Here is a 136,706-nt window from a genome sequence, read left to right as displayed (position 1 = left end):
CCCTCACGAAGGAGGCAAATGAGGCGTGAACGAGGCGTAGGCGGAGACAGCATCACCCCCTCCCCGGCCATTCAAAAGCTGCCCCTAGGGAGCGCGGGCAACCAGGAGCGCAGTGAACAGGAGGGGCAAACAGGGCATGGCGCAGCAGAGGGCAGTTAGTGCAGGCAGGGCGAGCAGGAAGGGCAGAGCGCTCCCCCCCGCCCATTTGAACACCTCCTCTAAAGGCAGTCTACCGCTAGCTCAGCTGCAATGGTCTCCACCAGGCACAGTGCGCTCTTCTGGAAGTCTGTACACACCCAGACTGACTGCACACTCAAAACTGCGTCAGTTCAGGTCTCCGGGTGCAGGGAGTGCCTGAGCCTGTTGCTACCACCTGCAGGGGGCACACAGACTGTGTGCGTGAGGTGCGAGCAGGTGGACGACCTGGTCTGCCTCATGGCAGAACTCAAGGAGGAGCTCGAGAGGTTGAGGGATATCAGGGAGTGTGAGCAGGGTTATCAGAGAGCGGGAGATAGACTTGTGGAGCAACTCCCTGCAGGGCCTGAAGGACAGGTACCGGGGTGAGACACCCCAAATGGGGGTGGGCCCCCTGCCCTGTTGCTATCGGGCAGAGGGAGGGGACCTAGGAGTTGAGGAGGAATGGAAACAGGTCCCTGCTCGACATCTCAGGCGATGTCCCCCCCCACTGGCCCCACCTTCCCAGGTGCCCTTATGCAACAGGTTTGAGGCCCTGGAGCTTGAGAGACTGGTAGCTGAGAAAGAGGTAGAAAGTCTCCCCAGGAGGATGCCTAGGGCGAGGAAGTCAACTCCATGCCTCAGGACTGCCTCCACCAGGACAGAAAGAAGTGTGATTGTTATGGGTGACTCCCTTCTCAGGGGAACAGAGGCCTATTGTCGGCCTGACCCTACCCGTAGGGAACTCTGCTGCCTCCCTGGGGCCAGGTTCAGGGACATTGCCAGAAAGCTTCCCAACCTGGTTCTCCCCTCTGACTATTATCCTCTTTTAATAGTCCAGGCTGGCAGTGATGACATTGAAGAGAGAAGCGTGAAGACTATCAAATGGGACTTTAGGGGACTGGGACGGTTAGTGGATGGATAGTACAGAGAGGACCTGGAAAGCCCACCTGATAAACACGTGGCTCAGAGGCTGGTGCCAACACCGAAATTTTGTGTTTTTTTTTGACAATGGGGCGCTTTACTCGGCACCCAGCCTGCTGGCCGCAGACGGGTCCCTGTCTCTAAGGGGAAAACAGATCCTAGGCCAGGAGCTGGCGTTGCTCATTGAGAGGGCTTTAAACTAGGTGAGAAGGGGTATGGGGCTGAAACAAGGCTTGTTAGAGCTGTGCCAGGGGGAACAATGGCAAGGCTGGGAGAGAAGGCAATGGCCCAACTGAAGTACATCTACACCAATGCACGCAGCATGGGTAACAAACAGGAGGAGCTGGAAGCCATCGTGCGGCAGGCAGGCTACGACTTGGTTGCCATCGCGGAAACGTGGTGGGACCACTCTCATGACTGGAGCGCTGAAATGTCTGGCTATAGGCTCTTCAGAAGGGACAGGCAGCACAGAAGGGGTGGCGGTGTGGCTCTCTATATTAGAGGCACTTTTGACATCGTGGAACTTGAGGCTGGGAATGATAAGGTTGAGTCCCTATGGGTTAGGATCAGTGAGAATGGCCAACAAGGGAAGCATCCTGGTGGGGGTCTGTTATAGACTGCCAAACCAGGATGAGGAGACTGATGAGGAGTTCTACAGGCAGCTGACAAAAGTTGCGAAATTGTCAGCACTTGTTCTTGTGGGGGACTTCAACTTCTCAGATACATCTTGGAAGCATAACACAGCCCAGAGAAAGCAGTCTAGGAGGTTTCTGGAGAGCGCTCTGCACCTGGGGCACAACAACCCCAAGCAGTGCTACAGACTGGGAGATGAGTGGTTGGAAAGCTGCCTGGCAGAGAAGGACCTGGGAGTATTGGTGGATAGTTGGCTGAATATGAGCCAGCAGTGAGCTCAGGTGGCCAAGAAGGCCAACAGCATCCTGGCTTGTATAAGAAGCAGTGTGGCCAGCAGGGCTAGGGAAGTGATTGTCCCCCTGTACTTGGCTCTGGTGAGGCTGCACCTTGAGTACTGGAGTAGTGTGTTCAGTTTTGGGCCCCTTGCTACAAGAAGGACATCGAGGTGCTCGAGCAAGTCCAGAGAAGGTTAATGAAGCTGGTGAGGGGTCTGGAGAACAAGTCCTACGAGGAGCGGCTGAGGGAGCTGGGTTTTTTCAGCCTGGAGAAAAGGAGGCTCAGGGGCAACCTTATCGCTCTCTACAGGTACCTTAAAGAAGGCTGTAGTGAGGTAGGGGTTGGTCTATTCTCCCACATGCCTGGTGACAGGATGAGGGGGAACAGACTAAAGTTGCACCAGGGGTGTTTTAGGTTGGATATTAGGAAGAACTTCTTTACTGAGAGGGTTGTGAGGCATTGGAATGGGCTGCCCAGGGAAGTGGTGGAGTCACCATCCATGGAGGTCTTTAAAGGACATTTAGAAGTTGAACTTAGCAATATGGTTTAGTGGAGGACTTGTTAGGGTTAGGTCAGAGGTTGGACCCGATGATCTTGAGGTCTCTTCCAACCTAGACAATTCTGTGATTCTGTGAAGAATGTGGAAATTTGGCTGGGTAGTTACAGTCCCAAATTCTGGGAGTTTGGTTACAGTTTCTTGCAAATCTGGAGTAACAGTGTCTGAAATGTCCTTCAAAGGTGAAAGAAACTTGAGAAAATTTGAGCATTTATCCCATGTTTTATTATTTGCTAAATAAGCCAGTTAGCCATACTTTGAGTATTAACATTCTCATGCTGTTCTTTGAAATAAAACACTCTATGAAGGTGAAATGTAATTAAGTAGCTCACACCCTCTGATGAGCTATGAGAACAGTAACTGTAGAATAAGCAGGAATAAATAAATAGTCTTTTGGCCTCTACAGCTTCTTAAGCAACACAGATGATGTCTTCCTCTTCCCCACTAAAAAAAAAAAAAAAAAAAAGTTTTAAAAAAAATGTTGGGGGAAGATATTGAGGGAAGGAAAGCTATATGAAATGAATGGTTATTACCCCTTGAAGAGACAAATAACAGAAGATGCATTTATATCACAAAGTGAAAATGATCAATGCTCAGTTCTAACTCTGCTTCATCATCTTGAAGACATGACTCTCTTAAGTACAAGCTCTGTTTTAAATCAAGAACATTTGCTTTGATTTGCAGTTAAACCAAATCAAGCTTCCATCTAGGTCTACAACGCACCAACCCCCTACTCCTCCCCTCCTCCCCAAAGGCAAAAGAGTGATTTTGCACAACATTTGAAATATTGATCAAACAATTAAATGGTATTTGGGGAGAGAAACAAAACAAAACAAAACAAAACAAAACAAAAAAACGTTGAGAAAGGCCCATATGAATTGTTCTGCAAAACTCCTACACTGGGGCACAGATTGTGCAACTTTATGACAAACTCACTTCCCTTTTCAACATAGAACAAAGAACTAAGTTTGTTTTTCTAAAATGTTTCTCTTTGCAGTTTGCCTGTTAAGTTTGAATATTGGCACAGAATATTCAAATGGTATCAAACTAATGCTTTTGGAGAGAAAAACTTTTTTGTTGTTTGTTTTGTTATTTTTTGGTGGTTATTTGCACATCAGGAATTTTGAGGTCACTGTTAGGACTTTCCGAAAGTCGAATGGCCAAGAACTACTTTTTGTGCTGTCCAGTCACGTGCATATTCCCTCTTTCCTACTCTGCACAACTCTGATTACACTGTTTTCACAGCTGCCTCATCTGTCATCTCCCAACACCCTTCCTGGGGTTTCCACCCTGCTTATCTTGCCAACATTGTGCTTCACAGGGCCAATAAGGTGGAAGAAACCAGGATGGGTGATGTAAGGGCTGGAAGGAAGGGGAGGATCCTCAGTACTGATACCTGACATGCTCCTCTGGATGAGCAGGGGCTTCACGGTAAGCATATTGTGGACTGACATCTACATGCAGGACTGTACTTTTGTATTCCCAGTCTTCCTGCCTGAGACTTGGTTTGTCACCTGTTCACTGTCCTGCTTCACTGCTTTTCCTCTCCACTACACAGGCCTGCTCCCCAGCACCGTGTATGGGGAACAACCGGTGAGTTAGAAGGAGAACTGAAGCAGACTGTGAAACCCCACTCTGCTATTGTTTGCAAGCTGGAGTTGTTTGTGCTATGTTAGGGACATGACTTTTCTTAAATTAAATCAAGACCTGAGAAGTGACGTACCCCAGAGATGACTTTGTTTGAAATTTGGAGTTTGTGGCTGTTTAAGCTGAGGAACAAAATTACTCCAGACTGCTTCAGGTTGTGGCTAACCAAAGCAGTGCTGACAAGTCAATGGTGGTGCTGTGGTTGTGGAGACTGAGGCAAGTATGGTGGTAGTTTATCCACAAGCGTTTGTCCACAGTGGTTTCACTGAAATAAGAGTAGTTAGCACTAAGGGTGCGCTTCAAAGCTCTTCTGGAGCCATTTGTAACACGCATTATGCAGGCCATAAGAGTGTGTCAGCTTAAAAGAGTACTGCAGAGAGGCTGACCAAATCTCGCCTTCCAAATAACCTAGAGATGAAAACAAGTAATGAAACACGTAGCAGGTAAGTTACAAGGGATAAGCCTGGAAAATGATAAATACAAGGTTTATCTTTAGAAAGCAGGGAAAGGAAGAGCCAGAGACTTATAGAACAAATAATCAAACTAGCTGCAAAGACAAATTGGGTTATTCAAGTATACAAATTGTACTAAACCAGCCTAATTTCCTTCTATGACGGGATAACAAGACTTGTGTATTAGCAAAGAAGGAATAGAGTCCATAAATCACAACTTTGCCGAAGCTTTTGTAATGGCTACATATGGAATCCCCTTGAGTATATAAGGGAAATATAGTTTAGATAAGTCAGTGCTAATCCATTTTGAAACCTAAAGGATATGGTTATTAATGGTTCACTGTCAAACTCGAGCCTGGTTCAAGGGGGAATGTCCCAGAGGTCTGTCATGGATCTGGTAATACTGAGTTGAATATTCATTCAGAATAAATTTCAGTAACGACATTGTTGGTGAAATAAAGAGCATACTTGCTAAGTTTGCAGCAGACAGCAAGCTGAGGGAGCTGCAAACACTCTGAAGGGCAGAATTAGGATCCAGACTGTACCTGGCATTTTGGGGAATGTGATAAGAACAAAACACTGTATATCTTCATAAGGAAAAACCCTACACTTATCAAGGAAAAATTGTACTCCAAAACCATAAGAAAGGGAATAACTGGCAAGGCATAAAAGCCACGGGGAAGATCTCGGATCTAAAGTTAAGTCAAAAAGTTAAACATTGTACTGGCCCGTATAAAATAAGGCATTTTGTTTTCAACATACATGAAGTTTTCTTCCTCTGCTCAGTGCAGGTGTGGTGTCAGCTGGAGAATGGTGTCAAAATGTTTTCAACACTTCAAGCCCTTATAGAAAGATGCAGGTGAAGTGAGCTGGATCCAGCCATTTTCCTTTTCGCTCATCTGGACTCACTGACAAATGAACTGGGCTTGTTCAATCTAAAGAGTAGAGAAATGAAAGCAGACAAATTAACCATTTTTAGAAACATAAATAGCAAAGCGGGCAGGAATAACCTCAAAGAGGTCAAACATAACCTGTCAACAAGTAGTAAAGAGTCTACAATGCATCATGAGAGATTTACTTTCAGTGTTAGGAAATGTCTGAGAGCTACAGCAATGAGCCAATATTATACATTATCTAGGCAGATGCTGGCATCATCATTGTAGGGGTTAGGGCCTGGTTAGAAACTGCTCAGGAAAGATTAGGTATAGCTGATGAGTGGATAGATGGCCTTTCCAAATCCCTTCCTGTGTACTATGACCCTATAAATGTGTTGGATTAAATATCAGTGTAATAAAAGCAACTCAAAATAGTCTTCAGCCAACAGATGTGATAATAAGATTTCAGCATCCCAATTTCAATGTTGTTCTTTCGGGTCCTCAACAAAGCAGGTCAGGACTGGCCCTTGGCGTAAGGGCCTGTCTAAACCATCAGATCACTGAGACCAGCAAAACAGCACAGTCCTGCCCTGTGTCCTGCTTATGCCTCAAAAGTCAGGTTGGAAAGTGTGAGATCATTAGACCAAGCTCATGTTGAGGTGAAGAAACCTTTCCAGGAGCACCATCTCTATCCTCTGGAAGAAGAGAGAGTGGCAACACCTTGGCTCCAATCCAGCACTGCCCTGTTCTTTCCCTTTATTTTATTTTATTTTTTCTGAGGCAGGAGTAGAAATGTGCTTGCATTTTGCTCACCTTATTGAGCCTGTGCCATCCTTGCAGAAGAGAGCGATACCAATCCCAGTAAACTTTCTGTGACTATCTCAACAGCCCAAATTTTAGTAATTCTTTAGCTAAAGTCACCTTTGTCTGGGGAATACAGACATCTCAAGAGAGAATTTGAGGATGTATAATGAAGTCCTTGTGATCATCTGTTATAAGCCAACTGGATTGTGAATTGAAGATAATTGGATGCACTGATATAATGAGCTGAAGACCCATGTGACAATTAATAATTCTATCTAAATAAAGTTCTAATTCAATATTTTTGGTAATGTAACACTAAGAGTAATAGAAGAGAATAATATCTTCCTTCTCAGTTTTTCACAGATGAGTTAGACTGCAAACTCCTGCCTGCATGCTTAACCTGACTTTTCCAGAGCTGTTGGCACATATGTGGTCTTAAGTGGATGGACAGGCAGGGATTTAGAAGGGACACTGACAGGTGTCAGTACAATAAGGTAAGCACGTTCTTGTGCCCTGTAATGTGTCAACAGTCATATAGCCATATAGCCCCTTTGCACTTCCCCTTTTGGTCAGAGGTGCAAGTCTTCATACGTACAGTAAATTTACTTAAAGTCTAGCATCACTAAGCTGTGATCTGAACACCTCTCGTCTCTAAATATAGTGCAGGCTTTTCAGCAGAGTTCTCTCCTCTCTTCTGTAGCCACAAACATGGTTCATGTTTGTATTGCAGTAATATGGGACTCCTTGGGTCAGAGTATTGCAAAGAGGGATAAAAAAGGGATCTGAAGCTCATGGTTCTAGTGGTTCCCTAGTGGAATCACAAGACAAAGAGTTTAAAGCCCGAATAAATTTTAAGTTTTTGAAGTACCTACTTGGTGATTAAAGATTTCAGGTCTTCACTAAAGCTGTGGATAATATTTCTAACATCAAAACTCTCTGAGAAAGATGGATATGTAATGGATCAATAAGAGGAATGACTGTCACATTGCCAACCTGTGCTTTACCGTCACATGCTAAAGATGAAGTGGAGATATTTTCTATCAATCCATTGCTTTTGAGAAATTGCTCGGCCTCCACTGAGTCACTTATCTTTGTGGCTGTCCCATCATTAATAATTATATGTAAATAATATAGATGCTTCACTCATGCAAAAAGAACCCCAAGAGCACGTTAAGCCTCTCCAGTATTCAGTTCCCATCTTCTATCATTTTATGTGCTGTGTAAATAAATTCTGTTCCACATAAATACAAGGTTGAACACATACAGTCCATGATTCAAAGATGATGTGAGGTGCATGCTTCACACCCAAGAGTCCAGCTCTTGAGCAGTATTCCTTCCAGCAGACCCAGATCACATGCTAAGTAACTAATAGCATGATACATTTCTCCTGGCAGCTCTGCACCCGGGCACGCTGGATGGCAGGACACATCAGTGCTTGCTGCTGGTGCCTTCTGGAGGGCCATGAGGAGCCCGTGGTGGCTGCAGTCCCACCAGATATGATGGGAGCAGGACAGGGCAAGGAGAGAGCAGCAGGAGGTGAGTGGGGAGAGGAAGGGAAAACGCTCACTGCTCCCCCACCTGTAACCCCTGCTGGGCTTTAATTTGCCCTCAGTCCTCTAGCACCCCAGCTGTGCTCCTTGTTTGTAGAACCTCCTTGCTGCCTCTGTCTGCAGGAGCCTTCAACCCCATTGCTCTTCTTCTATCAATCACCATGCCTCCTACATCAGGCAGGCAGCAGGCACCCAGCGATCGCCTGCTCTGCGGGTGCTAATTAGCAGCCATCACTTTCCACCTATGCAAAAGGTAGGAGAAGGAGCAACACCACAGCTCTTCGCTGAGCACAAGTTCAAAGCTGTTCTTTCCAGGGAAACACTTAATGAATCAAAATCTCAAGCAGGAGAGACAAATTAAGCAGAATGAATCATATTGCTGTGAAATTGGTTCAAAATTGCAAAGAAAGGCAACACAAAATACAAACATTCCTTCTTAAGGCTAAAGTAAGGGATTAATATTATGAAAGGAGTCTAAGGAGCTATTTAATCCAGGGCAAGTTTTTAATTCATCTGTTACCACTGAGAGTTTGGTGACTCCACCTTCTGAACAGTTAGCTCAAGTCCAGGAGAAGCACATCAGCTCCTGCATTAACAAGACTTTATTTTGATAAAACACAGTCTAACAACCACTATTTTGATCTCTTTTATCTAGTTATTTAGACTTGAACTTGTGCTAAATGTAGAACTGGGAAAATTTTAAGTGCTGAGTCAAGTTCATAATGAGGAAAATAACAAAAGTAGTAAAGAGGAAGAGTCCTCTCTATTGTTCCTTTGCAGTAAAACTTTACTTTTACTTACAGTAAAGACTGGGGGTAAATGATAAAGAGGATGTAGCACTGCTGTTTTGTGGCATGGCTGGGTGGGGACAATGCAGCTGGTGCACAGAGACTTCTTCATCCTGTGGCTGCTTCCACCTCTGTCTTTCCCTTTGCACCGTTCTGGGGTGATGGTCCCTAAACAAAAGCATCAGTTTCTACAGCAAGCTGATGCTTGAGGAACAAGGCATTTCACAAGGCGGTGGTGGTGCTCCAACTATCTGCACCCTGGGGACTGTTTTTGTGGAACAAAAGGAGTCATCCTGTGCCCAGAGTAAGGGCTTTGCCCTGTGCACAGCAGCTCAGCGTCCTAGCTGGTGCCTGGCTCCTCCTATTCTAGGAAGCCAAAGCAATATTGCTCTCCACTGGTCCTGAAACTAGTTTAGCTGCTAATGTAAGTTGGACAAAATCATTGTCTATCCCATCAGGGGTGCTTTGGAAGCCAGGCTGGGCTTCCCGAGCTGTGCTGGTGCTGTTCTGTCTCTGCTAGAAGCTCTCGCTTTTTAGCACCAGTTGCAGCAGGGGCTGTGGCATGGCAACGCCACTGGAGTGGGCACCCACGCTCTGCAGGAGGCTTTTGGTCAGGGGATTTGTTGCTCAGCTTCTGCTCAGAACAGGTGGGAGCTTTGTTCAGAGTGAGCTATGCAGTTGTCCACCACAAGCCTCTCTAAATAATGGATTTGCTGTCATCAAACAGCAGTGTCTCTATCTCAGGAAAAACCCCCTAATACTTCAGGTCACTAGGGCCTGCAGTATTATGTATGCCTTCATTTTAATGTATTACATCTGCTGATCCTCACTGGTGGCAAGGAGGAGGTGAGAGCTTACCTGTAATACCTCTGACCACACCCTGCTGGCACTGGCTCTAAGGCAGAGCAAGGCCATCATCAGCTTTGGCTCTGTGCAATTCCCGAGTAACAGAAAGGAGATAGCTGCATGCTAAGACCAAGGGAGGTGAAATATTTCCCTTGTTGTACTAGAGTCTTTCACTTGCCTGCTGGTGACACTGGGGAAGCAGCTAGATAGGTATTTCTGGGATGGTGATCCTCAGTGAAATGATTAACTGTCCTGGCATTTAAGTGGTCATAATTAGGCTTCCTGAGAACAACCCTTGGAGATAAATAATAGAAATTCACACCTATCTTGGTCCTACATTTTTTCAGCCTATTTGGAGGCAGGCTCAATGGGAGAGTGGGAAATTAGGTGTGTAAATCTCCTAGAGCACCTTGGGCACTCAGCACTTGTCCTAAGGAGCTTTGGTAGTCGCTATCTTGGCCTCACTCATTCAGTCTTTTAACCTGCTGTTCCCAGCATCACCTCCTTGAATAAAAATGTTCCTGCCTTGCAGTGCATGCTTCCCTGAGGGCTGCTCTTCTAAAGACCAACAAATCTTACTTCCATCCTTATGTGGATGCCTCTGAATATGGCTTGGTACACCTAGAATATCAGTGGGAAATGAGTTCAGGACCACAGTGTCTGGTTGAAGTACAAAAGATTTTAATATCAATACACTTACTGGAAATCACCACACATAAGAATAACTTCTTTAATTTCCACCATCATTTTTTTTTTCAGTGGAGTTTGAAGAGATGCATGAGAGCAGCTTGGATTCCAGAGAGGTTTCTTGCAGAGTCGAGGACTTAATTTTAGAATAATTTCCAATAAGTCACCAGGAAAGATTATGAGCTGTGAGGTCTTGCAGGATATTAAGAATTATATCACTCCTTCCAAAGTTATAAGCAAATCCTGTGTTGGTGTGATAAATAACCCCATGGTTAACAAAAGACAGGGAGCAACAAATGTCCTTGCAAACTAGAAGAGGTCTGTTTTCCAGACACTGAGGTAGTGAGAGCTACAGTTGTTGTTCTAATGCTGTTAATGGGCGACAGTATGCTAATTAGTCAGATTAACTAAGCGGGTGAGTCATGCACTAACCCTTCTTGAAAGAAAGTGCCCATTTTGAGATGCTAAATGAGAACATAAATGCAATCAGGCATACAATTCTTGAAAGATAAGACGAGTGCAGACCTGCTTGTTAATGTAGCCAGTGAAATTAATTCTGTTTTGAAGAGGGGTGCACTTTTTCATATTCAGGGTTCATTTTAATGGGAAAGGGTACAAAACCTTCAGATACATACAGTGCATTTCACTCAGGTCTAAGTGTCTTTAATGACTTAACATTACAAAGATATTTCTGATATTCTTTGCTGTGTTTGCACCTTCAGAAAGACTTCCTTTTTTTTTTTTTTTTTTTTTTTTTTTTTTAATTAGAGGCATTCAAATGTTTCAAATGAAGACAAAACTATAATATCTGAAAAAACACAGAGCCCTCTCATCCACAATTGACGCAAAAATCTTAAAAATGTTTATTGTGAATGCTCAAGACCTTATGCTGCATAAGTGCTGTCTCCCCACATTTGAAAAAGTGGCACTGATGTGTGCAGGGACTGAAGCCATGGTATGGTCATGGTGCCAAGTGAGGAAAGGTGCTGAGTGCCACCCCCACAGGGAGGATTGGGTTGTCCTTCTGTGGAGGAGGTTGGTGCTGTTTTTTTTGGTGTGTGAGATCCATCCTTTCTTGGTGGCCACCCACTACCACTACATGCATGTTAGCCTATTGTAAACTTTCTCTTCATCGCTCACAGAATCTCAGAACGGCTGAGGTTGGAAGGGACCTCTGGAGGTCATCTGGTCCAACCCCCTGCTCAGTCATGGCCACCCAGAGCAGGGTGCCTAGACCCATGTCCAGGTGGCTTTTGAAAGTCTCCAAGGAGGAGATCCACAGCCTCTCTGGGCAACCTGTGCCATTGCTCCATCACCCACACTTAAAGTGCTGCCTGGTGTTCAGAGGGAGCCTCCTGTGGGCCAGTTTGTGCCCATGGCCTCTTGTCTTGGCACTGGGTACCACTGAACAGAACCTGGCTCTGTCCTCTTGGCACCTTCCTTCAGGTATTTACAGACACTGGTAAGCTCCCCCCTGAGCCTTCTCTTCTCCAGGCTGAGCAGTCCCAGTTCTGTCAGCCTCTCCTCATAGGAGAGTTGCTGTCATCCCTTCATCATCTTCATGGCCTCCAATGGACTCCCTCCAGTAGCATAATGTCTCTCCTGTATTGGGGAGCCCGTAACTGGACACAATACTCCAGTGCTGAGCGGAGGAGAAGGGTCACCTCTCTGGACCTGCTGGTGGTACTGTGGCTAATGCAGCCAAGAAAACACTTGTAATGGTGTGGGGATCAAGAAAACATATAAATGTGTCGTGGTTTTACTCGGGTGGGAAGCCAAGCTCCACTACAGCCACTCTCTCACTCCCCATCGTCAAAGGGAAAGGGGGAGAAAATACAATGCAAAGGGCTCAAGGGGTGAGATAAGGACGGGGAAAACACTCAACAATTATTGTGACCGGCAAAACAAACTCAGAGCAGGGAGACAGTAAGATGTTTGCCTATTACTAACAAGCTAGAGAAGTGAGAAACAAAGGAAAGAAACCAAAAATGCCTTCCCCCCATACACCCTCTTCCATCTCCTCCACCCAAGCAGTGCAAGGGAATGGGGACTGGGGGCTGTGGTCAGTTCCTAACGCTTCATCTCCACCACTCCCTCACGGTCCCTCTCTGCCCCTGCTCCCCGTGGGGTCCCTCCTATGGGATGCCGTCCTTCCCAAACTGAGCCTGCGGGGACTGCCCACAGGCAGCAGCTCTTCAAGCACTGCTCCCACACGGCTCCGTACCATGGGGTCCATCCCCTAGGAGCAAACTGCTCCAGCACGGGTCCCCCACGGGTGGGCGGCAGCTCTCCCCAGACCCCTGCTCCTGCATGGGCTCCTCTCTACGGGCTGCAGCTCCGGCCCGGGGCCTGCTCCTGCGGGGGCTCTCCATGGGCCGCAGCCTCCTCCAGGACACATCCACTTGCTCCACCGGGGGCTCCTCCACGGGCTGCAGTGTGGAGATCTGCTCCATGTGGGACCCATGGGCTGCAGGGAGACAGCCTGCTCCACCAGGGGCCTCTCCACAGGCTGCAGGGGAACTGCTGCTGCATGCCTGGAGCACCTCCTGCCTTCCTGCTGCACTGAGCTGGGGGCCTGCAGGGCTGCTTCTCACTCCTCTCTCTCGGCTGCTGTTCACCAGCTTTTTTGTTTTTTCTTTCTTAAATCTACCTTCACAGAGGCACAAATAACATCACTTATTGCTTCAGCTCCAGCCAGCAGCAGGGCCCTTACCCAACACGGGGCAGCTTCTGGATTCTTCTCACAGAAGCCACCCCCATGGCCCCCCTGCTACCAAAACGTTGCCACATAAACCCACTACAAAATGGCGCTAACAGCCATCACACACTGTCAATGCTTGAACTAAACATGGTATCCAGACAGAAATCTCTGTCAGTTTTCCAAGCTTCTGGCATGGAGACGGGAGGAGGCACCTGCATGCAAAGCTGTGGGCCCAGCTCTTAGCACCTCTTCGGCCATCACACCTGCAAGTGGTGTTTGCTTGTGCCAGCACCTGCAGTAGCCCTGCTTCCCGGTGGGGTTGGCAGATAGACAGCTTTTGGGATGAAAGCTGTGTCTCTGCATGGGCTGGGCAGTCGGACTGTGCTGTGAGGAATATTTACACTGTGCAGCTCTGTGGGAACAATGCCTGTGAGGTTTCTGTGGCCATCAGGACCCCCAGAAGAAAATGAAGGCCTCACCAGAGCTCCAATAGGCACCGAATTCACTAGCAAAATATTCTGCCTCACGCTTGGTTTTGCTTGTGTTCTGTCACTCATCATTTGCCAGAATTGGTCATTTTTCTTAAAGATTTCCTGTACTTCCAGTCTGATTTCGAGACAGCTCCTGGGCAGTAGGATTGCAGGAATGGGGGCTCCATCAGTCTTCTTTGCCTCTTAACCCCAAATATTTCCAGTGCCGTTGTAATGGCTACTGTTCCCATCCTAAAGGTGGCTGCACTTAGGTGACTGGCGAAGTGATCCCCATATATTTTTGCAATTCTCTGAAGTGCCTTGAGGCTTGCAAAAGGCACTATATAAATCAATTAATAACAATATCAGAGGTCAGTCAGCCAATAAGAATACAATTTAGTTTAATGAGAGATAAATAAGACAGACAGAGTGAGAGGGGAAAGGAGCTACAATGCTCTGTGCTCAGTGCCAGGCTCTAAATATGCTAGCTCCTCGTTTTATCACAGTGATCATCAGAAACACGAAAGATAATTGTGTCATTGCCATTTCTTAGTCCAGTGTAATATCTATTACTGGTTTTGATGTCTTACTCAGCTCTGTGCCAGTATGATTTTAGGAAGAGTGTACATTATTTTCATGAAAACAAATATGAGCATGAGGAAGCATTTTTCCCTTGCGTGCAATTCCTACTAAAGAATTTACATTCTTCTAATTTACTGGTTTACTGCACCACTTAGTGCACTCCTGAGATGTGCAGAATGTCCTCGCAGTTAAGAATGTGCAGATGAAATTTACCCTTTTTGCACTGAATCACTCACTCTTCCCTTGGAAGTCACCATGCTCTTTCCTCCCTCTAAATCTCCTTTAACTGTTCTAGTGAAGAGTAGATTATTCTGCACAGTCACAAAATGGATCCAAAACACTGGCTGGTGCTTTATCTGGAATTTAAGACAGATATTTTTGCGACCAATCTGGTTTTAACCAGGTGAGTGGAAAGACATTGCTTTACATTTGATTCTTCCTAATATATGGGACTGCAGATGTAGAAATAAAAAGTCTCCACTCTAGCCTCAAACAAAAAGCTGGGCTGCACCATCCTCATCAAAAGCACTGTTTGGTTGGACCAGATGATCTTGGATGTCTTTTCCAACTTTAATGATGCTATGATTCTGTGATTCTGTGATTTAATAAGTTGTTAGATGCAGAGGATATGGGAAAATATTATCTAATGGGCTAGGGGACAGGATGGAGGAGGCCTGCGTGGCAAGAAGTGGAGGTGCTTTATGTTCGTGCCCCACCAGCACACAAGCTGCAAAGCCTCTCAATGTATCCATGTCCGCACAGACCTGGTGGGATGTGCTGGATGATGCTGAAGAGCTGCTGGGGAGGTGGCAACTCCTGCCCAGCTCCTGCACGTGCCCTTCATGGGAGCACCCTGGGGCCCTGACAGGGTGGGAGCTGAGAAATGTTCCAGGGCTCGGTGTTACAGAAACTGCCATTAGCAGCAGAGCATGAAACGTGTGTCTAAAGCAGAATAAAGCAGAATGAAGCAGAGAGTGAGCCCATAGCTATATGGCAAGGCTGACTTGGGCTTAAATTTGACACAGCTTCATGTGGCATCATTATGTGCAGCTCTGCTCACCTGGCTGTTCGCAGAAACCTCTGCCTGTCGCTGCAGCTGCGCTCACTGCAGGTCTCTGGCAGATATTGCTACATCCTGTGATAACAGGGGTCTTGTTCACACCCTGTGGCCATGGTCAAAGGAGGCAAAGAGTGGAAGAGATGTTCCTAAAGCTCTTTGGCAAAAGGTAAAGCCAAATGGAGCTCACCATATACATTAGCACTTCCAAGGTTGCATGACACAAAATGCAACTTTTTATTAGTGTATTTATTAGTGTCTTTTCATGTGCCACAGAATAACTGCCCATGCAGACATGGGGGGCCTGTTTCACACTTACTTAATCCACATGCAAGCAGCTCAGATTTAGATATGAAAGCATTGCTTCTGCAAGAGAGGCTGCTTTTTGTTATCTGTCCTCTATGCCCCCCTCCAAAAAAAACAGCTCCTGGAAACTCTAACAAAAGATTAGCTCAAGCTGAGGCCAGGCTGTAATGTAAATAGCCAGACAGTGAACAGAATGGCTTCTTTTATCAAACTTAACATCCCAAAGCTCTACTGATTTCACTGTCATTATGGTAGTGATTAATTTGACCCAGAGTACTGCCACCCACTGCTAAAGCCTTCACTGCATCCCTGTTGATAGCTCTCATGACAGAGATTACAGTCTGCCACTGTGCTGTCCATAATTAGTACTTGTCAAAATGAGATTTGCCTGTGGTAGCCCACTGCCCATGAGAAACCCATTCAAAATTAGACCATGCTTTGGAAAATAGAGGACAGTTCATCCTCTAATTGGAACCAATGAGTAGAGAATGAAGACTCTTTTTCTCATCTATCAAATGTTCTTCCAGATCTCAAACATGATATTTTTGAGTCCTCTCTGTAGCTGTCAATACCTGTCCTCTGGCCCAGGGAACACCTCAAGCAGGGGTCACACCACGTGGGGCACTGGGGAGAGCTGCACATTTCCAGGAAGTGGAGGAGGGAGGGGAGAGGGAAGCTGTGAGGTACCCACTTGCCTTCAGTGCTAGTATAGGAAGGTAAGGGTCATAGTGACTGGGATGTACGAGTCTGAGACTTCATTTGTCAGCATTTCGGGCTGGACTGGAAATGGAGTTTGATAAACCATTCACTACAACCCTTTATTGCTACTACCCACTGCTAGAGGAATGGGAAGTGCTGCAACCCTGAATGCAAAGGGTCTGTAACTACAGCCAGTATCTCTAAGGGCTGTGATAAAAGTCTTTTGTTATACTTTGAACTGCAGGGATGGCGCATGGTAGTTGCCAACACAAAATATGCACTGAGGCAGATGTATCTGGTCTTGCTATTGGCAGGTCAAGAAGTTCACACATGGTAAAACAAGGGATGAACAGAGAAGGGAAAACAGGAAAAAAAAAAGCAAATAAGAATAAAATATGATTCAGCATCTTGGTTACATGTAACTCCATTTTTCTCTAGTACAGTAACTCAGCAACTACAAATGTACTTTGGTCTGACCCAGCTTGAGCAGGGCTGGGCTTTGCTTTATCTGAAATAAAGCTGTCCCTTGGAGAAGGACGGCTGCCTTTCCCTGCCAGACCTTGGGAAGGGAATGGAGAGCAATGCAAGCGTTGGCAGGTATGTGCGTGAGGCTCTGCTGGCATCAGGCACCATTTCCTTCGAACAGCAATAGTTTACATTTGATGGGAGGAACTTGGGATGGACACAGAACTGGTAAATGAATAAGCAACCATAGTGGGATCAACGTCCAATGATGTTTTCCACAGAACAAGCAGGACAACTGGTATTTTTGTGATCAGAAGCATAAATCCATATGGCTACAAGACTTGTTCTCACTCGAGACCCAATCTAAAAATAAAAAGAAAGAGCCCAGAGAATGGCAGCCTTGTGCTTGCCAAAGTAGACTGCTGTCGGGAAAACTTTCTGTCTTTTCATTTCAGCATTGACAGTGCTCAGAAGCTCTTGAAACAGATGAAGAATATATCATGGCAAAAGTGAATCCTTGGAGAGTATTTCACAAGAGGTGGTGGCGTGCCAGACATACTTCTTCACAAATATTTTTCATATTTTTTTCCACTAAAAGAAGCAGAAGAGCTCAAAAGACAGCAGTATTTTTTGCTAAGTGCCAGTATTTTTTTGCTAAGTGCCCAGCCACTGATGAAAGTGCCACACTTCCCCACAGCAGGTGAATTAATCTTTGTGCAGTCCTGTACGTAAACACCATGCATTAAGCTTATCATGCTGGAGTCTGTTCCTGAATCCTGCACAGCCAGATGATGGCTTTCACCCTCATCACCAGTAGAAATGCTCTTAAGAAGAGGATGTTCTTCAGTGCCACCATATCCTTCTGATCAGCTCTGACCCAGGTGAGTTACAGGGAGGCTCACTGCTAAAGCAAAGACAGACCTCACTGCAAAGCTGCAACCCATTGCAGCTCTGCAACTTTGCACTGAAACCTTCTGGCCAAAGCGCAGCTGAAGGTGTGGGCCAGCTGGACATCATCTAAAAAGGGAAAAATCAGACTGCTCTCAGATGTAAAATTCATAATCGGGGAGCAGAGACTGAATCACAGAGAAAAGGAAAGTCTAGAGAAAAACAAGGTCTGGTAGTCCTCAGGTTTGCAAAAAAAAGCTATTGAAAGAAGAGTTGGAATAAGTTTCCTCATCCACTGAGCTAAAGTAGCTTTGAAAGTTGTGCCATTTGTGCAAGTTTTAGATGATTTAATTGTGTGCTTGATTTTTTTTTTTTTTTTTGAAAATACTTGTCTTCTCTTTTAGTGTTTTCCTGGAATCATCTCTTTAAACTAATGAGACATTAAAGCCAGACATTAGGAAGCATTTTCTAACGATGACGCCGCCTGTATCCTGTCACACATCGCTACAGAGGCTGGCGAGTCAGCAAAAGTCTGCCGGGGCTGCTCCGGGTATCGCCGACCCCACCGTGGCGTGGGGAGACCTCGGCGAGCCCCAGCCGCTCCTTTCCCTATCGCTCCGGCAAGTCCGAAGATTTACTTCCACCCTGAAGGCAATCACTCAGTTGTGATTTTGACCTACAGCTTAATGTGCCCCCTCGCTATAGTTACAGCCGTCCTCCTTCTGGTTATGCTCCCTGCTGTGACTAATGGGATCTCTGCAGTTAAAGAGGTGATTTTTAAAGAAAAAGATCCAAGTTGCAGGGCTGTTACCAAGTTTACAGTTTTAGTGAAAACAATGGCACAATACTAACGATAGCAGTCCTGACTATGGCCTATGAATTTGACATTTTTAGGTGTTCATTTATACACCTCTCTCCAGACCTACAGACCCCTAAATACACAGGAACAAACGATCTTTTGTTACTGTTTATGCTATGGACAGTGAGTACCAGTTTAGGTATTCACTATTCACAGTGAAATATGCTTAAAGGAGACATACTCCTTTCATATAAAATATTCTTAATCAGCCAAAGTCTTTTTTTTTTTTTTTTTCTTTTTTAAACTGAGTTGCTTTGCACAAATGCACACAAAAATGGAAAGCAGCTTGCAAAGAATCGTAAAATACCACAGGAGAGCCTGAGATACAAAGCCAGCTTTACAAACATGATTCTTCCAGCACAGTTTTCTCAAAGATGTTTAAGGGTGCTACAAAAGGGACCATTTGTTAAAGAGGAAACCGTAAGGACTTTGAGGGTATTTTGCAAAGTACATCTTACCTCAGCCTTTAATAAATATTCCTTTTGAAAACATGGCAATGATTGAAGAGTTTTCCAAACAGAAGAACATTTTTTTTGGATTAAGTGACGATGCCACTTTAAATAAATCCAACTGATTTTCTGTGTGCGTGCCTGTGTGTGTATGGTGAAGGGAAAGAAAAAAATGGGAAAATTCTACCTTTGTTTAAATCTCCTTCCATTGTTTTTACTTTCTAAATAGGTTCCCTGTATCTATTCACTTGTAGGGACAATTAAATTCAAATGCAACAGATCACAGAAGCAAATGCTACCTGACCAAGACCCTGACCATAGCGACCGCACGCTGTGTGGCAAGAAATTTGGGAAAAAATAGCTCAAGTTTTGCTTTTCTGTGCTCAGTAAAGCTGCAGGTGTCAGTTGGATGCTAATTGGAGTCACTGTAGAATCGTGTTAGATGCCCTGTTCTCGTTCAATATCGTAGCAGGTAACACAGTACCTGTGTTCTTCAAGAAGGGATCAATGACACGAAGGTAGTTCTCTGCTGCAGGGAGAAAACAGACAATTAGAAAATCACTATTTGTATTCAATTTCTGTTTACACTGGTTGACCACATCTCTTGTAAGCGCACATTTCTCTCCAGCTTCAGAAATACACAAAAATATCAGCACCAGAAGTCTCCTCTCGTTTTACTTTGCAATTCAGGAATGCTTTATTAATCAACGCAAGATGCATTCATTGAACTGGATTAATCCTGCATAAGTAATTTTGAAATTTCCTGCTGAAGTTATTTTTCATTTCTGGGAACAAATCATTTATTTGGATTTTCATATATCAGGATCACAGAGATTTGCCACAGTCAGATTTTAATTTTAGTTACATCTGAGCTGGCTTATATATTAGGGCATATAGTTTTGCATGAGAGCATCTTCTAAAATCTGTAATTGGTGTGGAACACTGACATGCACAGAATACATCTGACAAGGTTCAGAGAGTTAGGTTCAGTTTCGCTGATCAACATCTATGCTGCAGATTAACTGAATCTTTTATGGCATTACAACCCCTCCAGAATTCATTAGTGTACTTTCCCTTCCCGCTAACCACTCTGACCTCCAGTGCTGCCATCGCTCCTTCCCCAGGCTGAATGTCCGGGACTGGAACACTGACGCTTTGCTGCTGCTGCACTGGCGACAGAAATGAGGACGCGTGTCTCACACTGCTTAAGAGTTCATGAAAATTACCACCTTGCCCTGTTCAGCAGTCATGTCTTTGTGATTTCTGCCTCCTTTGTCTGTACCTGGAAAGCTCAGTGTAAATAGGAAGCTGAAACACGGTCTGTGCCTTAGAAACAAGGCAACTGTGGTATTCTACTGGTGAGTGATTACAATATAATATAAAGGGGTAAATATAATGAGGTCTGGCGTGGATTTTTCTCATAAATTGGCTCCCAAATGCAGTTTAGCATAATCTATCATTGTATTAAAAGCAGGGAAGAGGACAAACAGGAAGGAAAACAATGCCAGCTTTTGGGAGGTGGGGGGCACAGTGCCTCTGAAGACAATGCTATCATCACCGAAAAGCCTATTTCTGAATCTCTGCCCTCCTTAAGGATAGGTGCATGGATTTGGAGTCAGCAGCAACCTGACCTTCTTACGCTTCTTGGGCTGTGGATGGGAGCAGCACTCAGAGCCGGGCACAGGGAGACAGCTCCATTCACTAGCTTATGGTTTAGAAAAACCCAGCTCCACAAAAGTACTTAGGCAAGTTTGTCATGCTGAGGAGGAAGAGAAGATCAATGCTTGGCAGGAGTAGTGACAGAGCAGGAGGAGCACAAGAGGAGCAAACCAGGTGTTTAACTCCCAGAGAAGACTCTCAGCTGTGAACCAAAAGTGGAAAAGATGTTCCCCTCCAGCCCAGTTGAGAGCCGGACTTGAGACACATCTGCTCTTCTTGTGTCTTCCTACCAGAGGGAGCTCTCCTCCCTTGCCACAGATGCTGGCTTTAGCTGGGTGCTCATCTCACCTTGAGCACCACAGACTCAGGGCACTCCACAAGAACTTCCCACTTCTCCTCTTACACACTCGTTTTCTAACCTTCATTCTTACCTCTTCTTTCTCACGTAATTCCCTCCCTTTCTAAATCATATCTCTGCCTGGTGCTTCTAGCTTCTCCCCTTCCTTTTTGTCCCACATTACTTTAAAACACAAGCATTGATCTTTCTTCCTTCTTTAATAAATTCATTAAAGAAAGGCCCATTCACTGCGCTGCCTTACTGTAGTTGCTGCTGGCTTGCCTCTCCCTTCCCCTTAAGAGATCTGAACTGGATTGATCCCCTCTCTTTAGTGCAGACACTTCAAACTCCTTCATTACATCTCCAGCCATGCCCCAGCACGTCTTACCTGCTACAAGCAAGGGCGTCAGGACTGCCTTTGTGTTTGCTCAGTCTACCTGCTTGGTCTGCACAGGAGGGCTGTGGCCCATGGCAAAGATACACGCGTACAGCACAGCTGATAATGTCCCACTTGCTGCTAAATGCCTTTACCTTTGTCTCCTCCACCATGACTAGCATTATCCCCCCAAAGTATGACTGTGTTTGACCAGGCAGCATCCTTTCCACAGGCAGAGCAGGGCATGTGGTGCTCCCCACAGGCACACAGCAACACCTGCAGCCCTGAGGTCTGCCCCTGCCTGTGCCCAGGGGAGGATGCTGCTCCACTCCATTGCCACTGCACCCCTGAAATACCACGCACAAAGTAATGACACCTGGAGAACAACCAGGCTGTTATGTACGGCCACAGAACAAAGGAAGTTTACACGTCTACATGATAAAAAAAGTTCCAAAGAATTTAATGTAGATATTATTTATACATACACTTTATAAGTAGGAATATGGCAGACAGTTGAATTAGTACATAAAGTTTTATTTAAAGTTTCCCCCCTACGAGCAAGCTTCATTTACACAGCCTAATACTGTACAAAATTTACATTCTTTGTGTGACTTATTCAGTTTGCACTTTCCTTGGTCATGCCTTCCTGAAAGATAGAAAGATTTACATACAGTCCTCATAAATCTTTAAATTATCTTGGTAAAAAAAAAAAAAAAAAAGAACCATTTAAAAGGACAACAAATATCCTTTAAAAATGGTACGTTTTAGTAGACGAGTGACAGTCAGTGTTCAATGGCAGACCTTATCCTGATCTTAAATGTCAGTCGAAGTTTCCTCATTTAGTATCTTAACAGTTTCCTTTTTATATATATTTATATTTATATACTTTCAACAGGAAAAAAAAAGTCATGATTGCACCAAATATATTTTACAAGGGATCCCTTGGATCTGAACAATATAAATAAATACAAAACCAACTAAGATTGCACTATATAGTAGAAATGGATTGAGATTTCAGGATATACACTCCACCTTTATGAGTTCCTTAGTGATGCTCACTGGAAAACTCCCCAACGACACATTCAAATATTAGCATCTTCAGATGATTATTTTTTTAAAACATTTTTTTTTCCACACGTGCAGCTACCCCATCAATTGGTTTATTGCATTTGTATGGTATCAGTCTTTACTGCATTACTCCAGTTTTATAACTGTGTAATTCTGCTGCAAGCACAGGAGTTGTACTGCAATAAAACTGGACTGATGCCAGGGAGAAAAAGTCCCATGGTATTTGCTCTCTATTATTTATATTGCTCTCAAGCTTCAATATATAGTGTAATTTCTGAGTACATTCGTCCTCTTTCTATTTTGCAAAGCAAATAATGAATTCTTCCTCCCATCTACTGCCTCTGCAGTAGAAACCAACCTCCAGTAGTCTTCTGCTCCTTGCTTAATGCACTAGCATTAAGTCCTAACATAAAAGATATGCGCAAGCTTGAAAATGCAGGATCTGATTCTGCTGTGCCTTTTATCTGGTGCAGCCAGTTACAACTAAGCAAATTAAAGGCCTGATTCTTAGCTGACATAAGCCAGAAGTACACTGAAGCTCGTTGGCTTCAATGGAGCAATGACTCCGGCAAAAAAGACAGTCCTGAGGGTAATGAATGCAGCACAAGTAAACCACAATGGAAGAATTCTGCATATAGTTTGCTGGAGTGTAGACAACTATGTTAAATACAAGGTGGTGATGAATCAGGCTTCAGATTTTGTCACTGCTTCTGCAATGCCAGCACAGAAAGACATAAGCTTAAAACATGGACAGCCTGATTTGTGCAAGCAACTATGAGTTCATAAAGAGAATCCTAAACGCAACCGGTCCCACATGGTAGCATTCTGAACTCACTTTGCATTGTGTAAATAATTACACAAGCTGTAAGGCAGTGGAAAGTCTAGCCTCATATTACTTTGGATCAGTATTAAAAATCTTTCACACTACATTTTAAGATCAGTCACACAAGAGTACTTTAACTACTTAACAGTGTCTCTCCAAAATTGTGTGCAATCGTTTAAGAGTCCAAAGTAATACATTTACAGTTAAGTGCAGCCTTCTTGTCTTTGGAAGCAACTAGCACATGTGCCTCTACCTAACAGGTGAGTGAAAAGTAAAGAAGGGTTCTGGTGCTTCGTTAAATGGTCATAGAAATAACTTACTGTATGAACCCAGAATTTATGGTGTAGGACCAAATTTCAGTGAAACTACTTTGACGTTACAAAAGTGTGACTAGAAGAATTTGATCCTAAACCCTGAACTGCTATTGCAAGAAGTGCTCTGTGAAACACGGATTTCATTGTCGTCCACTCTTTGCTACACTTACATGTGGGGGACTTTGAAGGCAGAGTGTATTAGATGCCAAGCTGTGCAAAAACTGAATGGTATTTCTTTACCTTTTATCATCTTCTGATCCTGGGTTGCTTGCAGAGCATGTGAAGTAGCTGTAGGTTAGGATTACAGAGGAGGAGACAATTCTGCAATGCAAAGTGAGCTTTTCACTATCTGAATTCTGAAGCATTCATGACAACAACATCCTCATGACTTCAACACAGATCACATGCAGGTAGATACAATGCACAATACTGATCTTGTCTCTTCAGGCTGTGTTTGAACATGTAGCCTTCATTTTTTTTGAAGTTAAATTTGATGTGAGGAATCTTTCTGCAGCAGGAAAAAGTTAAAATCAGTCTGAAATGGCAGTCTGTCAGCATGTAATATTCGGTGTGTTTTAGCTACTTGCTTCATAAGACACCGGCATCTATCTGAGATGGGACAACACTTCATTTTTGTTCTCTTTTACTTTGCTCCTAAAGCATTAGTGTGGGATAAGGGGTCAATTATGGTAGTTTTGTTTTAACAGGAATCCTGTTCTAATAAAATATTTACGTCACCCGTCATTGTTTTCCCAAATGCAATCAGTGTTCATGTCAGTGCTCCTTGACTATCACTTGTTGTACGGTACACAGGCTGGCAGTATGACAGTTGAACAAGCAGGACCTGCAAGTGGCTCAGCAACATCTCCTTCTAGTTCTGTCCAAGTCCCTTTCTCAGGACTATAGCAAATAGTGGAAGATTTGTAGGCCCCCTGTAACAAAAATAGAAAAGTCATGTTAAAATTGGCTCATGTTAAAAGTGAAGCTCAAGTCACCCATCAGCACTAAAGATGAAAAGCCACTTCTTTTCACAAGTAACTCATGGCTTTGGGCCCTGATTTAAGAGCCCTTAAAGAGGTTTGATTTTCATATAGGCAGAGCACCCAGCCTCTGCATATCAGGCTCCTTTACAAAGTACCTGATAAGCAAAGCTATAGGCATACAGTACCATCAATCAATTTGGCCAAATTGCATCTAATTTATATATTATCCCTTAACAGTGAGTGCAATCTGATAATAACTCATCTAAATAGAGAAGCACAAAGGTAAAAAAAATACTACGTGTTCTCCACAAGTTGAAAACCAAACCAAAGCCTGCCCCTACAGCTATTTCATCCCTTACTACTTCATCCTCTGTCCCACCTGAGTAACATACACAGTGGCTGCAAGAGCTTAGAAGGAATGGAAGGGTCGCTGCAGAGAGCAGGTACGCACCATACTCCAGCTGTAGCCTCCTACAAGGTAAATACTGTCATCAAGGACTGCACAGCCAGGGCCACTGCGGCCCTCCAGAATAGGAGTCTGGAGGATATTCCACTGGTCACCTTTTGGATCGTAGCATTCCACCAGCATTACGTCGAGATGAGAGAAACCTGAGTAATGGCATTGAGAAAGGAGAATGTGCATTATGGCATACCAATTAATGGTATTTTATGATTTGTTTTACTGTTAAATTTATTAACCTACAGTAAAAATCACATTATTACAAATACAACATCGTTGTTAAGGTTTCTTCTAGAAAATATCACCATATACGCTTAAGCCATCTTCTGTAAAGTTAATATCCCATTATTTCAGTTCAAATAAATCTATTAAAAGCTTTTACCATTAGTTCTATGGTTCTCTACAAATCATAAATACAAGTCCATATAAAAGTCGGACAGATCAGACAGTAACAGTCAGTAATACCCTAACAATGAAGAAAGCAGATTCAAGCTGTATTCCTCATATATCGGTGCTAATATGAGTTTGAACATGTAGGAACAGGCTGTCCTGGCAGTCTTTCTCAAAGGTCAGCAGACCTAATCTATCCAAAAGTCAACAGATTAAATCTCATTTAGAAATCAATGTCTCCCAAGTCCAGGTGGAGTTTAGACAGCTGGTGCCACTCGGTTCCAGAGGGACACAGTGCTTAGCATGACGTATGTGATGTTCAGGACCAATTTCAGTTTTCAAGCTGTTTAAGGTGTACCCTAAGCACGCAACTGTGATGTGACAACATCCTTATGGCAACAGAAATGTAATCAAAAGAACAGTGGTGACAATATTCCCTGTCTGAGACAGAAAATGGCTCCAAGCAACAGCTGCTTTGTAATCACCAAAGGGTAGATACGTCTGAAGTCCCTCAAACTGTGTCACTCAGTGAAAAGTAAGTGAGCTCAACATAGACACAGAACCGTTGAGTCCTGGTTCCTGCTCAAATATTTAGACATTTCCCTATTTCTTATCAGAGCACTCCAAGAAGATTATGGCTTTCTTAATCTGCTGTGATGCTTTACTTGACATTAGTGTCTTCTTCATCAAGGTCAAAATGGAAAAGAGAAGTTTGATTTTCTGCAAAAGGGCATTTGGTGATATTGGTACTTTGAAATGAAGCTGCTTGTAAGAGTATTATTTACGATGGGAATGAATAGCTGTGATGAAATAATTTTTTGTTGCTGGAAAGTTTTCAAGGGGCCATAGAGAGGCCACTGCTGCATGCCCAGAATCTGTCAATGAGCTCTGTAATAAACTACAGTGTACAGATGACTAGTTGTGTTGCAGCAAATGCACTGCTGACACTGGCATACAGACACAGCTTCACAAAGGAGACCTTGGCCATAGAGCCATCAGAGAGGCCTGCTATTCCCACCTGGTGGAGAATTTACTACTTCATCTGCACTTCGGTCCCCTCTCTGCTCACTTAACTTGCAGTTCCTCTCTTTGCTTCACTTTACAGAAGAAACTAGTTTCCCAGACAGCCCTTCTTTCAGAGAACAGAAGACTTTCCGGTAGTCTAGATGTTAATTAAATACCTCTCACAACAGCAAGTGCTTCAGAGGCAAAAATGCAATGCTTATTAGAAGTCCCTTCTTTCCCAGAGGATGTTAGGTGAAACTGGGTGAAGAAAGAAGAATGCAGGATGGAAGCAATTCAAGCCTATGCAAACCAAGGCATGTGCTTTACCTATCAGAGAGCTGTAATGTGGAAAATTTGTTACTTTAGTAAGAGAAGAAGCCAACACTATGGTGCTCTGCAACCTCTACAAAATTTGCAGATGTTCTGTCAGCAGCTTTTACCCTCTTCTCTGTTTGAACACCCAGGAACACCCATCACAGCTGGGTGTGGAGGATGGAGGCACAGCAGCCCAGCTGCAAGGGTTTATGCCCCAGTGCTATTCAACAGGGCAACTTGACATCTGAGACTTTGTCCCTTATAAGCACCTTGGACACTCTGATCTTCAAAGGCAGAACAACATTTCAGAGTTTCATTTGGGATTTGGGTGCCAGAATCATTCAGGCACATGGCATGGTATCAGTTAACATCACTCTTCCTTTTGCATTACAATTTTCTCTTTTGTTGTTGTGAGGCTTTTTTGTTTTTTTAAGAAAGAAAAAAAAATAAAAAAAGAATATAACCTGTCAAATATTATCAGAGGACAAAGAAGCAGGAGCTGTGTTTTTTGCCTAACTGGCTGGATTAAACAAAATCTCTTTACTTTAGCAGGAATAGCAACAGCATGTAAGTATTAAGACAAAAATACCAGGTGCCTAAGCAGTAGTTATTTTAATATGAGACCTTTTCAGAAGATGAAAATAAGAGACCTCTAAAAAGAATTACAATTAACAAGCTATACTTAATATTAAAAAGGGATCTAAAGGGTCTAGTCCTAATATTTAATGGCTTTTTTTTTTTTTCTTTTAATATTTCATTAAATAGGGAGCTTGTTTTTGTGCATTGCTCTGAATAAAGCTCTCTCTAACTGCACATTTTGGAAAATGATTTACAGAGGAAAATATTGCTGGTACTTTCGGGTCAAAGAATAATCTGTTTGTTTCATTGAATTCTTGGTAATGACAAATTGTCCATGCCTTTGAGTAATGGAAGCTCCCATTTTTATTATCTAAAGCATTCATTACTCATATATTTAATGTACTGTTATAATTTTAAAATAATTTGCATAAAATGTTTTTAAAATTGCTGGCTCAAGTGTCCTGTTAAATTGTGTTGCCTGGTTTTTAATGTATTTAACAATGACTGTCTAACAAAAATATTCTTTATCAGGAGATGGGGGACACTGAAATGCTTTTTCGCTATTAAAAATGTGACCTTTCAAATGGTTTCCTCCAATTGCATACAGTCGATCATTCATTACAGCCAAAGTGTGGATTGCTCGCTTTGTGTTCATGTCCTGTTTTCGGGCCCAGACGTCCATCACAGGGTCATAGCAGTACAGCCAGGGGACATACTCTCCATTATGAACACCTCCTGCAAAGTAAATGTACCTCTGTTAAGTAATGTAAATAAAGACACTGCTCTGCAGCAGGAATTTAGCTCCATGTTGTTTTTGTTTGTTTGTTTGTTTGTTTTAAATATACTTGTATGTACAATATATAGCAGGAATTATAAGACACTGGCCTGAAATGTATATCTTGCCATTGTGAACGGCTCCTGCATGGGCTGCCAAAGGTTGTGGTAAGGAAGACACGTAACGCCATTCATTTGTCTCCAGGTTATAGCATTCCACACTGGACAAATAGCCAGTTTCGTTTCTTCCACCAATTACATATAAGTTCTTGTCCAGGCGGCAGGCGTAGAAACTTGCTCTCCTGAAGGACAGAGTGAAAGAAAACAAAACGAGCCAACAACAAACAATTAGCCACTTCAACCATTTTTTAAAATGCAGCAAACTCCCTAAACTAAGACGGCTGCTACTCCAAATGCTACTTTAGACAGAAGTCTCCAGAAGCTTCACAAGCTTACATCTATCCTAAAGACTGTCTGCTTTGCTAATCAAATACATGTTCTACATCAAATGAATACTTCATTTTTGGTGTCAGAACGATTAAGCACACATAACTCTGGCAGAAAAAAACCTTTTTTCAAAGCCGTTTGTTGCTTTTTCACACCCGTGAAAGATAAAAAGGTGCTCATTAATGTTTGGGGTATTACCTTGTAAGGGATATAACAACTCAGTAAGACAAAGTGAAAAATGAGGTAGATAATGTAACAATAATAAATTATCTTGACATTCACTTTCTTTATGGTCCTTCAAGGGTCATTGTTCCCAATTTACTAAGAGAACCACATCATCAAAATTTTTCTTCAATTATCATTTTTTTCTTCTTTCTGCAGTACTGCAAATAGAACAACTTTCCTTAAGCTAGGCGCAATATTACATTTCTGCCCTTTAACTCAAAAAAAAAAAAAAGAAAAAAAAAGGTCTAGCTTCATTCAGCTAACTATGGAAAGTTTGAGCCACCTGTTTGTTTTCACATGCAACTTAGGTATGTGGGGAAATTTTTACTTTTTCTGGTAAACATTACTAGACACACAACACCTTGTCTTCCTTGTGACTCCAAAATTACTGGTGTCTGTTACTGAAGTAAAAATAGAGCAGAAAATGATTTTGAAAGACCCTAATTGGTTGAGAGACACTGCTTGGTGTAATCCATGGTCAGGGAGTGCTCCCCCAATTATTCAGTGGTAGGAAGATTTCCTAGGGTAGAGGCCTTTAATTTTAAGTTGTGATATTATAAGAAGAAGACTGAAAAAGAGCACAGCTAGATGAAGACCTGTACAAAATGCTGAGTGACAAAAATCAGAATAGAATCACAGAATCATCTGTTTTGGAAAAGACCCTTAAGATCACCAAGTCCAACCATCAACTAACATAACCAAGTCCACCACTAAACCATGTTCCTAAGCATCACATCCACATGCCTCTTAAATACCTCCAGGGCCGGTGACTCCCACTTCCCTGGGCAGCCTGTTCCAGTGCCTAACCATCCTTTTTGTGAAGAAATTCTTCCCAATATCTAGAGTAATACCCTGCCCCCAGCACAACTTAAGGCTGTTTCCTCATGTCCTGTCACTTGTCACCTGAGAAAAGAGACCAACACCCACCTCACTGCAATCTCCTTGTAGAGAGCAATGGGGCCTCACCTCAGCCTCCTCTTCTCTGGGCTAAACAACCCCAATTCTCTCAGCCACTCCTCATAAGTCTTGTTTTCCAGTCCCATCACCAGCTTTGTTGCTCTCCACTGAATGCCTTCCAGCAACTTAGTATCTGGGCCCAAAACTGAACACAGTGTTGGAGGTGCAGAATTGTTGGTCCCAAACCTAAAATTCTTGCCTGGGCAAAAATGTGATTTGTGTGTGAGCCCAGAGCCCAGCAGGCAGGTCAGGTCTGACACATCCCAAGCCCACCTCTGTAGCTAACACAGTGTTCTCTAGTTCCTGCTCAGAAACCCAAGTTTGAAGTGGGGAACCTCTGAATATTGCACCAGCCATCTACTGAATCATGCTGGGCAAGTCTCAGGGTCTTGATAGTCACTTGCACTGCCAAGGGCTTGAATGGGAAGACTGCTCAAGGCACGGAGGATGAGCAGTGGATGTACAGAGCACAAAACCCAGCAATGAACAACTCCTGTGTGTCCCAACTCCTTCACAGGCTTCCCTACAGTCATGCCATGGCCGGGTCAGCTAAGGAAGCCTGGTGTGCTGTATCTCTAATATGCTACCTAGCAAGGCATGCATTCAGGAGCATTTTCGTCAGTGAAAGAATGAATAGGATCTCTCTCCTTTACCCAGTCGCCCATTTTTGAAAAATTTCTATCATGTAAACATTTCTGATGGATTTCCCAGTTTGTTAAAAGTGCCGGAGATTGGCTGATGGTTTATAAGTTGGAGGAGTGGTCAGGCAGACAGGAATCATAGAATCAATTGGTTTGGAAAGATCTCCAAGATCATCAAATCCAACCATTAACCTAGAACTGCCAAATCTACCACTAACCCATGCCCCTAAGCACCATACCTACACGTCTTTTGAATGCTTCCAGGGATGGTGACTCAATCACTTCCCTGGGTAGCCTGTTCCAATGCTTCACAATGCTCTATGTGAAGAATTTTTTCCTAATATCTAACCTAAATCTCCCCTGGTGCAACTTGAGGCTATTTCCTTTTGTCCTATCGCTTATTGCTCAGGAGAAGAGACCATCTCCCACCCCACTAGAGCCTCCCTTGATGAAGTTGTAGAGAGCAATAAGGTCTCCCCGAGCCTCCCGTTCTCCAAACTAAACAACCCCAGCTCCCTCAGCTGCTCCTCACGAGACTTGTTCTCTTAGACCCTTCACCAGCTTTGTAGCCCTTTTTCAAACAAGTCTATGAAGACACAGCCATGGGAACAATAAGCTGGCTGGGTGTTCAAGGAGCAGATCTGATGTGAGGCTACCTATTTCTGGTCTTATTTCTAGATTCAGTGTATACCTGACAGGGCCCTGGCTGGTGAGGAGCTGCGTTACTGAGCACCTCCTGTCTTTTTGCTTTCACCTTGGCTGCATACGGACAAAGTGGATAGAACAGGGTGGCAGACCTTGTTGAGCAGGAATGGAAACACTGCCCCAGGAACAAGGCTACAGGAAGAAAAGATGCAAACAGGAGGACAGGAAAGCTGCTAAATGCCTCCAACTAAACTGACGAATTAAATAAGATCATTTAATTTATCTGTCAATGGGTAGATAGAAGCTGATGACATACATTGCTCTGCATGGTCGGGCAGCAAATTGTGCATCTATGTTTTTAGCCCGATTTTCTATGGAAACAAAGCTTATTTGATTACACTGTATGTGCATCCATGTCTGTCTGAGTGTTGTTCTCTCAACAAAAACCTGCTGGCTGATTTCACTCTAATTTGACGGCGGGTAAAAGTGTTAGAGGCAAACAAGTGCCTATATGCTTCCTGAGAGTACATGACAGGCAACATAGCTTGCATTTGTTCACAAAGGAGGAAAAGCTGCAGAGGTCACATCAGAGAGCCTGCACATGCTGAGAAATGCTCAGCCAGAGTTCACATCTCCTCTGACCCTCCCACACCCAGCACAAACCTGCAGGGCGCCTGGTGGTGATAGTTGGGCTGCTCACTTGTCAACTTGTCTGTCCTTACCCACCTCCTCTTGCAAACCTGTGAGCAAACTGCTCTCAGCACAACTATTTGGTCTTTCCTCAACGCTGCTGACCAGTGAACACCTCACTAGGAGCCCCTTCTTTTCCCAACCTGCAGCACAGCAGCATTTAGCAGCTTTACTGGGCTGTGTGCAATGTGGAATAGGAGGTGTTTGCTGCCAGTTTTGAGGGTTTCAAATTTTAACAACTCCTGACATATTTTAGTCACATTTCCAGTAATAAATCTAATAAAATGTGCAAAAAAAACCCCGAATTTTCAAAACCAAACTCAACTGTATTAAAAAGATATATACTATTTTATATGAATATCAATTTCTCTCTTTTATTTAATTTTTTAGTTCAAGTTTAATAAACAGAGATAGATACAACTGACAGACACTGCTATTTTAACTATGATTCTGTTAACATTACTCTGTATGTGTACTCCTGGTTTCATCCACACAGTGTCACTATAAGGAGCAAAAATGAAAGCGTCAGCATCCTTCACTCTTCTGCTTGGACATGGCTATTTACCCAGTAGCTCCTGCCGCAAATATTTTAAGGTTTTTGGTTTTTAACTTTTCAGTGATACAGTGTGTGAGGGATGTGCTGTTAAGTGAAAACCTTTTAAATTGCTGTAAAATATGATTCAGATTAAAATGTAAGAGGCCTCACATGGCAACTTTTCCCACAGAACTGGGAAGAGACTCTCCATTCTAATTAGATAGCAGGAATGCACCTTAGGATTTGAATATAGACAATAAGACAATTACTTTTGGATTTTCTTCAGAGCATGTAAGTATTTGACATTTACTGGTCTCTGAAATACTTTTCCTTCACCACCCCTCACTCAGTAATCAACCTACCTAACTCTCTCATATATAAACGAAATGGGAAACATTTCTAACATTTCTTTCTAATTTCCACAGAAAATGAACTTATGCCCTGAAACATGAAATACCAGTCTGAGGTTTAAAACTGTGAATGCTACCAGTGATCATTATGGTGTCTGGACCTTATTAAAGGGATCACTGTTAGAGTGCTCATTCTGCTTTTAAAAACCTGAAGTCATCTTAATAAAGGTTAATGTTATCATTAAATAATAGAGGATAAAATAAAATATGAAATTGTTTTATCTCTTTTCTTGTGGCTTCTTTTATCAGTTCAATCAGCTTCAGTAAAGATGGTGGCCTGCTCAGATCCACTTGTGCTTGTTCATGCCCTGGTGCAATGCAGTATTTTTTGCAGGTCTTTAAATAAAACCTTTTAAATTGGAATGTAAGAAAAAACAGAAACATATAAATGTTCTGCATCCCTTGTCCAGCTCTGGGCTGGCCCGTTGTGATGGGACAGTACTGGATGGAGGTGTCTAGCTACAGCTCACTCCAGAAGTTCAGGTATGTCTGCTACAAGGATCAATCATTTAGTAGGGATGTTGGTCTAACTGAGCTGCTTTAAAAACCATCCCACTGTTAACAGCAGCAGCACTGTTGCATGGTTAGGCTGGTAAGTATTTCAATACCTGGTAAGTCATTTGTTGTTTCTCTAAATGACACACATCTGAAAACAGTACAAACTTCTCCAAGATGACTATTTTTGAGATGTGCTTCAAACCAAAAGAAGCCAAATTTGGCTTTAAAGAAAAATACGCTGACGGCTCTGAATCCATAATGGGATTAGTCTTTTCTTTATAGCTCAAACAGTAAAATCAATCAGATATGGATTTTACCCTACGAGATAAAAGTTTACTCATCAAATATTTCATACAGATTTTCAACTTGAGAATATACTGCCTGTGAATGAGACCCACATTTACCTGACAGTCATTTCAAAGGAGCTATTACAGTCTATCCAGCCAATTATTCTCAGACTAAAATTCCTAAGTGGGTTTTGACTTGATGGACCATAATGACTCAGAAGAACCCATTAAACAGTCTGTCTTGTCAATGGTGCCTGCATTTTACCAGCAGATACAGGGCGTGACCCTGTACTCCTGAGGGGGGAAGTAGCCTATTGACTTCAATGGAAACTTTGACTAAGGAGCTGGGAAAAGAGACTGCATAAAAGCTCCCTCTGGTCTGTATGATCTTCTTAAAACTGCATGGGCCAGACCCTACATCTAAAGGCTGCAGCAATGCTAAGGAAGTCACTAGGGATGAGCAAATAAACCTTTAAAAACATTTCAGAATTTTGAAAATCCCTGTTTTCCAAAAACAACCCCTATAATTAGGAGCCTTTATAGAAAAATAATGGGCAAGTCTATGAGCTATGTATCCTGAACAGAAGAGGTGACAACTTACGTTGCCATAGGAAGGCCTCTAGCTGAAGGAACTATGTACAAGTGGACCATTACAATGAAATAAAACTGTAATGTGCCAAGATGTTAATACATTACAGTTTATTGTTGGGCAGCTGCTAAGCAATCATAAAGCTCAGCAGACTTTCTAACTCTTGGCTGAAGGCGGCAGCTTCCACCAGAAACAAGCTGTATTCAGCACCTGGGATTATAAACTGTATTTTCCAGTACAACACAACTGGCCAATGCAGAGGTGAAAAAAATTCTACTGTCTGCTTTCTCCAATCCTCAACCACCTACTTCTGCCTGCTGAGCTTTGTCAGCCAAACAAACCCAACTGTTCATCCAGCCACACATGTCCCTTGAGAGTTTTGCTTGCAGATAATCATAGAGCCTAATCAAGACACAGATTAAGCTCCAGAAGAGCTTCAGCCTCCATAAAACCACTAGTCAGGCCCCCTGGTTCACTGAAGAAGACCTACATAGCAATATGCAATTTCTCCCATACTTCCTGCTCCCCCCGTGCCAATGGCTGGGCTGGCAGTGACTCAGTTTGGGGAGCTGAACCAGAGGTGCCCTTGTGTTTTTAGGTAAATGGCCTGGTTGTGGGGTTGCCCTGAAGTGCTGGCAGTAGGGAGGGAACAGTGTGGGGGCTGCCAAAGCCTGGCTAACTCAATAGCAAGAGCTTGCTATTGGCCTAGCCCTGCTATTGACTAAAAAAGTAAGAAGTATTTTAATGCAGGATTTTTAAAGGATGATGCTGTTAATGAAAACAGACTATAATGAACTGTGAACGTCTTTTCTGTCTCTGTTTATATGGCTAATTTTATCAGTTCTCTCTGCTCTAACAAGGCACTGACTCACATCTGTCCCACTTGGGCTTCTCCATGCACTTGGGCTTCTCCAAGTGCTGGTACAATGCAGCACTTGGTGACGAGCATCATGCACGGGTCTGCACATGGACCTATGTCAACCAAACTGAATCCTGGAAACGGGTCTTTCAAAAACTCTACAGACTTGTATTTTGCCTCTGAAAATTTGAAAAAACAGTCACATTTCTATGCATCTCCTAACGCACACCTCCTTCATTGGGTCGCACTGAGTTTAATACATTTATGACTGCCAGACACCTGAATACTGTAGGCAGATGACAAAAAAGGGACAATACAGGCAGAAAAGGGTATCAGGAGAGTGTCTCAGGGAAGCAGTGTCAGATATCTTGTACATTGGATCCACAAAAAGGTGGATGCTGAACTGAAGGACGGACAGTCCTTTGAACATTTTTTCATAAAAATAACAGGACTTGTACCTTCTGCCTGTGAGACTCTTCCTATGAAGCACACATCATTCAGTTCAGGTTTGGGGGGCTTTTTTCCTTTCAGGGTCGGACTTGGGATCCAGAGTTAAGTTTATGCCATCTTTACAGGTCATTGCAGTTCACATGCAGCTGTGCTCTTTGATACACAGCAGGATTAAAACGTGTGCTACTCTAATTCGCATTGGCTGACAGCAACTTCATTCGAAGACCACCTAGAATTATGAGTCCTCTGACAAGATAAGTCATGTTGAGGGGAGCTTTTCATGGCTGGTGTGGTGAAACAGGTTGGAGTCAACACGTGGAGGCTTCAGTTCTCTGTAAGATACCTGACTATAATTACTGCCTGTTTACTGCAAATTCATCATGACGCTACAGTGTAACATGACAGGATACTATGGAGACTTCAAAAAATCCTTCAAACCGCGCTCAGGCAACCAGTAATTGCACAAAGTCCATGGTTATTTTGCATGAGTTAGCACTGCAGGGTTTGGCGTGTGGAGTTTTGAATTTGGAATGTTTAAAAAAATTAGGAGACAAACGGGAAGCAACAACACGGTGCAGTTTTAGCTCAGTATTTCCAATGCTTCTGTAGGCCTTCTTACTCCCAAAACTAACCCAAACTTTTGTTCCTAGGATGATAAAACATACACTGAAAAACACATAGTAGGTTTTTACCTCTCTTGCATGGGTGGAAGTTGTATCCAGCTGTTAAACCTGGGATCGTATCGGCTAACAAAGTTTGTACTGTGTTTCCCTGTAAAGATAGATTATTTTGACACTCAGCTGTTTGTTTCATGTATTTAACATCATGATTGTAATATATATTACATATATTTCACAAGTTGACAGCTTTTATGAAGGGTTCCCCCTTTTACAACAATGTATGATTACGCTATGTGTACAGTAATAATTCAACAAATGGGGCACTACAAGGTTTGAATTAGCAATTGTTAGCAGTAAAAGCGGATAGAGATTATTCTTGCTCTCTGTAATAAGATCTTGAAAATGTGTATTTAAATTTACTTATAGATGCTGTGGAACTTTCACAGCCACAATAAATCATAGCACTAAACAAAATTACTGCCCAAAACAGGGCTTCCCTACAGTACTTTTATGGCTAGAGCATTTTCTGTCACGTAAAAAAATCACAGGAAGAACATGTGCATTTCTTTCTCTTCACTTCATCTCTAGGTGAACACAGTAAAAAACATGCAAACAATCAGAAGCTGCATAAGCCATCAGCATGGGGTATGCTGTATTTGCACTAGATGGCTTATTCTACCATATACTTTCAGTGCAAGTTAGGAGGAGTTACACATGTGCATCGAAGGGGGAATACACTCTTAAAAGTCTTATTCCAAGTGTGTTACCTAAAATATGAAACATGAGCAACATACATCAGCTAACTAGCTTATCCATGCTGTCAAGCCCAAGAACTGTATTCATGTCTTCACGATATTAAGATTTCATCTTATTTTACATGCAGATTGACAACAAAGCAAGAAAACTGAAGCAAGAGAGTGTATGGCAATTTCCTGTAACACCTGAGACTTCAACAGATGAGGACCTCGGAAAAAGAAACCTTTGTTTATGTAAGTGTGACTAAAAAATTGAATTAGAGGCTTCAAAGGACAGCAGAGTAACCCAACTGCATATGTCACAGTTCTACAGATGGTCACTGGATATTGTACAAGGTGAATATTTTTGCATCGGAAAAGCCTCTGTTGGATTGGCTCGCTTTGCTTGTTTCATTCTACACTTAATTCAGCATGTATAAATAGACCATCAAGACTGGAGAGAAGAAGAAAAAAAAGATATAGCTAGAATTTGTATTCATAAAAATTTAAGATCATGCTTTACAAGAAAGCAAAGAAAGAAACCATTGACCACTCTGTCTGGAAACAAACTCATTCTCTTGCCATGTGTAAGCACGTTCCAAATCCAGTGTGGTGCCTAATGAGGACTGAAATCCCTGCATGATCAGCACTGCTCAAACACATCTCAAGACACAGGGTGAGAGCCCCAAATGCTAAGGGCAACTGGGCATTTTGCACTGGGTTTAGAGAAGCCTGACTTTGCTCTTGGTCCCTATCTGAATTCTTTTAATATATAACAACAATTTAGAAGAACCGGCATTGGTAGCTAGAAATTCAATACACAGTAAAACAGAGGGCAACTGACCAGCTCTGGGTATCACTGTTTAGGACATTTATTAACCTATTTCAACTGTAAAAATCAGGATTACAAAGCAATGCCAGTATTGATCAAAAGTTTGGACTTCTACAAGACGGTTTTAATGCTGCTGTATTTTCTGCATCTTCAGAGTTACTTGGGGCTTCAGAGGTCATTGGTTACATGGCAGCTTCTTCATTGGTGTCTCACAAACCTCTAATCTGAGGACTGTGGTGACCCAACATAGTGTGCATAATACACATCTTTGCTACAAATATGTGTGTAGAAGATTGTATAGCATGGTGTAGAAAGTGAAGATGTTATGGGAACAGGGTGGGAAGACAGGATACAGATCTGGTCACTTCACAGGAAGGGAGATGAAATCAGACTAGAACAGGCACAAAGAAGAGCTGCTAGGATGATGGGAAGAACAAAAAGGTTGTCTTATTGCAGGAGACAAAGAACTTGTCTTGTTGCACCCAGCAAAACAAAACCTGAAAGGGGACATAAATGCTGCATATAATACATGAGAGGAACAAATATCCAGGAGGGAAAAAACTATTAAGCTAAAGGCCAGTTTTGGCATGAGAACAAGGTGATTTAGACAGTCAAAGAATACATTTTACTGGAAATTAGAATAAGGCTCCTAGTCACTGGGAGCAATTGGATTCTGTAACAGCTTTCCAACAGGAGTAGAGGGGGCTAAAAATCCAACTGCTTTTCAAATGGAGCTTAGAAAATTTACAAAATGGGACTATATGATGCCTGTGATGGCAGGGAAAGGACCTGATTACCTCCTTAAGCTGCCTGGTATAACTGGTTTTATTCCAATCTCATTTTGGAATTCAGTTTAAAAGACAACTGTATCTATTATTTTGCCTTGCTCATCAGTCAGGAAGGTTGCACATGTTATAAAGCACTTGTCAGAATGTAGGAAATGTGAGAAGCAAATAAAAATCAGGATTAGCAAATCAAGATAATGGCAGAAAAGGAAGCAGATGCTGCTCTGCTCTCTGCAAGAAAGTCTCTGCACCCATGCCAAAAAGGTGAAGGGCTCTGAAGGTTATGAAAGTTTGTCCTAAATCCATGCCAGTGTTCTGCAACCTGCTCTCATCAATATTTACTCATTCAGGAATCCCTTGTGACTGGAAAGGAAAAGTCATAAGAGGATGTTAAAAATGAGAAAAAATGTCTCCCATGCTCTCTGGGTTGTCAGGAAGTCAAAGGAGCAGCACGGAGTGTGCCTGGGCACACCTTGTGGTCGACTTGGCTTTTTGAGAATCAGCACAATCCCCAAAGAAATGCGTAATGCTCCTTCCATGCCCCCATCTCAAAGATAATCCTTTTCACTGACAAGAAAACACTTGTCACATTTTCATTCAAGTTGTAATCTTTGAAATGTGTTTGCAAAACAGCTCCAGTTAGGTCCATTTGAAGTCCCTTCTTTACTGCAAGGACAGCAGGCAAGGGCCTTTACAGAAATATAAGTGAGTATGTGTGAGTAGTTTCCGTGTAGCTGCAGATTTAGAGCAAATCAGTTTCAAGAAAGAACTATTCCAACACAGAATGTAGTTTATGATTTTCAGGTCCGCTTTTTATGACAAGTAGGATCCATTTCACTTGGGGCCAATCTGTAAAGCGATCGGTATCGGTAACGCTCCTACCTCTTTCATTCATATCTTCTCTACAGACAAACCACAGCTCTCTGGTATTCACAGATCAAGGAAGCTGTTTGATGTCTGGTGCAAATGTGTTCAGCTCAGGAGCTGATCTAAGCAGCCTCAGAATTAAAGCCCAGTCCACGTCATGAACTGTTGTGCTCAAGTCCTGTCTTGGTCACAGGGTATTCAACCCTTACGTCTCTCCGTTAGCTTGTGACTCAGTTTCCACATCTTTCAATCGTGGATAATTATACTTCTTATTTCTTTCATCCTTCATATGACATGGCTACTTAATTATAAACTGCCTGGAACAAGGTCTGCCTCTTATTATCTATGCGCCTACCACCAAGCACAACAGGAGCCCTCAGTTGCTGGCTGCGGCTGATACTACTACTGCTAATTGTCATTAATGATACCATGCTACCTCCTGCTTAATATAAAGGAGGTTCAAAAAACAGAACTGAAAGGCTCTTCTCCTAAGACATTTAGTGATATTTTTAACCACACCGGAAATATGCTTATAGGGTGGACTGGATTGTTTGTCTCAGGTTTTAGGAAGTGAACAGATGTAACAATTTTCTATAATTTGGTTTAGTGCAGATGCTGAAATGGGGCATTCACAATAAAATATATGCAGTATATGTAATTTCAGCTGGATCCTCTGGTGTTTTAAAGTAAAAATGTGTACCTGCAAGCTGTTTTATGGTTTCTCAGTCATAATTATCTCTGTTACACAGACTGCTACAACTACAACTCTTTCTTCGTGTGCAAGCTTTTTAACAATGTCTTGACAATTCTGTGAATTTTGCAAGACATGGTATTCTCCTTTTGCTTTGCTCAGAAGCCTGTTAAATTGTTTAATTTCTCTTTGCGGTAAATTTATGAAGTAATCAAATCAAAGAAGGTAGCAGCAGATAATCTATATGAGAAGCTCTTGCACAAGACTAAAAAAAGGACCAGTTTAAGAATCTCAGTCTAGATAATTAACACATTAACAACTTTAGCTGCAAGTATCTGGTTTGAAAACAGAAAGGAAGCATTCATCTACTGCAATTGCATTATTATATTATGACTGGAAGGAGACTGGAAATGAAGGTTAAAATTCTTAACAGCTGCTGCCTGGTGCATGCACTTGAAAGAGTCTGTTCTGCTGCCTGTGGCATTTCTCAAGGGATGTGGGAGCTGATGAATGACGGAGATGTTAATGCTGAAGTACCAGATATTTATTACATCAATATGTAAAAGTAGCCTTTGGTAGTTCAACAATTAGGCTACAGGTCCTCAAAATCACTTACTAATGACCACATCAGCTGACTTGACAGACAGACACAGGAAGGAAGATGCTGCCCACGCCTTTAAATATTCTATACTTACCATTAGGGTTCCATTGGTCTTCTCCTCCAAGCACAAACAAAAAGTTTTCCACTTCCACAACACAATGATGGGCACTGTTGTATGGCATAACTGCAAGCAAAGCAAGAATTCTTTATCAGCTCAGGGCACCGATTCCATAAAAAAATTCAAAGGTACAAAACACAACACTGGCATTAAATCTGTATGAAATAACAGGGGAATGCATCACCCCAAGCATGTATACCCAGTGAATTAACAGCAGAAAAATCCACTTACTAGTAATTTCACATTATTTGACCTTGCAGGTATTTGAGGAAAAAAGCTGGAATTCCAGTCCTTCAGTGCCCCCCAGACCAACTGGCATATATGTTGCTCTAAAAAGAACTTGTAAAAATGGGTGAAGTTGTCTCATATTTTCCTGAGAATAAGCAGATGCTAGGGATCCTAGCAGGCTAGGAAACATTAAAAAAAAAACTCAGCCCAGCTTTGTTCTGTTGGTAATGTTTCCACAAGAAGAGTCAGTGTGTTCAGTAGCTTTCTACAACACAGCAATGAACAAGCTGCATTTCCATACAGTTTTAAGTTTTTAAATTAAGGTCCTGCTGATTTAATGCCTTTTCCAAATGTATACGCTTAATTTCCTGTACAATGTCATTAGCAGCACAATCACACATTTTCTATTCATCTAATCAGGAAATCCTTTGTTAACAAAGATCAAAAGTGTGGCATTAGGTTTGCAATATCCTTTTTTTTTGGAGGTGTTGGGATTACTATAGACCAACCACAGTTGCAATAATCTATTCTTTTTTAATTTACATTTCCCACTGCAAGTATTAAAACACAAAAATAAGGGCTTTTGTATACAGAGCATGCACTTCTTATTGTGCTGTGCCATACAGCACCATTGTGATGTTATATGGTAAATGTAAACTTACACAGCATTAGTTATCATACCACATACAGTAGTTTTGGCCCAGTGACACCAGTAGGAAAAATGATGTCCTTGTTCAGCTCATCATATGGGCACCTTAAATCTAGGTGAGGACAAATGGGGAGGTGATGTGCATGTACAGGCAGGGAACTTATTGCTTGACACGGATCAACAGAGCACTTAGGAAACCAGTGCAGTGGGAAATCAATATGACTCAGGGCCAGCTCTTACTTTGTGCTCTTTTGCCAATGCCAAAAAAAAAAAAAAAAAAAAAAAAAGGCAGCCTATCTCACACTTGGATTATTTTGGGTGATATATCTCTCATTTCATTTGTTTTATTATCTTTTATTTTTCTCAGAATGCAGTTGTGCAGTATAGCATATGCAAATAATAATAAGAAGAAATACGCATAGCTTTGTTATTTAGGACACATTTTCTTAAAGATCAAGTGGGCTCATTTAAGCTTCTTACTGAAGTTTTTGCCAAGGCAATGATGAATAAGTAAGGTTCGTTTTTAGTAAAGGTCGAATATCATTTTCATAGTCTGTGCTCTTATAAGTCACGTAAGTGAAGCAATTCTTAAATTGAGCAGCCAGGTACAGTGGAAGTTCATTAATTACAGTTATTTGTTACCAGTAAACTTTACATAACCGGGAAGTAATCCTATACTAGGCAATGCATAAGAATTTACACTACCTACAGATTCCTACAATGGGATCAAAGAATGAAGAAGATTTTTCATCTTCAAGCCCCCACAGAACATTTCTCTCAGTCTTTAATCTCAAACATTTTCCCATCTTGAAATTTCTCTTGACCACTGAATTTCCCTTGATTATGTGGAAGCTTGGACTACAGAATACACGTGGGTCTTCCACAAGAAATCTGCTGTCTTCCTTTGATGCCTTCTGGGACCCCTCCTTTGACAAAGAGGTTCCCCAGGATCAGTCTGCAGCATCTTCAGTTCTTACCTAATCCAATGCTATATTACATTTTCAAATCAGGTCCAAGACAGTGGTTGAACCCACAGCCAGGCTCTTCCCTTAGCCGATTTGAAGAGACAGCTTATAGCAAAGAACTGTGCACAGACAGCACACATGCATATTTTCCACATGCTGTGTCTCCATTTTTTGCAAATACTTTTATTTATCTTCCATATTGACACAAACAGGGCCAGCAGAGGAAGAAATTATATTTTAAGCTTTTCTGCTGTTCCCATGCATATGAACTATGCAGTAAGACTCTCACACTTATGATGATAATTAAACCTCAAAAACTAAGGGCTTAATCCTGGCTCCTACTTAACTTGATGGCAATGTTCCCACTGATAAGGGATGGGGCCCAAATGTCCTGAACCACCACCCGTACCTCACAGGGAAGCTAAAGGGAAGCTTGCCCAAGGCAGGATGGTAGTATTTGGGCCTGAGAAGGAGGGTGACTGCAATAAAATCCTGCAGACCTTTATCACAACCTCTGCTTCTCAGAAAGCTTTGGGCAAAGCTCTGTTCTCAGTCTCATGAATCTGCCCACCACCGACGGGTTGGAGGGAGCTGGGCAAAGCAGAGAGGACAGAGCAATGCCGTGAGCACCTAAGAGGCAGTTTCTGCATTGAAATAGTGAAGTCATCAACGGCACAGCCTTTCCCCTTGATCATTTTCAGGGTCCCTCGCAATCATGAATTACACACAGCAATCAAAACTATGGGAGTGAACAAGACTGCTATAAAATGAAAGTGCCTGAAAACTTCTGTTGTAAGTCATAATTCCCTATTAACACACATCTGTACAGGATCTACCTTTTCATAGCTACAGTCAAAATTACATGGCAATGAGCATGCTAAATTCAGCTTCTCCTAGTGACAATCTTCACAGGCTCCCTGGGCTTGCCAGGGTGTAACGGGCAGAATTTGGCCCATCATGCAGGCTGCCCAGATTGCTGCTTCCATTAATTTTATATGAGCCTTTGTCTGCTGTTTTGCTTTAATCATGTGAAAATCACATCCTCTCATTTTTCGATTCCCAGCCCATGGAACACCTGCCTGCCCCGCAAAAAGGGTATTTGAAGAGAAGTTTGTACGCCACGCTCAGACACAGCCCAGTGTGAGTTTTTAGCGTGTCAGTCAGTGAGTTAGAGGGAAAGGGTAAGGAGAAGCTAATCAGGATGAAATGAGATTAAAGGCTGTCTAATTTTACAGCAACTGTGATCCATCAGCCACTGTGAAAGTGACAGTGGAAATGAATGATGGAGACAGACAGGTGGGGCTGTACATTTCACTGATTTATCCTCAAATGCACTGGGCCTTATTTTATTGAGTGAACATGACCGCATTTATCATGACTGTCATCTAAACCCACTTCCCTCCATTTAAAAAGGTCACTTTACTAGGAGGGAGTAGGATAGAGGCACTTTCAAAACAGATTTAAAATTTAATAACACATGTTTATAAAACCCTGTGCAAGAATTCTCAACTTTATTAAAGACCGATTTAAAAAGAAGAAGAGAAGACTATTAAACAGAGGAAATGATGAAAAAAAAGCCATGGTCATCTGAGAAACATGCTTAGCCACCAAGGTGATAGGCGCCAGAGAATTCCTTGAGATAGACTGCCTACATGGATTAGCAGGACTAGGCAGAAACCACCTCTCCTAAGCCCCTGCCCCTCACACACCTTCCAAAGCTGGAGGCCTGCGGTTGACAAACTTGTGCTTTCCTGGACCAAGAGCAGAAAAAAGTCCAAGCATTCCTAGAAAAGACACTGTCTCCACCAGCCCCCTTCCCACAGCAGCACTCTGCACGGAAGGATAGCCTTCCTGGGCAAAAACTCCTTGCATATGCCAAACCTTAGTTAATAAAAGGCACCAGATAATGTCCTGGGACCTACTTTCAAAAACAGAGTCTACAGCTTATAACCATGAAAAAACCCTCTCAGCCATAATGGCTGTGAGGTCAGCCAGATGCAATGATGCTCCAAAGGCACCTCCAGCTTCTGAGTGGCAAGGACAGTGACATACCTCACTTAGCTAACAAACAATAATGCACACAGTTTGCCTTATCTATTTTTATTTAGTTTCTGCCAACAATTGCACATTTAGGAAATGGCACCTGTTTGTTCTCCATACATTACCCAAGGGGTCACTGATTGCCTCGTCTCCCTACAATTCACCTTCTCCTGTCTATCCTCACTGTAACACTAACTAGCAGGGGAGAAGAGAGTACAGGAACGGCATTTCTTGAGACAGAAAGAAGGATTAGCTCTGGTCCCAGGAGATCTGAAAGTTGTGATACGGTCCACAGCCATTCCCCCGCTCTGCTGAAAACTCCTTTCAGAAACTGTATTTGATTCTTCTGTTCAAAGTTAAAAAAAATAAAATCCATAGATTTTTCACTGCCTTCAAATGTTCAGCTGCTTGGGATACAGGAGGTACTGTGATGAAAGCCAGGAAATCTCTTTCTAAACTACTGCAAAGCTGAGTATAGCTCCTTCAAGACTCAGCACACACCAAGAAGTCACGCTTACCATCTCTAATGACCTGTGCAGATGACACAAGAGAAGTGTGTTTCCAGGACCAGGATGTCATTACCAGAAGATATAAGGAAACAATAATGACCTTCCACAATATTAGCTGCCTAACTTGTTGGCAACATAATATTCAACTACTACTGCTTAAAACCTGGGTATTTCCACAGCTCTTCAGTGGGCAGGGTAACATGAGAAGACATTTCATTCCAGTACAGAAGGCACCTACAAACCCACTTTGGAAGACTGATTTGCTCAGGGCAGAGACATTTCATTTCCAACCGTCTCTCCAAAATGTTAGCCAGAGTACAGTTTGTCCAATTATTTGCTGTAAGCAGAGTATCAGATATTGTTTGCCTCGTCTTTGGTTCATAAATCATTTGCACAAAGTCTATACATTTACTACTGCATGTTACTTGTTATTACTCACCAAGGGGGTTATATAAATAAATGCTAGAATTCCTCTGAGAATTGCTCACTTCAATTGTTGGTTATTTAATAACTGTGGGGAAAGACTGACCACAATAAGTACGAAATTCTAGCCTCAGTGAACTGATTTTAAAGGTATCGGGTTTTCACCCACTGGTATTTTCTGAAGCAAATAGCTGTAAGTATTTCTTCTAGTAACACAGCGGTGTCAACCTTGAGTCTGAGCTTAACTCAGTGGAGGAAGCCTGGGACAATCCAACAGCAGCCACCAAAAGCAGAAATCCTAAGATCATCAGGATCAGGAAGCACTGTGCCTCAAAGTCACTTTCTAGGGTAACTAACAGGAATAGCTATGGTCCAGCCGTATCATAGAGAGCTCCATCAGTTCAGCTAGACACTTCACAACCTCTTCATACCCATGCTGGTTCTGAGCCAACTGCTCTCAAACCATCACAGGTAAAATGGGCAGAGGCCAGTTCATCTAGGATACAGCCCCTAGTCCAACTGAGGCTGCAAGTAAGCAAAGGTAAAATGCTACTCAAACCTACCTTCAACTCAAGATAACATAAGGATGAAGAAAAAGTTATCTGAGTGGGTGGAAGTCCTCTGAACCATTCTCAACATAGTGAATGATATTTCATATTAACAAAGATATTTCATATTATAAAGTTATTCCACATTAATGAAAACTTTTTTCATGCAAATTTCAGGTTATAATTTTGATACTTTCTTTGGAATAATACTAGCCAGGCTTCTTCAGTAGGGTTCTCAGTTTAATGGCTTTAATAGAGTAAATCTTTCTTAAGTGAGCATCTAAAACAAGACACATTCATATTGAAGCACCAGATCAGGCAAACATAGTATCAGGAATAGCTCATAGCATCATGTACAGTTCCCAAAAAAGCAGATTGTTTTAAAGTTACCTGGATGCAAGTTCTGGGCACAGACCTGTCTATGTCCACTGAGTCCTACAGCAAAAAGGTTTGCTGGGTTTTCAGCAGCACATATATTTGATTGTTTGGAAGAGCAAGTTTTATCCATATATTCTGAAAGCTGCAAGCATTTATTTGTATTTCATTTGAATAATAAAGTAAAGCTGTCTACTTGGATCAAAACAGTCTGGAGAAAGTAGGAAAATACTGCACCTCCACCTTAGTAACTGTTCCTGTACACAATCCTTGCTGTGCAGCATTTACCAAATGCCTGCAGAGGCAGTGCCCCTCTGCTCCCTCTGGAATGAAGTACATCCCTGCAGCTGAACCACCGATGCGGCATCTGAGAAGCACACGTAAACCAATACACCACACTTCTTGTCATGAAGTGGAGCGGTGGGATATAACGTACAGTCCTGCGGGAACGTTAAAAATGACAGTTTTAGGAACCATGAGAAGTTCCTCTTGCTTTGTTATCCCCTACTTACGTGCCGACCTGCTGAAGGCTGCCTGTGGCCACCCAAGTCCCCTCACTGACTCATGCAGCCTGGCGGCAGGCAGTTTATCACACGACACTTTTTGTCCACCACAATGAGTTATGCAATGTTACCTCAGTGACGGTTGTTCCCCAATAGAATATGCTGTATACTTACTCAGGCCTGGATTTATGGTCTCTGAAGTAGAGCCCAACATATATTACTGGGGAATGACATCTCGTCACATCGTAATAGTCTCATGATGAAACATTCATGTGTGACATTTCGCACAACAAAATCTCCTCCTGGAGGAAATGATGAATAGTCCCTGATGGGATAAAACCACAGCAGAGTTGTGAGAAAGCTCCAGAAAGAAATACTATTTTGTCCCACTGGAAGCTTTCAGATACTCCAAGATAGCTGCTCAAGGACATGCACTCACTTTTCTAGCAGTGCCACAGAAAGAAAGACCTTGACCATGAGTGGCAGCTTATTGCCCAACTGCTTGTGTCTGGTTTCATCTGTTTGTGCCTCAATTTCTATCTGACCTTGAGATACATACATACTCCTAGTTTCCTCTGAAGGTATTGTTCCAAGCTCAGAACAACCACAGCCACTCCTAGTGTTTTCCTAGGGGGATCCTGTCAGTGCTGTTCTTGGACCTATGTCTTCAAAGGAAGACATTACATGCAGAAAGACCTTACTCAGCCTCCACTGTCCCAAAAGTCAAATCGTTTACTATTTTCTCCTCTGTCTCTGTATGTCCTATCCTATTCTCCACTTACTTTCTACTAACACATTTTCTGGAAGACCCTACATTTTCTTCTTTCTGCTAGATCTTGAAGTTATTCTAAGAGAAGAGGACATGGGAGAGGGGCATGCTGCTGTTTTATCATATTAGCACTGTGTTTTTCATATACTTTATTTCATTCATCACAGTTCGAAATCTTCAGAACAACACTGCTAAGAATTTTGGGAAGTCAGATACCTACAGGTATCTGAAGCAAAGTCTGAAATTGTCAACTTCCCGCATGCCTAAGCACAGTATGCAAAAGCAGAAACATCTATGTAGCTTCAAGTTAATGTATCTAGGCTGCCTAAAAAAAAAGTTCAGGAATCCCTGCCAGCAGCTCACAGGAATGCTCTGAGTTTATCTTTAATGGGCAGGCTACTCAGACAACATACTGTTAGGGTGCTGAGGGCACCGATTGGACTTACTGGCCCTGAACAGCCTGGGGTCTCCACCAACATGGCTGCCCATGGGCCGAGGAGCCCCATTTCAACCCAGGTCTGGGCACACAGATCTGACCTGGGCCTTGCAGTCAGAGTGCTTGCTTCCAGTCTCCTGGATGAACCTCAGACCTATGCTGTAGGTAGCCCATGTCCTGGATGGACCCTGTGTAGGTAGACGTTGTAGCCTGTCTCCAGTTCCGTGTTTAGCCTTGTCTCCTGTGTGGATTGGACTCATGTTGTGGCTTGTCCTCATGGAGCCACTAGCCCTTGCTGCACCCTGACACGTACCCCCTAAGCAGAAGTCTTCCAGTCTGAGCAAGGACTGCAGCACAGACCTCCTGGTTCTGCACATCCCTACTCACACCATGAAAAAACAAGGCTCTGGAAGAACCTAACATCCTCATAATCATCAAAATCAGGTTCAAACACCTGAAAATGAGCATCTTACTGTTGACACTTTTTCATGTCAGACAGAAATAAATATATTTTTTAATATTCTTCTTGTTCAGGATGGATAAAAGAGCCCACTCTAAATTGTACTAAATATAGAATGATGTACAGGAATCAACCCACCTTCAGGGAATGTGAAAGACTTTTCTCCAACAGGAAACAGGTAGAAATGTTGCTCTCCTAGACCTCTCCCCCCGGATGGGATCCAAAGGATGGCAAAATGGCAGACCCATGGATAATTCAGAGAAGGAAATTCGACATGGGTATCAAATTCACTTAGATAAAATTGGCTGAGTCCACTTATTTTGTAAAAGAGAATGTGAAATGAGAATGTATATCTGAAAAAATCCATGAACAGATTTTGACTAAATTTATGTTAACTTTATTTTACTTTCTATAATAGCACCACTGTTTAACATTTTCAGAAAAACTGCTATAAAAATGTGTTGTGATGCCTAATCATGAAGATTAGAAAAATTCATTGCATATAAGCATTCATTCCAGAAATTGTGCTCTGTCACCTCAAAGACTCTGTATGGATTTAGAAATCTTCCAGTCAGGAAACAAGCAAAACAAGGTTTCTTAAAATTAAATACCAAGGCTGAATATCACAGCACAAGTAGCTGCTATTTAAATCAAGTGGTGTCAAAATTCATGGACTGAACCATGTTCACATAGAATCACCAATAATTCACAAATCACACACTAGTGCGTGGTCACGGACTGTTGACAAATAGGATAAAAGGTTAGGTTAATTTAAATCACTGACCATGCTGAGACTGCAGGATTGGACACACACAGTATAGTAAATTAAAGTCATTTGCTGTGATTAATCACAAATACTTGAAAAATACATAGCTAAGGATCCTCATGTGGCTTACATTCCATGTTGAAGAAGCTCATTTTGCAAACTTGTTCATAAAGCTATGATTTTTAGTTAGTCTGGTGAAGGGAAGAGAGGACTGAGACACAGAGACTGCAGGAATGAAACCAGGACTTAGTCGTTGATAATCATGGCTTGGACTAGGTGCTGGCAGAGACTGAGATGAAACTCAAGAAATGAATGAAATTGAAAAGAACAGAAAGGGAAGGGTGAAGGCAGGTTGGAGGGCATGTGGCAAAAGGGACCAGGACCAAAAGAAGAGATGGCATATCTGCAAACACAGCTGCAGGTACTGAGACAGAGTCCCCGATCCTGGACTCCAGACCCTCCTCTGCTGTCAGCAACTCTTGGGGAAAACTTGTGTTGCTTGCATTCTCTGGTTTTCAGGGCATATAGCATCCATCCACTGTCATTGGTAACAGCCTCAAATCAGAAACCAGAGGTGTGTACAGAAGATCTACAAAACCAACCTATATGACGCACCTGTTCCTCAGCATACACTGAGAAGGCAATTTCACCTTCAGGCCTACATACATGCTGAGGAGATGTGGGGCCGTCAAGTTACTGACTACCATTATGAGAGGCTGCAATGCACATTTCCTCCAGTACCTCTCTATTTATGCTGATACAGTCCTTGAAGAGGACTGTGATACCCCCCAGTTGCCCATCTTGCCGAGGACTCAGTCCCACAAACACCAGAGACATGCAGAAGCTGCAGAAACTGCCACTACAAGAAACATTCTTGTCCTCTCTTGTTCCCTGACCCCACATACTGTACCTCTCTCCTGTAGTTAATGCATGTATGCAGCTAAGCAGTAAACAAGCAGGAAACCACATCTTTTTATTAAGGTGCATGGAGTTTAACACAGATCTGTTTCCCAATAATCTTCCCTGCCTGGCCTGACAAACTGGACAAGGAGGCACCAGAGCAGCAGTGAGGCCATGAGAAGAAGGGAAAGACAAAACTATGTGAAACTCCAGCCTCATCACACAATACCAAACCTTTCAAATGGACCTCACCCAGTGTTGTTGTGGTCCTGTCTTTCTCACAGCCCAAGCAATCTAAGGCCTTCCTCATGCCAGCACAGTTTCTCCTTGGCGCCCCTCAGTGAGCCCTGTCAAAGTAATAATCTGGTAGAAAAATATCCCAGAAAACAAGAGAGTATATTTTCATTTTGGTTTAATGCCCTAAGCAGGCTCACACAGGAGTTGAACAAGTTCCAGCACTGACGTGGAGGAGACAGGATCACGGGATGGGGTTTGAGTGCAAAGAAAGTAGAAACAGCAACAGCTTTATCTACCATATAACCACAGCCCATGTGCAAGGGATGGGGCTACCTTATGAATGAACCAGGTAATACTGAAGAAGACTTCTGACTGAAAGATGTTGCTTCACTTCTGAAGGGATGGGACTATGTCCCTGGCCTTGCCACATATTCTTACTGCGGTGCTAGACAAGTCCCATAAGTGGACTTTTCCCATAACAACCAGCTTCCCTTCTTCTGAGAACACCCACTATGTGCGTCTGATCCTTGTGTCTGGTATGCTGAGGTACTCCGTGAAGTAGGTGGGAGAGGGAACTTAGAAAGCAAGGTCTGAGGGGGTTTTGAATTGCTCCCCCAAAATAATGGATACCTTTGAATTGGACATCAGTGCACCTCTGCTCCTTGTCTGCAAAATGGAAACAGTGACAGACTATACAAAGAGGATGATGCCAAAATACAGTAACAAGTGCCAGTGAAGCAGTCAGACCCTGTTGTTGTGAACACTGGGAAGGAAACCTTGGGAAGAAAATCTGTCTTCAGAAGATTTTAGTTGCATGTGATAGACTGGATCTACTTGCTGAACAACAGAGAAGAAACACTGAGAGCGGAAACTCAGCACGGTCCCTTCTGTGCACTGACACATGACCAAGAATACTGTGTGTTATCAGCAGAGATTGTATCTTAATGCTTATGCAAACAGAGGCTGAATTGAGGTTGCAGAAGCTGCTTAATTCTCACATTTCCTAACTCCAGAGGGCTCGATGTCACCGGCTTTCTCATGTTCATTTCAAGCCACCAGTGCTCAGTGCAAGTCATTTGTGTGTGATACACCCTTGGTTTGACAGACAGCTGACTCCTTCTGTATCCTGCAGCTGCTCCAGCTTTTCTGGATACCCACCTAATGCCTACCTAGTTCACAGCAAGAGTTGCAGGAGCCCTCCTCCTCCTGTCACATTTCTTTCCTGCCTCCCTTCAGGCCGGTAGTTGTATGCTATGCCACTAGATGGTGTGCACTGTTCTCGCCTTCCCCCTCCCCCTGGGAAAGCATTTCCATCATATTTTGGCTTTAGGTTTCACAGCCAACCAAAAACAAAGAGGTGAAACACAGCACAAAAAAAAAGACATAGCCAGCTTCCTCCCAAGCAGTTAACTTCTGTTTGTTCCTCATGTTCATTGTGAAAGGGAAGAAATCAAATGGAGTACAGACAAAAAAAAAAAAAACAAATGCTTTGCGCATCGATCCTGATAGATGCTGAGCCCTTCCACTGCCACTGGCTGCAATGGGCACTGGGAGTGCTCAGCAGCACTCAGGCTTTGGCACAGTTATCAGTCATACCTGCTTTGCCTCGTCTTGTCTCAGCTCCCCGAACCCAGACTGCATGAGAATCAGTCAGCGATTTCTCTGGCAGTCCACACACATCTGCTTTTCTACTCCACACACCAGTCCCAGTGAAATATAGCAGGCACAGTTCCCTTCCCTGCCAATACACCGCCAAATCTCTCTCCCTCTCTCTCTCTTTTAATAATGATCTGGAAGCCGGGTAAAACAACATGCTTGCTTTTGACAAAGAGGGTGCTTCCTCATTGTAAGAGTAAGGAAGGGGAAAGAGGCTGTAAAGGAAATTGTGAGACAAAAAAAGTAACCTGCTGAATTGCTGGGGGAAAAAACAAAACAAAACGAACAAACAAAAAAAAACAACACACAAAACCCACCCCTCTAAGACAGTCACTCCTTTCCAAATGAAACATGGAGCTGTCCTGAAGGTTAATCCCAAACTGGATTGCATAAAGGTAGCCATATTACACCTATATTCTCATCTCCCTTAAGAACATTTCTGCTAAGGCACTCAAAAGCTGAAGTGTGCCTGTTCCATAAGGAATGTGGAAAAGGAATGGTATTTTCTTGTGCACTCACTGAAAATGCAGGTATCCTGGATCCCACATTCGGCAACATATCCCAGACTAGCCCTGCAAGCTCCTGCAGACCCATCTTCTGCATGGTCAAGAGAAGAGGAACAAAAAGCCATGCTTATTTTGAAGCCAGTCTTTTCTTTTTCTTCCTCTTCCCACTCAGCAGAGGAAGGCTACATGTACCAGAGGGCAGCTACTGGGGGTCTCTACCACACAGCTGCAGTAGGGACAGGGGTAAGCACACCCTCGGTTCTTCTCTTGACCCCAGTGGTAGGATAACTTGCATTTTTCATCCTGGCACAGGTGGCCCTGTGCTGTCCCAGATCCATGCTAGTGTCTCAAAAGCAATCTTTAAAGAGCCACACAAAGGTGCACGCCCAGGTAGCAACACAGCACTTTAAGAGCAGGATTGCACCGTAGCTGTGTTCTGGGATATGCGCATGAGCAGATTTGTGCTGTCCAACAGCATGTCCTCTTCCACATGCCCTGCAGGTGAAAACTCAACTCAAGCTTCATCCCTGATGAACTTGGATTTTTACAAAGAGGAACAGATGAAAAATTGGGCAGAAGAAGAACCACAAAGGAAATACAATAAAAAAGTGCGCTTGAATTCTTTTATTTCAATTTGTTGCAAAAACACTGACAAAACGCATGTGCATCATTATCAGATATTAAAGCAGACTGACCCTGAGAAGTCTGCAGTTTTCCCATGAATTACTAAAACCAGGATATAATCCCAAATACTGTGCATTTGGGATTATATGTTCACATGGCCATTGGTCCGTATCTGGCTAAAATAAATATTTTTACAAGAATTAGGTTACCACTGATACAAATGGTTTTGATTCATCTTACAGAGTATAACAAGATGATCAGTGCAACTGCTTTGGTTTAGCATAATGCTTGTGAAAGTCAGCATTTACCAGCTGAACTGCAGTAATTGCTTCTAGACTCTAACAATTAGAAAAAGACACTAGCTTAAACTACCTTAAAGCTCTGATTAGATTGTTTAAAAGAGCACATTTTACCTTACATTTGTAACCACCTAGGAGCATGAGTACTAACAGGCATTGTGGCTCAACTAGTGGCTGCTACCTTGAAGAAAAATAGGTGAGATGGATCTCCTGCAATCCTTTGACGATAATATAATTACAAAGGATTTAGACTCAGAAAAAATCCACAGATAACAAACAAGCAGTAATAGCAAATAGTCTGAAAATGAGCTAGTGAAATCAGCCTATTCCTCATGCCAGTGTACAGCATTTCTACAATACAAAACCACTGGAATTTTACACTAACATATCCCAAGAAACAATTACAAAATATGTGAGCAATTACAAAAGCCCATCTGGGACACTTGCTGACATCAGTGTCACTGAAGGTTCAAAAATACATTTATTCCTATTGCACTACCTAGGGTATACACAGGTTTGATAAACATGATTAATATGCATTTTTTGCAAAAATTTTGTCTTCAAATCACATCACAAATCTTGTGGGCTTAATCATTTGCTCTTTACTCTATGGTACAAGTGCTGATAACTCAGAACATTTTCAAAAATTACAATCCAGATCACTAAATGCAGGACACTACAGATGCTTGATACCCCTTCAATTTACTTTCAATTTACTTTCAATTTTCAACCATAAGATCAAAGCCTCCCATTTCAAAAACAATCAGTTGAATTGCAAAGCTTTGTCTTAATACACTAAATGTGCAAGATCAGAGATAAAACTGTTGGCAATGCTGCTAATTTAACTCAGCTGCAACTTCCTTTAAATAATCAGAATTAGGCTCTCCGGCTTTATTTAGACTCATGACAAAGGGCAGTATTATTGTTGCTCTGTGAGGGGATGCTCCCAGGGTAGAACTGTGAGTACTGAAATTGTTACGGTATAGCTTATCTGAAGAAATTCCGTGTGACTGACTTAGCTCTAACCAGTGTACTCCCAGGTTCTTCGTTGTTTTAAGGTCCCAGTCAGTCCAGGTCCCAGGTTTAATTAATAGAGGCCACAGGTGGCAGAAAACAACATGCTACAAAGGCATATAGAAACAATCAACAGATGGGCAAATCAAGTACTTCTTTCTAGATTTTTAGTATCTGTCTGCGGGTTGCTCCAGAGGATGACTACAAATCATCAGGTATTTTTCATTCACAGATTTCACTCAGCAGTATGAATTTGGTGCATACAGTTTACTTTTCTTACCTCCAGAAGCTCAGACTCTCTCGTGCTTGTGCTTTTTTCACTTGCATGTTATTTTTGTACCAGTCTATACTGCCTATCCTGAGTAATTCCAGCTGGGGACTCAGAAGGAGGCTCTGGGATCTGCCCTCCTTGGGGCATGAAATCAGCCAAGGACTAGTATCATGCCTCTACATTTGATGGAGGTTCCTTGTACCCAGAAATACTGTCAGCAATCTTTCAGTGCTTTGGTGCTACCTTTACAGCCTTCTTTCTGCAAAGAGGAAGAGACTTTCTGCACCTGTACCAGTAATGGGGTCCCAGGCAAGCCACAGGCACAGGAGCACCCATGGACAACTGCAGGACACTGCTCCTTCCTTGTTGCCACCAGCCTCCCACAGAGCATCCTTTTCTGAGCCTTCTCATGAGTGCCAAGGAGGAATTCATAGCACTGGGGAGTGCATTTTGTGTAGTGCAAAAAGGTAGTTAGTGATTTCAGAAGGAGAGACAAATAACCATGGTGCTTTATGTTTAAATGGCCAGCCCTGAACGTGTTTTGTTTTGTTTTGTTTTGTTTTTGGTCAAAATCAATAGAAGCAGATAGATCAATTGAAGTTTTCTGTATAAAAATGTTTTCTCATGAAACAGCAAGTTTAGCATTATTCAAACAAATTATTCTGTTATTTAAAGATGTATCTTCATTTCTATTGAACACTGCTGTTTTGTGCCTGTGTAAAACTAGAGTTTTAGTCTCTAAGGAACCAGTTATTTTCTCTGAGCACAATGAATTGTTTTCTAATATTAAAAAGTTCAAATGAAAGCCCTCAAGTGGCTGCAACTACTTAAGGAAGGCACTAGTGGTGTTTTACCTGGGGGGAAACCCTTCCTCTGTGAGAAGAGGCCAGGCTGATAAAATGAAGCAGTTGGGGTGAAGCTGAATCTTTCCTTCAGGAGAAGGACTTTATTGCTGTTGTAAATCTTTGCAGTTAAGAAAAATCAAACTTCCGAGTGCTTTAAATGATTATTTCCCTGTGTGTGCGCTGGACACTGCCCATGAGTTGGTAGGAGAACAGTGGCTCCAAATTTGCTGTGTGAAACTGGCTCTGGTGCAGAAAGCCCCTTGAAACAAGACCTAAGCTGGAGGCTTGAGCACTATATAAACCTTTATAGGGCACACCTGTGCCCTGGACATGTCCTTCTTTCTTGGAGCTGAAGTTACTGGGAGCCAGTAAATGCACAGCCAATCCCAGCAGCTGTGATTCTGCTGAATAAAACTGAGTTGAAATGAGCTTGTGCAGACATCAGTGGTCCTTCAGCTGAGAGATGAGGGCTGCACAGGGACCGGCCAGAAGGCTGGGCTGTGGACACAGCTCTGTACTCCTGTCTGCCACAGCTCTTAAAACAATATTAGTCTTCTGGAGATAGTAGATAGATAATCTCTGTCCTATGATAATGCGCAGTCGTATAGAGATGTTTACAGTCGGTACTTAGTAAAGTACTTAAGCATGTATTTAAACACACTGCTGAACATCAGTGTGATTAATACTTTGCTGAATTAGAGATATGACACGAATACATTTTTCTGCTGTTGTAATTTTTCATTATATACGCTTATAAGCTGGTCATAAGGATTTTCTTTCAGTTTTGCATCCGGCAAATGAGTTAATTTGGGAGTCAAATTGTGCCTTAGTTATGCCTGCACAATGCCCTTCACATGCATGAGGGCAGAAAACTGCTCCATGACGTTTAATTGGACTTTTCTGTTACTCTTTAACAATTCATGTAGAAAAAAAAAATCTGGTTCTTTCTCATCTGGCAACTGTTTGACATTCCTTTCATGTTATTGCAATAATCAGAAAAGTATATCTTACATATGGTGCATATTCTTGTTAAGGCTATGCATATATAGCAGCTATAATTCCTGACCAGTAAGCAAGCAGCTGCTGATGAGTGAAGATCAGACCCCTATGCTCGGTTCTTATGTGTGCAAAACTGGGGGGAGAAAGGTGGCTAGTACATCACTTAACATGGTAATTTAATTAAAATCTATTTTAACAATTTCTATTTTAACGATTGTATTTCTTCTATTTTAACGATTTCTATTAACATCATTTGCCGAGGCTCCCCAGGTGAAAGTGAAAGCTCAAGTGCAGCTCTTCCTGACTTTGTCCTTTCCTGCTTAACCCAAGGAAGAGCATTTACCATCTCCTAGTTTCAACTTTTCAAGTCTAACCTTCTGTGTTTTTTGGTTTAAGTAGAAACTGAAATCATTGGCCTACCCATTTGCATTAAGATGCTGGTTATTGTCATCACTGCAGAACAGCTGCTTCAGTCATACTTATGTAGCTTTCACACACAAGAAAACAGGCTTGATTTAATAGTGTAAGCTCCTGGCACACACCACCCCATGGCCAAAGCCACTCCATGTTGGGCTCTTCCACTTGCCTCCCTAAGTAGGCCGCGTGCCCACACTCTCGTTACACAATGTACTGCATTCAACACCCTGCCTTGGTGCCCAATAAATAGATACCTCTCTGGGAGACTGTGACAGCACCCTCCCACCCTGTGTCACACACACTGACTTAAAATGTCTCCTAAAAGCATTGAAATGTCCTAGGGCAGCCCTGGAGGAGACCCAGGCAGAGGATGGGCGTGAACACCTCCAACAGCAGAGCCCCAGGCCCAAGGTCCCAAGCCAAGGCCCCTGAGAAGTCAACCCAGTGATTCTTCAGGTCAGCTCTTGAGGGGACTGAAGCCACAACAAGCTTTATTATTTCTATTTATTTATTATTATTATTATTTATTTATTTTTTACACCTGGGGGTGATCTATTCACTAGCAGATGGGGCGCAGCTATGGGCAGCTATGGGGCAATGTAGGGTAGCTCACCCTACACCTGTCCTTGTTGCTCCTGCTCTGCTCAGTGCATACTGGAGGGCATCACTTGTCTAGGTAGTCAGGAAGGCATATTTTAAAAACATTAATTAATTTTCCCCAGACAATTGAGGCCAGGCCAGGATTTGCACCTTTCTCAGTGCTCAGTCTGGTTTTAAGCAATGGGATTTCCACCATTTCCCGTGGGGGATTATTCCACAACCTAATAGATCTCAATGTCAGGAAGTTTTTTCCTGATACTCAGCCATAATTCATATCCATGAATTATGAGCTACTGTCGACATCACACCCATTGAGGCATTCCTAGAGCCTGCTTCATTTAAAATTATATGCTCTAGTTATGCAGGGTTTCTGTGTACTAGGGCAAAATGCTTTTTCTGCAGGTTAATTCATTACTATTCAATTTGTTAACACTTTTTTGCTCAGTGTGAACAGTCATTTTGCAGTTGCATACCCTACAGTAGCACAATATCCATTTGAGAATAGAATCACAATATATAAATATGACAAAACAACATACCAAAATCCATCCCTGTAAAGACATATTAGTCTGTTCCTGCAGATACTTACTCCAGCATTCAGTTAAATGAAAGCAGTAGCTCATACAACACCTGGTAAGAGACAAAAAGCTTAGAAAAAAAAAACACCTCTCAAGTCCATAATGAATTTTATTTCTGTCCTTAACAGAGGGAACAGGAGGGTAGGGAAGCAAGTTGGGAAGAGAAGAGGGAGGAGGAAGGGAAGGAAGAAAAGAACTTAATCCAGCTGTGAAAAAAAAAATAGAGGAAAATTGAAAAGAGAATGACTTCCTACAAACAGTAAGCCACCTCAATGCAACTGAAACATACAACAGTGAAAACAATAAAGTTGAGGATGCAAAATGTACACCTCTTCCCATTAATACCAATTATGAAACTGAAAAAGCTAAGGCAGGTTTCTGAAATCTGTATTGCAGAAAACTGTATACAAAACTTCTTGGAAGGACTCTGCCTTTTCTGTTAGGAACATTTGAAAGAAGAAAATTTGCAAAGCATGTATCTATTTCTCAGAAAGTCAGAGGATTTCTATGAGAATTGTTTATGATTACATTTTGCCCAGCAAGTGGTGCTTTTGCCATCCTGTTTGTAACCCATTTGTACATAAATAAAATGTCACAGTAAATACCAGAAAAGGGATTGCTTTCTAAAGTAAGCAAATAGGAACACACCAGAGTTCATTTTCATTTCCATACATGCCTAGCTCCCATTAATGCTACATAAATCCCAGTGCAACTAGATGAGAATAAACTCATAAATTTTACCTGAAATCATCTAAGAAACAGAAAGCCATGTTTGCAGTGAGCTCTCAATTCACACAATGCCACACAATTTTGCATGGTAGCTGTTCCAAGTATTTCATTTTTTAAAGACAGCGGCCAAATAGCTTTAAGGGACATACACAGAGCTGGTGAGAACATTTTTGGTGATATTTCCTTACACTACAGATGATGTGACTTCACTGAAATCTGTATCTAGCCAAATGGGGCACTTTCTTTGGTCAGAGGACAGGACAAAATAGCTTCCAATCTCTACTCTACCTGGACCATGGCATGTGCATCTATAGCAGACACAACACATTCACAGGCTAAGATAACTTGAAATGCTGCAGATCCTTTAGGACTGCATTAAGCCCAGGTAAACATGCTGTGCTACCCAATGGTACCCACTGGTTTACTGGTAAAGGCATGGTAATTTGTTATTTGTATCTGTGTTTCTGGTCTACAGCTAGCTTTGCACAAATCGTGGTCAAAGCTCTCTCTGGTGGGGCTGTGAAATACCCATTGGGTCATATTTGAGGGACTCAAGTTAAAAAAATTGTTCCATCTTGGGCAAGGTAGGAAGTTGAACCTCAGTTGGCTGCCTCTTCCCAGCCCCACAAGAAGTGTTGATATGAGACAGGATATTCTGATACAATTCTGGTTTTGCAAATAAATAAATAAAGGAAGGAATTTGTTTTCATTTTGCTTTGGAGCTCATCGTAGAAGTTGCTGCAAAATGGAACTGTCATCCTCAAGCCATCTGGAAAGATGAGTAACTCAAGTTGAAAGATGAGGTAGAAAAAGGTAAGTTCTGTGATCCAGGAGGAGAGTTGTGAGTCAAAGGTTTTGATTTACTTGCAAGGATACAGCAGGGAGCAGCATCTCCACGTATCAGCAGCTTTCTTTGTAAGACATCTCCACAGAAGCTTGACATCAGCATCTACTGTGGAAATGGCACAGATCATTTGATAATTCATGTTGTCTTACACCTGTCACCTTCTAACTTGGAGACACACACCTCATCTCTGCACTGTCTCAATCTCCTGCCTAAGGATGTTTTGGAACAGGTGGAACAGGGTTGTGTCCTGTTCTTCTGTCCCAGTCAGGTTTTCAACCACAAATGGTCCTTGCTTAGCACAAGCAGGGAACAGGACATTCAGGTAACAGTTCGGGACGCTACCTGAGAGTAACTGCTGGTGGAGTTTCTGAGGATGAAGATGAGTAGATTTGGGCATGCTTGTGTATACAAAAGAAAATAAAACATCTTGAAAGGCATCTTTCTATATGCAAAAGAAAATGAACAATTTCATACATCCACGTTTCCAGAAAGGTGGGTGTTCAGAAATCTGTAATAGAGTGCAGAAGGCAGCCAACAGAAGCTGAAAGACTGTTGAGATCTTTAGCACAAACAGACTTCATCTGGTCTAAATAAGATTTAATAATCTTATTAAGACTAGCTGTTTCAAAGATATCATGTAGAAAAATATAAAGTGACTAGGAATATAGGAAGAGAAAGCTATCCACTACCTATGATGCACCACACTTATAAACAAGGGGGGGATATGCAGAATAATATGCTTTATGAATAAGCAGAAAGACTCAATTGAAATTTCACAAAAAATTGTGAATAATTTATATTAGCCCTTCATTCCCTGAGGGTTTCAGCTGAAAGAAGGCAAAATGAAGTTAACAGATTGCTTGGTCAAGCCAAGCACAGAAAACGGAAGTTATCACAAGATACACAGTCAAAAAACACCTGTGTAAAAGCAGACGCTAACAACATTGTAATGAAAAAGAAAAATACACAGAAAAAGGGTTAACATTTCTTGAAAGTTATGTCAAATAACTTGCACAAGAAAATAATATTTAACAAATGCAGCATTCATTGTGAGAACATGCTACATTTTCACTCATTCTTAAAGCTCTGTCTTGCTCTTAGATACGCAGGCATGCATCATTAATGGCACTTGCATGGTTGAATTCCCATGCATCATCCTCAGAACAGGAATTGCGGCTAACCTCTACTATGTCACATACAAAATATATTCTTTACTAAATTTCTGCTCGCCACTGTGCTCTCATACTTCTCTGTATGTGAAGATCATGTATCTTATTGGCAGTGTGTCTGATCACATTGAATAAATCTCCTAAATCCAGCCTTAATGTTGGATAGTTGTACCAGTCAGTCAACGTTGTGACCTTATTTCCTGTTCTTTAACTTTTTAAACGGGGATAAATATGGGGACGGAAAATACCAATAGAATTTATGTTTAAAATTATCTTTTAATGCAATACGTGCATCTAAAAAGTAGAATAAATATGAGCATGTGCATACGTGTATATGTACTTGCACAGCTTCTACACATACCTGCCACGTTTATTAAATCTGTCTAGTAGATAATATCAAGACTTCTTCTGCCTTAGTAATATGCTAATGCTTGCTCAAGCTTTTCAATGCAGTGCTGAAACCATCCTTGACACAGCACTAAAGGAGAAGCTGCAGCATTCCAGACTGCTGGATAAATGGAGTAAGAGGGAGGAAATTTATTAGGGCTGCCAAGAACTGTTCATCAAGACACATTTTTGATTAATATAAGTGTGTACTATTTTCACAGGTGACAAAAGAGGGTGAAGAGATTATAACTGGCATATGTCAAGAGATTTAACCAGTCCATCTGACTCAACTCACTTTTTGCAAATACTACTTCTTTTACTCAGTTTGCCTATTGATGAGAGACAAATTGAAGGAGGAAACTCCTGCTTCTAACACACTAACCTTCTTTTAAAAAGTAAAACCTCTACAGTGGATGAATTTCGTACTTAAAAGAATTAAACATTTCCAAAGCCAAAATATATTCTAGGCATCTAGCGGTACATAAACTAACATTTATGCTTTTGAAAATGTCTCCCAAGAACCTCTGATATATGCATATAAATCATACTGTCTGTCTTGTAGTATTTTCTTGTAGTATCTGTCTTGTGGTATTTTCTTCGAAAAGAAGGGAAAACTGGTTTAAAGCACTCAAACACGGGAAGGACCAAGGAACTCTTAGTGATGCCAAAGCTGTTTCAGGAAAACAGCAGAGCAAAGGTTTTGTTATGAACATGCCCAAGAAGGACAGGGCACCATTCTGCATAGGAATGGCTGACACAACCAGGTGTTACAGAATTGCCAGAGGAAGCAGGAAAGAAGAAAATACCACCTATCCCTGCAGAAATGGTGTGGGCTGGGAAGGGGGTGACCCAAGTTCTCTGATGTTATGACATGAAGCAAACCAGCATACCACTTAACCTTTCTATCATTTGACTTCTCTGTATGTAGAATGTGTAAAAAATAATGCTTGTGCAGCTCTGAAAGGTTTTGTAGAACCACCAGCACGTGTAAGTTCTGATTGACATTCAAAATGGTGTTACTGAAGATGGAGGACTGTTGTCCATGAGGTTGCACTGTCACAGAACACATTCAAGGGAAATTTGAAAAGTCGAAATGACAGAAGCAAAAATAATGTTGATAAGACTGCCTGAAGTGGGGACTGCCTCGTGTGAAAATGGAAACACAGCTAACTCGGGGAAAGAAGATGGACCACCTTTGTGAGGGCATCATGCATGAAAAGGTTACTGGCTACTTGTTACAGTCAGTCAGAGGAAGACCAGCAACTGACAACACCTTGATGTGTCAACCACTTTGTGGTTGCTGCTGGCATGGAGAAAGGTGGAGAAGGAAATTGAAGTGCCCGATTCACTGTTTGTCCTTACACAATGACCAAACACAGCATACTGAAACAGACCTAGTAAAGAGCAGGGAGTTCACAAAATTCAAGATGATTAAAATAAGATTACAGGATAACTAGGAAAGGAGGTAACCAGAAGTGAGTGCTAGTTATTTTGACAAAACTTTTAAGTTTGGTGACCTTCAAGACATTTCCCCTTCATTCCTAACCAAATATATCACCTATGCTATACTTCTCATTAGATAATGACATTGGTTTTTACATTGGTTTAAAATCCAAATCTAATGCAATACCTAAGCATGAATATATTATCACCTATAAATGTATTTTGATGCTTATTGTATCCTCTTCATGGTTTACACAGATGATGTGGTTATATCTAGGGAGGTTAAGGAATGTTACAATTAGCATCTTCTTAAAAAACAAAGTACTGATATGGAAGAAAGAACTGCTGCAGCTTCACATGATGAACATGCCATGTAAGAGCTCAGTAACATTTCCAAGTATTTTACCCCTTTGTGCTTTAGATAGAAGAAAAGTTCTGCATTGAGAGGAAGATTCACTATATACCTAGAAATCTGTAAGAGACAATTTTTCTCCTACTTAACACCTATAATCAGACAGACATTGTGATGGAAAAAAAATACCAAAAAGGAAAAGGAAAAAAAAAAAACAAAAAAACCAACCTCCAAATAAAACAATGACTGCATCATTTTTATTTATTTCTTTCATTCTCTGTTCAGGTAGCAAGAAATTTAATTCCAGTTGGATCAGTCTCTTGTGATATTTTTTTCTTTCATTTAATATATTTTTAAATGCTCAGAGGCATTATGACAGAAAAGCATGTATTTTTTGCCCTGGTTTATACCCATCATCTTTACTATTACAACAAGACAAAAGCATTAAAGTAAAATTAATCATGTCAGAAGATTTTAGCAAAAAACAAGTGAGACCATGCATAAAGCATCGCTTTGTCTAGTGTGAAGTCACGCTCTGATTAAAAACATATAATGAAAGTGAAAGTAATACATCATTGCCTTAGCAGTAGGGTTTTTGGGAGAGCTATGCAATTCTGAGCACAAAAAATCTTTATAGGCTCTGAATTTCGAAACTTGCAAAGATTACAGAATAATTCTAACAAACAAAACATTGTTTCACTTCTTTAAAGTTTAATTAATCTTAAACGTTGTAAGTAAAGCAAACAACCAAAGGAGCTCCATGATTAAACAAGGACTCCTGGCAGAACTGTAACTCAAAATTAAAAGAGAAGTAGCAATAGCTGGTTCTGGCCAGGGAGGGATGAGGTTGTGACATGGAGACACCCCAGCTGTTCCAAATCCAATAAGTAGTTTTGAGGACTGCAAAACATCATGGAATAATGAAAATCCCTTAACAGAGCAGAACTTTCACTGTTAATACAGACCCATCAGCTTCAGTTTGTGTCACTGCCAGTAGCATCCTGGTGCTGTTATGTGACATAGGTAGCACCCAGTTAAAAAATGAACTGGGGCTTGTGTATGTGTAAGCAAGACTGAAAAGAAATCATGCAGTAAAGAGCTGTTCACTCTACTTGGCCATAGAGTCTATAAAATTCTCTACTTTGCTCAGGCATGACTGTGCAGTAAGAAATGTTTCAACTTGTACAGCCATGTGCACCTTATGAATCTTAGGTTAGGACTGTGACCCCATCAAATAAAATTAGGCTTGTGAAATGCCACTTGCTTTCTCTCTCTTTTTCTCTCTCTTTTTTTTTTTTTTTTTTTTATTTTTCTTTATTCTGTCTCTATCCTTTGTTGCCAACATTGAAAAAATAACTCCATGAGAAACACCAGACAGGAAAAATACACAGTAATACTAGACTGTGAAAAATCTACTGATCCCTTGAGCCATAGCATTCTTGCCTATAGATGATGACATTAAAAAATTGGAAATGGCTGCGCGCTTCCCCTCCTCTTCTGGATCTATGAACAAGGCAAGTTGTTTTCCTGATTCCTTTAGAATTACGCCCATTAGTATTGATGCGTTTGGTGCTTTGGGTAGCCAGGCAGAGAGAGGTGGGCAGTATCCTCTGCCAATAGATCTAGTCTTGCAGTGGGAACAAAATGAGATTGCTACTCTGCTGAGCTGTCATACTCAATAGCTTGTGCTGTTCCACCTTTAATCGCCTTCACGGCTCCGAGTGCAGAGCCATGGCTTACATGGAGGAAGTAGCTCTGGTGGCTGATGTTCTCGTGTTCCCTGTGCATCACACAAGGCAGGGCACAGAGCCCTAAGCAAATGAGCCACTCTCATTTCAACAGCCACCATCCACATGGAGAAGAAAGGAAAAAACACAGCAGGCAAGCAGCTCCCTTTCACACTAGTTTGCAGTTCCTGATGAGTAACTTCTGGAGCTCCTCTCAGTGGAGAGTGATGAGAGGAGATCAAATCTCCTCCTCAGTGGCTCTGCTGCTGCACCCAGGACTAAGCCTGTGAGCTTCTTTCCCACTTTCACTGCCCCTAAATGCCACTGGCACAAAGAGCAGAACATAAGTAATGCAGATGGAAGAGGAAATGTTTGCTCGTACACGAGGAAATGAAATACACCTCAGGTGATAATGAGATACAAACACCCTGCAGTACCAGACTACAAGGACTTCTTTTCATCACAGAGCCTCACAAGCAGGACATGGTTTCTACATGGCTTTCCCTGTTCACCAGGAAGAAACTCCTCACTTACCCTGAAGAGTGGGGAGTGATCTGCAACCTCAGGACCAACAGCAATGCCTAAACAAGTGAAAAAGAAACAAACAAACAAAAAACCCTTTCCCTCCCTCACTGCTGACTGTAGGATAGAATAGGATAAATACAAACAGATCAATTTCCAAAACTGTTGACTGGGACAGAGCTAACAGTAAAAGGATAAAGGGTGGACATTAATGTACTTCTTCAAAATTACATCAAAACCAAAGATAGCATAATGTCCCCAAATTCCCACATATCAACTAAATGTCACAGTACGTAGATTTAATACCAAGAGTGCACTATACTGTTACCATGGTATACTGTGACTAGGTTCTAGTCTTCCCTAAAACAGCTCAATCACAGTTCATATCTTTAAGTCCAAGCACTCTGACACTATAGAGTCATTCAATGTCTTATGGAAAGGACAGGACAGAAGTTCTATGCCAGCTTGTCCCTGCTTCCCATCCTCCTTTATGGTAAGTTAGAAAATAAAGCAGGAGAATACAAAATCTCCATACTTGAAACTCTTAATTCATCTTTAAAAAAAATAATTATTGCTACTATTTGGCAAATATTAATATTTTCCAGAAAATCGTGCTTGTTAACACTGAGTCTTTTTCAGTGTGAAAAGAAATGCATTCTTCTCAGTGTATCTACAATACTAGCCCAGGCAAATAGGGCATCCTTCCTAGATTTTTTTTTTTTGGTAAAAACATAATTGTTTGTGTCACCAGAGGGCTGTGTATTTGACAGTCATTGTGTTGGCCAATACTGAGAAAGATCCGGGGCTGAGCAACAAGTGCTTGAACATGAGCTTGAACATGAACTGTAACAGATGCAATACCTTTTAATAACAGCACAGAAAGTAATGTACAAAAACCAAGATGGAAAGAGAATTGTTGTTTACTATCTGTTACAGTAAACTAGAAAAGACTGCATTATTTTGATAAAATTATATAAAATGGTTCACAAACACCTTTTAACACTTATAACAATAAATGGTTGTGTTATTCAAATACAATGAATTCAATGAATTCTTGAAACTTGAATTCTGTGAATTCGAGTCATTATTTTTAAGCACATTTAGGTATCACGTTTCCAGGTAGGTTTTGCCACAGTTTTGGAGACAGCATCACATTGTAAGTAACCAAGAACTGAATAAAGTTATTTCTTACAAAATCTTACATATCTATAGATATCTAATTCAGAATAAAGTTATTTCTTTAATTCAGTGGAGGGTTCAGGTCTTGAAGCAAGAGTTGCATTTCTCTTGCCTATCAGGGTGAACCACTGGATTAGACACAACAAATTCAAAACTACAAAACACTTTGGTCCTACATAATATTACTCATTTTTCACTGACCATTTTTAGAATTTTCTTACAGTAGTGTACATAGGTAAGCATCCTATTTCATGATTCTGAAAAATGTGAAGTGTAGCATATCCCACAGTATAGATGCTATAGACTTTTCTAATAGTTCATACAAACTTTTATAATTGCCATTCTTACATTATACCCTCAACTATTAATCCTGGCATCTATATCAAAGAGGTCTTTATGTTGAAGCATTTTGAGAAAGGCTCCTAAATTTTCTGTGGGAGAAGGCAATTTGCAGAGGCATTATTTCAAGTCCTGCATCACACTGATCTTAATTCTTTTTCATCCTAACCTGTGCATATAATATAAAGGTGGATGTATCCAGTTAAGAGGTTTAAGATAAGTGATGAAGAACAGAATTCTGTAAAAGGTATTTTACTGGGGAAAAAAAAAGGAGGTCTATCAGAAAAAACAGGTTTTACCAGTTGTCCAGTTTTAGAAGTATGGCTTTGATTTATGGATCAAAATTGCTCATTTATTATTTTATCTATACTGCTTTGGGCAATTTTGACAGTTAAAATTTAGTTTTATTGACCAATGCAGCCAGTTTAGCCACAAGGGGACTAATGCACACATAGCCTGCTGCACTCAAGAAGCGATGATTTGATTCCATGACCAAGTTAGACTGGGAATCGCAACCAACAAAACACTAAGTTCCAAATCTCAATGCTCGAGGCAAAATACTTGCTCTAAAACACAACCAACCTTTAAAAGAAGGTGGGAAGGAATTTTGTGATAAAAGCCTCCATGCACTGTTTCCTGTAGCTGACATATTCCACCAATGCTTCTGTCAGCAGTGGATTCAGAGCAGTAGAGAAGAAACCTTTCTTTAATGACTGTGGACAACAGATAAAGCTGGAAGAAGGAAATGAAGATGCAGAGGAGAACTGAAGATGTGCTCTAGTATGATGGCTTACCACAGATCTGACAGAGAAAACGGTCCAAGAATCGTCTTTTTTTTTTTTCCTAAACTAGATTTTATTCAAATATACATAAATATGCATGTATTCATGTTGCAGGATGAAAGACTTACAAGTTTACTTAAAAAACTTACTGGAATGATTTTAAGCCAATGTTAATTTAGGCCTATCCTATTATAAAATTAGCATCTTCTGCAATCTCAATTTATTGCTCCATTGTGAAGCCCCTTGTGATACATAAACAAATCTCTGAAGAGAAACAAATCAATAAAGTGTCTAATTTGATTAACCATGTTTTTAAATTCATCAAGACAACTGCACAAAAATAAACCACTTACTTGTCAGTATTTTCCACGTCTTCTTTTCATCATCATAATACTGAACCAAATTGCTGGGTAGCCGGTCAGGTCCGGGAGGCAATCCTCCAACCAATAACAGCATTTTCTTATTGGAACGAATTCTTCACCCAAAACAAGAGGAAAGATGAACAACCACATTACTGAAGAGTATTTTTAATGGCAACAAAATCATAACCATCAAAAGAATGTTCACTGCTTGCAGTTTCCTATTTCATTTTTTGTGTTTCTTTCCCCAATCGTATCTTAACAATTTTTTGAACCAAGCAGAAAAATGATCAGAAAAGCTGCATATCTCTCTACTCACGGAATAATAAGCTTCCTTTATGCAATTTGTTAGAGGTTCATTCTAGAACGACCTTTTTCTTATATTATCCCTTTAAATCATCACTCTTTACAGCTGAATACACATGAAATGCTCTGGAGTTGTACTAAGGTTAAGCATTAAAGTTGCATGTCAAAAATCGTATTAGTCAAAATCATTATTATAAGCCATTCTACACTCAAAGAACCTTGAAAAAATTAAGGTTATGCAGAGAGTTTGTGAGCCAACTCTTTAATCACACGCTGAACTTCGGATACGTAGTTTAGCACAATTAGCAGCACTGGGCTAACAGTTACGGGTTAAATGCTCCTTACAAGCACTTTTGTTTGTTTAATTTAGTCCAGGCTCTTGCTTTCCCTCTCCCCCACCTCTCCCCCCCTTCCCCATGCTCTCCCCCTGTGCACCACTGGCTATAGCAACACCAATTGGTAAAAATGAGACTGTGATGTTGTTGTGAGCCTCCCCAGAGTGGAGCCCTGCCAATGCTTGCCACTGATCCAGCGGCATGAACCTGCTCAACTGTGCAAAGTCACTCTAATTCCCTCCCTCTGTTTTTCTACCTTCTCCCCCAGGGGGCAACCACTGAAAGGAGTGACTACCCACCCATCAAGAGCTGGCAATTCGCTGCTATTAACCGTGACCGTGATTCCCAATCTGCCTGGCAGTTCTTAAGAACAGGACTGCAATGTCTCATATGCAGTAAAAGCGGTTATCTGCACCCTGGCCTCCAACACTCTACCTGATGAATGTGCGATTTCTTTGCAACATTAAGGGATTGAGCACAATTGGAAGCAAAAAGGGGAGGGCAGGCCCAGACCCCCGGATGAGTCCCGGTGCTTTAATAGTCACTTCACATACAATTGAACTTTCATCAGTAATACTGAGCTTGAGAGTGGTAACACTGAAATAAAGGTGTAGGCTCAAAGCGTTCCTGCTGTGTAGGAAGGTGTCGTAGCCTGGAAAATTTGCACCAATACAAATGAACGTGCAGGAGGACCGTGCACTTGGTGGAAAGCACCCTCGCCAAACACCAACATTTTTCCAGTCAGAGCAACATCACCGCAGTGATCTGTACCTCAGTGTGTAGGAAACCTTCCTGGTCAAAGAAGGCTGGAGAAGGCCACTGAGCAAAGCCATGAGCACAGCCTTGCGTGGTGCTCGGGCGCTGCAGTCTCAGCAGCGCACTCAGGAGAGGATGCTCGGCCACCGAGACATACCAGCGGCTCAGTGCCACTTACTGCTGAGAAAGAGCACCAGCGACAGACTAATCCATGTCTGTACCAGCACTGAAATGAACTGAGTTGTGCTTTAGAGGCGTGCAGCCACACAAAATGACCTTAATTCAGGAAGGGAGCACGCAGCTTGGATATCTGACCCAGACGATGCTGAGGAATGAAATCTTTCAAATGGCTCTGCAAAGGACAGAGACAGACTGCAGCTCCATCTATCACAAGGATGGCCAGGGAATTCTCTGGCAGATGGCCTTATTTGTTTTTAAACGAATTTAGGGCTCACAGAAGGTCCCGAACTGACCGTGGGGGAAGTGGAGGCCCTCACGTGGCAGGCAGGTGTCACACTGCACAGGCAGTGGCACTGCAGTGCTCTCCAATGCTGTCCCCACACCTCGTCCCTGGCTTGCAGGGAGCCCCTGCAGCCCTTCAGCCTTCCCGACAAGCCAGCCTCTGACCTCGGTACTAAAGCTGCTACTTGCTGTCAGATGATGACTGTTACCTGCCCACCAGACTATGTCTGGGTATGGGATCGGGAGCTGTCTCGCGATCGCTGTCAGCACGGACTCAACGCGCTGAGACCAAGCTCTGGGGAAAGCTTTCACAAACACTGCCAGCCTCTTGAAACGTTCAATCTCCTCAGTAAAGTTTTTAATGAGAGAGCATTTGATAAAAACTACGCAACACAGGAGCATGATAAACTATTTTTGGTACGAGTTAGGGATGGCTGCACATGTAACAAGTGGCGGAGCAAACCAGGGCCATAACTCAGTTATGCATGGCCATCCCTAACGATAGAGAATAAATTGTTTATTCCAACCCCCTTGTGTTGTACGTTATATCACAATCAACTCCCTGCGTATTGTAAAATCCAGAATGCCCTTGCAAGGTTTACTTGATAAAGGAGTTTATTTTGATTTTCATCTTTCATCTGTGAAACTCCCTTCTAACTCCAAAGCACTGTGAAAAACCAATGAATGGCCAAGGCTCAATAGTTAAGGTGAAGAATGAAATGTCAGATGTAACTCTGAGTTTCCAGACTTTGGCAGCTGCAACTATCCTTAACATTACTTTCTCAGCTAAACAATCTGAGAATCTGCTATGCCCTGAGAAGGATTGGCACTGCTATATGGGAATGTTTAGAAATACTTAATATTTTTAAATATTTATCGTGGGAAGTAGCATGAACAGAAGTCCTTAATTAAAGTTTGATATGAAATTAATAGCTAGCATAGTCTCTACCAAAAGCACCGGGAATTCTCACATTACGAACCAGAGATGAGTTGTCTCACTCAGAAACGTACAGTATCTAGCTAATCTCTATCAAGAGCTTTTCCAGTGAGCCACGTAAAAATAATATGGTGACAAGCTATGCATGTTTTAAATTGATGCATTTCCTTGGAACCAATTCTGCTTTTTAAGTTTTGATGTGAATGCCTACACTTTAGGTTTTGAAATAAAAATTTCTCTATTACATTCCATTATGTCTGTGTTTGATAACACACTGAGCAGTCCTGTTAAATCTTAGTATACATCTTAACACACATATTAAAATATGAAAGGCATGGAAATGATCACTGCTCATATGCAGAAGCCTTTTCCAAACATTAATAAAAAATGTAATTCAGTGAAACAGTAAGATAAACGCAGAACTAAAAAATACGTGTAAGATAAACTTTCTTCGCTTCTTGCATTATTACATATTTGCTGTTTGGATACCTCGATCTTGCCCTGTCAAACACTTGGTGTTGTATCTGAAACACTCTCTTTTGATAGTCCTTACTTCACAGTGTAATATACAGCTTGGTCACATACTGTGGTTCACGGTGTCCCTAGCAAAGCTATTATGATCATCTTGTGTTCAATTAACAGTAGCAGGTTTCAGTCAGGGAAGGCTAAAATAATGTTAACCATGAACATGCAGGCTGATGACACACGAAAAGCTGAGAAACACTTATTGATATCTTAACCCAAAAGTATTTAAGTATTTCTTCTACCAAGAACGCAAAACTCTGGTTCTTGTTGGGGTACATACACGTTATTATTCTGCACACACTTTGCAGGTTTTGTTCTGCAAAGATTTTAGAACACTTAATTCACCTTAATTAAGTTTCTGGGTACCCCATGTGGTGTGAAATTTGTCTACTTAGAAGGCTGTAAAACAAAATATATTTTAAAGTCAACATTTTCCAACTTGTATGGTTTCATTAAAGCACACAAACCTAGGAATTTAACTCAGGTAAATGACTTTGCTGTCAGAGATGTTGAATACCCATCAACATACCTAAATGCTGCTGATTTCCAAGGTCACAGGAGATGTGCATCAGCTCTAAAATTCAGGTCACTTATTCTACAGTCTAAACTAACTGCAAATACACTGGACAAAATGCTGAGCCCAAGGGAATTTATCATCTTATGAAGAATCGGTAGAGAAGACAGTGACAGATCTCAATAATCCTGACAGCCTTGTCCACCCAAAGCTCTTTTGCAACCTTGATAGCTTCATGTTAATGGAAAACGCATTAATGGGAAATATTCTTCTTGTACATTGTTTTTCTTTATTAGCATATCCATCAATCTTGCACTGCTGGGTTTTCCTCATCTAGGGCACTTAGTTGAAGTTCATTCTGCAAAGGCAGGCAACAAAACAAGCCCCACCCATGACAGCTTTGCTCCAGATTCTTTAAATTTTTTAAACCATACAGTAAAGCTCCCCTTTCTGCATTGCTGCCTGCACAGAGAATAGAACGCAAGAGAGGAAAACGTGGTTCTTCATTCCTTCTGTGTAGTGCTACACCAAAAAGAAAAACGCATCTTAGACATGAAGGTGATACTGGTAATCCATGAAAAATATGAAGACTATTTGAAGTCTACTTTCCTCTTAACTCGAGACTACAAACACCTGGACCATTCATGCTCTTTGAATATAGGCTGCCACCATGGCTTGAGCCAGGTGACTCTTAGGACCAGAAAATTCACATACATGGGTTGCCTTGCTCCTGCTTGAGCTCTGATCTTTTATGCAGCAGAGCCAAACCAAATTGTAGATGTTTTCTCATTAAACAGGGGCTTGAGTGCAACTGCCAAAAGACCAGCTCACATTCAGCAAGAATGGGTGGTGAATTTAAAGCATGCCCACAAATCTCAACAGGCCAAAGGATTTGAGAAACTGGAGGATAACACATTGTGATACTGTCAAAACAAATAGCAAGAACCTTAGGAAAACTGGTCTGTGTTAGTTTGCAGAGATGAAGTATATGTTTGGAAACCAACCTCAACATAATAAACAGGTAAATAAGCAGTCCCAATTAGCATTTCAGTTACCAACCTTTTCTGTGTTAACACTAAAGGCTTAATTTAACCTTCAGAAACCAGGATGGTCCTCTGCAAATTTTTTCTTCCAAAAAGGCCTCTGAAGGAATTTTGTGTCCAACAAAAACATAATGGAAAGGCCAGTTGCTGTCTGCAAATCTGAACTGATGATGCAGACATGCATTTGCCCGTGACTGAGGAAACTGTTTTGCCATCACAGAACATGTTATGAGATCTTTAGCAATTATCTTCCTCACTCCTGGGTAGGCATTTCAGTACAACAACAGCATCTTATGAAAACTGCTTCTTTCAATGGATTTTGGCTTTCGCAGTTGACTGCAAAGATAGCCATGATTAGCAACACATGTTTAATAGACAGAAAATATCATTATCCAGGAGTTTAACTATGAACTTGATGAAAACTGTAAGACACAATGTAAGCTTTATTTTGGACAGAGAAATTTTATGTTTTTTTTTTTTTTTAGCACGTCTATGAATTAATGAACATTGCAACCTATAGGTGAGTAGGCATCCAGAATCTTTTCCCAACCCCACAGCACTGCTAGGGCAAGGACCTAAGTTTCCACAGTCGTCAGACCAAGTCCTGCCTCAACTCTGACCCATGGGGAATATCCTTCTTCTTGTGGGCAATGGACAGACCTAAAAGAACATCTCAGTTTTATCAGGACCTAAAGCATACTGAGGATTACCTAGGTCTCTTTGCAAACCATGACCAAGAAATTATTTAGCTCTTAGGTTCAAAATATTTTCAGAAATACATTGAAAATAACTTTCTTTATGAATTGAATTTTCTTACTCTTCTAAGGCTCATCTATTGCTAAGGCCCACCTGAAGGAATGTGAAAAAACACACTATTAATATAATTCCTTGAAGCCAGTCTGACCATTCACTTTAGCGCCACGAAGATTCTTGCTTTCATCTTTTCATTCTGTTTATAAGCCTGCTTAACAGAAAACCCAGAGTACATGTTTTCATTGTAGCATTGTAGCTCTCAGTGACATCAACTAAGCATTATTTGGTGATGCCCAAGACCCACCTGATCTCCTGACTGTTTTCTATGTATTTCAAAGCCCTGCTGACTGACAACAGACCAAATTTTAGGAGCATAAATACTAAGTTGGGATGTGGACATGGCTCTCTTATTTTCTTTTTTCCTCTGAATCTACTCAAATGGTTCTTTTTATTATTATTCTTAACAATACATTTTATTGATTTAAAAAATAACTGCATGGAAAAGAAGGAGAGTCACTGGTAACTCCAAAAGCGATCTCTCTCTCTCTTTTTTTTTTTTTGTCTCCAACTAAAAAGCAAAAGTCTACACGTAAGTGAATCTTATATCTGACAAGCCATATTGAACTGCTGAAAAGTTACATGGCAAGTTAAGGTTTCCTTTAATGCCTTTATATCTACAGTTGCTAAGCATTTTTCCATTCCTTGCACTAAAATAACTTACAAAGTGTTTAGAGCTCTGAATACCTGATTTTTCTTTGTGAATCTAATCCCATTGCTGTTACTAATTTAGACGGGTCTCTAAGTACATCTCAAAGAGTTAGGGTAATTTTTTTAAGCTGGAAAATATTTAAAGTGAACGTCTCCTCATTTTGGAGTAAGATCTTCTGATCCACTAGCTGTCTTAGGGGCGGGCCATTTTGCTGGAAGAGTGGCATCTATCATCAGTATTTCTTTGGGAGGAACCCAGAGCAATGTCCTTTTCATCTCTGTCTCCCTGTATCACCAGCCTATTCTTCATGTTGACAGGAGATTGGTACTGCTTCCTCAGAAAGGTTTGCAGCAGCTTTCCTGTGTGGAGTTTTGCTAAGGTTGCTGTATCCCTACCCAGCACCATTGTTCCTTACAGCTTGAGACAGGCTTTAATGGATGCATCCTCTGTGTGATAAGCTTATCTCCCTGAACATTTCCTTTATCAAAGGTATCACTCCCTTTGCATCACAGTTATGTTGCAACCAACTCTCTTTGTGTGGAAGTTTATTGTGAACCCTTGCTCCAGCATTGCAGTTGCAGGCCTAATTTCCTTCTGTACCTCCTATAGCGATGATATCCACACACAGAGATCAGCTGAAGGCATCTTTAAATTCACTGAGATCTGAATGCTGAAGATAACCTTACTAGGAACTCAGTGAATATCTGAAGCATTATAAGGGACAGAAATCACAGTAATTTTAATAGCAAATCTTATCCTGGCACTTGAGTCACAAAGTCTCCCATGTCATGAATTGTATTGGCAAAACTATGCAGACAACTGATTTACCATACTGTTGGCAGTTCTGAAGAATCCTAAAGAAACTTGCTTCATTCTGAATATTTTAAAAAATAAAACCAAAGAAAACATCAAAGCTAAATACTTTTGAAATTTGATGTCCCCTCCTCTTTTTTTTTTTTTTTATAATTTTTTTAGACTAAAGTGGTAAAATTGAAATGTTTATAGAATGGTCAATGTTTAAATAATATAAATGTTTATAGGGTGGTCAACTCTGCATTTTTTTCCTAGAAAATTTCAGTCAAGTTTTTTTACTGACATGCAATTTCACATGACTGTGCAAAGTCGGAAAGTCCCTTTTTTGTTTGATTCTGTCTTAGATGTCTATGGCTACAGCAGGTCTTTGCATCAGAGGCTGTGTTCTCCCCAGCTGAGCCTCCTTTTCTTTAGGAAGCTGAGGAGAAGCAGCAGAACCTGCTGCTGCCTCACATAACTATGATGGGTTACCTTTTCTTTTTTTTTTTTTCTTTTTTTTTCTTCCTGAAAGGAGGCAGCAGTCAGGGGAAGATGAGAAGAACCCACTGTGGCATCAACCTCTATTTGCTTCCAGCTTCAGTGCAAACCGTCTGTTTCCACTGAACTTGGCAGCTGATAGTATTTGCTCAAAGTTCATTGTCTGCTTTCCAAGAATACAGCAAGAAGTCTTGACTACTAATGGCAATAGGCATGACGGTCTTTAAAGAAAATTTCAGGAAGCCAGCAAATATGAAAAATGATGCCAGAAAGTGTCTAATAACAAATTTCAACTTCCCATATTCTCTTATTTCTTTAGATGGTAGTTTGGTGAGCCTGTAATCCCAGGCAGGATCTTCAGCAACATCAACAACAGAAAGAAAAGCTTACAGAGCAGTGGAGGACAACCCAAAACTTTTATTTAGGATCCGAGTTAACTCTGATGTTTAATATTTTCAGACCATACTTTGAAAAAGTATAACAACTAACTTTGTTAGCTATGAAACTGCTTTGATTTTTAAAACATAACAGTAGTGTGAAAAGATAAAGTGGTGTTTCTACAGATTATGAAGATTTTTTTTCCATAGGGTATGTTTAACAGAATCAAAACTTTTTTTTTTTTTTTTTTTTTTTTTCCCCGCTAGAAAAATACTTTGCCTTGACTTTGTGCTCTGTATTTGCTCTCCTTGTTTCCCTTGCCCTCAAGGCTTGTTGTACTTTCTCTTTGAGTGTAAACTGAAATAATTACACTGTTCCACCTCTGCTTCATTTACTGGTCAGTAGCTACAGACTCAGAACCTCAGTATTCTTCCACTCTAAGGAGAAACTACAGTAATCCAAGGCAACAAAATGCCTTCACAGACTGAATGCAGACAGGGTCTGCCTGACCCTCTCCTCTGTGTCTCCCCTCTCCATGTGAGGGGGATGCATGTAAGGAAAAGAGGACAGAAAACCTTCAGAGAGGGCATGCAGGCAGCTGAGAGACAGGTGTGTATGATGTTCACCTTGATCCTACAGCACACAATTTGTAAATAGTACAATCAAATCATACTACAAGGGTTTTGATAGGGAATGCTCCTATTTAGGAGTCTCTACACCTTTTGTGGCTCATGTTCTCCCTGACACAACAGTCCTGGACTGTGTTGCCAAAGCTTGGACAAGAACAGCACCGCACCTCATGAGAGACAACTCCACTCTTTCAGGGATCCATAGGATTTGCAAACAAGAGTGCTGCACATGGTGGTAAAGGGGCACTTTTAATTAATTTATTTATTTTTAAAGTACAGGAAGCTCCCCTTTTCTCCATCATTTTATCCTCAGTTTGAGTGGCTTAGTAAGACTTTTTTTTTTTTTTTCCTAAATTAACTTCATTTTCCCTCTAAAACAAGGGGGTTTGGAAGATTTCCCCTGACTATGTAATTCCAGTGAATTATTACCCCTCTTGGAAAAAGTTTAGACAGAAGATGTATCTATATACATATGTCAATGTATACAGAAAAGGGTGTAAATAGCACCAGGCCAGGGTTTCCATCTTCTACTGCTCTGCCTTCAGATTTCTGTCAGGTGAATTCTAATAAATGCAGCCTGTGCCTGCATTTCCGTCCCCCCTGCAAGAAACAAACACAGGCGGCACTCCTGCAGGAGGATCCCAAGGAGAAGGACAGCAGCCAGAAAGGGGGAGGAAGCCGCAAGGAGCAGGGTGAAGGAAAGCCAAGGAGCAGCACAGCCCAACCAGCTGTAGCAGCCTCCGGAGATCTGAGCGGAGAAGTGTGGAGGAGACAGCATCAGTCTGTGAGAAGTAGGGAGCCTGGTGGAAGGTGCACGGAGGGGCTGGGGAGCACGGCAGCAAAGGATTCAAGAGATGGGGCAGGAGGTGAAGCTCAAGTAGGATGGATGTGGGGAGGTGTCCTACCTGGCAGAGCGGTGTGGGAGCAAGGAGGAGCCTATGAGGGGGACTGGTAAGGGAAAATGAGTAGTTTGGAGGTTCAGGAGACTTTGAAGCAGGGGATTTTAAGGCAATTGAAATTCTGGTGCAGAAGAAGGCAGGAGATGGGGAAAGGATATAAAGATACTGGGACTACGTGTTGCCCAAGGAACTAAATCAGGAGGGGCTTGCAGTTTCCAGAGGAGATTACTCTAGCTAGGTACCTCTGACCAGAACATGGGCTCACATGACACTTGGCACCCCTTCTTCATCTACAGCTGCTGGAAAGACAATTGCCCATAAGAGAGACCATTAAACACTTTATAAATTACCCTTCTCCTAACAAGTACTGTAACTGGGCCAAGAAAGTGGCTCTCCCCAGTGCCACCGCAGCTCTTGAGGATTACACATGCCATTAGGAAGGCTCCAAAGGACTGACCCACAGCAGTGGTCTTAGGGCAACAGTGCTGCCTATACCAGTCACCTGGGCTCCAGTCCTCCCTCCTCCTTGATATTCAGACATCTCTCCACTTGCACTTCAGCACTAGCCTGGCTGCAAAGGCAAATGAATGCACGTAAGGCAAGTAAGGCAAGTAGGTGAGACTAACTAGGATTAAACTGACTACAGTTCTGTGGTTCACTTCCCTGCAGCCTCTAATGTGTCAGTCTCCTTTCTGCAGCTCAGCTGAGAGAGTCCTGGCACAGGAACAATTTACTGATATTAATTCAGGCACATAAGACCTGATCCAAAGCCCACTGAAATAAACCCGGGCCTCGTGTTCACTTCATTCACACTGTGATGCAAACGGTAGTAATTTGAGTACATTTTAAGGTGTGGTTTTTATCCAGACATTAATTTGGAGTCTGAAATATTTCTCATTTGCAGTAAACCACGAGAACAAGTATTAGCTAAAAAATCAAATATTGGCATTAGGATCACAAAGTGATCTAGTCAGGTGGCTAGTTACTAGAATACATGACAATGTATTTCAGGGAAACAAACAAGCTATTTTATTTTTGTTTTTTTTTTTTACAACCAGCAAATATACCCAATGAGATCTGTCGAAAATCTTAGCAGGAAAAGAAGTCGTATTGAACTATAAAACACGCAGACAATAGTGCATTCAAGAAGGAAATTATTTAGTTGCCAAGAGACAACCAGTTTCTTCAGATTTTTAATCTCCCCTCTGTAGAAAGTAAAAACAGACTGGGTATATGTGTCTTCCGCGTAAACGCTACTGTCTCATGCTGTTCTTCACTTTACGTTTTCCCTCTTCATCAACAGTGACCACCCTTCTACTGAGTGAAAACTGGTCATACTGTCTTCATCCCCTGTCAGTTTAATTTCCCTGACATTTTCACTAATACGACAAAATACAAGACAGTCTGGATGACACCCTCTCTCTGCTGAAATTAAAAGAAAAATACAAACCCCTACAATCAGCTTCAGTAGGATCAGAATTCACACTTTTAATCTCTTGAAGGTCTAGTAACTCAGGGAACAAAAGTATAGAAAAACAGCTGGGTCTGTACATTCTGGGACTTCACTGAACCCAGAAAACAGACAGCATGGTCAGGCTTAGCCTTCTTATCCCTTTGTCTTTTTATTTTCCTCCTTTCTCTTTCACTCTCTAATTCCATATTTCCTGCCTATGACTTTTTCCATCTCAGGTCAGTTGGTTTATCCCCATCCATTTTTCCTCCCCCACATCTGAAATAGGTTTTCCAGAAACTAAAATGCTCCGCTGTTATTGACAACAGCTGCTGTTCCTGCCAAGAATTAGTTTTTTTTTTTTTTTTTTTTTTTTCTTCTTCTGTTTCAACCACGCTTGTCTTTTATTTGCCTTTTTTTTCTCCTCCCCAGTTCCCTGTTTTCCTGCTTGGTATGCTCTTCTTTCTTCCTTTCCAGCTGTACTTCTCTCTGTTCTTCCCTCCCTCATTTGTACTTTCTTGCTTCCTTTACTTAGGACCTGTTTCTCCCCTGGGGTATCTTAATTTCTTTCTTTTTCTGTATTTCGCCTCCCTCTCAGTTTTACTCTCACCACTCTCCTCTGCCTTCAGTCACCTGATCTAGCTATACGAACATCTCTCTGCTGCTCTTCCTGCAAATCCATACAGGAGCTAACCTGCCCAAATTCCTATTGATTTCAATAGGAGTTGCATGTGTTCTGCGACTGATAAACAACTCCTTGGCCATAACAGGCTGCCTCTTCCCTCCCAGAGTACCTTATTGTGTCTGTCTGAAACAGAAAAACTTATAAATAGTTACAGGCAAGAAAAACCGTAAAATCATCACAATGTTCTATAAGAAAGCAACAATGTTTATATAAAGCAGTTAATGATAAGCTCTGTAATTTAAATATTTTTTCTATAATTCTCCATTTTCTGTCTACAGCTATATTATACATTAGCACAAATAAAATTAAAGGTAAAAACTAGGCACTTCACACCAGAGATGTGTTTTTAGCCATTTTCATTGTTGCAAGTAAACATTGAAGCAATAATACTTCTCATTAGCTCACTCATCTTTTAAAGTGAAATTCTTTCCAGCAACATTGTAATGCTCTAACCCAGAACTTTTCAAAAATTGAAAACATATAGAGTGTATTATACAAAATATATAGTATTGCACAATAAACCACAGAGACATTTTAATCAACTCAGTATTCCAGTGATGTCCTGAGAGTCAAATAAATAACTAGAAGATGAACGTTCTCTCTAAATGCCTTTTCTTCTCAGAACTACAGAAAACATGTCACAGCATAGAGTTACCCTTGTCTTTCAGGCTTAGCCAAAATCATTTCAGCCCTATGTTTGGGGTCACCATAATGGGCCCAATTTGTTTTATGCTGAAGTCAACTGGAATTTCTTCATCTTATGTCAGAACTGACCATGCCTCAGGAAGCTTTTACAGCAGCTTACATGCTGAGGCCTATTTTAGGTGAAAATCACAGAAGCCAGAAAGCTCCAGCATAACCCCAAGAAGGGGAGAGCAAAGTCAACAGAATTACTAACTTGCTTAAACACCTGATTAAATTCCAGATGAGAACTGAAATACCCATCTCCCATGAGGAAGTCCTAAACTCAGGAGTATATGGCAAGGTTCAGAAGTTGGGAATGTTATCCTCAAGTTTTTAGACAACAATCATTTAGTTGCTGTTATTTGAAAAATAGTTTTTACAAAATTGCATGGGATCATTCAAGCATTTACCTTTTCTCAGAAATTTTCTGAAAAAAATCCACTCTCACTGCAGGTAAATACCATTTGCTCTTTTTGACAGCCCCGCAAATGTAGCACAGAAGACAGACCAGACACTGGTCCCAGCCCAGGCATTCCTAGCACTGCAGGAACTGCACTTGTAACACAAACGTTATGAATAACTCTGCTCACAGTGCACAGACTGGATTATGATCCAAAATTACTGTCCATAGTCCTTCAGCCCTGGCAATAGCAAAAACTTGTCTTTGTCAGGAAGGTGAGCACATGTGATTTAGCAGATAAAGAAGAAGCTTAAAGAAAAAAAAAATAATAAAATAACAGTGCTATTCCTGTTTAGACTTCAGAAGAGAATCACCTTACTTTAGGCTTCCCATTACACTCATTTTGTTTAAGAAATGTAAGTAGGCTAAATTCCAAAGTACCCCAAAATGGTTGTGGATAAAAAAAATAAAAAGCGTACACAGGTACGCTTTTTTTTTTTTTTTTAAGTAGCATGTTGAAAAAAATATATATAGTTTTTAAAAGGCAGAAAAGTTATTAGCAAATTCTCATTCTGAGTGCAATTCTCCTAATTTCTTCTATACGCTGTCAGCAGGTGACTACAGCTCCGTGCTGCTTGCATTTCTCACTAACATATACTGTACTCTGCAGTATATATTATACCGCACAAGAGGAACAATTTATCTCTTTCTAAAGATATGTGAGCCTTCTGTGAATGACCTTTCATTAAACTTCATAAAACAAAATTCTAAATTACCGAGGTCATCATTGCTCACAGAACAGGTAATCTGAGTTAAAAGTCCTTCTCTGTGAAATAATTTTTATCTATTCACACAGGTATTTAACTGTTCAGTTACTTTTAAGATTTGTTTCTGCAAATTAGTAACTCAAGAAACTCTTTGCAGATTTTCTTTCCTAAAATAAAATTTTACTGAATGTCAACCTGTCAGAATTGCAGCTTTAGAGACACCATGGGTAAGACGAAACACAATTTAGGAAATTTCTATCATCCTGGGTATGCTTTTTTTTGTTTTTTGTTTTTTTCAGTCATGCTTAAGAAGGCGTTTGTACCTTTCGGCAGCCTGACTAAATCTTAAAATGATTACGATTCAAAATGGGCCTTCGTGACCTTTACAAATTCCCAGGACCTTAAATTAAAATATACCAATTATATTTTGTATCACAGAGTATTTCAACATCTCCAACATTCTAACATTTTGAGTGAGTTCTAATGCCTGTTTACAAAGAAAAGAAATCTGCATGCTTTCCCTTCAATTTCAACAACACCAAAGAACTCAATCACCAGAAGCCAGTGACAATGCTGCCATTGAACACATGCTGAAGTTGCAAAGGTGATGGCGTGTTACCATCTCTCGCTGTTAAGGGTCTCCTGAAATACTATTATCTGCACATACGTGCAGACCTATGACAAAAATAATGGTGATATCTGGACTCCCCCATAAGCTATTAAGTAAACGCAACTTTGAATCTAATCTAGGTCTCAAGTACGCTCCTTTTGTGTGCGCTCCCGCTTACGAAAAGCCAGCTTCCAGCACCAGAGTATCAGATTCTTGCAGCATCCATGACACTTGTAAGCATTCAGTGGTCAGAACACCACTACATATCCTTCAAATGATATGGACCAGTGAAGCTGGAAGGTATCTTCACTGAACCAAGCAGGCTGGTATCTCAGCAATCCACCAGGACAGGAGCCCCGGCATGCCCCAGGTGGCATGCAGAATCTTGACTAACAAGTCGGTGGCGGGTTTTGCATTTTTAAAGTCGATGGTTTTGAATATTGAAATGCAGAGGGTACACGCCAGCTGTAACAGCAGCACCTCAGCAACACTTCACCTTGCGAAACGCTGGTGTTTGTTTTTTATTGTGGGGTTTAGGAGTGAGAATCGGTTAGAGAGCAAGGTGATAAGCACGACAAAACACTAACAGAGGCAGCTAGCTAGAGATAATAAAAGAAGGCAAAGCATTTCTGAAGTTAAATCATTGAGGTACCTCTTACAAGAAGATATAAACAATCCTCTGCATTAATGCTAAGGGAGCACATTGTTAAATATTTTAGATAATGTATTATTTTTTCTTTCTACTGTTAAGTCATTAAGAGTAGCCACCTCTTAGTTAAAAGGCTGAATATCTCATTCAAAGTGTGCGTTGATTTCTGCGCCACCGTGACACTGTACTTGGAAGATGGTATTATCTTTCCATTTCAGAATGAAATGAAGTATAAACATATTTTAAACGGAGGAAAAAAAAATCCTCTTTCGTTTCGGGTATATTTACTATTCATTAAACTCTATGCTGTGCTTTCAGTTCCCAACACCAACCTCATATTGCCAATCTCTGACATCATGATTCATCACCTTATTAAGCGAAAACAACTGACAGGCCATGGCCATCCGGACTATGAAGTCACAAGTTTCCCTGCACAACGCGGACATCACCTGAACACCAGCAGTAAGGGGGCGTGCGCGGATAACGCAGTTATTTATATAGGTGTATATAAAAACAAGGATTATCTGGATTTAGGACGTGGGTGTTGTGGCTTAGGACGCCCTGAAGATGCAACTCCTTGTTAAAAATTAGGGGTGGGGGGAGAGAAATCAGCCTGTGAGGGCTCGTTACAGCAGGCCCCCACCTCCCTCCACCCTGCGGCCCCTCGGCAGGCCCGGCCCGCATCGCCCCGGCACCGGCTCCAGGGGTGCTGCGGGTGTCGGCGGAGCCCCCCCGTCCCCTCGTGTCGCCCCTCACCTGCTGGCCAGGCTCTGCCGGCAGTGCTGCCTGAAGGGCATCAGGTGGTAGTTCATGGCGTCCAGCAGCAGCTTCTGGCAGACGGGGTCGGTGCGCATGAAGTCCACCGACTGGACCCGCTCCACCAGCTCCGGCGCGGGGATGAGGGCAAAGCGGAGGCGCTTCATCAGGTCCGGGGCGTACTGCATGCGGGTCTCCCGGTCGTGCTCCAGCCACAGCACGGACATCTGGAAGAGCGCCAGCTCCGACTCGACGGGGGGGGGGCAGCGAGTCGAGCAGGGCGCGCATCTCCTCGAAGTTGAGCAGCAGCACGTCCTCCACCAGGTACTTGTTGGCCAGCTTCTTGGTCTCCTCCAGGCCGTGCAGGGCGGCGATCTTGCACACCTGCTTGTAGTTCTGCACCGAGATCTGGTCGTTGAGGAACTGCACGCACAGCTTGGTGACCTGCGGGATGTGCAGGATCTTGCTGACCGACAGCACCTCCTCCACCGTGTCCAGCGACAGGGTCACGTTGGCCGTGTACAGGTACTCCAGCACCAGCCGCAGCCCGATGGACGAGCAGCCCTGCAGCACCAGGTTGTTGATGGCCCGCGGGCTGGCCAGCAGCTTGTCCTCGGGGGAGGACGACGGGGTGCCGGGCTCCTCCTGCGGCTGCGGCGGCGGCTCCTTCGGCGGCCCCCCGAGCCCGTCCTGGGCGCCGGGCCCCAGCCCCAGGGCGTGGGGGTGGCCGCCGGTCCCGCCGCCGCTGGAGAAGAGGGATCGGAAATACTGGGAGCAGGAGGCCAGCACGGCCTTGTGGCAGTGGAACTGCTGGCCCTGGGCCGTCAGGGTCACGTCGCAGAAGAGCTGCTTCCTCCACAGCAGGTTGAGGCCGTGCAGCAGGTTGTCGCTGTGGCTGGGGTCGAAGGTGGAGGTCCTGTCCCCGGATCTGGACATGGCGAGCGGCCTCCGGCACACCTGCCTTTTAAACCCTCCTCCAACCTGGGCAGAGGGGTGGGGAGGGGGGGTCGGGGTGGGGTGGGTAGGTGGGAGGGGGGGGAAGGACGGGACGACACACGACACAACAATAAACACACAGCTTTAAAGGCCTGCAGGACACATGGAGGCTGGCTGGGCACGCCTGGAGGGGCAGGGCGACCCCCTGCCGGCCGAGTCAGCCCCCGCTGGGCGGCGACCCCCGGCCACGGGCTGGCTCGGGGGAGCCGGGGGTGGGGGGTTACAACTTGGGATGGCCGGAGGGGATTTATCTGGGGGCTTCCTCCCCACGCACACACCACCACCCCTTTCTCCTCCCTCCTCGGTGCAAACCGGGCTGCTCTCCAGGGGAGGAGCGAGGCAGCCGGGGACGTTTGCAAAGCTGACCCCCCCACCCCCCAAAAAAAAAAAAAAAAAAAAAAAAAAGCCACAAGGGAATGAACCAACCCCAAACCCGAGCAATCAGCCACACACCAAATAACCCCCCGAACTCCTCGTCGCGGCCGGAGAAACTAGCAAGTGGCTGAAACTCCGCCGGGAAGGCGGGCAGCCCGCTGCATCCCCGCCCGCAGCCCCCCAGCCCACCCAGCCCCGGCTTTGGCAACTCCCGGCGCCGGGACCCGCTCCATCCCCGGGCCGGGGGCACGGAGCTGAGCCCCCCACACCTCCCCTCCTCCGCCCCGGCTGGGAGGCTTTGAGGTACTTCGCGCCCCGGAGGAGGAGGAGGAGGAGGAAGAGGAGGAGGAGGTAGCCCCCCCGGACCCGGCTGTCCTGCCCAGCCCGGCCCCGCCGCAGACGGCGCCGCCGCCGTAACTCCGGTAACTGCGTGAAGTTCAAGTTGGGGGAAGGACCGGGGGGGCCCTGCCCGGCGGCCCCGCTCCGGCCGGGAGCCCCCCTCCTGCTGCTGCCCCTGCTCCGGGCCCGGGGAGGGGAAGGGAAGGGACGGCAGGGGAGGGGAAGGGGCCGGCGGGGCCGCACCTGCGGGGGCTGCGCAGCCACCGACCCGCGCTGGCCGCATCCCGCCCCGGGGAGCGCCGCCGCCGCTGCTGCTCTTCCTCCTCCTCCTCCTCCTTCTTCCTCCTCCTCCTCCTCCTCCTCTTCCTCCTCCTCAGCGGGATCCCGCCGAGCCCCGCTCCTGCCATTGCAGCGCGCTCCGTCGCTCCTCGCCAGCGCCGGGCCGCCGCCGCCTGCCCTCGCCCCCCCGCCCCATTTATCGGCGCTGCCGGGGGCTCCCTCCGGCCGCTTCCCTGCCCCGGCGCCGCTCAGCCCCGCTCCCCGCCGCCGGGAGAAGAGAAAACCTGCCGGAGCCTCCCCCTTTAAGCGGACCCGGTCAATCCCCCCCCCTCCCCACCGCACACACACACACACATACATGCACACGCACACAGATACACACACACACACACACACTCACACTCCTCCTCTTTCTCCCTCCCCTTCTTTCTTCCTCGTTTTTGCCCGTTTCTTGCAATTGGGAGTTTATTCTGCCAACGCGTTTGTTACACAACTGCCCCCCCCGCGCACACTTCCAGCACACACACACACACACCCCCCGCTCCTCTCCCCCGACAACAAACACATCGGGAGACACAAGAAAAATGCACGGAGACGGTCAGACACAAGGCCGGAAACTTACCTGCTCCACAACCGGCTGCCAAAGTAAAGGTTCACTTAAGCTCCCCCCCCCAAAAAAATCAATTGTCCTTCCTTTTTAAAGGTTTGCTCGCTCCTTCAAAAAAAAAAAAAAAAAAAAAAAAAAAAAGAGAGAGAGAAAAGAAAGAAAGAAAAAAAAAAAACCTTCTGGTTCCCAACTCGGAGCAGTCACTCTTTACAATTTATTTTGTCGTACATCATTTGATCACCATGAATTAGCAACAGCAAGAAAATGTACGAGAGAGAGAGAAGGAGAGAGAGAGAAAGAGAGAGAGAGAGAGAGCGCAGAGCTTTCTGCAAGAGAAGAAGAAGAAAAAATGTACGTGTGACAAATTATGCTACCAAGAAACAACACATCATTATCCTTGGGCCTGGGGCTCAGTGAGTCGTAACGAGAGTAATAGGAAATCCACGGTTGGGGAGAGAAACGGTCGTGCATGGCCAGTGGAGAGAGACCATACAGGGGGATGGATGCTGGAGAGACTCGCAAAATTATGGCTCAAGGCTATTGTAAAAATTGTCGAGCGTAAATGACTGCGATTTCAAACATCTTTGGAAGAAAGAAGGGGAAAAAGCGAGCCCCCCCCCCCCTCCTCTCTGCCTCCCTCCCTCTCGCTCTCCCTCTCTCTTCTCTCTCTCTATAAAGAACCGTCAAGTTTTAGTGCGCATTGCTAATTAGTCAATTTCTCTCTGCCTTCACAGGCTGGCGACTTTGCTGCTGAGCTGAAACTGCTAATTTCTGTGACCAGCTTTTTTCTTAGCTGTGATCTGGATGAATGAGTAGCTGTCTCACAGAGATGACAAAAATAAACTCTAATCCCCCCAAAAATTTCCACTACATCTTTCTCATGCATAGATTTATGATCTTCAAGCGCCCTGTGCAATATGCAAACTTTTTGTGGGTGAGTGTGTGTGTGTGTGTGCTGCTGGGGGGGTAGTCTGTTGTATTCAGGTTGCACAGGATTTGTTTGGTGTCTCTGCTCTCCCCCCCCGGGATGCGATGGAGATAATGTCTGGTTTCAGTACCCGATATATTGTCCCCCTCCCAGCCCCCCCCCATTGTATTTACATTACTGCTCCGACAGGATGCATCCTCCTTCCTTGCAACTGTGATGAGGCTGGAGGGGTGGAGGGGAGAGAAAGAAAGTAAGGCTACTAAATGGTGTTGGTGGTAAAATGTTCCCTTTACATTTGTTCCTCTGCACTGTTCAAGATTTATGATCTTGTTTGAAGGCATATTTTCTCTATCGTTTTGTCTGGTTAGACAACCGTCTCTGAACTTCACTGTCAGCTCTTCAACAGATAAGGGTTCAGAAGTCACATTTTTTTTATTGGAAGATTAGCATATTGTCAGATTTGTCTTTTGGTTTCGAGACTTTGCAATGCAGAAGCCTGAATCAAATGGCAGGAAAGCAGCTGCTATTTCACAAATGTAACCTTTCAACTTTCTGCCAGATCTGATACCCTAGAAATGTGCACAGCCCATGCATTGGGGCTTTGTTTTGTCTTTGGTATTTGCTCCTTTATAGTTGTAACAAGCAGAGGTGATCTCATGGTAGGCACTTTGAGCTTTTGCTTTCCACCAAGGGGCATTTTGGTAGAGGACGTGTTCTCCACACTTTATCTGATGATATATTGGACCCTCACATATATAGCTCTGATCTTCTGTTGACAAACCTCCAGTGGTCAAAAAAAAAAAAAAAAAAAAAAAAGAAAGAAAAGTGGGATGTATGCCCTTGAATGAAATGCACGTGAAAGAAGGCTGGAGTGAACACTTACACAAAGTTTTACCTGATGTGAAATCCACAAACCCCATCCCATTTCCCAGATAATACTCAGGCTTTTGCTATTAAATTACACACCAGGAGTGCGGGACTTTGAATGCCAGGTCTCATGGTCTTTCTCTTTTACTTGGCCAAGGATGCCAGCACATTTACAAAGTCAGAGTCAGATTGCTCAGGAATGCAAAGGACTGGAACTGAAAGGCATCAAGGCAGTTTTCGTTTTTATTTATTTTCTGGTGACCTTAAACAAGAAGTTCTGCCATACCTTTCCTTTTTGCTTCACCAGATAGCTCCCCTCCTCCTCCCTTGTAGGTCATTTCTTTCTGCAAGACATTTTCAAGAGAAATTAGACAGTTGGTGTTTTATGGCATGGTATTCTTCCCAAAAGAATGGCACCATCATATGTTTTGTCTAAAACCATTTTCTTTGTTTTGTTTTTGTTGAGCCTTCCCTTCCTTCCAGCCGTACCCTGTTGGCCACCCAGATTTTGGCCCCATTCAGGACAACGAATTATAAGATTTTTTTTTTTTTTATAGTAGCTGGTGTTTTCAGTCATGTTAGGTGTCTCCCAACTGTAGTAGATGGGAAGAACAATTTTTATGTTATGCTTCTGCTGCTGAACTTTACTGCTGTAATGGCTGTAAATAATCCCCAAGGGGTTTTGTATCAGTTTTCACTGAGTGATATGTCACACACTCTTATACCATTGTAAGCTGCCAAAATATGTCAAGTTTGTGGGACTGGTTCAGCATACTGGTTTGTTTTTCACATTAGTACGAAGGCCTGTCTAATATTCATTTAACTTTGTTACACTAATTGAAGATAAAATAAAGTTCAGTCTTACTTATGAATATGATTTGTGGTCATTTATGAATTACAAATTTTTAACTTTCTGCCACAAAGCTTTCTGAATTATACCACATTGGACAAACAGTTACAAAAGTCCAGAGTTTGTTATTTTTGAAATGGACGTGGGCACTTTTGAAGGGAGACTTCAGAGCCTCTAACTCACTTGGGTGCTTTTCAAAATTTTACACATTATATCTGCAAAGTAGATTAAAGTTCACCTCTTACAGGCAGCAGCTGTCAGCAGAAAATTGTGTGTTTTCTTTCTTCTCTGGTTACTCCCAGACCTGTGCCGTGTAAATTTTTTTTTTTTTTTTTTCCCCTGCGGAGCTAAACTAGTACTTGCCATTTGGTTTAAACGGGGACCTTGTACCTCTAGCTTATAAACCTAATGGCATCACAGACTTGAGGGAAACTGCTGGGAGTGAAGAGCATCTCCCCTGAGGCACAGAACACTTGCTAACTCCTGAGCCTTCCTTCCCTCAGCAAGATTCCCTCATAATGGAGGACAGTGTCCCATGCTTTCATGTTTTGGAGACCAGATGTTAGTAGATGTTGTGCTTTGTCTTCCCTCATCTCCTCTCCTCTCTCCCCTGCAGACTCTGGTTCCTGAAGCCTCATTGCATATACTTGAAGTAGAGAGATCAGTACTGCAAAGGGAACTAAACATCTTGTGTTTCCAGAAAGAGGTCCTCATGCAGAAGAAGGTTTCATCAAGAAAATATAAGGCATTGCCTTTTAAATCCCAGGGAACAAACAGTAAAAAAAGCAAGGGAAATGCTTTTTAATAAAAGTAATCATATATATATATATAAAAGTTTTGAAACCCTTTTTATTATTTATGCTTGAAATATGAAACATACCTCAATACAACAGATGGGGAGGGGAGGAGGAAGTTGCATGTTTTATTGTTGCAGTATACATTGAGATTGATGCCCCAGCACAACTCCAAAATCAACAAGTTATGTGCACAGGATCTTAATTATTAAGAGCAAAAGTAAATGTCAAATCTGAACAGCAGCCCCTCTGTCACAGAGACTGCTGTCAGAAACAGAGCTTCAGCTGGCTTCACTCTTTGGGGTATAGAAGTCACCTTTCTGCACATATTCTGACCTGCTGAACTCCCTCAACAGCTTGCATTTCTGCCACTACTGCATTTCAAATAGTGGGAAAGACATGACTGGTTGATAGTGCTCACCCATACATGGAGGGTATCTCTCCCACAGGAAAAGAAAGTTATTCTGGGGACCTCCCAGAAAGGTAAGGACTACAAATAAATTGCATTGTCATTGCTGGACAACATGCTGTACTAGTTGTTGGGACAACTCTGGGCGTGTAGGTCCCTACTGTCATACAAGTACTTTACAAAAAGATGAGCAACAGAAGTACTGGGTGTTATCTATAACACTGCTACTCATGTCAAATGTTGTATAATCCACTGTGGAGTTTCTGATATGGAAGTTCATAAGGTTGCCCTTGTGAAGGTAGGCCTGGCATCACTTCCCATGTATAGACAAAATCCTTTAATCCATTGCCAGGTAGTGTATTTAGGAACAGGACAGGAGGGGAAGGTTGCAGGATGTTGCAGTGAGGTTAGAGCCCATGAATCTGGACATCTGGATTCTCACTACTGAATGGTGATTGTACCTGTACTTGCTTGCACGCTTTGGGGTTTGGACCTGGGAATCATCCAGTGCTTTCTGGTGTCTTCGTGTTCCCCAAGGAGGTCAGTGCCCTGGAAACCAAGAAGCTGTGAGGACTTGCAAGGAGCCAGGAGGGAGACAGTCCTGAAATCAGAAGTTATCGTGGTTCTAGTAATATAGGTGGAGCACTGTTGACCCAGGTGCAGCCTTTAATATCTCCGTGCTTCAGTTAACAAATGCTAAAAAGGGTTTTCATTAGTGCAGTCCAAGGCGCTTCCGACTTGCGGTCTCCATCTACCCCACTGAGCACATCTGCCCAGCTCCACCCCTAGCTGGGAATTTCTGAATGTATCCCATTATGCTTGCTATGCCAATGGCTGTTGCAATGGCGTGGCTCTAGAGGCTGGCACAACCGGCCCCAGAGGTGTCACAGGCATCCTAACCACCTGTGTTTTGTCCTGGTTAATTGGTGCTTGCCTAGTGGTTTGAGATTCCTCCAGAAATGCTGGCTGGTTTTATTTATGCACATAGCCATACCCTGAAGTACTGTTTCTATGCCTGAATATATGCAGAGCAGAATTATTTCTGCAACTAAGTGTCATAATACCATTAGGTATTCAGACTTTTGCCCAGCTTACCCAAAGTTATGGTGGTGGTGGAGCAGGAGATGCTAAACTGGACCCCACGTGAGTGATCTGAAGAGTGCTGAAAGGCAAACTGTTCTTCCTCCTCTCCCAGTCCCCAGAAAGGCAACAGGGTGAACCACATAAAAAGATAAAGTCATTCAATTCAATGCTGTGCAATCAAGATGACATGAATAAAATTTGTAGAAAACTGATAGCTTCTGAAAAATCACAATATAAGGTATTGCTTCTGAAAGAATTATTAAAATAACTTGGGGGGGGGGGTGGGTGCAGAACTCAGAACTGTTAAAAGAAGCAGCTAAGCTTGGGAAAATTGCAATCTAAAAGCAAGGTGGATTAAGCAAATCCTTCTGTACAGAACCGTGCTACAACTAGGAACCCTTTAACCATCACTTGGAAGAGCTTACGCTCTGGGACTTGATATTCAGACACACAATACGAGCTTTAGCGATTGTGTCTGCACCATAGTCCAAATTAAAGGATACCCTCTTGTGCTTAAGTCCAATTCTGTTCAGGAAAGCATTTAAGCATTTCTCAAAGTGTATTCTTAAGTGCGCTGTCGAAAGGGACTGTTTTCCTGACATGGGACACGTCTCTGCATTCACCACTTGGTTTGGCCAAGTTTTCCCAGCTTGGTGCACACAGGACTCACTGCAAAACAAGGAGGAGGACACGGTGGTGGTAAGTGGCACTGCAGCCTCTCCAAGGTGGTGGTCAGGCTTTGTAGGGAGCAGCCTCCATGCGGGACAGTGCTCCTTCCCAGTCGCTTGGTTTCTTGAGGCAGCATTTTGAGAAACAACAGCAAGTTTCAGAGCAACAGGAACAAGCTGGATTGCAGTGGGAAGATTTAGGGCATGTTTTGGTACTGATCTAATACATAATCTGTAGGTTTAACGTGGCTCTCACAAGCCCCAAAGGAGCACTAACCATTTTTAAGGGAAAGAAGAGTTGCAAAGAATTTTAAATTCCCTTTCAAGCAAAGTCTGCTGACAAAGACTTTTGTTCTCCATCACAACTAAGTACTCAGGGGACAAAAAACTTTCCTGTAGTACTCCCTTTCCACTGCCCCAAGATTGTTTCCTCCCTTTGGATGTAGTAGAGAGGACTCATTGGATGTTGACTCCCAATGAATTAAAATAAAATGTATCTTTGACTTTGACTACCCAGACATTTCTCCATTAGCATGATTTTGGGGACAAAACCAAACAAAAGTATAAAAAAGCAGAGGAAATGCAAGTTAAGTTTTATGGTCTCCCCTTGCTTTACACCATCTTTCTAAGACAACACAGAGCGCCTCCTGACCTGGCTGCTGCCCATAGGGCTGTGCCTGAATAGTGTGGTCTTGTTCTGCTGCAGAGGGAAAGAAGGAGAGCTCTCCCCATGGAGATGATGTATCATCACTTTCTCAGTAACCAGAGCTGTTAACCATTGTGAAAAGAGTCAATATTGTTTTCTCCCTGTGGTCCTTCTCCCCTGTATTCCAAAATGTATTTTTAGAGTCAGAAACTGCTTACTCAAGTTAGCTAGTTTGCTGAGAGAACAAAACAAAACAGAACCTAGAGACAGAGCTACATGAGATTAAAACCAGGTAATCTTTAACTTTGTGTGGCCAGTGAAGGTCAAGCATTATTCCCCTAACTGGCAGTGACCCTCACGAGCTGGGCATTGTGCTTTTGGTGAGCTCCAGCAGCAGCTCAGACCTAGCCCAACTAGCTACCCAGACAAACAAGGACCTCTGCCTTCTCTTCACTAGTTCCAGTTGCAGAATAAGAAACCAGGGTAGGCATAGAACTGAAAAAATATATTTTTTCATCAGGTTCAGGAAAGATGTAACTTTGGTACCAGATACTTTGCCTAGGGAGAAAATGGGAGCAGGAAAATAATCCCTTTACTTTACTGGAGTGTTTTTCTGCTCCTCAGCAAAATGGACAGTTGTGCCCAGCTTCCTGGTTCGAATCTGGCCCAGGCAGTAGAAACCAAAAAGAAGTCATCACAGAATGGCTGGCAAGGCCCTGTGTATCCCCAGCCAGCTGCTTCAGTCCAGCATCTAGTTCACATAATAAAAACGTCCTTGTATTTGGCTCTGAGTGACATTGTCTTGGAATACAAGCAGATCATCTGTGGTCTGCTTTGGCATGAAAGAAATACCAACCATTCACAGCTGGAAATTGTTCCCCCTCACCTTTTCAAATATTTCCACGGTGACAAATGGGGAATGTGAGGAAGTCAATACTAGCTCTATTTCTGTTCTACCAGAGGATTAAGAGGAGACTTTAGTCTTTGATGTCATCAACAATCAAACGTGTGCATGAGCTGTATATGGGAGGTAAAAAAGTAAGTATTAGGGTAGGTATTATTAATTCTAAAAAATGGAGATGAAATAGAATAAAGCAATGTTTGGTGTCAGAGCCCAGCCACCAGAACTTCATCTCCTTTTTTTTTTTTTTTTTTTTTTTTTTTTTTTTTTTTTTCCTTTGGCTCAAGTTGCCTTGGTGATTTTCAGGTACCTATTGCTCATGAGATAACATCTTCCTGAATGCCCAGTGCCTCCTATTCATTTACACCAAGGTATAAATAAACATCCCAAATATCCTCGGGCTGAGAAGTGACACTGGAGAGAGATGAAAAAGGGGCTCCATTTTAACTTAATTCAAGGACCGCTCATCAGCAGACAAAGGTTCATTGCTGATGTAAAGGGATGGTCCTAGTGGACTCAGTGCTCGCTCACACAAGCTATGAATCTGGCCAATAGTCTTTTACCGATGATAAAACAGGGAGACAGGCAAAATGAAAAATATCCCTCTACTGAGAAATTTCATTTTTTAAAATTAGACATATTTTAGTTACGAAAGACTGTGAAAGTGTTCAAAATAATAAAACTTTAGGATTTCTGTTCTCCTTATCTCAAGAATAGCTGTGATGATTTAAAATGAATATGATTAAAAGAAAATTTATATATTGCACCTTGACTTTGGTTTCAGACCTGAATGGATTTTAACTGCCAGGCGACAAACCCTTTAAAATGGGATTAACAGTGGAAATTCTGGCTTTTTAAGCTATCATGGTGATACTATTACATCTGGGCTTCTTCACAGCCCCTGGTCCACTGTCAGGAACTGCCAGTGACAGACACCAAGACTGAAGCTATGGCACTGACCCGAGTTATTTTGGAAGTTACAGCTCAACGTATAAGATTTCATGCAGTAGCTCTGATGACAAAAAAATGAATTTACCACATGGAATCTCACAACATATTGTGCGGTAACTCAGAAAATAACTTGAGTTACCATAGCACATATATATATAATACACATTAGCAGCATTTATAGACACTGATCTATTAAGTCATTTTCCTACACTACCTTTAGACCTTTTGTATGAAGCAGAAAAACCATCATTAAAGCTATGGTTTACCAGACAATTACTTTGTCAAATCTCAAGAAATTGCATAATAAATTGTATACATGCATCAAACATGAACGGCAGAGGGGTATAACAAGCAGTATATTTCCAGTCCACTTGTTCTTTCATCTAAACAGTAGCTTTTGCTTTGAAGAGTAATCCTATATTCTTTTCAAGGCATAAAACGTGCATATACATTTATCTATCAAACTAAGTAGAAATAATTGAAACACTTAATATGCACGGTAATAAAGAAACGCACGAACAACTTCATTATTAATGTCTATTGATTATTTATGTTTTCAAATAGGCAAATGTAGCTACTAATATTTTATCATGTTAGTCTATATGTGCATTTTGGCTTTACCTGTTTATTGGCAAATTTACTGTCCACGTTACGGGTGTTTTTATTGCTGTACACTCATTTGCTATGCGCATAACTGGGGTCAGTTTACGAACTGACTAGTGTTTACTCAATTTGATTACTATGTAACATTGCTGAGACTATTCCCCCTTTGGAAAATTAACTGTACAAGGAAGCCTAGTAAATCTTTACTTAAAAATTCCAAACTTTAGATTGATTTCAGCAGTGGGTCTGTATTGATCTAAAAAGCTTTGCGTTCCTAACTAAAAACTAATCTTTATTTCACCCTTTAGTGACTGCAGTCATAAATATGTTCACTCGCACTGGAGTTTAGTGGATTAATGGTTATTGGAGATTGTGGCTTCCAACTGAGGTTGGTAAACCTTAACCTTTGGAGGACAACATGAAGGCATTTACCCCTTGTCATCTGTAATAGCTAGGTCCATTTCTGACAGTTACCTGAGTGTTAAAGAGGAGACAGAGCAGAGGATAGGAAATAAAGCACCAGCAGCTCACTTTAGCTATTAATCACCTATTAGACAGACTCCTGTATCTGGACCTGGCTCATTTTCTGATGCAAGGACGTTGAAATGAGACAATTTGTTTGATTTGCGATACTAAGAATCTAAAGTTTTCAAACACAAGAATTAGTCGTGCCTCAAAATTAAAAGGCAGAAGAGTTCTGCTCCCTGTTCTCTTATTTCACAGTGTTTGTGGGAGATGTTTTATGTGACTCGGGACAGATTTTTCTCACTGTCTCTGACAGAGAATTTTTGAAGGCAGCTGGCAGGAAGCATTACATTACATTCCACTACAACGACTTATCAGTTATTACCCAAAACATAATTATACCAATTGTTATAAAAACCATAATTGCATTAATGTCTTAAAGTAAGGTTTATTCTGGAATGTCATGTTCTGAAATAGATGTCAATTAGCACTTAAGTTATGAACAATCCATCCCTACCAAACTTTAATTCACTCAAGCCAGCTTAAGTTACTCAAGAAAGTAATGTGAGGGTAGAAATTAGTCCCACATGTAAGGACTGAAAGATCTGCCCTAACTTTTCATTAAAGAGAATAATGATTATTGAGAACATAAAAAATTATTTCATTAGCCATACAGGGAAGGTTTCACTGGAACACGAAATATACAAAACGGTAGATGTCAAGTGATTATATTAACAGACACAATTCAATATCCATTGTTCCAGAAAATATACTGAGCTTAAAGGAGAGATTTCTTCTGCAAGAAATATTGACTCGAGCCTGCCTAAATTCAAGGGAGAAATTTATTTTTCATAAGCAGGTACTGTCTTGTGGCAGTCACTTCTGTAGTTATTCCCATTTGAGATCATAAGGGGTAATTGTGTCAAAAAGGGTACCAGCACAGTGCACCTGATTTTTGGAAACTGATTTTATTTTAAAACCTGGCTTTATGTTTCTATTAATTCTCTATCTTTGCAAATCAAATTCCTGGGAAGGGAGATTGCTTTTGTAATAACATAGAAACACAGTTGTTGGCAGCTGTTTCAGATGATTCTAGGCAATTTGCGTCCCTTGAGACATTTCCCCAATGTCAAGGTAATCAGGGCCAGTGGGATATAATCTGGGAACAATTCTAACAACAGGTTTCCCATCCTGGACCAAAAAACACAGTCCCAAGAGATATGCAGATCGTTCGCTGTGCCTTGACACTCACTCCTAACTCTTACCTGCAAATTTTGCACCTGTTTTGTTTATTAAAGCAAAAGCATTGATTCAGACATTTAAACAAAGATAACAAGTTGTATGAATGCAGAACATCTGCTAGGTAGAATATTGCCCTTATTTTGCAACGTCACTTGTTTTACCTTTCCCTTGTTCCTTTAATTCTCTCTGACTCATCCCCCAGTTTCAGATTGCAACAGATTTCATCCAAGGTCAATAAAGCGCAGCTGCACCCCACTGTTTGATGTCCTCACTGAAGAGGGAAACTGGATTTGTGGGGTCTTCTACAAGCTTGTGCCAATGACAACAACCACTGAGGCTTTGCAAAGATAACCTCAGCTTTAATAACAAAGCATGAGCTTTCTTAAATTTATCAGTTTCTAGAAATCTTTGATGATCTGAACTGAAGTTTATTTCTCCTCCCTCAGCAAAGCAAGCCTTAAAAATGTGATCTAGGTGGAGAGAGTAGAAAGAATACAGAATACTGCTGCTGCAGGAGGCTAAAGGATAAAAATCTGCCTCTACCTCCCCACCAAGCATATACAGAAAATATACAAGATGGTGGCAGTTAAGAGTACCCTCAAAACTTTAGCTTGTTAACAGTCCTTAAAAACTTTGTGCAGTATAATTAAGGTTGTGATAACTGCAAATAATCTTTTGATTGCAGCTGGAGACAAGCAGGAAAATTTCCTGCTCATAACAAAATGCTAAGACTGATCTCTTCAGTTTACATTTTCAGCCCTTTCTGGATGCATGTTTTTGATGCAGCAGAAAGGAGAATGAAACTGGTCTTTTTGGCCCTGCATGAAATAAGAAAAATGTGTACTACCATGCGCAAGAGAGGTCTTGTGTTTCTCCCTACAGAACCAGCTGTAGAGATCTTTCTGGCATTTGGGAGATACCTTCATCTGCCTGTGTGGGACTGTCACCCAGGGAAGAGAAAGGAAAATGAGTCTGCCTCTGACTGCCTGTCCCTGTGGCAGAGCAGAGCTGGTGTTTAGCTGAGCCACCACTGGAGGGTTAGTGTCCGATGGAGAACTAAGCACCACAGGGGTCAATGGTGACAAGAGACCATCCAACTTTTTTTTCTACTCAATCAGTTTTGAAAAACAGACACTGGATGAGGAGATCACCTCTAAATGCTTCTAAATGCTACCAGGTCAGTGGGATGACAGAGTGTGATGGATCAGTGGGATAATGGCTCAAACCAGGGGAAATAGGAGCTTGGAGCGGATGTTTTCTGACCAGGAAATGAGTTTATGTAGCTGGTATGTTTTTGTGAAGGGAACATGGGTACGTATCCAGAGAGCATCATGGACATCACTGAGTGAGGGGGGAAATATCTTGGGGAACCTTTGTTAAACCTGTGGGAGCTCATCACTCACTGCCACCTATCTGAGCTCAAACTGGGTCCACCTGGAGTAAGACTGCTGTTCTCCTCTGAGAATGCCAAGCTGCTTAGAGCATTTTAGGAAAAATACAAAGAAATTAGAAATGACCACATCATTTCACACAGCAGTAAATATGTCATAAGGATTTTTTATCACATGGACTTGATGCACACTGGGCAGTAAGAAAATAGATTTGATCAACAGGAATAGCCGCTTTAAAGCTAATATGATCTACTAAGTCACAAATCCTCTTTTTCATAATGCTTAAATACGGATTTACATGATGGACCATAACAACTCCAAATGCACCATTTATGTTTATCATGTAAATAATGATGAGTTTTCAAATGAGAATGCAGATCAAAATAACACACTAGTTATTCAAATGGCTTCTTGGTTCAGAAATTCACTTTCTGAATAGTTCAAAAGTATGAACTATTTAGACTGTGAGCTTACATTACCGAGACCCAGGTGACTAATGTGCACATGTGAGTGGTCCTGCTAAACTCAGTAGTTCTAGTCAGCTGTACGAAGTTACTTGTGGCTGTATGTACCTGCAGGAGGGATGTCAAAGTCAGTAAAGTTCTCAGGACAGTTTATTTTTATCTTATCAACTTCCAAGAACTCTGTGAGCTGATGGTAAGATCCTATTAACATTTGCTATTTGCTGCTAGGGAAATGATTTCTGTGAGCAAAGCATGTGCAATGTGATCATTAGTTTCTTGTTTTTCCTACCTTTTAATTCTTCCACAATGCAGTACTTTACAAAGATTCAAGAAACCTCATCGGGATCCTATTTAAGTGCATGTACTTTCAGAAATGCTATGCTATCTCTCTCAGCCTGCCTCAGACCCATAATCACCCTTCAGCTTTGGTGTACATGTACAAATGTGGGACTCTATGGGAGTCATGGCAGCTCCTGCATTTGGCATTTAAGTCTTTAATAGTTAAACAATAAATTGTTCTCTGGATTGTCCAGTGTTGCTGAAAAACAGACACATTTTCACCTTTGGTACTGGGACCTCAGCCAAGGATGCCTTCTGTAGTTCTCCAAAGCTTAAAACCAGTCTTGTGCAAAAGGCCAGTACAAGGGTCTTATAAGTGAAGTCACTTGAGTACCTATCCCAGCCCCCCAAATCTGTCCTGGTTGCTGTAGTTTGTGGCTGACAAACTTTGGGCTGTCTCTGAGTAGAAAGGTGAGGTCTAAAAATAACCAAGGCCATAATGTTCAGGGAAAAATAAAAAGCCCAAAGTTTATTCAGCATTATTTTGTCTTGTTCTGTATGTATCTCCCCCTATACAGGCAGAGTCCATCCCCTTCTACTTCCTCTGAGTTAATTATAACTTGCATTGAGTAGTGTCATGGAGAGAGACATAAAAAGCAGCAACACTAATAGTACTCAAGGGGAATTTAGCAGCTCTACAGCAGAACAAAAATCTCCCAGCAAAGAGTTGTGGCAATAAATGAGCCAGTTTGATACCAGTCAAAGTCCACATGCAGATAGATTTATTTGCTCTATATTGGCCATGCTTTTCCAGCTTCATGAGATATGGATATTTCTGCAGAAAGAATTCCACTTTTAGATTGAGAGGTAGAATGTCCCTGCAACATAAAGCATTTACTGGCCGCTGCACCGGTACAGTGACACTGGAGTTCAAATGAGCTTTTGCAAATCCTCAAGAGGGAGAAAAAAAAAGACAAAAAGAAAAAAAAAAGAAAAAAAAAAGACTGGGATTTGGGCACTGCTTGAAAGGAAATATTTGGACTTAAATTTCAGCAAAGCTGAGGGGGATGAGGGGTGGTTCTCACCATCTCTGCTCCTGCTTGAGACAAGTCAGAGCCAACCAGTGTTTGAATGATGTGATGTGTGGGCTTCCCTGGCCTGGATGCTCCTGAGCTGGGCAAATGAGCTGGGAGCATGGGCAGAGTGCAGCATGGAGATGATGCAAGGAACAGTGCAAAACATGTCTCTAGTGCTCATATTTAGCTGCTTGCTCTTAGTCTACTTATAGTGGATTAGGTGTCAGGCAAATTGTCAAGATCAGTAGTGCCTTATACTAAGCAGTGGTTAGAAGGGACTACATGACGCTGCTCAGAACTGGAATCCCAACCAGCCGTTCTACTTCCTTCTTCTTGATTACCATTAGCTTGTCCAAAGCATTGTATTCTTCTGTTTGAAATTCATCTTCAGCCCTCGCTTCCTTCTCCCTGCCCCTCTCTGATGACCTTTCTGTCTTCTCTCAGTGAGTAGTTACCAGCTTTCTCTTATGTGGTCTCAGCATCCTTCTGCTCTTCTCATAGATTCTACCTTATAGGCAGAAAACAAATGTTTTTCAGCAAGGGAGCCAACACAATAGCAGAGCTATAGCAAGAACTCTCTGGACTTGCTATTTTACTTCATAGTTTTCCTTTATGGTGGCTAAAATCCTGTTTGTAAAGCGTGATGATCCATGTTCCTCAGTAAATTGTGAGAAAAAAATGAACCTAGTTCTATGAATAACATCTGAGTTCAGAACCTAAGCCTCAAAAGGTATCTCTTTCTTAGAGATATCTTTTCTATCTTCACATAAAGAAGGGCTTGAACTTATGCCTAAACCAATGGCCTGGATTAGACACAACTTTCTATACATGGAAAAAAAGACAGATCTGAATCTATACTTCATAGTCATCCTCTAACAGCAAAACAGGCTTTAGTAATTAATTCCTGAAGGTTTGAGAAGGTAAGAATGGCTGGAATATGTAGTCTCATTTTTTTTTCAGGCTGCTTGGTTTTGATACCTGTTGACTGCATAGTGCAGTTGAAGAAGGGGTCATCTATCTCAAGAAGCTGTAAATCTTTCCTTTAGACTAGAAGAAAGGCTACAGAAAGCCCTGCAAGCCAGGGATTTGTAGGGAATCTGACATCATATGTATGTAGGTCCCTTTGGTGGAAAAAAAATAAAATAAAATTCTTTTGGTACTTATAGGGCCAATTCTAACAGCAGCAAAAGCATCCAAATGGTCCCTACAAGCTTTGTAGACACTCCATAGACTTTCCTGGAGATGGCAAAGACAGATTTGTACAACAAAGCGTTGAAAATAGTGAAGGTAAGGTGAAAACAGAGGGAGTAAAAATGTCCTAAATGTTGATTAAACCCCAAAGTGCACAAGAATTTACCATGACTTCCCATTCCTATCTTTCAAGTTAAATTGACCTTGTTGTCTACCACTGGTTTTTCTTCAAAGGTTTATGGAAAATAAACAGACTTCCTCTGAAATTGCATTGAACAAGCACCAGACAGAGAGTTCCCTTCCCCCACCACCTTTCTGCACCATTGCAAAGACTTACTTAATGATTTACATTGTTCAAAGAGTCACTCAAGCAGGCAAAGTGGAATTCCACCTGATCGGTAACATAGGGTACTTCCTATCTGAGCTGGCATATGAGCCGCTTCTCAGCTCCCCTAGTACAAGAAGAGCTATATGTGAACTGCTGAAGTGACAATAGATTTTAAGAGCAATAATCTATTTTTGTACGTGTGTGTGACTGTGAGAAAAACCATGGAGAATGCCATGAAGGTAGGGGGTGAAATGAGCGTAAGCACACCAAGACATTACCCAACCTCAACTGCACAAGCTACATTGTCCCCATTATCAGACAAAAAGCCTCACAAGAGACAGAGATCAAAGGGTTAGCTTTTCAGTGATCTTGTCATGAGGCTTCTTAAATGATAATGTAAAGGTTTTAAAAAACATTTACCGTAATTTCTGCTAAGTGTCACAGCCTAGTGAACCATTAAAAGTGAGGCAGCTCACTGAACCGCGCTGGAGTGAACAGATGGAATTCCACCCTCCCTCTGCTCGAGAGCCTCCACGAACAATGCAAAGTCTTCTTGCAAATCTCCTCCTCTGAGCTCATTACCCAGGGCAAATATGTGGCAGGTTCTACCGTCACAAAGGCTGGGGCTTGCTCTTCTCTGCAAGCAGGCTGTGTGGTAGGATTTGGAAAAAAATAAAATAAATTACCCTGGTTTCTACACTCGTGCAATCCTTTCTTTGTTCCTCACTTACTATGGATGTTTGGAGAAAAAGGAGGGACACCATTATTTGAACTTTCTAGGGTTTTATGGATCACCAACAGGCTCATTTTCTCCAGACTTCATTAAAAAAAAATGTATATAGTATCTATTTTCTTTGGAAACATATGTTAGTGCCTTCATAGTTCTGAATTTTCCAGAGACAAGGATGTTGCCCTCCCCCCCTCCCTCCCCGTTGCTGCTTTTGCACTAGTTCCTGCTCCTTTACATCCTCCTCTCAGCTTCCATGCCTGTGCAACGAGTAATCCTGCACAGGTATGCATGATTTTATACTAATTTTTTTATGGTATCATAGAAATTTGGATCACTATTGCAGGGATGAAATTTACATGGAGTTTTGTGGGTTTTGCAAACACAGTTTGAACCATCTTACCCAAGCCAACTTGCAGTAAAGGGTAGCAGGGAGCCTGTGAGCTCCAGCAGGCCATGTGAACCAGAAATGCAGCAGCTGAGGGGAAAGGCAGGCTTGGGGGACAGCTGGGGGATGCTTGGTAGGTGCCAAAATGCTTGAGGGGAGAGGATTCATACAATAAACTCCAGTTTCACTCAGGATCATCCTCTACCTCCAAGGAGTCTCAATGGTGAGTGAAAGAATTGATGTTGCTCATATTTGGATGCCTTTAACAATCCAGCCCATAATTGCAAGGTCCCCATATACAATTTGGATCACTTGTCACTTTTCTCTTTTTTCAGTCGTCTTGTATTCTGAAGGTGTCTGGTGAAAATGGAGCACAAAATGTGTAGCTGAAGAAAAGAAGTCACTTTAATTGTTTCCTTTCTAGGTTTTGAGACTGTGAGTCTTTGGTGCAGCATGGGAAAATTCTGCTTTTAATCTTCAGTTTAAGCATGATGGAAAATTAGAAGAGTTGTCTTGGAGCTTCGGTGCTAAACATGAGTCCTGCTTTGAAATCTGGGGTATGAAGAAGCAAGCTGGGATCTTGGGCTTTCCATCTTACATGGTTGAAAGGAAATAAGTAGTTCCACCCATTCTGGACATTAGAAAAAGCTGGAGCCTGTCTTTGTTGGTGACATGGTGGCATGTCTGGCTGGTGATCTGGGCTGAGAAGTGCAGGGCTGTGGGGAAGGAATGGACAAGGCTCTGGCACCTCCTTTGCAAGCAATCTCTGTCACGGGCTCTGTACAGCAGCAGGAGATGCTGCCAGCTGAACAACATGTCTCCATGGGGGGATGAAGTGCTGTTCAGCCAGGCATGGCCAGCCCTCTCTCTGCCCAGCCAGGCTCTCTGCTGACTGGAGCACGCTCTCACCAAGGACATCATCTTCTTTCTCCCCAAGAAAAGACAAAGTACCCTCATCAGGACATTCCCCTTACCCACCTCACAGCCTCTTGTTTTCTCAAGCTTCTACTGTCTTCCCACCTCTTGGCAGAGACTCTTACAAAGCAATGTCTTCAGTTCCTTCCTAAGCTGAGATTTAGCCAGGCAGCTCTGGCCTTTGTACTGCTAGTTGAGCAGAAAAAAAAAAAAAAAAAAAAAAAAAAAGTCCTCTCTGGTGTCACACATTTGCACTCTGGAGAAGATACCATGATTTTGCTTACTGAAAACATAGGAAAGTCACAAAGCACTGAGGAAGTTTACTGGGAGAAGTCACTGCCCCACTCAGCTGGAAGTTGTGGCCATCCCATCCGAGGCAGAGTACCTGACTATGTGTGTGGGAGGTTGTTCCCTGAGAAATAAAATGGATGTGCTTGAACCACCTCTCTGAACATTTGACTGCGCCATTGGATTAATTCACATGGATCAAGACGTATGGCTTCACCTAGCATCTTCCTGGTTGTCATGGCAAGTGAAATTAACCACCTTCTTCTTGCCAACCTTGACCCTGTATTGACTCTTATGTGGCCTCTTCTAAATGGCCTTCAGCAAGACAAAAGTGGCATCAGACTCTTACTGTACAGGAGTTGTTATCCTGGTTTCCAGCAACCATCAGATTCCTTTAGGGCCCAGTCCTTGAAGAGCCCTAACTTGTATCATGCCTCTGCTGAAGCCATGGGAATTGCAACCTTAGCACTGGTTCTTTAATTTGTGGAAATAAATATGAACTAGTGCTCCATGTTTCATTATCATTCTTTCTTTTTCTTTTTTTTTTTTTTTTTTCTTCTTTTTTAGCATTTACATTGCATGCATACACTTGAGCAACTTGGCTTCAGTCTTGATTGAAATATTTAATAGATATTATTCATTGTTGGTATTCTCTTGATGTTGTTCTCATTCATTTTAAAACTGCCAAACCTTCCCATTTTTCAAGGATGCCTGGCCTTTTAAATAAGGGAAGCACTTTGATACCTTTATTACATTTTTTTGAGGCCACATTAGCTTGTTTTTGCCATCATTTTGACTTTGATTCTAATAAACTGAATAGAAATAGCAGTCTCTCCATTTCTTAAATACTGCATGCTTTTCCATTATTGTCCACAAACAGTTGATTCCAATCAACTTTCTTCAACTCATTCCATCCTCAAAATTACTGTACTTTTATAACCATTCACAAATATTTTCAGAAGTGTTTCCAATTTGATGATATTATAACCTAGCCCTAAGGGTTTATTATCTTCTATATTATTCATTTCACCTAGTTTCATTTCCTTGGACTAAGTCCAAAATAGCCCCTGGTCTTGTTGATTGCTCCTCAAACCGAAAAAACAGTTTGGTACCACACTCAGAAAGACGCATCCATCCTTAATGACTCCACTACTGCTATGCCCATCAATGTCAGCATAATTGAAATTCCGCTATAGTCACTGCCTCTGCCTTTTTGCAGCTTACCCCTTCTCTATGTAAGCATTTCCTGATCTGCTACCTTGTTTTAACCACTTCCCAGGTGCATGCTGTTTTTCTTCTTGGATTGTTTCATACCTTTAAGAGGTCCTTATTCATGCTTCACATTTGTCGGTTATTTGACAAGCTGAATGAAAAAGAAATAGAATTTATAAGGAGCATGTTGCCTATTTTTGGATTTCCCCTCAATGCAGGAGTAGGGCATGTCTTAGAACGTTTGCCAACTATGCCAAGAACAGTTTCTCAGATGTAAAAGAAAGTACAGAAAGTAAAGGGAAAACACTCTCCTGATATTTAAGCTATATATATTCTCCTCTACATGCAGTTTTTCTTGGGAAATTCTGGTGGTAAAATAAAGCAGAACATTTAGGATGCTTCAAATAATACATCTCTCCTCCTGGTGAGCAAACCATGAGGGGGCTTCCTGACCCTAGCGATGTTGCAGTGCCAGCAGAGAGAAACTACTCTTCCATTGCTTAGGCATACGCTGAGCCTTTGAGAGCCTAATTTGGCTTTTTATATAAGCAGGTCTTCTTTAAACAGAATTTCAAGCTAGCAATGAGCCCTTTACACTGTAATTCTGGGGAGGAAGAGCCTTTTCCCTCGTTTATTAAAAAAATAAATTTTACTCTTATGTGGCATGCTGAGACCTTGGATTATTGAGATGGGTGTGTAGAATAGCTTACTTCCAAAACTGCATAATCACAGAGATGATATTACTAAATCGTGTGAAATTTTAAAGGGCAGCTGGTGCTGCTAGGACTCACTTCTGAAACTTTCACAGGCCTTGAGATCCCCTGAACACATACCTTATCAGTGGGTATACCTAGGAGACCTTCACAGGCTGCTTTTCTAAAAGGCAAGCCTCACTGTTGAGGATACACGTAAGATAAATGCCAAATGATGTTTAAGGGTTGAGAAACATCATTGAGCATGAGCAAAAAGGGTCTAGTCTATTAGTAAAACAGTCAGATGATTGCCATCCTAATGCATCAAAACCATGGCCATGGGATGAATGCACCTGCTTGCCCAAGTAGGGGTCCCAATTCTGCAAGGTGCCAAGTCCTCTGAGCCCTTCACTCACTCTGAAATGCAGCCAGGCAGTACCTTGCAGAACCAAGCCAATGCAGCTAACATAATTTCTTTTGTCTGGGTACCCCAACTTAAACCTGGACATTGCACCTGGCAGGTCTTTCCAGTGAGCAGATAATACCAGCTAGATTTCTCACTGTCTCAGCACCTCTGGAAGTAGCTTGTGAAGGAATTACAATGCCCGTCCATTTTTCATGTGCCTGCCAGCTTAACATTGTACCTAACCTCACATTTAGGAATTGCCCATTCTGTGGTGCGTGTCTACTGTTTATTTCTGTGTCTGTCAGAGACCCAGGGTTAAAACTATTGGAGGTCCAGATGACATCTGGCTTCTCAGCTCCTCCAGAATATTGGCTGCAGTGTTTATCAGTGCATTATTCATCAAAACTGATGATGCAAAGTACAACATGCTGTCTGCAGCTCAGTGTAAGAGTGGAAAGAAGTTGGCAGAAATGCCTGGTGTTCTGTGAGCAGCATGTAATCAATAGTCTGGGTGCTTGTTCACTTTATGTTGATGACTATTCCCTCTGGTACGTCTTTGTATATTTTTGGGTTCTCTGTATTACCAGCTGTGCGATTTTTCTTTTCTCTTTTCTTGATACCAGCCTTGATAGAACAGAAGGGGCAACCTTTTGTGCAGTAGGTGTCAAATCAAATAAACTATTTGCACAAAGCCTGCAAATGAGAGTCAGAGAAAAAAGATTTAGTTGAGAATTTCCATGACAGCTTGATATTTCTTCTTTTTCCTTCCTTTTTTTTTTTTTTTAACTTTTATTTTTTTAAAGAAAAGGGGTGAAAAGTGGTAAAAACTGCTTTAACTGTCATTAAGTTTTCAAACGAAATTCTGCTCTCTAGGTAATGTAAATTGAGCAGGACTCCAGAGACTCCAGAGAAGTTACTCCCACTTACACCAGTGTAACAGAGCAGAATGTGAATGCTTATCTTTAATGCAAGAACTTGCAAAACAATAATCAGATTCTCAGCTGGGGTAAGTTGGCAGGTTTCCATTAAAGTCAATGGACCTAGGCTGATTTACACCAGCTGACGATCTGCCCCACTATCTGCCATACTATACATACACAAAAAAACGCATATAGAGTAAGTCACTGCTTATTTATTTTCAGCATTAGACCTACATGTGAATTTGGTGCTATAAGAGATGAAGAACAGTGCTCAGTGATTCTTACTAAAGTCATATTACAGATAAGAACTGCATTATTTTTCTTACAAATCTTCCTTTAGCCTGTATGTATCAATCTGCAAAATCTTACTATTCCTGTCCAATGCCAAAAATATACAGAATAATGTAAATAAATAAATAAACAAGCTGTTTCATTTGTGACCCAAAGCAAAATAGCAACCTTTGGAATTTATATAATGACTTTTCTTAGAAGGACTTAGAAATTTATTTATTCGTTTATTTATTTGTTTATTTAAGGAGCTCATGAATGCACTGGCTGGAGGTAGATAAAGCTGTGGATCACTATGCAACTGTGGCAGAAAGGGGCTGCTGCTCACCACTTATCTGCCATTGTTCTGAAACCCCTGAAGGCTAAACCACCCATGTAATGCATATGACCATTGCTACATATGAATGGTGGGACACCCCAGTGGTGCCCTTCAGCTTACATGCTGTATTTTTGATATTTGAATAAGATCACTGCAAGACAGTGTGATGATATGGATGTCCATATAAGCTTAGATCAGAAAAGATGGGCAGCTTTCTTGCTCCTTCAACAGAGGTCTTCCGTTGTGCTTTTAAGACCGAGAAAAGTGCAGTGGGGTGCAGTGGGGTGTCTAAAATATGTCTAAAATGTCTAAAAATATGTCTAAAAATGTCTAAAAAATAAATTAGAGGACTGATGACTTATGGACTTGAGAACACTTGACTCAGCAATATTACTGGACTTGAAGTAGAAGAGACATTCATGAAGATGTGTGGACTCAGTAGGTACCATCTATAGCTCTTCTGCCACACCATGTGCTCTTCCTGCCTGAGACACAAAAGAAATAATGGTTTCAAACCTATTGTCATGGCTAAGTAACCTTCCAAGACCCACTAAAGTCACAAATACAGGCCTTAAGGCCTGTGGAGGAGGTCTGAGGAATCTCAGAGGGTCTGTCTTGTACCTACTCTGTCTTGGGCACTTTTCAGTAGCTGCAGAATCCCCAGCTTTTGGACAAAATCAGACAGAGAAAGTGATTAGAGAAGAAACTCCCCACTGCTAAGAAGGAAGGGAAGGGAAGGGATTTTGTACTTTTGAGGGTTGTGAATGTTAGGTCAAAAGACAAACTGTCCTTGAGGATGTGCAAGACTGAGGCAATGTGGGTTATGCTGGAGTTGGTATCACTGCCTTGGCTCTATTCCACGTGCTTTCTGCAATATGTGGAGTATGTCCTGGAAGCATAATCTTTCCTAGAGGAGAGTTCTGATTAGCTCGTCAGACTGACCTGCTCATCTTATTTGTCTCAGTTCAGTAGGCATGCTGCTAAGCTCAGGCTTTTTGGATTTCTCTGAGTCATGGGGTGCTCTGGCACAGCAGATCTTCTAGGCTGGGAGTTAAAGAAGTGACAATGCTAGAGGCAAGTGATTTTCGAGAACCATGGTTGAGAGGAAGAAATAAAGAATGAAAGTGGGTCACTACTGCTATACACTGGTGTTCAGAACTGATTTTGATCACAGCCTCTTACCAAATCATGCCACATTTAGCCTTAATCCTCATGCGACTATGGTACCAGAAGATCTTGCTGTGGGCAAGAGGAAGGAAACAGCATTATTGTGGTTAGTCATCAAACATTCAGCAAGACAGACTTTTATTGCAGTGACTGTTTTGCCTGGTTGCAGACAGCATGATTTGCACTGGAAGAGTAGAAGAATTCGCTAACAGTCACAGAACAGGTCAGGAGTTGGGTCAGGCCAAGGACCAAGAACACGTGATGTGGCGTACCATCCTGTAATCATTAAGCTGTTTGTCACCCCTTGCTCCTGTACTTATACTTACAAAGTTTGAGCACACCTTCAACAAAATCAGACCATGGGAAGGCCATCCGGAATCTTGCAACCTGTAATTAATTTCATATGTTTGCATAGTCCAGTGACCTTCTCACCAGAGTGCTCTCTGCCCTTCAGTGAACCCCTAAATCTCTGTGATACAATGCTTCTCCTTTCTTGATGCATGCACATTGGAGATGTTAAGAATAGAAATATCTATATCATTTGCCTCCAAGCTGGCAACAGAGTCATGCAGGGATGCTTATGTGTTCAAAATACTTCTCATTTCAAATCAAAATGAAAATTTCCAAACTAGAGTGTGATATTAGGTTATTTTGTTTCTTGCAGAAGAGAAATTCTGGAAAAGTTCTGGTTTGGCAAAGTGTTTTGCAGGTGTTTCACCTAGTAGAAAACATAGGGAATTGGGTAGCTTTGTGAGGTTGTGGGTTTGTATATTCAGAATATAAAGCAGGAAGGCTAGTGAAGATCACTGGGGCACATTCCATGGGAGGATGCCAAGTCATGGAAGTAATATATTCCTGTGGAAACCTGCTCTGGCAGAGAGTGCTGGTCAGGTTCATTTCAATATAACTTCTTCCAGTGCTCTTGGGGACAAATAAGACTCCACCATTGCCAGCCAATTGGACCATCATACTGCAGTGCTAAGTTGTCTGGACAACCCCCCCCAGACAAATGTGAAGAGCCAAGACTCCTTTTTATCAGGCCTCTCCTTTTTGTGCATGGGTTGCATAGCCCACCAGAACAACACCCAACACCTGGCATCCCTCTTGCATTCAGTGGGAAGCTGGAGTTTTCATGGTGCACTGAGGATTACCAAGTCATCTCCCATCCAAGTGTGGACTGGGCCCCCCTACTTGGCTGCTGAGCCTGCCCAGGGCAGCAGGACAAACTGGCACCATGCTGCAGCCTGCATCATGGGCTGGGGCCATCCACACCTCCCAGCAGCTGCACCACTGTGTCTGCCAGGAGCAAGTGCCACTGCCTGTCTCAGGTTTTGAAGGGTTTTCTTTGCAACTCTACAGTTGGAAGCACGATCAGAAGAATGACTGAAACATTTGTCTTCATACCTCTGACATTCTGCCTAAAGCTTTTTACTTCCCCAAAGGGTCTCTCTGCACCACATACAAGAAAGTGTTTTCTCTACTTCACAGGTTCCCAGATTTAAGTTAAGTTAGAATATCAGGCTGGTGCTTTGTACTGGGGATGGAAGTTCAGACTGTGTCACAAACCTGCTCACATACACGCACACATGTATATGGGCACGCAAGTTCCCCGAGTCAATAATATCTTGAATGAATAATAGGGTCACAGCCATTGTTTCAGAGTATCGGTGAAAGTTAGAGAATAGGTAGTCAGAGAAAGGATATTTCTTTCCATACAGTCCCTGTTTCAGATGAAATCTGAGATAAATTTAAGGTAAAGACTGGAGGAAAGAGAAAAACATTTATCTTTATGGGACTCTTTTACTCTCCACTTCTATCTTGGACTCCCCACCTGAACTAGCTTTTACTGTAGTCTTTACTTTAAGCAAAATACCAGTCTTGGGATATTCGTTGTCTCTCAGTGTCACTTGCAGTCTGCTCTCTATCCATGGCCTGTTACCAGCACCCCATTCATTTCTGCCCACTTAACAACTCCACTTGCTGCTGCGTGCTGCTCCACTTGATGTCTGTCATGTAGGTGAGGGATGCCTGGTCCTCCCACCGAATTTCCTCGCAAAGCTGACCACCATGTAGCAATGGAGATGTGCATGGTGCCGATGATCTTCAGCCAAATCCTACGGTGCTATAGGTAAAGAGACTCCTGTCAATTTCAAAGTGGGAATGTGAATTAATGAATTGTACGTACATGGAATAAGGCCCTCAAAAATTGGCCCTTTGGTTATATTTTACCTAATGTATATATTTTTAACTTCTTATAAAAGACCAAATATTATTAGGTGACTATTAATATTAGTGTTACTTACTCAATAATAATGTTAGTATTCAGGTCATTCTAGGTTGGTGACACATTAAAAAGACTTGTAAGGAAATTAAGTTATAGATAAAATTTTGCTGCAGAACAAAGATTTTTGAGGGGAATAGAGATTTCAGGTGATTCAGGTTTGGAAAGTTCAGAGCATCTCTTCAGTAAAACAAAATGAAAAACAAACCAGGCTAGCTTAAGACCCTAAATAATCTCACTACTACTTCAGAAAATATTACTCTATTTTTCTCTAAGATGGAGGGCATAGATTCCATACTTACTTGTGACATTTTCAGGGACTTCTTGTATGATCAAATAAACTTATAAGAATATTTCTTGTGTAGCTTAACAATAAGAATAATTCACTCATCAAAACAAAAGCAACCAAAGATCTACAAAAAACAAACAACAAAGCCATTTCAAAAGCTGTCACTTTCAGTACATAGCCCTAGAATGAATCAGCATTAACAATGAAGAAACGAGATTCCTTCCTTCCTTCCTTCCTTCCTTCCTTCCTTCCTTCCTTCCTTCCTTCCTTCCTTCCTTCCTTCCTTCCTTCCTTCCTTCCTTCCTTCCTTCCTTCCTTCCTTCCTTCCTTCCTTCCTTCCTTCCCCTCTTTCTTCCCCTCTTTCTTCCCCCCTTCCTTTCTCTTTCTTATACCAATTGGTTTGGATTATCTGCTTTCTTAAAAAAAATATCTGCACATCAATTATCCAGGCAGTTCTGAATGCCATAATCTCATTTTGTGACCAGGATGTGAAATCCAAATGTCATCCAATTCTATCAGTAAATGACATTCAGGTGCCTTGTGCTAGATATTGTGCATCATCAAAATCTTCCCAGCTTTTCTGTTGTTTTTAAACACAAAAATATGTAGTACAAAACTGCTATAAATGTTTATTTTATAGATTCACCAGAGAGATAGGTGGGATTGGTTTTATCAGAGACCAAGGAAAGATGAAGGTATTTTTAATATACTTCAAAATATAAATATCATGTTGAGCACTAAGTTTTGCAGGTATAATATTTCACGTGTACATTTTGACACATGCACTCAGGTATTTTCACCTGCAGATCCATAGACACAGTTCAGTATGGGCACAAATGGAGTCTGCTAAAGGCACAGTGGAAAATTTATCCCTAAAATATTGATTACTTTCCTGGTTGTTAAATCATTATTAAAGCAGGTTGAAAACTCGTTTGCAGTCTCTTCTAATACTAGTACTGTCACAAATGACATCACTTTTTAACAAGATGGATGTTTCCAATGCTGAGCTCAGAAATGCCAAGTGGAATTAGCAAAGTTAAAAAAAATGCATTTCACTGTTTATTCATGGTGACAAGTGCTTCTTGCACTGTACTTTCATGCTGCTGGCCTCTGTAATGTGGCTACAGTTTTCTTTTAACTCGCAAACACGGGGCAGCTCCAAAGGGGACAGACAAAAGAAAGCCTGGCAGGGCACGGAGCAGTGGAGCATGCCCAGGGCTGGGTTCCGCCCTCTTCATCGCTCCAGTCCAGCGAGCCACGTCCTTCTGAATGCTCCCTACACTTTGGCCACCGGAATTACAATTAAAAATATTTGCAAAGTATTGTTTGCAAAGCATGAAGGATCTCATGCTGAGAAGGTGTTAGGCAGAAACCTTAGCACCTTTTAAAATTATTAGTGTGGGCCAGGTGCGTACATTCAGAAGCCTCTCCTCTGCTGCTAAGAAAGAAAAAACAAATGGATGCAAGCTTCTCATAGGAGATGATTTGCTGAAATGGAATCTGATGTTCATATGCCCCTTCAAGACACTGGAGTGAGGCAGCGAGCTGTTATTCCCCAGCTGTGGTGTCCTACCAATGCGACTGCTGCACTTCTGTTTTGGGCAAAGTGATCTCCTTGGAAAATATTTTAGAATTTTAGAAACCCTTGATGCCTGCTTAATGAAGCTAAATTTTTCATCCTTGTGTTGTCTATTTTGTCTTGAATGTTGTTATTGTCTCTCATGACAATAAATATTTTGACACTGTCTATATAGCGGGGGACCCTCTATATAGAGGGGGACCCTACTTCAAGGCTGTGCATGGTGTTATGCTTGTTTTGCTCTCCCTGCTCCTTTGGTAACCCAAAAGAGGTGCAGGCCATTGTTTGTTCTGTTGAGTGATGAGCACAAGGGATGTTTAATTCTGCCAGCCTGCTCTTGGGAAAAGAAGTGGAGAGTCAGTCTTTGAACTTTGCTCAAATCCACCTTACAAAGCATCCCCCGAAGGAACCAGTGAGAAATATAGAATAGCACACATATATAGCATATTGTTATTTGGTGCAAAGCACTATGAAATTCTGAGGAATACGTGAAATACAAGGCTCCTCCTCTGGGAATGATTCTGCATGCAGAATTCCTGTGGTTCTTCAGTGCTGTCTTTTGGGCCAATTCTCCTTAGCCAGCACTAGCCTTAAAATGCCTTCCAATGTGCTTGCAGCAGGAAAAGCATTTGTAGGACATGGCAACCAGCTGTTAGTCAGAAATGTGCACCATAGACTCCCGCACTGCCCCTGAAATGCACATTTTATAGGGCCACCTTGAAGTGATGTTTTCTTCTTCATTTGACCCTTCACTTTTATTGTCCCAGGAGGCAGCTACAGCTCAGTTTAGTGTTATGTGGTTTATCTGACGTCTTACCAAAAGAATCACAGAAAAAAATGCAGTGAAATTATTAAATGATATGAAAAAGAGCAGAAGCCAAATGAATAAAAGCAAAGCGCTTTTAAGAGGGACTTTTTCTCATGGATGAGGATGAAGAGGTGAGAGACGATGCCTTGGAGCATGTATTGTTGCTCTTTATGTGTTGCAGTGGGAAATCAAATTTACAAGAACAGTAGGAAGGGTAGAAACAGTGAAACCCCAAGCAACATTAGTATATGCAGCTGAGCCACAGCACCCAAGAGACCAGAATCTGGGTCACATCCTTGTCTTACCTTACAACATGACAAAATGGCCTCTGAGGAGCACAGCCAGTGACCAAAATGCAAGGAGAGAGAAGTCTGGATACCCAAAAGCCTCAGGAACAGGACTACAATTTCTCTCTATATAAACGGTACTTGAAACCTAAAGAGGCAAAATGTGTCAGGAAGGAAACATCCAGGCCCCTCCTGTGCCCAGTACAACACATTTTTTTTTTTTTTTTCTGTGACATCGTGCAGTACAGAGAACACTAGCAGGATCTGTTGCATGTTTTTGGTATATGCAACCACACAAATGTAATGAACCTGTGAGAGTGAGTTATCACCTGACCAAACTCCGTTGGGAAGCTCTGTTCATGCAGCAGCCAGCAGGTGAAGCTGGGGTCTGTGGCTCCCCATGGTGCGCCCATTCTGCCCCTCAGCCACATGCTTCAGCCCCAGGTCACCCACCCCGCTCACAGGAGGAGCTGCAGGGGAGGGGAAAATGTATGAGAGACATCAGCCAGATCCTGTTGGCACCATGTTGCCCCTTATCTCTGCCTCTCCTCTATCTCCTTTCAGGTGATCTCTTTTCCGATATCCTCATTCTACTTTCCCTACCCTTTTTTTTTTTTTTTTTTTTTGTCGGCCCTCCTGTTGCTATTTTTCTCTTTCTTCTTGCTATTTTTGCCTTTTTGTCTTACATCTGGTATGAAGCTTTATGCATGCCTTATCTGACTTGTTGGTGTGAAGAGAGGACCTGCATTTTGCTACAGCATGTGCTGAGACACAGAGGCTATACTTAAACTGCCATTAATGGTTGTGTTTAATTCACCTTGCATTTCAAACAGCATAGAGGAGTTGTGTCCATGCAGCATTAAGGGACAGAGCACACATGGGGAGTACAGTACTGAATGATTTCCAAAACAGCTAGATTCCTGCACCTACCCTAAATTTCCACAGGAAAGTACAGTACTACAGTTGCTCAGTACAACTGGAAGAAGAAATAAGAGGATGCTGTAATAAAGTCTCTGAACAAGCCAGGATAATAATTCTGAATTTCTAAGCATTTGTTCCTCATTAACACTTTCCTCCCTGACCAATGCAGTGAATACCATGTCTTCCTGAGCATAGCTAGGTTGGACAGTCTCCATTGTCCCAAACAAAGCCCACAAAAAAGCATCAAAACCAATAAGTACATTTGTATATTGCTAAATAATTTCTAAGCTGGCCCATTTTAACAGTTCAGCTTTATAGCTAATTAAGTTAGCAAGAATAAAATGTCAGGTTTGTACAAGGCTTCCTGCCTCCCAAAGTTTCCCTGCTTTGTGCAAGGAGTCTCCTGCTCCCACTGCCGCCTGACCTCAGGGTGACACACTTCACAAGCTGCTCTTGCTGCAGTGCAGGAGCAGCTCTGTGATTTTCCAGCAGAGTTTCCAGCTGAAGCTACTGCCAGAGCTCCATCTCCATCCCCTGTAAAAGGCATGAGAGAACAGAGGAAATTTTATTCAGCATACCTGGGCTGCTGCCATCAACCTGTGTATCCTCATTGTACAAACCTGTAGTGTCCTCTCTCCATTCCCCCCATGCGGGTACCAGTTCCACTCCTTCACCCCCTCTGATACTCTCCCAAACCAGTTTGTTCCTCAACATGCTTTTTCTGCTTTCACAGTTACAAAAAACTTCTCATCTGCATTTCCACAAAACATGTTGCTTGTTCCCTCTCCTTGCCTCTTTATCCTAACCTCATGTATAAAACCACTAGACCTGACACCTACAGCCTTGCTTCCTGCAGACACCTTCAGCTCTCTTAATTTAGACACCTCCACTGACTCTCTTACCACTGAATCTCCAGATCCCATTTTCTCCTTTTTTGCCACACTTCTTCCCATGGGACATGTTAATGTTTTCCTACCACTTGTGTCTCCTTGCCATCTCGCCACCCAACGGCTCAGGCAGCTCTAACAACACACTCCCAACAGTGGGCTGTGTCTCGCTCTTGTGTTCCTGGATAACCACATGCACTGTTAATGAACAGTCAAGGAATTACATGGCAAGATGTATTTCAAGTTTTCCACTGAAATGTTGCACAACTTTGTCTCAGACATAAACTATCCTGTGGAAGCTGAGCATCACATGTAATGCTGTAATTGAGCCTAGAAGATTGCTGTGATTTTGGTTCAAGCTTCCATTGAGGAATTCTGGACAAATTGCGATTGCCCTTACCAGACTAGTCTGGAGAACTGCCTAGGACAACTCTCAAGCAAGTCATGTCTTGTTTAGTTTGTCATACCCTGCAGTGTGTGGTCAGCTTCACATGGTCTGTACTGTCCAAGTTGGTGTTTGGCAATAGTTCTCCTCCCATTTTCCTTCTTTTCTGCCCGTTTGATGCTTGCAGGACACAACAGCTGTGTTCTGTCCTGGCAGTGGTGCTGGAAAGGGTTAATTTTTGCACTGCCCATGATAGATAGACTTCTGCTGACATTTCATTGCTGGGATTTGTCACCATCCAAAATATGATCATATTCATCAGTTTAAGGCCCTGAAAAAGTGTCACTCTCATCTCTGTGCTTAGGACTGTATTAGTTTCTATGCTACAAATCTTGCTTTCACAGATTAAGAACATCCACAGAAAGTTCTGTATGCACGACTGCAGCTATTTGAAAACTATATTTTGCGGAAATGTGAGGACAGACTAGAAAAATGCAAAGCAACACATGAGAGAGAATAATGACAGTCAAAAAGAATACATTAATAAAGCAGTCTCCTAGAAAAATGAAAGGTCTTCCTTGGGCTTAGAAGGCAACCCAGACTAATCTCTTGCCAAAGACAAGGTGGGGCTGTCTAGTCCCTATTCCCTTTTGTATCATTGCACCTAGAGAGATGCCAAGGATTTAGGGTGGGGTGAACAGGTGGAGCAAATGAAATGCAGCTTGCTAATACCCTTCATTTGTTTCTGTACCTGGATTTACAGATGAAAATCTTGCCTGGAAGTGAAACAGCTCCAGGCTGTGTTATGAGTCTCTGGATACTCTCTGTGACTTCTGCACAACTAAACAGAGACCAGGACAACTGTGCGTCTGCTTCTCTTATGAGCTGCTGGGGAGAGGGGCTGTAAACTGAGGGCAAACCTTGCCCTAATAATTTTAATGACTGGCATTTAAAGCACAATATAAATTTAAAGCAAACAATATGAGCTAAACCAATACAATATAATCTGTGATTTGTAAGTGCTGTTGATAGTTACTCTTTTTGTGCAGCTACTGTAAAATGACAGCCAGCCCAGGCTAAGTTAATGCCAAAAGATGGGTTTGTGTTCTGAGCTCTGCTATGCCTGAGCTAATCTTCTGGGTAGGAAAAACATAAATACTACAAGTATCCAAGAATAAGTAACGCTTGTAAGTTTTCGGCAAGGAGATAATGAGACAAGTTCACCAGTCTTGCTGATCCAGACACGGCAATGACTCCTGGCAGACACAAAGATGAGATATAAGCAGCAGGTCGCAACTTTTAAGCTAACAGGTCAGAAAATTGGGTTTCAAGAGGGCAAAGTTTAGTTTTCAGGTATCCAGTTATTCACCCCAGAATAGGGGTGGCTGCCCGGAGCTACAGGGAAGATTCAGGTCACATTTTGAGCCTCCCCAGGCTTCTTCCTGCAAGGGGTACCACTGGGGGCAAGGAAGGCTCATTCTGGGAAGTCATCAGGTCTTCTTTTCCTCTGACAAGCATTAGGACCACCAGAGGAATTCCTGGTCTCCTTTGCTTTTGGGAACTAAACCTGGGGCTTTTAATCCTTGCTAGGCAGCAGTCATGGGCTGCAGTGATCTCAGTAGGTACCTACAAAGTGTGAACACAAAATGTTGAAATCCATATTCTGCTTAAGTTGTCCCAGAAGGGAGATACATCAGTGTCTGACTGGTGTCTGACACTTTGGGTCCCAAGGGAAGAAATTTTGTCTTGGCTCACCACATGGACCCTTTGGTCAGTCCTGTGAACATGTAGGTAGTCGGGGGAGACAATCATGGGGTTAGGAAGCAGCTGCATATGTGGCAGGGGATAGAAGGAGCAGAAGGATGGGACCTGCCTGCACAGAGGCATGCTGACACCGGCCACAGAGGTATGCATGTCTGCAGCTGGGGCTAGAGCAGCAGTCAAGCAGCTGCACAGCTTCCTCACTTTGGTTTTGTCTGTCTGCTGTGAGCCATTGCTTCCCTCGCAAGTCTATGGAGGCCTGTGCTGGGCTGGGAGGTTGGAGGAATTCAAATTTCAAAGGGGCTGGCAGACATTTCAGGTCTTGGCGCATTGAAAGGCTGTGTCAAAGGACAGAGAAGAAGACAGAGTCTCTCTCATCTGGTTTGTGAGCTCAAGCTCGGCCCTTGGTGGCAGGCACTAATTGCTATTTCTGCATGACGGGCATCTGTAACGCTGCTTAGTGGGCTCCGTCCAGCCCTGACAGCCAGAAATCTGTAGTCAGATGAAACTCTGTAAAAGCCCTGGAGGCTGGTGGGATCTGCTGGGGTTCTGGGAGCAGACAGGCTCTGGGTCCTGGCCCGGACCTCCAGGGTGGTGTGTGAGACCCTGCCTCACGATGTACCCATGGCAGAAACTTCACAACCACCCAGGGTAACTAAACCTGGCACCAACCTGTCCAGCTCCCACTGGATCACAAGCACCAAAATGCTTCCATTTGCTTTCTCTTCCAATGCTTTCCCTTGCTTCCAGTGGAAAGGGATTTTCCAGCCCAGGGGCATGATGCCTGCTGCAGTAAGCTCCCAGGTGACAGCAGACCTGAAGTGGTGATGCTGTGAGGTGGGGAGGAAGGAACTCTGCAGAAATTAAGTGCTTGGCTGGCCTGGCTGCTGGGGCACATCTGCTCAGCAGATGAATGGGAAAACATGGACCGGTCTTTAAGATAGCTACACTTGGTAAGGTCAGATAGGACAGCAGGGGCTGCCTCCGGTTTGGGGTCACACCACCCTACCACTGATAATTTCATGGGTAAAAAAATGTCATCTGAGATGGTCTTGTAATTTGGGTAGAAAGAATGCACGTTGGTTAATTTTTCTCATTATTTTTCCTGGGACATGATAGCAGGCAGGACACAATAGGTTGGCATGAGATGTCAGCCTTTAAATTCATATAGCTTTGTCCTTAAACAGTAAAGATTTTTTTTATCACTACTGACACTTCAATATATAGCAAAGGACACCCTGAAATGGTCATTACTATTTCAAACGAACGTGTGTCAGTACACCACATTGTCAAAAGGAATTATACACAAAACAGGGCTCTTTAAAGGGGAACTTCCCCACAGTTGTGGGATTTTCTGCAGCTGAGGAGCTGGTAGCAATAGGAAATAACTCTGTTCAATGTTTTACATGGGCATGTTTGAATTACACATAGAACAGGAGCCTTCCATTGTTCACCTCGCTAGTGCGAGTATATAATTTTCCTGCTGTCTTTTTCCCCCTTTTGTTCTTTTCAGCTGTTTTGTGATTAACACTGTCTGGGGAAGAATTTCAGTATTTTCTGTGGTTTAGCAGGATGTGAGTGAGGTGGTGCTGCTGCATGAATCTTTTAAAAGCAGCCTAAGAAATATTTAAGACCTTAGTCTAGGAGGAACAGCTCTCCCAGGCATAATTTTTGGTGCTGGTTGCAGCAGGGAGCGTATGCTGTGAGGAAAGTATTATTTTTCTAAATGGAAGGTGTCAGATGGTCACGCAATGTGACTGCATGTTCGAGATCACTGCCTCCCATCTGCAATTTGTGACGTGTGAAAGATTCTGCCCAAATGTGCTCACCAACTGGAAACCCTCGGCACTTTTTTTTTCTTATCAGGAGAGACCAAGATAACCAATGGTTTTACAGATCAGGGATCCTATCAAATTAATATCATTCTAGGATAAAATCTGCTTTAAATACAACCACTAAACTCCAGCAAAGTTAACTAGTACATACAAGTTCATTCAACTGATTAAAAATCCCTACTAGTAAAACAAGAAAATATACATGGAATTTTTTCAAGGAAAGTATTCTGCTCCTGTCTTTTAACCAAAGGCTTGGTATAAAACATGACAGTCTTTTCCGGCACTAATTAATGCCACCTAATTATAACACATACTAGGCTCATGCCTGGCATTAAATACCGGGGATAGTTTCTCCTTGTCCAACTTTCCACTGGATCAAGAGAGGTGCTTGCCTTTTGCATCTCTCTGTCAGTTAAATGGATGCCACTGTGGCTGGGGCAGAGGTTTAGCAAAGATTATTTGCCTCCAGAAGAGAAACTGCAGCTTCCAAGGGGGGTAGGTGGTCTGGGCAGGGGTGGTCTGCAATGCACCCCTGCTCTCTGTTCAGCAAGCAAAGCACATCTGAGGCGTTCTGAGCCGGTGAGTTGAGTAACATCCATGCCTGTGGTGGGGGACAGGTGATGTCTGACCCCTCAAACCACAGGGTGCATGTTGCAAGATTCAGGGGATAGAGGGAACTGTGTAGCAAGGACAGCCTGATGTCAAGTGTCTTGGTTCAGACAGGAGAGAAAACCGGGCTCCAAGGGGGTAGTCAGGGTATTCCAGCCTTTGGACACCCCTGCTGGCCTCCTCACCCTCAGCTTTACCACAGAGCAGTGTGTGCTAACATACCCATATGATCCTTACCTGCTACAGGGCCGTGGTGTGTCTCGCCTAAGTGCTTATAAATCTCAGAGTGCCCCAAACAGGAGTACTTAGTGGGTTCAGGGTATGAATATAAATCTCATCCAGCCACTGGAGCATCCTTCAGTGTTTATAGTCTGAGATACCAGAGGAGATTCCTCTCCCGTGAGTTACTATTTTCAACTATTTTCTATAAGTTCATTACATTTAGTTTCCCTTTTTGGTTCAGACAGGAGGTAATACAGAAGGTATCTCTGCCAACACCCCCAAAACAGAAGATGTGCTCATGACTCAGCACTGAGTGCTTGTTCAAGGAGGGGCTGCTGACCAAGTCTGTGTGATCAGTGCAGTTACAGATGTGGCTGCAGCCGTTTGCACGCAGCAGAGCTAGCTGCAACCTAGCTGTTGTACACACAGAGTGGAACAGGAGAAGGAGAAACACACAAGCTGATTAAAACCTTTCCAGGAGGCTAGGAGCTTGCCTGTATGTCAAGGACTTAGTCAAGGTTATTAGCAACTGTTATTGGTTCAGGAGTTACTTTGATTACAGGTACATCTAGTGTCTCCTATTACCACATAGACTTTAGGGACCTGTTCCTACAAAAAAAAGTCAGTGAATCTGGTGCAGGTAAGAAGCCTTTGAGTAACAGCTCTTCATCTGGTGAAAGGCTATATCAGAAGCAGTGACAAAACCTGGTCTGCATTGCCTCTCTAGTGGGCCATCAGGCCAATTTGGAAAAGAGGAAAGATTTTGTCTCACTTCTACATCTCTCCACTAGGAGAAATACCAAGTGATAGCCACTGGTGTGTGTGTGTCTTTATTCAAGGGCTGGAGTGGAAGGTCTTCTGGGTCAGGCAGTCTCTCATTGTGTGAAGCCATGCCACAGAGCTCTATCTGGCCCTGCTTGCCCTGGTTGTGCACTAAGATGGTGGCCTTCCTTCAGTGGTTCAGAACCACCTCCCAGAGGCCAGAAACACTCGTGATTAGACTGTGCTTATGCCTAGAGACTCCTTTAGAGTAAACAGTTTTTCTCCACCCATGTTTATCTTTTTTTCTTGCTTTGTGAATGACACAGAGAGAAAACATATCTCATCAGAGGCTTTGATTTTTACTCAAACAAATACTTTCTGCTCTCTTGTACAAAAAGATCTTCATTCCCTGACTAGCCTCACAATCTTTTTCTGCACCTGCCCGGTCCATGCTCCTTTTCTGGGATTCAAATGCCTCACTATTTCAGACGCTTTCAGATGACCTTTGTCTAGCACAGTCGTATGAATATTTCCCTATCTGTGCCACAGCTGGCTGACTTGATAGGTTCCAGGCTGCCTGGCTTTAGTATTTTGTTTTTTCATAGTCACCCTCTGGTGTACTAGTACGTTCAGGTCCTTCTCTTACCAAGTTATCTCTAATCAATAAGCTCCTGGTTCACTATAAAAGAAACAAACACCAAGACTTTCCTAACCAAGACAAGTGAAGAGGTTGCTAAGGGCACTTAAAAATGAATCTGAAATAGAGCCAGTTTTCTAAGTTATTCAGGCATGCAAGAAGATTAAATCCTTATAGTCTTTCTGTGCACACCTTCCTGCTCTTAGCTTGAAGCCTGCCTCATCCAAGCTCGCTCCTTCTTGTCAGTCCATGATCACCAGGGCCCTGGATGGTTTGCTATTAGGATGACTTGCAATGTAACAGCTCCAAGAGGAGGTCTCTGTCTGAAGCAGCTCAGCACTCATTTAGCAAATCAATACCTCACCTAAAGCCTTCCATCTATCTTTTTTTCTCTGTTTTCATCCCAGAGGAAGTGATGGCAGCTTTCTGGTCACATTTATCCTTACTTTCCCTGTAATTACTTTATCTTTCCCCTCGTCTCCCCACAGTAGCAGGCAACTCACAGGTGATGCTGGTGGTTTCTGTATGGCAGCCATGGGGTTGCTACATCCCTTGGAGATGCTGACCTGAGGAATGTCAAGTGACTGAGCAGGGCAAGCCATGCAAGGGCTGGGGTGAGCCCCCAGGATGGCTGTTCAGTTGGCAGCTGAGAAAGGTAGATTCAGCACCATTATAATTGAATTGAGTTGCTAAAGTCCAAGGCAACAAAAATTCTGTTTTGCTGCCTTTTTCTAAGATACTACTGTTTTTATATTTTTTATGGGGCGATTTAGTAGAGAATCTGAAAACTCTGAGAAGCTAACCCTTTAAAGACACATTTAGATATGGAAATCAGTGAAGTTGTTTGAATCTTTTTTTTTTTGACCTTTGATATGGTTTCTCATAAAATGTTCTGGATCTGTGATTTACCTTGCACTTACATTTTAATTTTATAGCAATTTATATGCTCTTTACATGAGTGTGAACAACCGTTCCTTGTCTCAACACATCTGTGTTTTCAACTTTAGATCCACATTACCCTGACTGCTACAAAGTCTTTTCATATACATTCATAAAAAAAAAGAAAAGGTATAACACATACTCCTTTCTCCTTTCCTAATCTTTGTTTCAGATTTCTAAATTAGGACTGTGAGAATTTTTTTTTTTCATGACTGAGTAGAAAAACTTATTTCCAATTTACTAGCAACAGTGACAATAAAACCAGGATGTTTTTATATTGTTTGCACCTCTTTAATTTCCTTTTATATTTCCTTTCCTATTTTTTATGTAAGTTTGCATTTATGAAAGAAAATTTTTAAAGCAAATAAAAAAATTATTGGATTTCACACACACACACACCCCCGATATGGAAAGGCTGAGCTGATGCTTAAGTGTTATCTTTTTAGCAAACAAGGATTCAACTTATTTTAAAAACACTCTCATTCATTATTTTCCAATTCTAGAGACATTCGTTAAAATTTTAATTAGAACAAGAGACAAGGGGAGGACAAGTATTAAATTCAAGGAACTCAGTTTTTGGTGGGGCAATCTAAACTGATCACAAATTTAAGTAAACATGTAAGAATATTATTTAAAATATGAAAAATATTCATAAAGATATTTTAAATGAAATGCTTTACATTATAGATGACATTTTTTTCTTTGTTATTCCCTAAATTAAAAAAGCCTTGTAGAAACTGAATATTGCAGACAAAAAGCCAATTACAAAACATGAGGTGTTTGTCATTTGTTTAGCCTGTGAAAAGGTGCATGGGGGAGGCTTACTGAAAATGACAAAAATGCATTGAGTATGTTTTGACAAAGTTTGGTGGTAGGCAAGTCAAAAGGAAAGAGGAAAATAACTTGTATTTCTGTGTATAGAGTGTGGTGAGATATTTTTCAATAAACAAAGACCATTCTGTAGGATTTTTTTTCAAGTCTGAAACAAAAGAGCAGTAGTTTTAAAAGCCCCTAATAACCTCCCCCAAGCAATAGATCAATGTTATGACTCGGTTATCTACTCTACCCCAAAACATGGTGAACTGAACTGAAAAGTGACCAGAAATATCCCCAAATGTTACGTGCATGAGACAGGAAGCTTGGTGGGGAGGGTTTTGAAAGAAGATTTTGTATTGTTCAGAGGGTCACCCAAGCATGGCAAGGCTGGAATTCCATCTGTTCAGCTCCGCTCAATGAACTGGGTCACTTTCAATGGTTCACTAAGTCCTGACTATCTAAAAAGTACAGTTGTTATGCTTTTAAAATCTTGAGCTGCATAGCAAGATCACTTTAGTCTTTGTTTCTCTCTCTCTCTCTCTCTTTTTTTTTTTTTTCTCTCTCCCTTGAGTTTAACACCTCAGAAAGAGGGTTAAACATAATTCACAACCTAGAAGATGGGTCACATGTCATATATAATGCTTGGGTTTTATGAAAAAGACATGTCTTGTCTCAAAACAACCCTTTGTAGGTTTTTCTTTCCTGAAAAAACAACCTCTAATGCTGGGAAAAGACTGGTCTTATTTATTTATTTATTTGTTTACCTGTTTGTTTGTTTGTTTATTTATTTATTTTATTCCTTGTGAAGGTCTCTTTTCATTTTGGAAACTGATCTCTGACTGCAGAGAAAAAACAAAAACAAACAAACAAACAAAAAGGTATGTGTTTGGATAGCCTTTTTGCACAGGTGTTTCTGGTTATTGTAAGAACAGTTACAAGAGTGATGAAAGACACGGAAAAACATCTTCAGAACTCCAAAAACCTGTTTGCTGCAGAGTGAAAAGACAGGTGAGAAAATAGTGTTGCATGGTTTCTGGGTATTCAAGCTTTCATGGGAGGAATTTTGTAGCAACTAACTTAGACTGCCTTTGAGAAGTAAGTCTTGTGTACTGTGTCCAAGCTAGGCTCATAAAAATAGAAGGAAATATATTTCTCCATTTGCATAAATATAGATTTTTCTCCATGAGCACTAGGGCTTAAGAAGGTGATCTCTACTACAAAATAAAGGATTCACTTCTTATTCCTGCATTTAGTTATATTTTATCCCTACATACATACACCACACTGGTCACACTGGTGCACATCTACATAATAATAATAATAATTATAATAATAATTATTATTATTATTATTTTAATTTACAATTTCTTTTTTCCCCTGCACAAAGGGGTTAGCAGTATTTAGCTACCTTCCAAAGGTGATTTGTGTTGTTATAAAGAATATAACGTCACCAAAAACAGAAGAGTTAAAGCATGAGAATAGCTCACCAACGAAACTATATGGACCTCTAAACAGAATCAACTGAAATCAGCACTTTGGAATTTAATGTGAAGAACACATTATGGAGCCTGCAATTAAAGACTTTTTCCCCCTAGATGGTCACATAAATAAATGAACCATTCAAAGTGAATCAGTTCACTGAGGAGCAGGAAAGTGCACAGCATCAGCTTTCTGATCACCTCCTGACACAAGTACTATAACTTCCACCCCCTGACCTCTTCCATAGCCAAATCCCACTTCTCTAGTCCATTTGGGTCACTGACAGATAAGTACCCAGGATGAAACTCCTTGTGGAGATATTTTAATTGCTAAACACTAAATGCACCTATTGAGTCACTGCAGATGGTGTATATTTAAACTTTTTTCTTCCCACCCAGCCAGTGAAACTGAGGTTCAGATTTTGTGCAGAGCTAAATAATGGTACCTCCCACCCTGGCATGGACAGGTTGGTGGAAAAGATGTTGTCTCACCGGTGTGACAGGGAGAGGAGGTCTGTTTGAAGTGGAGATAGTCCTGAAGATGCAGTAGACTGAAGGTGCAGTATTTTGGTTTCGGTTTTCCTACACAGAAAAAAAATCTAAGACATTTTAATTGTGGAGTAAAAAATCCAGGCTGCAAACTGTTTGAGTTCTCACTACTAAAACGTTTGGATTTTTAGTTTTGTTTTTGAAAGACAAGAAAAAAAAATTCTACAAAATATATCAAAGACAATAAAACATACACCAATGTCTGATTTATTTATTTATTTACTTATTTATTTATTTTTATAAATCAAAGATCTTTATTGGAAGATTCTCATGGGATTCTCTTACAAAAGTTCATTTCCATTTCATGACTGATTGTGTTCATTTGTCCCTCTCACATTCTTGCAAAAATTTACTCAGTGTCTGACCCACTTCTCTCTCACACAGCCAGGAGCAGAAAAAAAAATGTAGGGAATTTACAGTATAGCTTGAAAGCGTACCTTTGGACATGTCCCAAGAAGTGACCACTACATCATGCTATTCATGAACTTTATTCTGTATTCTTTCTTGTGTTTAAACTAACCTTTCAGCCTTTTCCCCATCTCTCTAGTTCTCCTGTGGTTGCAGGTGATGAGATGAGCTCTGTGGCTTGGTCTACTGCATCAGCACATTGACCTGCTGTTCAGCCTTTTATTTAACAACTGCGGTAAGGATGCAAGTCTCAGGTCTGGGTAGTGAGGGGGGTGTCATGATTTTGTTCTAACATTATTTCTGTTATTGAAGAGGTGCAGGCTATTTCCCTCCTTTTGCCTGTGCAGTCAACCTGATCATTGGGTTTTATGAAAAACCCAATGGGGGTGGAGGGGGGTGTCAAGCTACTCTACCCCTTATATTTGCTGAGCTGTAGGGATCATCCAAAATTCTGGGGCTACTCCAAGTCTCAGGCTATTAGAAAGGCAGAGGAGGGACATATTTTCTTCAGAGCTACCATAGGTAAGACACAGATAAATTTATCCCCAAGGTAATGGAAAGAAAAAGAGAAAAAAAAAGGGGGGAGGAGGGAAGGGGGGGGAGATAGGGACTGGGACAATATGTAAGTTTCTGCAAGATGCTAAATGTCATCAGCTCTCCTGGCCTTCATAGGAGGTGATGACATTATACATTTTTCAGAAGGCACTGCTGGACCTGTGGAAGCATGTCTCATAACCACATTTTTGCAGTGTTCACCCCTTTGGATGCTCAAGCCCTCATAGAATTGTCTCTTCAAGCCCACTATTATATCCATTTCTGCTTCATAGGAGCCAATGCACTGAAATATATATGGAGTAAATAAAAAATAGCCACACTAACAAAAGCAGGCTCTCATTTGAGTCTCTTATTAGGGTTTGTGAGTAGGCACTGGAGGTGGAGTTCCTGTGGCCAGTGTTTAATTTCTACCCTGAGGACATTTAAAGTTGGGAGAGGGGGTAATGAAGTCCAGCCCAAGAGTTTTCACTTCAGAGATCTTATTAAGTTACACTGGGGACAGGATGTACAGTGCCTGTGTGTGCAGATACTTTGCTGCTGCAATCAGATACCAGGGGCTGAGGCACTCTCAGAGGGACACTACCTTTGAAAATAAAATACTGTGTGATTTAGTCTTAATCTAAAATACTGTGTGATTTAATCTTAAATCTTTAAATTTAACCCAAATCTGCACTGTCTTGCACTTTGTTATTGCTTATGTCTTTGTGCAAGAAGACCAATGCACATGTTGGACAGTCCTCCTGAATTGGTTATTGTCCTGTATCCTGTATGTATAAGGATATAGAGAAAATGCTTCTATGAATCAATAGTGAGAGAACTCATGACTTTAAACACCAGTCATCTCAACAAATTACAGATTTAACTCTTTATTTGACGTAGTGGTTCTTATGAAATAGTAAGAGCTTCATGAATGGTATGCTTATTTATTAATTAATTTATTTATTTTTAAGGAAGAATCAGATGAGCAAAAGAATAGAAAGAAGAACACTCTGAATAAATGATGCCAGTACTTGCTACTGAGTCACTGACAGCTCCAGAGGATGTGATGTCAATTGCTTATTATCAAAGGTATAACAGATAAGGAACAAGATGAAGTAACAATCCACATCTTCTCTGGTCTACCAAATCACACAAGAAAACAGGATGTCCAGTCCTTTAAACATCTTTCTATATATATGATGCAGGGGGGAAAAGGCTATGTTGGAGAAATAGACTTCAGTCTGATCGACATAAACAGGAAGTCTCTGGCTGGCAGAACTAAAATGTCCTTGAAGTTTTTTTAAAGTGTAGATGACAATGTCATAAGTTTCAGAAAAATACAAAACCCACATATGTTGCATCCAACATAGGATGTTATATTGGAGCTCATCTAACAAAAGAAGAGAAACTTATGTCTGAAGTAATTTAAAAATTTATGTACAAAGTCATTTATGTCTGACAGTCACTCAGGATTGTAAATTGGTTGTGTTTGTTATGATGTGAAAACAGAATACAGCCTGAACCCCCAATACGTCTATCTGGTGCTTTAGAAGGGTTGTATTTTACATAGCTTAAAATATCTGAGTCACATAATGTAAGCAGAAAAATGTGAATGATGACTGTAAATTGCTTGAGAAATAGTTATGTCCCCAAATTCGCATAAGTCTAGAAGAAAGGCTGCATGAGTTAAGAAAGCATGGAAATATATACACTTATAAATACCAAAGGGAAAAAAAAAAAAAAAAAAAGTTAAATGAATGGGACCCCAATAGCAATGAACATATACGAAAAGCAAGGAAAAACAGAAAACTGAATTATAAAGCTAGTGGACATGCAGAAGAAATTTACAGTAAGAGAGTTAAAGGAAAAATAATAAAAGGTTCTTTTTAGGCTTTGAAGAATAAAAAGGGTCCTAGCTGAAGGGGGCTGTTACAGATGAAGATGAATAAAGTCGAGTAAACATTTATAACAAAAGCATTCAAGAAATCTCTCTCTTCTGCATTTGAGGAAAAAAATAACTATACATTTAGATGATATGAAACTACTGATTAAATATTTCCCAGCATTCCCAACAGTATGTAAGGCTGACGTTAGGCTGACTAAGGTTAGATATTTAAAATAATCATGTCAAATACATGTTTTAATTAGAGCTATCCACATTGCTTTTCATTATTTTTTTAAAACAATATGGATGTTGCAGAGGAGGAACAGACAGTCAGTTTTGCACCATTATTAAAACAAGAGTAAATATGATGATCTCATTTGATCAAGGCATCTTAGCCTGATGCCAGTCAAGAGTTTTGAAATGGGATCATCAGTAGAAGATCTGATAATAAAGAATGTAACGTAATTAGTGAAAAATAACATGGTGTTATAGAAAATAAGTCTTGGAAATCTAAATTCCTAACATTTTAATGAAATTATCAATTTGGTTGATACCTATGTTGACAGAGTATACTTTGGTTTTTTTTGTAAAGTATTTTACATGTTACTTCAAAGCACTTTGACTAATATACTACAACAATACAAAAACAATGTGGCCCACATTATATACATTAAAACTGATTAAATGATATGCCTCAAAATGTAATTATAAACACCAGTTGCCATTGACTGTGTTTGTTGCTAGTGGGGTTCTGTGGGGATTGGTTCTTGGCTGTATATCATTTAACATTATCAATGACATGGAAGAAAACATAAAATCATTATGATAAATTTTGTAGATGACATGACATTTGGGGCCATGTTAAATAATGAACTGGAGAAATCTCTGCAACAGAAGGGTCTGATAAATAGGACAATGGGCATAAAAAAATATAATTTCAGTTTGTGCAGTATATGGGGGAAAATATTTGAAAAAGAGAAAACATCTTCATAACAAAGACATTTAAAAAGATGTTCCACTGAGTATGAGCTCCAGTCTGACCCTGTATCTGATGTGAACCCTGAGTGTATAAACAGAAGACTATGTAGTAACAGAGAGATTTGGTTATGTCAGTATTGTCACGATCCTGTGTCTTGTTTTTGTACCCACAGTTCAGACAGGTTGATACAAAGCTGTAAGTGGACTATAAAAGAGTGTCAAAGATAATCACGAGAGTATTACATTAGAAAACAGCTCAATAAATAACTAAATTATTTATTTAATTTAAAAACAAACAAACGAACAAACAAACAAAAACTTAAGGAGCTCTATGTAATTCCCTTGTCAGGATGTAGGATATATTTCCAGAGGATGGAAAACTGATGCTAGATGTGTCCTCTGTCTTCTAGTCAGAAATGCGACAGCAACCAACTGCTAGGGCTGAAGCTAGAGTTTTATCATTTATGAAATTAAACTGTGAATGGATGACTTTGCTGTAACGATCAATTTGGTCAGTCTGTACTCCTCCTACCCTTGCCCAAAAAAAACCCACCACCACCACCACCACCACCAAACTGAAAAAAACACACCATTTTTCCTGCCTTCTTGATGTTGAATGCTATTAATTTTGCTGTCTAGAGCAACAGATTCATTGCAAAGCCACGTCCAGTGGTAAAGGTAGAAGAGACATTCTATTCAGGAACTGAAGGTTTAACAAGTCCAGCTAACAAGCCCATTATTTCTGTTTCCTAGGCAGGCTACTGTAGATCTTACTCTGCTTGGGAGCTGGATAAAAAACAGCTAGTTAATGTACTAAAGGTCAGAATTTCAGAAGTGCTCTACAAATGCATTACAACCAACTATTAATAATTCTCTCTCTTTTTTTAAGGGGTCTGGTCATGTCCAAGGGAATGCCAGCTACATTTTTCTTAATGTATGAGCACAAGTTACACATAACAACCTAACAACACAATACTGCCTCTTTAATGCTAATCTATTCCTTGCAATCTACTAGATACATGTAGAATCATTGGTGTGTATCAAGAGAGCAAAATCAGATTCTGAAAATATCTGAAAGGATGCACTAGAGTGTACATAATAATGTATTTTAATCTGCCAGGCCTTAAAATTAATCATGAATTCCCACAGAGATTTTAATAATTTTGAGATGATGTTTTTTTTTATTATTTATTTTTTTCATATAGTGATATTCTTGGACAGAGTTCTTGAAATGCTACATGGAGATGGATGGGGGAGGGAAAAATGGGGGCCATTTTTCAATTACCAGGTTAGCTAAGATATAGATACAAGAGCTACTGTTTAATTGGTTGTTTTATTCTTTTTCTTCCACCTAATAGATAATCAGTAAGGTACCTCAAACACAAACTTTTATCACGTCATAAAGTTGGCATACAGCATAAAGTTTATCTCTTTGTGCACGTACTTAAGGGAACAATTCTCATCAGCAAATGCATGCACTAAAGCACTTGAAACTTCCTGGCAAAGTTTGCAAGACAGTGTCTGGGTGATGAGGTTGACAGGGGTTCTGCACACCAGGGCTTCCCCTTGAGTTGTTAGCAGGCATAGGGTCACACATATTAGGATCTGATCTTATGGTTTGTCCTAAACATTTTTGTCTCCTTACACAAAATTATATGTTATGATTCTTCATGGTTTCAAATCACCCAGAGTGATAGTTTTGGCCTGAATACCAAAGCTAGAAACATACTTTACCAGATTCACTTTTCATGGCCACAACAGAAGCATTATAGCTTCCCCCAAACCAAGATACTATATGTTCTGTTAAGTGCTTTGTCGGGTGGCCATGCATAAATTATGATATGTATTCCAGAAAGCCCATGCTTGTCAGGGCAAAAAGGAAAGTATGACTCCAAAGCACACTGCTGAATCCCCTCAAATAAAGGTATTTTTAATACCTTGTGTTAACATATGAGTGTTTAATTCAACCAAGAGCTAAATGGTTGCTCTGCACCCCTGCTACTGCTCCTTGGGAGATATTCATATCATAAGAGATTGAGCAATACAAAAAAAAATACACTTACCCTTTCTGAAAAACAACCTTGTATTTCTTTAATTAAAGCATATTACTTATGTTCCACCATTTGTATGAATTTTGCACAGCTGTTTGCACTAATATGCGTTAAAATGGATAATTACCACAGCAATCATAGTATGATACAACACTCTTGCTCCATCTTAAATATGCAGCCTTGCTTCTATGTCTCTCTTACCCACTGACATACCTGATTTTGTGCCGTATGCTTGCTTGTATGCTCCTTCCTACTGGCTGATACCGACAAATATGCTAGAGACGAAATATTTGACACATTCTTGGGTCTTGTATGAGCAGCTTCTGGGCTATGTGTTCTGTCTCCCTGTTTTAATGGTTAGGAGAAGCAAGAGGCAAACAGAATAGTGATGTTTATGATGAGAGGGTAGATGAAGGGGTCGAGGAAAGCTGGGAATAGCTGAAGTGTGTCTGACACAGCAGTTTCTCTTCTGTATCACTATTTTATTTTTATGAGGCTGCAGCAAATTGATAGCTTCTGATACCATACTCAATAAAACGTTGTGTAAATTCCAGCGATGGGCTGGAAAAAGATTGAATTAAAAGGGAGGTATTGGGTCACATCCATATTTCAAGTCATTTCTGTGCTGCGTTATCCTAGCACCTGGGGGAAGCAGTTTCTTCACAACTAACCACCCAATTAGTACCTGCTGAGCACCCGGTGCTTGATTTTCTTCTAACTGCCCCCCTCTTCCTATGCAAACCGATTTCCTAACAGTTTGCATTTCATCCCACAGGAGAACTCTTTCTTAGGAACTTTGGAGAAGTCACAAAAAGGGGTTTTAGAAAGAAAATGTCCTGAAATATTTTATAAAAATGATGTGGCTGTCAACAATCATTGACCCAGTTGCATTCCTGCTTCTACCAGGAAGAAGTTTTCTACACAGTTTACAGGATCACAGGATAAATCAAACGAGACCTCAGCCCATCTCTAGTCCAACCTTCTCGAAGCTGCCTATGGCATGAGTTTCTTTTGGTGAGGTCTTGAAAAGCTGGTAACTGGATAGTCTCTATGGGCAGCCTGTGCCATTGTCTCACTCTATTCCCAGGAAAAGTTTTCTCTTTATATCCAGCGTGAATACATCTTGTTTCTCCAGTGCACCATTTTGCCATGATCACTTTACCTCAAATCTTGCCTGAGGTTTGTTGCCTCTTAATGTCATTGCCGAGAGCTCTGACCATTTTAGACCTTGGACATTTTTAGCTTTGTTAATCTAAACCACCCATTACTACTGTGAGGAGACCAAGGAGGGCTCCAATGGTGTCGCTTTAGCCATGTCTGTATCAGTGACTAAAACAGAGCCAGGGCATTGGTTCAAGCATCATCCACTACAGTCCATACTGTTCCTTGCTCCCTGGCATGAGATCAGTGTCAGCTAGTGCTCTCCCATGCAGCCCCCCAGCTCCTGAAGCGACATTATGACCCAGAGATCATTCCTGGTGGTAACCACGTTGCTCTTAGTGGACAAAGGAGCGGAAAGAGCTCAGGCATGCAGGTGTGAGCTGTGTGATGTTGCATGGCCTAGGACTAGAGAACAGACCATGGCATATTTTATTTAGAATATTAGCTTTTGCACTCCGAGTCCCAGCTGCCAACTTTATGTTGTCCAAAGAGCTCTTAAGGCTTTCTTCCACCCCTTACTGTCATAAAACAACCCTACACCTTACTTTGCATCAAGTTCAACAATGACAAATGCGGCCGCAAAGCAAATAACTTGGAGTTGAGCTTGAGAGGTACAGAATAGTTGTTATATGGCCCTCAAAAACACTCTGAGGACATTCTCTGACTCCAACATTTGCCTCTAAGATCTGTACATTCTCTAACCTCTCATGACAGGGTTGCTCCTATTTGCTAACAGGAGATTTGTTAGAATATGAAAGTTGCTAGAGCACAAAGACACACTCCTGCATCATCAGCCAGCTGTAAACATGGCTGATGATTTTTTTTCTCTTCAAATCAAATAGAATGGAACATACACAATTAAAAACAACAACAAAGAAACACAACAAAATAAAACCCACAAAACAACAAACCAGACAAAAAACCAACCTCTTAATGCTTGAGGATTGTACGGAATTCCAGAGGTGACTTTTCCTGCCATCTCATCAACCACTCTATAAACCTACTAGCACTGCCTGTCTTTCCATAGTTTTGTAAGGAAAAGAACAAAAGCAATAAAAATCACAAGAGTTTTCTATTAAAAAAAAAAGAAGAAGAAAAAGAAGGAGAAGAAGAAGAAGAACATCAAGTGCAATTCAGAGGAAGTAGGGTCATTATAGTGGTATTACATATATGTATATACGTTCCCTATATATGTGCATGATGGTGCAGTGTGCAATTAAAGGAAGTCACTCCCTAACTACACAGATAACTCCAACACCAACATTACTCTCTGCTCCTCACCTGAATAGCCATAGTGCATTCTCAGCGTGGTTTGTCGAGAAGCATGTGTGTCTGGTTTTGATTCATGTCTCAAAAAGGTGAAAAGTGAGGAAGAGGGTAAACATTAGAAGCACTTGGCAGAAGGAGAAAGCTGAAATATATGTTTTTTAAAACTATGGCCCAAGGTGAGATGATCTGCAGGTCATTTCATTTTTGAAATATAAGGGAACGCTATGACTTTTCCAAGGCTACAGAGATGTGAGAACAGAATGGCCTGACTCCTTCCATAGAATCAGAGACAAAAATCACTTGGAAGATTAATAGACCATATGGGCAGATGGGTGAAATCCAAGTCTTGGACCTAAAATTCTTTCTCCCATTCACTGAATTCTGAAGCAGACCAGGAGTGCAAGGGTCGCTTGTACTGCTTTGCCCAATAGACATCTCTGGACACATCTCTAGAGACATGCAAGTTGATTAAGATGAGACTTTGTGTACCACCTCTGCATTGAAGTTCATTCAATTCTATATGATTTGGATTAAAAAAAAAAAAAAATGTATCATTTAGCTGATTTATAAAAGGCCTTAATGTTCATCATTACATTAACTGGATAGACTAATATGAGAATAAAATATATTTAGAGCTTCTCTTGCAAGTGATGGTGCTCATAATACTCATAATATTAAAATGCATTTTATACTTTGTGCAACACCTTCTATGGAGATGGCCTCTGAAACATTTACAAACAAAAAGAAACAGAAACAAATATGACACTGCTTACCATTGAAATGCAAGCTACAGCTGTATGTAAGTATTCAGCAGTGCACAGCAGAAGAGAAGTTTATGGCAGCACATAAAGAAGAATTTTGCACCTACCAGAAACTTCAAGGGGAATTTAGCTAAGCGAAATGAAATTCCCTAACTCAGCATCTGGAAAGGACAACCTGCTTATGTACTTTTCCTCCTGGAAAAATGTCTCATTTCTGGCTCTTCGCACTCAGCCTTTTAGACCATGCTGACTCACTGTGAGCAGTGGAACCTGGAGAAGATAATAGGGTTGAAACCAATGGGATTCAGAAGAGCTTTCTCTGAATAACAGATGAGATTTACTAAAGAATTGCTTAAATTCTGAAGAACTGAAAAGTTAACCTATTGAACCAAGCAGCATTCATATTGCACACTTCCAATATAATATAGCGTGAAGTAAACGTCCTGTAGAAAAAGACATCACTGCTTCAGATTACTCATCAAAGTAGCATTAAGAAACCCATATACAACTATCTTACCCTTACTATGATGCCACAGTTTTTTTATTATTCTTCTTATTTATTTATTTGTACTTGATAGCAGGATAGGTGCACTAACGCCTCCACAATCCTGTCCTAACCCAGCAGTCATTACTGCTGTTCATCACAGACCCATGCAGCACTACTGGGAGCACTGAGAATGTTTGATGCACTACAGTGGGTCTTGCAGGTAGGCAGGCAGTGTGAGGTGTTACAGCAGCACTTGTTATTGCAAAGCTTTAAAGGCAACTAGAATGGAGGGACTGCCATGTTCCCAGATGCTGCTATGTGATCACTGGTAATGAACAGGGAGCCCACTCTAGAATACTTGAAATATTAACATAGCAAAGCAAACTGTATAATTATTATTAAGACATAAGCAATTTCTTAAATGGCAACTATGAATATAGTTTACGACTCTTTTATTAATACATATTTAGTAATTAAGCTTTTTGAAATGAACGTGATATTTACAGAATTGCTAAGTTTTTGTCCTTTTAACTAAATACCTCTTTAACCAAAATATCCAAGTGAAACAGACAACACTGTGCAACTCACTTAAAAACCTTAGACATTGATTAGTGAGCTCAAGTATGTAAAGCTGGTAAACTGCTTGGTTTTGTACCTCACATGAATGTCCTGCCACTATTGCCAAGAAGAAAGTGTAGAAGTCAGAAAGAGTGGTTGCAAGAGAAGAAGAAAAGTTGACAGAAATTTCCAAGACTCTTCTCCAAAGTAATCCATGAAAGAGGTCACATCAGACAGAGTATTTTGAATTTCTACTTTTCAATTTAATACATTATTTATTGCTTGATAACAGTGAGAGGCCTAATCTCTATAAAACCTGGCATTTTGCATTCACACCTTCAATGTCATTTTCACATAGTTTTTCTAGTTTTTGTTGTTGTTGTTTGTTTGCTTTGTTTTGTTTTAACACTAAACACCAGTTTTCTTTCCCTCTTCCATCTCCTCTTCTCTTGTTGGCCTCCCAGGCCTCTCTTTTCTCGAACTTCTCCCCTTTTGGAGTGGGATATGTTAACTGAGCAGAGGACTGTGGAAAGCTGAAAGCACACTGCTGGGGAAATGGCTACTGCTTTATCTTTCTTACATTAGGACTCAAATTCTTCCTGTGAAGAGATTAAGGTGCCAGATAGGCAGGCAGCAAAGCCCTGGCCACAAGGAGCCTGCAAGTGATTTCATAGGGCTTGCTTTATACCATTCCCTAGCCCTACGTAAGGCAGGGAGTTATATTCAGAAGACACACAGCCGCTGTAGCTTGGGGCTGCAAGTCTCCTGTGGGTCTTTGTGCAGCCATTTTGGTGGGGATGCAGATGCCTGCGGACCAGCTGATGCAAAGTGAGGTATCCACCAAAAGATGAAGAACTGAGGCCACTTCATCAGGACGCTCCCTGTGCTGCCTGTGGCTATGCATATGCCCGTGAACTGCTATCCCAAGCCCATGGCGGGTCATGTTCCTCTTTCAGCCTCATCAGGGCTTGAAGGACCCTTGTGGTTCTGCTAAGCCCAGAGAGAAACCTGAGGAGCTGCAGTGTTCAGGTAACATCTGAGATGTATGAGAGCAAAGTCATACATGACCAGAATGAGAGCATCCTACAAAAGCAAACAAGATATTGGTTTGGTATTTTACATGGGTGAGTCATCTTGGCATCACAGTATTTGCCCTCCTTCCTGCCAACATCCAAGCTCTACTTGGAAAAGAAAAGTCCTGGGGCTCCCAAGGGGCAGTGGTAGGGAAGAGCCGCAGATCAACATCAATTTGCTCTTTGCGTCCCCTCCCTTCA

At 41.9% G+C, this 136,706-nt stretch overlaps 1 protein-coding gene across 1 annotated transcript; it reads right to left on the bottom strand.

Moving 5' to 3' along the window:
* Positions 1-24,056: 24,056 nt before the first annotated feature.
* On the bottom strand, positions 24,057-84,177 carry KLHL14 (kelch like family member 14; the record flags this gene model as incomplete). The annotated part of the gene is given in 9 exon segments (XM_084306627.1): positions 24,057-24,197; positions 24,700-24,857; positions 27,574-27,732; positions 27,883-28,073; positions 35,697-35,775; positions 40,229-40,318; positions 67,699-67,820; positions 83,242-83,504; positions 83,506-84,177. Coding segments are annotated over 9 exon segments (1,875 nt in total).
* Between the last annotated feature and the right edge of the window lie 52,529 nt (positions 84,178-136,706).

Source organism: Netta rufina (genome assembly GCF_964035555.1).
Source record: "Netta rufina genome assembly, chromosome: 2".
Classification (NCBI taxonomy): Eukaryota; Metazoa; Chordata; class Aves; order Anseriformes; family Anatidae; genus Netta; species Netta rufina.
This window is presented reverse-complemented; position numbering and strand designations above follow the sequence as displayed.